Below are 111,260 nucleotides of genomic sequence, written 5' to 3'. Positions count from 1 at the left end.
CAGGTTATATTTTCCTGATTGTTTATGTTCAGTGCCATGTTTCTTACAGAAACCAGGATTTATACAAAGCAAAAACAGGCCTTTTCTCACTCCAGAAGGTGGTCTTATTCTTTTTGCCAGTGATTAGAAAGTCATGAACGTATTTAATCTGGCCAAGGGGATCAAAGGGAAGTAAGCTAAGGGCTCCAGGAAAGATTTTCTTAATAATACAGACTATCGGGAGGAAACACTATTATTCTTTACTGGGTGTTGTGGGTCTACATATGATGTTTGGTGCTGCTGCAGTTCTTTTGTAATCAGAAAGGGAAACATGGCTGATATCCTAAGAACAGCAAATTAGAAATCAAGTAGGTCTCTGCAGGCATCCTTGAGCTACTGAATTTACCAACCTGGGCCTTGATCTGTTTCTAGACTTCTTGTTTTGGAGAAAATAATACTTTGATTATTCAAGTTGCTTTTAGGTGGGTTTTCTATTTTTAATCAATCCCTTCTTATAGTTGCCTGTTTTATTGTTCCCAAGTGTTTGAGGAGCTTCCCCTGGGAAGATCATACATACTCCCCCCGGAAGGCCAGGCATGGTTTCATTACTTTGACTAGTAAAGCATGGGCAGCATGTTGCCAGGAAAAAGCTTCCAAAGCCAACATATGGTTCGTTATGCTTCCTTTCCTCGGCGGGCATCTATGAGCTGAGATGCCAGCCAGCCTGGTTCCTCAAATGACTGCAAGGACTGGGGCCCTCCCATCTCCAGTGGGCTTGTGGCATGGACAAGAAATAGATTTTATAATTTTAAACTGCTAACATTTGTTGTTGTTGTTGTTGTTATACAGACGAATCTAGACTATTTTGACCTATAGACATCCTAAAAACTGTGGTAACTAAAAACAGGGAAGTGGAGGCAAGAGCTTGAGATGCAGAACCTTGATTTATTGCCAGAGAGCTGGCTGGGGGCAGTGTATGCCAATGACTAAACAGTGGCTGTCAAGGGCAGACTACCAACTGCCCATGCCACACACTTCCTGGTTGGGGAGATGAGACTTGGAACAATAAGTAATTTAATCCAAATAATGCTGTGAAAATGTCCTCACTTCAATGCATTATTCAGAGTAAATTAATCACAACTTATTAAGTGTCTCTTTAGTATCTCTGACACCTCATCACTCAGCTTCATCAAACTTCTGCTGCGTTTTTTTTTTTTTTTTTTTTTTTTTTTTTGGCAATGACCTTGCTATGTATACCCTGAGCCATCCACTCCACAGACACCTACCTAGGGAGCCTTTGGAAATGGCTCAGTGATCAGGACAGGAGGAAGATGCTCAGGTAGCCATTCAAAGCACTTTGTATATAGTAACATACTTGGTCCTCACCTTACAAGACAGGCATTATCATTACCTGTCTTTTACAGGTGAGAAAATGGGCACAGAAAGATTAAGAGTCTTACCCCAAGTCATCAACTGAAATGTGGCGACACTTCATTAAGTGGGGAGCAAAGGGACTATTCTTGGAGTAGTTGTTGGTGCTGCAGTGGGGCCTGGTGGTTAAGAGCCTGGTTAATCTCCACCTAACTTAAATCCTAGATGTGTGTTATTTCACAATTTGCAAAACATGTCCACATACTGATCTCCTTGACCATGAGATGGTGTTGCTGATAGTTCTGTCCTAGTTGAAAAGAGTGAAGCACATCAATCCCATAGACACCCTAGTATTGAGCTAGACCCTGATAATCACCCCCTGAATGTCACTGTGACAGAGCCTCAGAGATTGTGGAATCTTGGGCTTGGGAAGAGCCATGCACAAATACAAAATGGATTTTTTTCTAGGAGTTTGTAGGAGTCTACTGGGTGTAAGTCCTGGGAAAGGCTAGCTGGAGAGTCACTTCAGGGCTCTGGAGGCACTCTGCTGACTGGAATGCACTCAGGGCACTGATAACTAAATGATAACTAAAAAGCCATTTGGACCAACTGTGATTTAAGAGAGTTGGGCTTTTTTTTTTTGAGACACAAAAGGAGTGTGTTGATATATGATATGAATAGAGAAGAAAGGGCAAGGGGCTTGGATCTAACACTGTCTCAGAAAAATTTTGGAAATATAGCTCATGAGAGATAATATTTGGGGAAAATGAAATAATCTACCATAACCGACCAGCTAGTTCTGTAGGCTGTAAATAAATAAATAAGTCTATACATACATATATATTCATCTATATAATATATTATTAGTACTGACTGCATATTGAACCCAGAGGTGCTCTGCCAGTGAGCTACATCTCCAGCCTTTTTTTTTTTCTTTTTACTTTTTTTGTTTTTAGTTGTTGATGGACCTTTATTTATATTTATTTGTATGCAGTGCTGAGAATTGAACCCCACACATGCTAGGCAAGCACTCTACCAGTGAGCCACAACCCCAGCCCATCTCTAGCTCTTTTTTATTTTTATTATTATTATTTTTTTGAGACAGTCTTCCTAAGTTGCTGAAGCTGGACTCAAACTTGTGATCCTCCTGCCATAGGCTCCCAATTCACTAGGATTACAGGTGTGCACCATCACCACCGCACCTGTCTAAACTGTATTTCAGGTCTGAGCATCTCTCATCATCACTACCATGGCCACTGCCAACATGTATTTAAGAGTCTCCTATCCTTCAGCCTCCTAGCTGTCTCTCTGCTTCTTTCTTGTTCTTGCCTGTATAAAGAAGAAATAAACTCTCCCTACATGCAACATCAACACAGGAAACTCCTGGTCACCACAATGTGTGGGTTTTGCTTTTCTCCACCAACAACCAATTCTCTATCTTTGGGGATTACAGGCATGCACCACAGGGCTTGGCTTGTTCTTGGGTATTAATTCAAACATCACCTTTTCCAATTTCCTGACTGCCCTGTCCCCTGTCCCACTGTTCCCCATCCATTCTCGGCCACCATCAATCCCAATAGCAGACTTAGTTGTACTCATCACCATTGGAAATTGTGTCATTTGATTGTTGGCTTATTTGTGGGTTTGATGCCAATCTGCCCTATTGGACTGAACGAGCCTGTTTACCGCATTCCTGGCTGTATCCAGCGCCTAGATCAGTTCCCAGTGTGTAGAGACTCCATAAGTTAAGACAGAAGTAATTTACATTTAATTTCCTTCAGTAATGTATTCCAAACAATTTATTTATATGTCCCAGTGGAAAAGCAAAAAAAAAAAAAGGAGAAAACATTAATTTTATTTATATTTAATTGAATATTGATGTGTTCTTTGGATGATGGCAACGAAATAGTGATATTTGAACATAATTTTGTGAGGTTAATCTACCCCTTGAAAAATCTGAAATTGCATATGGTTCAGAATAAATTAGTTTTACATAGAAAATTAAAAACTCAGGAGCCATTATTGATAGGTTCCTATTTTTAAATATTATGAAAATATAAAATTTAAATATTATGAAAATGCAAAATATAAGCTATAATGTTTCTATAGTAAAGAGCTTATAGTTGCAAGGATAGAGAATACAATGTTAAAAATCTAGCTAACTGTATTTTCTTCATAGATTTCTCTGAAAATCTTAATGGGAGCAAATGTTTATTTGGAGTATAGTAATATAGTAACCTGGGTATTAATTGCATTTACTTATTTGTATTGTTTCTGGATACAGTCCAACTTTTTAATATTTAAAGATTATTAATGGAGAGCCTTCATTTTTCAGCCCACGTTATGACTAAATTTGGTCACATTTGCTCATTGTATAAAGGACCCTTTCTGAGAAATAAATATTAATTCTGGCTGGTTTAGAAATAAGAACCCTTGGGGCACCTCTTCTTCTTTCCTTTTTTAGACACCTCTGTTCTAACAGCTCTAACACTTGGGTGGAAGTGTTTTTAAAGGAGCTTGTGAAGATTTGGAAAAGATTTTATTTTTAATATCCCAGATTGCATCCTCTGCATTTGGTTGGTTTTGTTACATGTGCTCCATCTGTCTTAGAGATACGGAAAACTCAGCAGGGGAAAAATGGAAAGGGCAAAATTGTTTCCCTAGTTTCATAAAATGTCTAAAAAATGACTTTGCATGTAAGATCTAGTGTATGCATTCCTTCACCTCTAATTTCCAAAACGCTACCCAGGAGCCTGTCAATCTGCCAGACCAGATAGATGTATTGTCCCCCACCTAACCCTTCCACTGCCCCTGCAAAGGTTCTGCTTTTCAAAGTAGGGAAAGGGGACATTGCTTAGTTACTGTCTGCTTAAAAAGTCTGCAGTAAAGAGCAGAAAGCCTTTTACATGCCTCTGTCCTAAAAGACTTCTGTAAGCCTTCTTATCAATTCAGGTGAATTTAATGAAACACACAAATAGGTTCTTTTATTATGAATTTCTTTAAAGGAGAATATAATCAACTTACTTGCTGACTACAGTTAGTCTGGGATTTCTGTTATCTTTTTTTTTTCCCAGTGTTTTAGACTAGGTAGTAGATGAAAAAATTTGAAAAAAGGGGAAAAAATACAATAACTTTTTTTTCCTTTCCCTATCGTCCCACTATATTCGACAGTGAAAGAAGTTGAAATCTTACTCCTCACTGGGCATTACATGTAATTTCAAGCTATTATGTTTTCTGCTTCAGCTACTAGATAATACTTAGTAAGTATTTTTGTTTTGTTTTGTTTTGTTTTCCAAAAATCAGTTGGTTATATTTGTAATTGGAGCACTTCATGAATTGGGTGTCTGAGAAAGCAAAGTGCTTTCTCCAGCCTATCATTGTTTAATGTTTATTTTTATATTTATTGAGTGTCTTGTAGCCTTAGAACATGATGAACTTCTAGAGACTAAAGATCTCTTATGATCTTCGTCCGACTACATAAAGTATTGTCTCAAAGGGGACTTTAGTCTGGAGATAGAAAGTAACACTTCTTTGATATGTATTTAATTGCAAGTGATTCTTTGAACAGAATCAAACCTTCAGAAAGTAAAACTTGGCTTCCAACTTTATCAACCTACTGAATTGAGATGATGCCAGGATCTTGATTTGTTAATTTTGGAAGGGTTGTTATTTTAAAATTATCAAAAATAAAGCATTTTCCATCAGAACTGGACTATTGGAGAAGGTAATATTCTTTTTTAAATCATATGGTGTTTAAAGCTAGCTTTACAGTTTGCAGATTTAAGTTGTTAAACCTGTGCATCAGTGCCTATCTCAAATACCGTCAAGTTTTCTCCTGTCTCATGACTTATCTTAATTCGGTCTCTTGCTATCAATGTCTCCTATCTTGTTACAAGAGCTCATCATCACCTAGAACTGCTTCACTGACCTCTGAAATGCTGAACTTTGAAATTCCACTCTGCCCTCAACTCCCTTCCCCTCTTTCTCTCTGCACTTCATCCTACAAATCTTCAATCTTTTCAAGGCATCTGACCTTCAACCTTCCCATGTCATAGCCCCTGGTGCTTTTGGCCTTAAGGACACTTTTAGGACAATCTTATCATTAGAAGCACACCCTTACCCCCCCCCCCCATGACTTGCTAAACCAACAGATCCTCAACCTTGGATCCATTGACCGTCCTGCTTTCCTTGGGGTTATGTTACTGGAGAAAATCACAGGATCCTATAGTCAGATGCTAATTCGAATTTTGAATTTCAAACTTCAACTGAACTTCAAGACCATCTGAAATTCTTTAAGTATTCTTAGTTGGTTCTCTGAACAATTTACCTGGTCTGAGACACATGGGACTATAAGTTACCAACACTAAGGATGAAGCTAATTATTTTATCGAAATGTTTTAAAAGTTCATCTTTTGTTGAGTATTACATGAGCCAAATTTTTCCCACTTGTGTGTTTCCTCCCTCTTACTTTCATTTTCTTTTGCACTCTGTCATGGTTTAGATATGGGGTGTTCCCCAAAAGCTCATGTGTTAGATAATGCAAGAATTTTCAGAGATAAAATGAGTTATGAGAGTCTTAACCAAATCAGTGGATTAATCCACTAATATGGATTAACTACCTGGTAACCTTAGGCAGGTAGAGTGTGGCTAGAGGAGATAGATTACTGTGGGCATGCCTTTAGGGTTTATATTCTGTCCTTGGTGAGCAGAACTCACTCCGTTCTTGCTGTGTCCTGAGCTGCTTTCCTCTGCCATTATGTTCTGCCTCACCTTGGGCTGAGATATGGAGTTGACCATTGAAGGACTGAGTCCTCTGAAACCAGGAGGGTCAAATAAACTTCTCCTCCTCTAAAATTGTTCTTACCAGGTCTTTTGACCACAGTGGCAAAAAAAATAAAAGCTGACTAAAATACAGTCTTCCAAATAGATTACTTCCTGTGAGGAGTATTAAAGAGTTCAAGATAATCACAGAAGGCATACTATGTGCCAAGCACTGTTTCAGGCATTAGCAACATAGCAGTGAGCAAAACAAACAGCTCTGTACTCACAGAGTCTATATTATTGGAAACAAGGCATGGAAAATAATAAAAATAGCAAATTGCACACAGTTGGCTCTCATATTCACAGGTTCCACATCCATGGATTCAACCAACCAAGGATTCTGGACTATGCAGTTCAACATATGATGATTGCATCTGTAATAGACATGTACAGACATTTTTCATGTCATCATCCCCTACACAATACAATACAACAACTCTTTATGTAGCATTTACATTGCAATGGTATTATGAGTAATCTAGAGATACTTCAAAGAACATGGGAGGATTTGTGTAGGCTCTATGCAAATACTATGCCATTTATATAAGGGACTTGAACATCTGCAGATTTTTATATTTGTATCCATAGGCGTTTCTGGAAACTATCCCCTGCAGATACTGAAGGACAACTGTACTATAATAGAAGGTGCAGAGTCTGGAGGGGAGGCAGAGGCTGTGGGGGCTGGCTGCTGTGAAGAAGGTTCTAGGGGCATGCATGAACCAGATTGCCTGGATTCTAATCCCTGCTTAAGTACCTTGCCTTCACTATATGTGAAATAAAGATTATCATAGCACCAACATCATAGGGTTTGTTTTGTGTTGATGTAACAAAATACCCGACACTGGGTCATTTATAAAGAGGTTTATTTTACTAATGAATCTAGTGGCTGGAAAGTCCAAAGAGCATAGTGCTGACATCTGATCAGGACACCTGGCTGTTTGACAACACGGTAGAGAAGTGGTATGGGAACTCAATGTGCAGAAGAGGCATCTGTATGAGTGAGGAGGCAGAACCCAGGCAGGGGCCAGGCTCACTCTTTTATTCAACCACTCTCTCAGGAAGGAATCTGTTTATAGAACTACATTAATTCATTCTGAGGATGGAGGTATCATGCCCCAATCACCTTCTACCAGGCCTCACTTCTAAAAGATTTAACATCTCTCAATATCATTGCATTGGGGACTAAATTTCTAGCACATGAACCTTGGGGACAATCTATATTCACACCATAGCAGGGGTGCTGTAAGGATTAAATGACTTAATACACACAAAGCATTTCCCCTGGCAGGCCCTATTGTAATTCTCAATTCCTTTATTTTATATAGTAGTTTTATCAGGCCCCCACATTCACAGCCCAGCACCAGAGGTGGAGGGAGATTCACCACCAAGGTGCAGCCCACCACTTGCCCAGCCCCTTCCAGGCCCTGAGAGAGCCCCTACCAGTGTGTTCACAGGGTGCTTTTGTCACCTTTAAAAAAGTGAGACCTTTTAATCACATTGGTTAAGATGCCATCTGTTTCCACCTGTTTCCTTGTGTTGGCTAATGCTGAGGGCATTTGGGAATCCAGCTAAGAGGAAGTTAAGTTGGGGAAACACTGAGTTTGGGTTTAGCAGGGAATGTTCGAGTTTTTTGTTCATCTCCCTTTCAGTTACTTCTTGTTATGCTGGTGTTGAAGCAGTTCCCAGGACTCCTACCACCCTCTGAGCCATAGGTGCAGGGTCAGACATCGGGATGCGACTGTGTCCTGTGGAGCCTGGCAGCAGAGGTGTGAGGGTAGAGGAGAAAGCAGGTCTCGAAACATGCGGAAACATTCTCAGACGTTTGAAAGAAGAGGAGGATGTGGTTCTCAGGCCACAGTCAAAGCAGAAGTCTCTCCCTCTTAGGAACAAACCAGATAATGCAGCATTGTCAACCATTATAAGTGCATTGTTCCCGGTGCTGAATGTCTGTGTAACTTCCAAATTCATAAGTTGAAATCCTGACCTCCATTGTGATGGAATTTGGGGGTGATTTGCCTTTGGGAGGTAATGAAGTTTAGAAAAGGTCATAAGGTGTCCCTTCTGCCTTACTAAAAAGAGTTCAGAGAGCTTGTGCCCCATGGCCTTCTTTCTCCCTCTCTCCTTCATAGGAAAAAAACAGCAAGAAGGCTGTACCTGATGCAAGCCAGGAAGACAGCCCTCACTAGAACCCTATCCTGAGCCTAGATCTTCTAGCTTCCAGAACTGTGAGAAATAAATATGTTGTTCAAACGACCAGTCCTGTGGTGTTTTGTTACAGCAGTTTCAGCTAAGATATGCATCATAAGCATTTTACTATTTTTTTGAAAATGAGAATCACATGAGATAGAATTGTCATGTCTGTGTGAGCCGAAACCTGTGTCATACTACAAGCACAAAGGTTTGCAAGGTTTGTGTTTGAAGCTGCAAGCTCAATGCCTCTCAGCCATCAATATTCAAAATAAACTTCAAGCAATCACATTAGAAGAAATACTGAATTAGCTTTCTTGTCTCTCATTAGAAAAATATTAACAAATTATTGTTATTAAGGAGTGATTAGATAGTCAAAGCTGCAGGAAAAACAAAATAATGTAGAAGCATGTCAATTTGTAAATATAAATCTTACATTATTTTCTGACTGTTATAAGGTTTGTGGTATTTGTCTGCGTATAAAAATATTATTGGTGTCTTCCCTTTCTAATTCTAAATAAATACTTTGTTCCTAATTTTGATTTGGTTAATTTTGTGTTCTTTTTCTTAAACAGGCCATCGTCCCAAACAGCATACATGTTATGACCCAAAGCGCTGACTCCCCTCTGTGTGGAGGAAACAAGAACAAGGCAGGATCCTCTGTGTTTCTTTTCTTCTCACTTAAGCTTGACTACATGTTCAAGTCCACCTAAAATCCCTTATCAAAGAGGAACAGGCATCTGGGTGTGGTGATGCACTCCTGTAATCCCAGCAGCTCTGGAGGCTGAGGTAGGAGGATCACAATTTCTTTTTTTTAATCTTTATTTTTAGTTGAGGTTGGACACAATACCTTTACTTTATTTATTTATTTTTATGTGGTGCTGAGGATTGAACCCAACACCTCGCATGTGTTAGATGAGTACTCAACCTGCTGAGCCACAACCCCAGAATCACCCCTGGCTCCACCTCCTCCAGGATTGCAATTTCAATGCCAGCCTCAGCAACTTAGTAAGGCCCTATCTTCAAAATAAAATAAGAAGAAGGGGGACTGGGATTGTGGCTCAGCGGTAGAGCACTCGCCTTGCATGTGTGTGGTCCTGGGTTCAATCCTTAGTACCACATAAAAATAAATAAATAAAAAATGAAGGTATTTTTTAAAAAATCATTAAAATAAAATAAAAAGGGCTGGGGATGTCGCTCACTTGTTAAGTGCCCCTGGGCTCAATCCCTGGTTCCCCCCAAAAAGAGGAATAGGTGGCCCTCCACTTGTGCCTTCGGGGTTCCTGCCCCCTTCCCACCCAACCAGCTCTCTCTAGGAAGACTCTTTCCACTGACCACAGGCCGGCTGTTGGATCAGAAGCATGACCAGTTCTCATTCTGTCCTCCTGGCTTACTGCCTACTTCATTTTAGAGGTTTCCTGATCTGCTTCCCACTCTCCCACCATTATATCTTTTTCAATTGTTTCTTATGCTGTACCCCTTTCTCTCCCCTACCCCCACCCCGTATGTGTCACCAGCCTGGTCTCAGGCTCCTGGGCTCAAGTGATCTTCTCAGCCTCTGGAGTAGCTGACACTACTGTACATGCCACCCTGTTCCGCCCATGATATATCTCAAAAGAGCAGCCCATACTCAAGGCCTGCACTTTCTCTCTTCCAGTTAACTCAATTCACTGGGATTTGTTTTCTGACAGCTTTGCGGGACTGTCCTCTAGAGTCATGCCTGCCGACTCTGGGGTCTGGTAGTCCTCATCTGATTTGGTTTTTCTAGTGCATCTGACAATGTTGACAAGACTGTCCCCTGGCTTCCACGATGCTACTTCTGCTCTCTCTCCTGCCTCCCCTCTGATGACTTAATAGCTGTCCTTTTGGCCACTAACTCTCCCTGGAGGTTTCCTTGGACAGGTGCCCATAGCTCTCTTCTTCACCCCACTTTGCATTGCTCTTCCTGGATATGCTTGTTTACTTTGTAACAAGTCCATGTCTCTGAAATGAGATTTCTCTGCTTGTGGTTGCTCCTCCTCCAGCTTGTGGCCACACTGACAGCATTCCGCTGGAGAGCTCCAAGTGCTTGTCCTGTGAGCTTCATACATGACATCTCCACAAATGAGCTCATCACCATCCTCTCCAAACTTCTGCTCCCTCTTTGTTCTCTATGGTGAAACCTGTTGCCATCAATCACTAGGTCATTAGCCAGCTGTTCTTGGAGTCTTCTAGTTTTCCTCCTTTTGACCCCTTACCCCTTATTTCCAATCAACAACAGGTGTAATTTATTTTACCTTAAGTCAAATGTTCTTAACCTTTTTTTGGGGGGGGGGGCGGTACCAGGGATTGAACTCAGGGGCACTCAACCACTGAGTCACATCTCCAGCCTTAGTTTGTATTTTATTTAGAGACAGGGTCTCACTGAGTTGCTAAGTGCCCCACCATTGCTGAGGCTGGCTTTGAACTCACAATCCTCCTGTCTCAGCCTCCCAAGCTGCTGGGGTTACAGGTGTGCACCACTGCATCTGGCTTTTTTTGTGTATGTATGTATGTACTATATATGCATTTATTTATGTGGTGCTGAGGATCGAACCCAGTGCCTTGCACATGCTAGGCAAGTGCTCTACCACCGAGCTACAACTCCAGTTTAATCCCTTTTTTAAAATCATTAAAACATTCAGCAGTCTGTGAAGAGTTTGTACTGCTTTTCAGAATAATGCTTCTTAATTCATAAAATAAAACAAAGGATTACAAAGGATGTCATTTTAAAAAATACAGTTTTCAAAATTATGTTGATACAGGTAGTAAGGTGCTAACAAAGAAGGAAACTGCTCAGATCGAGTGCCAGGTCTCATTGCCAGCATTTTAAAGTAGCAATGAACACAAATGATACTTGCAGACCATTGCAACAACTGAAATATGATATGAAAAATAACAGGAAAAGTCTGTGGTGTCTATTGATGGTAAAGTCATAGATATTGCTAACATTTATAGTTAAGAAAACTATTATAGTTTTCTTACATTAATAATGGAAGGAAATGATAAGCTTTAGTAGCAGGAAAGTGAAAACAGAGATAGAATATTTTTCCCATTCAAGTTTACAGACTTCCTGTGTCTATCCAGGTGAAGAACACCTGCTTTAAAATAACCTGACACTTGCCTCTTCTTTTCCATTCCACTGACCTAATTAAGGTCTTTATCTCCATGGGGAGTTCCCACAGGCACCTGAATTGAGTGCTCCCCTTTCTTCTAAACCTGCCCTTATTCCAGTGTTCCCAGTGTACCTGAGAAAAGCCACCCTCTGCACAGTCACCTACTCCAGATGCCAACCAACCATCAGGCCTCCCTCTCCACAGTCTGTCTATAATGATGGATCCAACCTGACACAACTGCAGCCATCTTGCCCACCAAGTGACCCTGGCACATATTACAAACCTTACAGGACGAAGACATTAAGGTAGCTGAGCATGCTGTGCTAGTCACTGATGTTCAGATGTTCTTAACTGATGTTGGACATGCTAATAGTTTTTAAGAAAACTCGTGTACATTCCAGTTGTCTGTGGCTCAGTTTTATGTAACTTAGCAACTTTTACAGACTCCTTCCTCCTGCTTTGGGGCACAAGGACCCTTCTGTCTCACTGCTGCCCAAGATACACTTTTGTCCCAAAGTCCCCAGTAAACTGCACTTTGTGCAATCTGGGCTCTGACTGCCACTTTTTTGGTGTCATGGCTCCTTATGCCTTTTGACGCCAGTTCTCATAACAGGGTCTGGATTTTTCTGAGAGTCACGGCTCCAGTTTCATCTCAGCTAAGCTCAGATCTGTCTTCCTTTTCACCCATCTTTGCAGCCTCCTTTCTTAATTCAATCGCTACAAAGGCTTCCTTACACTGTATAGCTCAGCCCCACAAATCGTTCCAAAGGCACACGTCCATCTTGCAGCCAGATATGATCAGATCACACTTTTGTTTTCAAACCTCTTACTGTTTTCAGGATAAAATTTAGACTCCTTAGCATGAAGAATCCTTTCTAACCAGCTCCTGCAACTCTGTGCTCCAGCCATCTATACTTCCTGAGTTACCCAAACTGCAGGATAATCCAGGGTTAGAAGCAAGGACTCTGGAGCCAGAGTACCTCCATTCAAATCCTGGCTCCCCCACCTGCTCACTATATGGCCTTGAAATCATCACTGAACCCTTGTGCCTCAGGGACCTCAGCTTCAAGAACGGGAGTCATAAAAGCACCTGCCCCATGGGGCCATGAGAATTAAGTGGCAGGCCATGTGTGAAATGTTCAGGGCAGAGCTGGGATGGGTAGAAATCCCACTGGCAGAGGGGCCTTGATATTGCTTCCTATTTCCCTTTGTGGGGAAGAGCCTTTTTCCTGTTCTCTGTTTGGCTAATGGGCCCTTTAAGATGCAGGCATCTAGTCCTCCCAAGAACCTCCTGTGACCTGGGCTGGGCTGGGCTGGGCTGACTGCCTTTTCTGGGCTCCATCACCCACCGCCTGCCAGATCATCTTCCCACAAGTTCATTGCTTACCTGTGTCTGGCACAAGCATGTGTGGTCCCTCCAGACAGGGACCGTGGCTCCCTCATTTTCTTTGTAATCCCAAAGCCGCCAGGAGCCAGGCACAAGGCACTTATTTGTCTTAATTCATTCAGGCTGATGTAACAAAATACATAAATGGGATGATTTACAAACAACAGAAATTTACTTCTCATAATCTTGGAGCCAGGAAAGTCCAAGATCAAGGTGAGTGTCAGGTGCGGGCTGGGTTTCTTACCGATGGTGCTGTCTCTTTGTGTCCTCACACGGAGGAGGGGACAACAAGCTCCCTCCAGCCTTTCTTTCCTACAAGGGCTCCTAGCCCTTTCACGAGGGACTCACTTTCTGGAAAGCCTTACCTCCTAACATCACCACCTGGGGGTTAGGATTTCAATGTAAAAATTGGGATGGGGACAGCACAAACACTATGTAGCTGAGGTTAAGTAAAAAGAGAGAACACAGATCAAAGGACAAAGTGTTAATAAAAATAAAGAGTAGCTGGGTGCTGCAGGCCTGTTATCCCAGCAGCTGGGGGGTGGGGGTGGGAGGCTGAGGAAGGAGCATTGCAAGTTCAAAGTCAGCCTTAGCAACTTAAGGAGGCCCTAAGCAACTTAGCATGACCTTGTCTCAAAAAAAAAAAAAAAAAAAAAAAAAAGGCTGGGGGACGTGACTCAGTCGTTAAGTGCCTCTCATTTCAATCTGTGGCACCAAAAATAAATTCATAAAATAAAGAGTAGCCAGTTCTCTTTCACTTGCCTGCCAATTGGCTTTTCAAGGTATTGTATGGACCTATCTTACTGTTTCTCTGAGTGGTCCTGTTTGTAGAGTCCTTTCCAGGATAATTCTTGAGTCTGGGGACACCATGGCCATTTCAAAGTCTTTTAGCCCTGGAAACTACAACATTTGGAAGAATAATTTAAATAAATTAAGAACAGAAGACAAAAAACCCACCTGCTATGTTGAGTCCTGTCTTGGGTGTGTCCAATATGGCTGTGGCTTTCACTGGTTAGGGCTGCCCTCTTTCCTTTCTTTTGCACATTATTAAAACATGTTCATTGGTTGAGAAAGGATTAAACAATATAAAAAGGTAGAAAAGAAAAAAACAAAACTGCCTCATTCCCTCAGTCCTACTCCCTACAGGTAATCTCCATTTCAGTGCAGATTTTATTTTATTTATTTACTTATTTATTTTTGTTGTACTGGAGATTGAACCCAGGGGCATTCCACCACTGGGCTACCATCCAGATCTTTTAATTCTTTATTCTGAGACAGGGTCTTGCTAACTTGCCCTGGCTGGCCTCAAACTTGAGATCCTTCTGACTCAGTCTCCCAAGTTGCTAGGAGTACAGGTGTGTGCCACTGTGCCTGGCTTCAGTGCAGATTTTAAAATATATATGAGGTGCTTTAAAGTCACACATTCAGGAAGGGCCCTGCTGTGCTTTAAAAAAAAATTGGAAATGTAAAATTTTGCCAAGACTTGTCTAGAGAGTCAAACTGGATGGAAATGTTACCATAAAAGAGTAATTTTTTTTCTTAAGTTGAAGAAAGAAATTTCCTAAAATAACATAGGAGGAAACTCTTTTTTTCAGAGAGGGCCTATGGTGTAGAGGTATGGCATTGGAGTGTGTCTCTGGGCTCTGAGCCTCCTTCCTGGTCATTCAATGGGCCAGTGCCCTGTAAAATGCCCACTTGATACCACAAAGCTACCAATCCTGCTGGCTCTGAATAGGTTTTCAATATCTGGATTGGAGGTCCTTGGTGGGCCTGGAGAGAGTGACCTGCTGCAGGGTGACCTGCTGCAGGGTGCAACAGTGCTTAGGAGTTGCCAGTTGCTAAGGAAGAACTCAGTCCCACACATCCTCCCTACCCCCTCTCTCTTCCTATTTGTCCAGGCAGACAAAGGCAAAGGGAAGCCCAGCACCTGTACCCTGGAGCATTGGAAAGCAGCAGCAACAGCTGTGTGAAAGGAAAGTCTGGAGCAGGAGGGCAGCTGGGGCTGAGCCTAAAAATGAAACCAAGTCTGACAACCTCACAAAGGCTCTCTTGTGGAGCAGGTGCAGCCAGCAGGGCTGTTTTGGGGCCACGTGGAGAGTGAACCTCCAACCTCCCAGCCTTCTTCCAGAGTGTCATTCCCCAGCAGCCCTCAGTAAACACTCCCTTCCATCCCTATCCCTCTGTCCCTGAATTGGCTTCTGCCTCATTTTGGGATCTAATGACTAATTGGCTGTGGTACCTTTGTTTATAAAACCTTTGCCAGCAGTGAAAGCAAAACCAGGGATGGGCCCATCTTTTTCTTCCAAGGTGGGGATCTGCAGTGTTAAGCCAGAAAAGCAGTTTTCAGATAGGCAGGGATGAAACGGATCCGTCTTTGGGGAGCAAGAGGGAGTGTCCCTGTGTTCCCCTATTTTATAAAAGAAGCCCTGGGAGACCGACTTGTCAAACAATCTTCTCAGCACCTATTAAGTGGATTCTCCACAAAAGCTGTCGTTGTTACCTACTGTGCTGCACAGGGCTTGCTTTCTGTGTCCCTGGGTTGGAATATCCTACTTCTGCTTCCTGAGCTTCAGGTTGGACTGCTCAGGAAGAAGTTTCTCAGCTTTATAAAGAACAAAATGCACAATGAATTAAAAAATAGTCAACAGAAAAAAAAATCAGTGAAATCTGGGAATTATGCAGAGCAGAAAACCATGCTAGAAGAGTGAAATCTTCTAATATTTAATTTTTAAAAATTTAAAATGTTACAAATGATTTTGAATAGCTAACCATCATTTCAATTTCTAGATACAAACTTTCTCGCTCAATGGAATCACTATTGTCTGCGTTCCTTACTGGCTCACTGCTGCCCCCAAGTGTCAGATCTGAAAAATTGCAGAATTCGTCCTTAATTTTATGCTTTGCAAATTAATTGTGCAAAGCTCCCCATCAGTCTATTAGCTCCCATGAAAATAACAGTATAGAATCAAAGCAGTGTTTTGGCTTGCTAGTGAAAGCAGGTAAATTTTCAGTAAGTCTTTCATTTTAGAAGACCTCATTCTATTGTGCCCAATTGATTGTGCCTTTGTTGAAAGGGTAAGTTTAACCCTTAGACATAGTGGTTATGATTATACTAGCAAAGTGAGTTCTACTAACGATACCCCATTCCTGACAAACTATATGCCTTACGTTTTTATTTTATAGCATTCAATTAAAATCTTATGTTTAGGGTGATTGAAAGTTTGAATAAAGGGTTTACAATGTAAAATAATTCTGATACATGACCTGAATACTCATCAAAGCACAACCTCCTTGTGTTCACCTGTAACTTTGGTGAGTGTACTAAACTTCAGTTTTGATGGAAAATAGATGTCTCTCTTAAACACCAAATCTTTCTATTTCTTAACCATCCATGAATTTCTGCGAGTTGCTTCTAGCTTCATAGAACTGGGGACCAAATAGAATATCAGTGTAATCTTCAGTGGCATATGGAAAATGCCTCTGTACTGAATGTATATCAAGGGGCCTGCTCCCTTATGCAGAAAGAATGCAGGAGTCTCCTCTTCAATGTTACCTGCATGGAAGAAATGGTTACCTGTTCTCAATACTCACTCCAGAATCTTCTACACTTGTTTGGCACATCCCATAGTCATCAGCTAAAGTCTGAGTGTTTCTCTATGGATCTTATTGGTCCTTGCTGTTTAGTTCAAAAATTGAACAATCAATAAAAAAAAAAAAAAAAAAAAAAAAAAAAAAAAGAAATCATTCTCAGAGCATCCAAAAAAAAAAAAAAAAAAAAAAAATTGCTCTCAGGGAGAGGGCTCAGGCTTCAACTCTTACCACAGCAATCAAAGTAAGTCTGGTCAAAGTCAGTGCCCACACAGGCTGTGAACTAGGTCAAAACCAACTTTATCACCCTGGAAGGTAAGGCAGGGATTATGGGACACACACTGAGTGTGAGTCAGTATTTCTGGGCTATTTAAATTGGCCTGACCAAAGTATTCTCTGAATTTCTAGTAATATTCCAGGTTAAGAGCAGCTATAGCCATTTATCCTTGGGAGATCATCTATCAATGTCTCTGCAAAGGCAGCTGAGAATTTTTACAGCAGGGGTTCAGGAATTTCTACATAGGAGGAGCTTAAGGGTAATTATCTGACCAGATGTCAGGGCTGAAGGGAGTATCTTGAGGTTACATTTGCATTAAGCCTATTATTTTCAGTGGTGTGTTTATTTGAGGTGATTCTGGGAGTGGTGGATGTTGATGAAACTGCCTATTGGAAAGAATTCACTTCGTCAGTCCTTCAACTTTTTTTTAAATACTTTTTTAGTTGTTGATAGACCTTTATTTTATTTATTTATATGTGATGCTGAGAATTGAACCCAGTGCCTCACACATGCTAAGCAAGTGGTCTACCATTGAGCTATAACCCCAGTTCAGTCCTTCAACTTTGTAAACAATAGGCATCTTCTAAGAATAGCAACCTGCTTGAAGAGCTTAATTAGTCTAGGTAGAAGTCTCATCAACAACACAGGGACCCTGTTGTTGAACAATTTTAGAAGTTACAGAGCAGGGGCCAGTGCCCCTACGTGTTCCAGTTTGGCTACTCAGGCTCGGAGGTCCATTTCTCTCTGCTCTCAGAAGCAGCAGTCCTGGAGCCTAAACCCATCTTTAGCCTTGTGCCTTCTTTCTTTGCTATGAACCTCTGCTGTGACCAGTCTCCCATCTATCCAGGACCATGCTGCTTATATTGCTGTGTGTCTGTGAGGAGGGAGGAAGGTCAGGACTCAGACAAACACTTGGAGCTACAGGATATAGTTTACCTGCTTAGATTGTTGATTAGTTGCCGGGTTTCTGTTCTCTCAACTAAAAGGCTCAGAGGTCACTCCAGGTAAACTGGACTGACTGGGCTGTGCAAAATAACCACACAAGAGACACAAATACCTTTTTCTTTGGGGTCGCTGTGACGGCTCCTCTGACCTTAAGGGTCTGCAGGAAGAGAGAGAGAGAGAGCACACACACCCTCTGACCCCTTTTATTGAGGAGAAGCTATTCAAGTGAGGCAAGGGGTCAGGTTTCAGGGGGCTGAGTCTATCTTCATGATGTCCACCGTCAGCAGGTTGACTGACACCTGGGTAGGCCACACCCAAGGGCACAGTAAGAGGAGGGGACACACACAAGGCACTTCCATGGAAGATTCTATCCTAAACAGGGCAAGGGGTTATATTATAAAGGAACAGGTGAGCGTAGCTTCACCCATGGGGCTGTAGCAAGACACATCCATGCACCCAGACACCGACCCTCGAACCTAAGAAGGGTGGGGAAAGCTCTGCTACATTTCTATGACTGAGCGCCTCAGTGCGCAGCTGGGGAGTGTGACTCCGTCCCGTGTGAGGTTGGTCTCCCACAATTAGTCTCAAAGGTTGTGGGACATGTACAGTTTTATTGAAAGAAATAGCATAGCCTAAAGTGAGGATTAGAATTAAATTCAGCTATGAGTAACTAAGAAATCAGAATAACAGCAGCTTAAAGAAAATGAACATCTCTCCCATCTTTTTCTCCTTCTCCTCCTTCTTAGCAGTTTTGTGAGGAAGTCAGGCCACTCTTTGAGTACAAGGACATGTCCTTGAATGGACCTGCCTACTTCTCTGACCTTGTCTCTTTTGTCTCTTTCTAAGGGTTCCAAAGCTTCGGTCACACCAAACTTCTTGCTGGGTCTTGGACACTTCATATTCATAATCCTTCTTATTCTCTCTGGCTCCTTCTCTACCCTCAAGTCTTGTCATTAAGACCTCAGTTACAACAGTATCTCTATTATCTGATTTAGCATTTTTAGCACCTGATTTAGTATTATTGGTTTGCGTAGGTTTTTTTTTTTTTTTTTTGGTCTACCTTCTCTAAAATGTCAGCATCACAAGAGCAGGGAAGTCTTGGTCAACTTTGAAACCCCAGGACTTAGAACAATATTTAGCATATACACTCAATCTATGTTTGTAAAATAATTGAAGAATGAAGAATGGTCTCCCTGACATCAGGGCTCATGTCTTATATTCCCTCTGTCCTCTCTAGTGCCTGGCATGATAAAAGATGCCCCCCGCCCTTGTTAAGTAGCACTGCATTGGAGAAGGAGCATCTGTCTCATCTTTAGGTGGGTAAAGGGCGGGGAAGGGAGAGATCCCTCATTTACACAGGGTGTGATGGCTGCACTGAACGTGGAACTTGGTTCTGGGTGGGTGGGAATGAGAACGGGTCAGTGAACCTCACAACCAGCCTCCACAGCACACCTTACAAATCATCTGTGAGGCCTGGGCTCTTCCTTGCTCTCTCATCTTGTAGTTCTGAATTCTACAGGATGGACAGAGAGACCCGTACAGAATGTATGTATGAGACAGGAACTTGTGGTACTGACTGGCTGCTGGATAAATTCAAGTTTTTCAATTCTGCATTCAGTTTACAAAATATTTACCCAGTGCCTGCTTTGTGCCAGACATCATGCTAGGTGCTGGGGATACACATGGACTAGATGTGTGAAATTTTGTTCCTAACTTAGTAAGTAATACAAAACACAAAAAAGGAATCCCGACTTATATAGGGCAAGACTATAGGATTGCATGTGATCCACTATAGCCCTTTTGCTTAAAACTTGTTTAACTAAACAGGGCACAGTAGTACAAGCCTACAATCCCAGAGACTATGGAGGCTGAGGTAGAAGGACTGAGTTCAAGGCCAGCCTTGGCAACTTAGTGAGACCCTGTCTTAAAATTAAAAAAATAAAAATAAAAAAGGAATGGGGACATAGCTTAGTGGTAAATCACCCCTGGCTTCAATCCCCAGCACCTTACCCCCTGCACATTGTTCAACCAGCCACCTCACAGTGCTATTCAACATTTCCTTCTGGATTAATGATCTGGTGTTTGCTAAATAATTTCTGATTGCTGGGTTGGGAGGACTCCGTGGAGAGTTCTTACCCTCTTTGACATTTAGCAGGTAGGAGAGAGAAGAGTGTCCTCCACCTCCACCCTACCCCCACACATTCCTTTGTCTCTCACAGTGTAAGGAAGGAAGGGAGTCTCCTGTGATATCAATTTTTAATTCCTTTTGGTAGGAGTGAAGCAGAAGAGAATAATTGCATGAACTCCCAGGTATGTTTTCATATTAGTGTTTATTGGTAATTAGACTTCCTTGCTGGTCTACAAGCCATATGTCGATGGTTGTCCTTTAAACGAAGGAATACCAATATACCTAGGAGCCTGACAAAGACAGTATCAAATATATTCATTAATAAATAATATGTAAGCTAATTTTTTTAACTTCAAAGAAGAGCTTTCAGATCTATGATCTCATTTCACATGACATATTATTATTTTAAACCTGCTCTCTGGGGGCAGGTGTTTCATGCAAGCAAGGCTAAGTGGGGTGAAGATCGAAGACCCGCCTCAGGCTACCTGACATCATGGCCCAGGCTGTCCACTGTGGAAGTCCCCCGGGGTCTCTCCCTGCTTGTTTAAAAACTAAAGGCAAAGATAAAAACATACATGAATTTCAAGCTGTGTTGGATGTACACTCAGGCATGAACAGGGGAACCAAGGGAGTGAGGCCCCTTTTGGAAATGTCTTTGGAGATTCTATAAACAATGGGGAATAGATGAATTCAAACTGATGTCAGGCATTCAGAAAGCTCAGAACTGGAATCCTTTAGTCTCCTGAGACTGAACAGCCAGTTCCTGTTTACTTCAACCCCAGCTGTGACTTTTTTCCTGTCTTTGCAATTTCTTCATGTGTGTGCTTTCATTTTCAGGAAGATATATTTTTTTTCAATCCTTACCTAATATTTTAGCTTTTCCTGTTTAACTCCCTCTGGGGTAAAAAGCCTCAGGTCATTATTTACTCTAAAGCTGGCCTGCAGACTACAGAAATGGCTTTACTTTGGATTTTTTAGACAAATAACACACACACACACACACACACATACACACACACACACAAATCCAAGTAGAAGTCAAGAAAAAAATAATTCTTGATGGTGCAACTTTCCCTATCTTCCTATTCATTCTGTCTTAAAATCAACTCCAAAGTTCCACCTCACAAAAATCCAGGCATGTGTCACCTTCCCTAGAGCCAATACTACAAAGATTGCTTCAGAATTTCCTACCTGGATATCTGTATATCCAGATGCCATATGACTGGACACCGTAGGTGGTGGTAAATTCTTCCTCCCTGATGATTCAGGAAGCAGAAACAATTAGTGCCTACCTAACCTGTGATGGAACTATTTTAATTCTGCTATTTTTTTTTTAATAGCTAGGTAGACTCTTTTTTTTTCCTAATTTTTTTTTTAGTTGTCGATGGACCTTTATTTTATTTATTTATATACAGTGCTGAAAATAAAACCCAGTGCCTCACACATGCTGGGCAAGTGCTAAAACCCCAGCCCCTCACTGAGCTACAACCCCAGCCCTGCTATTTTTGAGGGTAAGCTGAAGAACTAGTAACCCAGTTTACAATCACCTGTTGGGCCCCCCACCATTCTGTTATTGCCCTGCTCTTGGGGATGTTTTGTCAGCAGGTTACTTTCTTGCCAGGTTCTGATGCTCTTTGATGATCAGTCTCATCTTGCCTGCTCTGCTGAATGAGTGTAGCCCATGCTGAACCTTGCATATAGTGGGCACTCAGTAAGTACTGAATGAATGGGACTCATCTTTCATCAGTTGGTTTGAGTCTCAGTTTCCTTTGTAAATGATTGCTTGTATATCTTCCAATTTTGACATTCTGTAGGTCTCTTAGGAAAGCCATTTTGAATTATCTTCTATCTCTGAGGCTGTTTCTAAGCAACAGAATGGTACCTCTCTGGGATCCTTACCTGACCTCTTCAGCCTTTAGGTGTTTCCTGTTGAGCCTGTGGTAATATATATTATTTGTAACATGTTTATTTATTACCTAGTGATAACTCATAGGTTATTATGTAGCTTTTCACATCTGTAGGTCCTTTCTGTGCAACTAGAGTGTGAGATTCCAAAGTTAGATACTATGTATAAAGTGCTTGGTAAATATTTTTCAAAGAAATAGTACATCAAGATATAATAGCAATTCTATCTAGAGGAAATTCTGGATTTATAGGAAACAGAAGAATCAGGATGAATAGTAAGTTAATGGTTTAGGAAACTTGATGTGTGATGAAGTTATTCTTCAAGCTGGGGAATTCTGCAAGTGGAACAAGTTTGGAGGAGTGGAGAGAGAAAAAGAATTTAGAAAAATGTTTCATTCTAATATTCCCTGTTGGTGATTCCCAAAGAATACTAGGCAAGTGAAGATTTTGAGACTGAAGTCCTAGCCAAAGGAACATATTTTACTGTATTCATCCTACAACACCCCAAATGAATAAACATGGTTTTAGAAATCCTGGTATAAATAATGCAAGAAAAGAGGCAGGGCTAGAAAGAAACCCTGGAGAATAACTAGTGTGTGTGTGTGTGTGTGTGTGCGCGCGCGCGCACGTATATATGTGTGTGTGTGCGCACAGGCACACATGTGCATGTGCTGAGGATGGAGCCCAGGGCCTTGTGTATGCTAAGGACACACTGTGCCCCTGAGCTACACCACAGCCCCAGAATAACTAACTTCTAAGGAATAGCAGGAAAACCTTTGAAAAAGAGCAACTAGAAAGGTAAGAGGAGATGGTAACCCTGGGTTTTAATCCTGGCTCAGTCCTTCCACTGATATTAGAAAAACTGAGTCCCATCCATTACCATGGAATAGCAAGGGAAGCCATGGGCCATGCCTTGGAATGTGGAGGCTTCTTTGGAAGAAAGAGGACTTTTGAGCCCTTTCAGTATTAACTGAAAGAAACCCATGATCTCATCACTTGTTCTTCTCAAAGAAATCACTTTTTTTTTTTTTTTTGCTAAAAGGAAGCCATATTAACATTCTCAATTGTACACAAGAATAATCTAGCATTCTTTCTTAGAGTAAAATGGTCTTCGCATCATGTACAACCAGAAGAATGGGAAGTTATACTCCATATGTCAAAATGCATTATACTGTCATGTATAATTACTAAGAGCAAATAAAAAGTAAATTGATTTTTCATGTTGTACAAGAATAAAAAGTTATATGCAAAAAAAAAAGAGTAAACAGTCTTAATTTGGCCTGATATAGGCAAGGACAATAAAAAACTTAACACAGAAAAAGAAATGTTCCGAATGAGTCATTCTCTATCTTCTAGGACGATTCTTAAACTTATTTTAAATGTTTCTGTATAATCTCAACATCATCAGATCCTTTTTTTTTTCTTTTCCTATTTATGCATGGGAAGCTCAGAAAGGGTGAAAAGCAGAACAAGGGGAAAGGCCAGACAGTAGTTTACACGTTACACGGTGAGGCTGTATAATGGTGCAGCCATTTTGGAAAACATTTTAGCAACTCCTCAAAAATTTAACACAAAATTGCCCGTATGAACCAGAAATTTCACTACTAGTTATGTGTTCAAAAGAAATGAAAATATATGTCCATACAAAACCTGTACACTTACAGCAGCATTATAATAGGCAAAATGTAGAAACAACTCAAATGTTCATCAGCAGTTGAATGGGTAAGCCAATTGGCCATATTCATACAATGGAACATTATTCAGTCATGAAAGGACTGGAGTGTTATACATGGTTAAACCTTGAAAATATGCTAAGGGGAAAAAATCAGACAGGAAAACAACAAATTGTGTGATTCCATTTATACAGAACATCCAGAATAGGCAAATCCAGAGAGAGAGAAGGTAGATTAGTGGTTGCTCAGGGCAGACAAAAGGGAATCATGGTGAGTAACTGCTAATGGGCATGTGTTTTTTTTTTTTTTTTTTTTTTTGTGGTGATGAAAACGTTCTAAAATTAAATACAATGATGGATGCACAGCTCTGAATATAGTAAAACTACTGAGTTTTATACTCAAAAAAGGATAAATTTTTTGGTATGTGAATTGTGTCTCAGCAAAACTGAATTCAAAGGAAAAGAAAATGCAAGGGGGATAGATAGAAATTTTCTATTATTATTCTCCAAGTAACAGAAAATTAGCAATTTGTCAATTTTCTGGTTCTTCAGTCGAAATGCTTTGTCACCAGCTGTTTACCTCCACAGCTGTGTGGCAGCTGAGAGACCATCACTCTTATCCTCCATTTCTTTTATTACAGAATAATTTTAGGTGGCAAGATTAACCTATTTCCAATTGAGATTTCTTTTTCTACTAGTTCAAATAATAGCTAAACTCTTGATTTCTGATATATTGTACCAGTGACTTTGTTTAAACATTTACACAGTGTAGCATAGGATACGCTCATTTATGTGGTTTATCTGAGTATTTCTTTTCTTTCTTTCCTTTTTTTTTTTGTATCAGAGATTGAATTTATGGATGTTTTGGATGTTTAACCACTGAGCTACATTACCAATCCTTTTTATTATTATTATTTTTTATTTTGAGACAGGATCTCACTAAGTTGCTTAGGGCATAAGTTTTTGAGGCTGACTTTCAACTTGGGATCCTCTTGCCTCAGCCTCTCAAGTCACTGGGAATATAGGTGTATGCTACTGCACCTGGTTTATCTGTATGTTTCTTAGGTCACTTTTCTAAATGTCAATGGTAGAGTGTTCACCTAGCATGTGTGAGGACCTGGGTTTAATCCCTAGCATTTGACCTCCAGCATCACTAAAACAAGGTCATGTTTGTTGATATATAATTCATATTCAGCCATTTCACACTTGAAAAGTTTCCAGTTTCATGAATTTCAGTGAGCATTTATAGTCATGTAACCACTGCAGAGCCTAAGTCAGTTTCCATTACCCTAAAATGTTCTGGCATACTCTATTGTAGTTAACTCCCCTTTTCCATCTTCAATCCCTGATTGTATTTCCTCAGGGCATTTTTCTCCTGTTTGTTTTTTGACATTGTGCTACATCCCCGGTCCTTCTTTTTTATCATGAGACAGGCTCCCACCAAGTTGCTGAGAGTCTCCCTAAGTTGCTGAGGTTGGCCTTGAACTTGTGATCCTCTTGTCCCAGCTTTCCCAGCTTCCAGAGTGACTAGGATTACAGGCATGTGGAATCAAACCTAGTTCATGCTTCATTCTAAGGTTAGTCTCTACAGATGGGATCCTGGTGTGTATCCCTAGGGAATCCAATATGGTACCTGACATCTAAAAGACACTCTGTCTATAGGTGCTTAATAAATGAATGAACTTTTTTTTGTCTTAGATTCTGCCCAATCATATTGGAGACTGCTCTCTGATTTTCCCTTTCCACCCAAAGAAATTACCTATGGTGGGAAAGCCTCTTCCTGATCCTTAATTCTCATGATGTTATAAAAAATGGCAGAAAGTGATTTTTCAGCTTCCAAGATTTGGTTGATCATTTCAAGGTATCCCTAGAAATTGGGCATATGTTCACAACTTTGTGGCCTCAATTAGCAGGCAGGCTTCTATTCTCTCAACCTAAACAGATGGAAATAGAATCTGGGGCCATTCTGGCTGCTTTTCTCTTTTCCCTCTGCTAGCCATCTCTGGTCCCTTCATTTTCATAAGGCAAGAAAGGCCTAGAGTCTTATCCAGAGCTTCCCTGAACAAGTTCTGTGAGATTCCAGACCATCTTTAGAACCAACTCCTGGAGTGGAATCAGACATCTGCTTGAACCTTTCTCATCATGCAGGGAGTAGCCCTGTGAAAACTCACTTGCAGCTGCCTCATCAATCAGGCTGAGATTCCATTGGTCCTTCTTGATGGGTTCTTGTTGTGTCTTGATGAGAATCAGGAAACAAACATTCCGCGAAGTGTTGTAAGAGGCAGTGAACACAATCTCCTTCTGTCTGGCCAGTTCTATGAAATGGTCTAGTTCTCAAAAAGAACCCTTCTTGAAAATTGTGTCTTTTCCTCCACATTATTCAATGATCCCCTAGCAGATGGGTCCCTATGCACCCACCTTCTGGGGGCTAGCAGTCTCCTGCTCTGTCCTCTGCCCAAACAGAGCAGGCACCACAGAAAATCGCACTTCACCTCTGGTGATGCTGCACCAAGGATGCGTCTTCATCCAAGACAAAGCCTTGATGCTGGCTGGCATCAAATTGCATCTCTTTTCTTCCCTTTTATCTCCACACTTGTGCCCTGTGGCTTCCCTGGAGCAGTTCTGGAAGACTCATAATCCCTGCTCCTAGGAGAAAATTATGCAATGCAAATCTGTACCAGGTGCTAACCATTACAAGGTGTGAACAAAAATGGAGTTCTGTTTTATAATGCTAAATAAACAAAACAACCAAAAGATTTTGTCTTTGGATACCTGGAATAACTGTAGTTCATAACCCAATGGACAGATCAAACATTGCTCAACCAAAGGATGCCAAAGAAATTCTTGCTACAGTAATGATATGAAGATCTTTTAACTCTGTGCCTATTAAATGTTTGAGTTCTGCCATAATATTACTTCACGCAGGCCTCTTGCTCCTGCGTGCACACGGAGGTATAATGGGAATCAAATAAAAATGAAATGCTGCAAAGCTTCACTTAGGATACTTTTGTTTCTATTGAACATCTATCTGTGTATGGGGGAAGCAGGGAGCACGCTGTGCCAGGCAGAAGCCCACTCGCAGGCGGCCCCTGGCTCCTGCGGCGGGTCCAGCGCCTCCCGCAGCATCACGCTGCAGAGCACCCCTCGCCGCCGTCGGCCTGGCGCCTGGAAGAAGGGCAGGCGTGGGCGCCGCAGGGGTGGGGCGGACCTGAGCGGCGACTCTGGGTGGCAGTTCCCGCGTAGGTGGCTGTGGCGGTGGCGACAGTTCGGGACACGGCACAGCACGCGATGGACTCTCAGGACTGCGAGGCGGACGCGGCTCCTGGGCCCCCAGCCTGCGACTATGTGGCCACCTGGTGGAACATGGTCCTGCGGAACCTGAGGTGAGTACGCCCCGCCAGCGACACAGGAGCCCCTATGGCAGGACAGAGGTCGCGCAGGGCGAGCGTGCCGCCGGCCCTGACACAGAAGCCCTACCCTAGCCCCACTTCGCGGACTCCTGGCCAGCACTGTGGCACCAGGGGGCTTCAGTGGCTTTCAGAGTCCTGCAAGTTCCCAGGGCTCCTTGGCATGGTCTTATGCTCAGTCTTGACCCCCCTACCTGGGCCAGTGAATCTCACAGAATTGACCTCCAGAACTTAAAATTTTAACAGAGGAGGGGGTTTGAAGTTGAGATTTGAAATAGAAGTCGGGTTCCTATACCAAAATCTCTTTTATCTATTTTTTACTAATATACAAAATGGATTTTGATACTACTAACAGTAGTGGTAATAAGAATATAGTGTGTGCAATTATCTTTGCTGGTCTTCTTAGGTCAAGGAACTGTCAGTGTAGATAGAAAAAGGTCAGAAAGTTGCTGCCTGGCTCCCCAAATGTGAATGATCAGGTGTGCATTTTAAGAACACCTCCACAAATGCTAAAGCTATGTAGTACATTGAAATCACAAAGTGGTGTTGCCTGTGCCAAGTTCTCACATTGTTTAAATCTGGAAATGTCTGTGTATCAGAGGGATATACATATATATATATATATATATATATATATATATATATATATATATCTTCTTCCCATGGGTTGAATAATAATTTTCAATTACTGGAATTGATTAGCAACATACCACCAGTCTTGTTCTCATGGAAACCAGGTATTAGCTGGAGACCTGGACACAGAAGACTTGTATATTTCCTGTTGTTTTATTGATGTGGTAAGATATTGGCATTTTTGTTTATATTTCTTCTTTCTATTCATTTTTAACTTGTGTGGATGACAAAAAAAAAAAATCCCAGAATCGCATCCAGACACAGGAGACTTCACTTTGGAATGTGATGATGACCACTGGGGATCTTTTCTCTTCTCTTCCTTCCCTAGCTTAGTGCAGTTATCATAGAGTGGCTCTCTCTGATGAGGTATGCAGAACCCATACCAGGACACCTTTGGAATATTCTGTCTGTACTTTTCAAATTTCACAATCATAGGACTCTCTGCTTCCTGCCCCACCTTATTTGGTTATTCTAGGAAAGCTGGCATCGGCCACCTCTCCCTTTCCGTAGACTTAATGGCTGATTACTTAATGTCCATGCTAATAGAGCATTGATTAGGTAGAGATTCAAAGCTGCATTTTCATTCTCTTAGAGAACAACCTACTTTTGTTGATAATTGAGTAGGAGGTTGGGAGTTGGGAACCCCATGATTTATATTACTAATTAATAAAAAAATAACTCTCAAGAGATGATCTCTGAAAGGATAAAGTACCAGTGTTTTTTTTTTTAAATTGAAACAGATTATTGATCTAACATAAAACATGTTAAGGCTGAGGCATAGACCTGTTTCTGGCACCTGGAATCCTTTTAGTTTCAGCAAATGTTCATGGAGGATTTGCTGTGTGCTTGGCCCTGCTTATAGTGCTAGGTCTATTGTCACGTTTTCAGAGGCTTAAGGAGAACATTTAATCATATTATATTTTCGGTGGTAGTGTATTTATTTACTTTTCAAAAATTTCATCTGACATAATTGCTACTGAAGGTGGGTTGGTCCTTTACAGTAAGTCTCCATTGCAAATGATCTTTAAATTGGAAAAAATGGAAAACATTCCCAGGAAAGAAGATGGCATAGGTCAAAGGTTATTTTCTTCCTTATTTGCCTGTGTCACCCAAGTTGTCACATTTCTAGAGTGCTTAGTAATATGCAGATAAACTAGTCATTCTTCCCACAGGTTATCTACTATCTGAGATGCTCTTTCCTATATCATAGGTTCAAGGAACAAATGAGATATACAAATAATAATAATAATAATAATAATAATAATAATAATAATAATAATATCCTTGTTCTTTTAGAACTCTCAGTGATCTCTTTTCAATTGTAGTTCAAAATAAAGAATAAAAGAATGAAGTCCTCCCTTTCTCCCCCAAAACTCCAAAAATCATGGCTCATGAAAGAAATACACCTTTCAGCCTTCAAACTGTGGTTCAACAGATATTTATTGAACTTGGCTCTGTGCTACACAGGTGAGATGTAAAAGAAGCACACATATCACATGATTCATGCCTGGCACAGTGAGGGGAAGATGGGCTAATAATGAGAAAACTATCAGAGAACAAGGTAGAGTCAAACTGAGGCCCCATTATAATTAGTGGGAAGGATGGAAAGAAAGGGAAGGTCACTGTGGGAAGATCTGTCTTGGGAGACTTCCACCAAGAAGATACACTTGAGTGTGTGTGAAGGGGTAGGGGTGGAATTTGGTTTGGATGATGCATCTTGGTACTCAGTGATCCACACATGTTGGCTGCATGAGTCAGCAGGTAGGAAGGATGTACAAAGCATCTTCGTATTTGGAATAGTTGTTTGACCAAATGTGGTTGGATTTGGGCTCCCAAAAGCTGGTTTGCAGACACCTCTGAGTAGGAATGTTATCAGCTCAGATTCCACTAGGTTTCACCAGTAAGAATCATCCATTTAGGTGCCCTGCCTCTGTGGATGCTTCACGGTTATAGCCACCACTGATCAAAGGGCAAACAAAGAACACCAAGGCACCAAGCTTTTTTTTGATGTGGCTGGCTGGTAGCAGAGATTGAGCTGAAACTGCATCCTCTGCTCAAATAAGGTCTATTAGCCACTGGTGACTTTTGATCCCCCACTGATCTAGGGGAAGTCAAATTGACAACCCCCTACTTAAAAGAAGCGCCTTTGCATTATTGATGCTCTGAGGAATCTGGTCACTCTGTTCTTTTTCCGCAGTGCTTCTCAGAGATGTGCCTTGAGCTATTTGAGAGAAGGGTCGTGTATGAATTATTCCTTTAAAAAAGAAACACATTTCCCTCTACTGCTTCTGCTTCCCAAGCAGACCTTCAAAAGATAACTTAGTGGGAGACTACCCAGCCTACCTTCAAAAGATAACTTAGTGGGAGACTAACAGGCAGGGTAGCAGTGAGTGCAGGGAATCTGGCAAGAGCAGGCAGGAGGCAGCCCAAACTGGGAGCAGGCACAACTCTGCCAACCTGTGTTCCCTTGTGCCCATGTTGCCTTTATCTGTGGCTCAAAATGGTCTCCCTAGGTGTTGATTTCTTATCTCTAACATCAGAACAATGACCTCTTTTTCCTGCTGCCTTCAGGGGGGTTATTTTACAGTGTTGTGAAACAATCATCTTCATTTATTTCTTGCTGATTTTATGAGTAGGTAATTTCCCACGTGCAATGTATTTGAAGAGCCATCTACGATCCTTAGCCCATTTCTTTTCCACTCTTTCAGAACTACCGGGAATCTATCTTCTCCCTTCAGTACTTGAGGGAGAATTAGTATTTTAGCGGGTATTTCTTTGGTGACTTTGTCATCAGAGGGCTTCTGAGAACACAGAAACAGCAAGGAGGAAAGAAGGTGGGAGAAAGTAGGGACCCCAAGAAAGGGCAAGGGTGCAGACGTGGAGAAGGGGATCCTAAAATAAGAGTCTCTAAGAACAGAACTATGTCAGAGGCTGGCCTTGTTCCTGGGGTTCACTTTGCCTACATGAAGGGCAAGTTGAACTCAGCAGGAGAGTGACAGCTCACTGTAGTTATCATAGGGGTCAGGCAGACTTGGGGATGTGTGACTCATTCCTTGGCCTGCGAGGCTGGGAAGGACTTTTAGCTTTGTAGACTCCTCATTTGTGAAGCAGAGGTAACACTTATCTTCTAAACTGCCTCTTGGGTAGCAGAAAAATCAGGACAGTTGAACAGAGTGCTTTCTATCTTTCCAACCTTACAATATGACTACCTTGGGCAGTCTTAATGTTGGTAGACTACAATAGGAAAAGGATTTATTGAATAGACGATGTGGACAAAAACTGGAAGCAGATAATAATATTAACCTCCTGTGTCCCTCATCTGTCAAAAATGGAAGACCTCTTGACCTTCATGAGAGATGTGATTCAAGACAGAGGTGGAATTAGTGACCCCCATGGACAAGTCATCACATTGATGGTTTGTGTCATAGAGGACAGTAGAATGCGCAAGACCTCTTCTCACAGGTGCCTCTCCTCCAGGAATGTCACTCAGAAGTGGGGGTGTTCTCTCATTGGATTTTTTTTCCTCCTAAGACTCAGTCAGAAGAGAGAAGATCTAATAATGTCACTCACTGCTTTATATAGTAGGAGCAACAGCTAACCTGTGTAGTGCCGCGTTGTGATGTGATTTTGAACACACAAACTATTAAGCTGGCTGCATCTTGTTTACTAATGACTTTGGGGTCTAGTTTTGGCCTTCTATGGGGCAACACGGAGGACAAATCTGACCTTGGTGCCTTCGTCAGCTCTTGCCCTCCTTCCCTGTCATGCCCTGGCCTTTTCAGGGACTGGACAAGGCTCTGTCTTCTTCACTAGATTTCTCTTCAGGGCCCATCTTAGACAAGTATGTGTAGTTCTGTGAAGGATTTTGCTTAAACGCCGAGTTACCTGGAATGCCCAATGTTAGTCTCTAAAGTTTGATTTGAACTATGGGAGAAAAAAACAAACCAAGTCAAACTTGGACTGGCTTTGAAAACCTTGTGTGTTTCCCAATATCTTGCAGATCTCTTCCACACTCCTGTTCAACACTCAGAGGAAAAATTGCTGCTCTGTACAACAGCTTTACTAGTAAACCATTAAAAGAACACATTTTCCCTCCTCTGATGGACATGCTGATTTATTTTAATTTTTGTAAGTGTATACTTCCCATGAATTTTTCCCAAATAAAGAACTCACTGTCCTTAATGTTATAACATAATGAAAAAGACTTGTAAACTATAAATTTGTGGCTAGATTTAAACAGTCTGAAACCTATTTTCAGTATTGATTTTTGGAGGCTAGCATAAATCCTTTAAGCTGTTGGGAATAGGCAAAGTCACTTGTGTTGGGCCTTGTGACTGGGGTTTCAGTTCATGACCTCAGTCTTCAAATTAGCTGTTGACATGGATACCTAACTGCTCATGGAATTCTGTTTTCCTCTTTTTTTCTCTTATAAGAATCCCTTGGAGAAGTAGGAAAAAGGGGGAGGAAAGGAGAAGGAAGAGAGCAGATAGAGGAAGGGACTCCTGGGTGCTATTGGTCAGTGTAACAGTCCTAGCTCTTACTGACCAGCTCCCTAGTATACCTCAATCACTTCTGGCCTTAGGCTAATGATTAGGTTTTACTTCAGTGGCAGAATATTCATTGTTTCCTTCTGGGCCCTCTTACCTTATCAGAGGAATGGTTTCCTCTGCTGTTAGGTTGAGCCAAAGAGAAGGATTGAACAAACTCTCTTACTCTATTGTAGGCTACCATGCTGGTGCTATTATAAAATCTAGCTTTAGGTTTTATTTCTTTTTTATTTCTTCTGGCTAGCCCTAGTTGATAAAACTCTTTGCAAGTCATTTAGTGGCTTGCAACTTAGAAACCAGTTTGCCTACAAAGACTCATTCCTGTTTGTTTGCTTTTTTTGGGGTTGTCATTAAAAGACATGGAATTTGATTGATTCTGGTAGTCAATAATTTTTATTTTCCAGACAAAGCTCCATTTCTTGTGGATTTAAAGAAACCAGAGTCAAAGATTCCTCACACGGTGAACTTCTACATAAGGGTTGAACCCCGAGTGATGCTGGGAATCTGGTGAGTACATGGATTGGACACTGAGATGCTTGATGGACCAGGTTTTCCTGTTAGAAGGGCAAAGGGGAGCAATGCTGCCTTACCTGTCTGCGTGGGGGCTGGTACTCCTTGGGAATCGTTCCATAACACCTTCTCCTTACAGTGAAATCTGACCTGATTAATTCTGCTTCTCAGGAATTTTTGCTTCAGAGTGTGAGGTCAGATGTTGCTCTTGGCTTGTGGGCCGGGCACCTCTTCTTACTCCACACCACCCTTGTTATGTCTTCTGCTCCAGGCACATCAAGCAAGCCACAGTTCCCCAGGATATACTTTGTCCCAGCACGTAATTCTGCCTCATCTTCCGGCATGCCCTCCTTTTGCATAGCTAATTGTCTACTCATCTTTTTTGGGTTTTGCTTTAACTGACAATTTTAAGGAAAGTCTTTCCTTAGCCCCCATTTTAAGTATGTGCTTTGGTGGCTGCCTGTGCATGTCTTGTCCATGAAGACTTTTTTTTCTCATAATTAAATAAATGTTTGTGTGATTATTTGGTTAATGCCTGTTTTCCTTACAAGACCACAGCTTGCAGAGAAGACAGACTTTGGTGGTGGGCTCTGACCGATTAGCCTAATTCTGAGTACATGAAGGGCATGTAATAAATATTTGTCAGATGAAGCCAGGAACGTTCTGTTGCCTTTTTCTGTTATGCTAATCTCAGTCTTTTCTTGTTTGGTTCTACTACTTATTCTTGGCTGACAAATTTCCAGTGCTCTGTCTTACATTGCGTCTCCCTGAGTTTAAACCTCTGATCATAGAATGTTTGGGAATCAATATGGGTGCACATGGTTTCTTCCTAACCTGCAGGGAACAGCTCAGCTAACAGTGTTGGAATTTGGAAGTCTTTCTGTTGTTAGCTTTTCCCCCTCTGGCCCTCAGTTTGGTGAGGTGGTTGTCATCATTAGAACCAACTCACTCAGGCAGTGGTGCCTGTCCCTTAATAATCAAGAGAACGGAAGCTTTGTCATTTCTTGATCTGTTTTGCAAGTCCCCTGTGACATGTCATGTGACAGCATTTGCATTTTTAGGGTTCTTTCATTGGTTTAGCAAGATGGAGGAATAGGACCACACAGGTATTTATGATCACAGGGTCACATGATTTCATGGATAGAATAGCTTGGCTTCATGTTGAAGTTCTCTTTCCCACATAACTTGATTTTTCCTTTAAAATCTCTCTAACTTTTTTCTCTTCAGCCAAACCAATGGCAGATGGCAAGTATCTATTATCTTTTACTTGTCTCTATTTGTTTTTGGTTATTTCAATGGACTGCACCTAAGAACTGGAGTCTTGAAAGCTTAATGGGTACAAGACTCAGGAGAATTGAAACAGTAAATTGTTAAAAGTGTTGCCTTTGTTCATGGGCCAGTGGGTCAGGACAGTTAAGATTTTCATCATAAGATGTTTTGTGGTATTATATTTTAAATTTAATTGGAGCATATAGTACTCATGTAAAAATTTAAAAATATTCTAGAATAGAATATAAATATATGAATGTATAAATAATATAAATACATAAACACACACACACACACACACACACACACACACACAGGTGCCCCATAATGAAGGCCTCAGATTTTGGCAAGGATAGAGAATTCCTCCCTCTTACATGTTTTTGATAACCTCCTTCCTCTTCAGGCACACAGTCCCCAGCTGTCGGGGAGAAGACGCCAAGGGGAAGGACTGTTGCTGGTATGAAGCAGCCCTTCACGATGGGAACCCGATTATTGTTTATCTTCATGGCAGTGCGGAACATAGGTCAGTGCCTCTGCTTGCATTTTTTTTTTTAAAGGAGATTAAGAGCATCTCAGTGTTGCTGTGGGAGAGTGAAGCAGGATTCAGTTTTTAAACTGTGCTGGCATGTCTTCACACATTTTTTTATTCCTTTTTTGAAATCTAAGGGTGTTCTGGCAAAATACTTCTCTTTAGAAAATTGTTTTATGAGAATAATAATATGGATCCTTAACTGGGATGGAGAAAAGAATGATTCTTCCAAAATCTGGATGTTGATTTCAGAGAAGGCAGTGGTTCCTTTACTCCCTAAGAATATCCAAAATGATAGCTTGAACCTGTTGTCAGAATCAAAATGGAGTTCTTTTTGTCAAGTTTGAACCACAAAGTCAATAAATAAAGCTAGAAGGTTATGAAGATTTGCATGCATCTATGTCCCATAACCTGATAATAGGAATTATTCACAGGTCACTCTGCCAAAACCACAGCCTGGTATAAAGCCCACTTCAACCTTACAACAACCTTACACAGTTGCCCAGCAACTATCTGTTCAATCGCTGACTGGTGCTACCCTTGTTATTAATCCTTGTACCTGAGGCTTATCATTTCCAAATATCTTACGTAATCCTCCTGATTTTGCATTTAAGAACTTCCCCTTGCCTCATTCTTTTTGAATACATTCATAGTTTACTGTGGCATACATAGTTCCACGGCAGTGCTCTGCTATTCCTGGATATTCTCCAAATACTCTTTGGAGAATCTCTCTCTGATTGTTATTTAGGTTGACAAACCCATGGATGACTGGAAAGGGGTCAGGCACGCTTTCTGAGGGAAAGGAAGATCAATTTCCACATCAATGGACTTTTCAGAAAACTACAGTGGAGAGTCCTTTATTTAGCATCAACCCTGTTAATTAAAAGGATGACTCCTAGGAGAAATCATCTGGAATTCTGACCACAGGAATTGGGGGCCATCTGACTAATTCTAGTCTAGAATATTCATGCCTCACCTCACTCTCTAGTCCCTACCTTGCTTTGTAAGGAAGAACGTTTCCAGGAAGACTGGCTGTCCTTTGATGTACTGTCAGAGCTGTCCCTGGACCTGTCTCATTACCTTAGGTGATGGATATGAGCCATGACTGCACCTCTTTGGTCTGGGGAGGGGTGCTGAGGCTTGAAGCCCACCGGTCTCCATTCATCTCTGGAGGGAACTTCCAGCTAAGTGACAAGCCCTGGAATCTGCCTCTTGGCTAGCTTGCCTGTGTCTTTTTTCTCCCTTTTTTTTCTGTCAGGTGATGTCTTTTTTTCATGACTTGCCTTTCCTCAAGGGGCTTTCTTGATGTGTCCATTTCAGAATCACATTTGTTGAGGTTTCCTGCGGAATTCGGCAGTCTTCGACATCGTTCAGTGCAGCGTAAACTTGGGCAGGGTGCTGCAATGTGCTTATTTGAAGGATCACGGGGAACATACTTACTGTGTGTGCCTCTGTGTGAATCTGAAATTGTCCCCAGTTGTCCTAGAGTCATTGGTTCTGGGGTTGGCCACACCTGCCTCTTGGCTTCTGCCCAAGAGTCTCAGCTTGCTGTCAGAAAATGGTTTTAAAGAATCCTCTGTCTTTTGACTCATTTTTGTTAATGTGAGAATAATCAATATGGTCATTTTATGGAAGAAACATCTTTTGTCCTTGCAGGGCAGTGAGCCTCACTCCTTCACCTCATCTTGTGTTCAATGACACAGGGGATGGGATTACAGGCAAATTATAATTTAGTGCAACTTGACTCCATCATCCCTTGTTCTGAAAAGTCATTTTCTGGAACTTACTTCCCTTTAGCTTCTAAAAGTATTCCTAGAGATAAGTCTAGTTGCATAGAAATAAAAGGAGATGGATTATCAGTACTTCATCAGATGCTCACCTCAGAGAGACTTGGGCGCCCAACGCGTGTGTGGAGAAATGTCCAACAACAGGGCCATTGATCACTCTCCCTGAAACATCTAAGCTGGCTCTGCTACCAAGAAGCAGTTCTCTTGCTCCCAGTTGTTTATTTCTCTAATCTAAAAAAGAATGGCATGAAATGCCAACAGCATTTGAGTGATTTTTATTGAACTCATCATCGTAATTCATAATTCTTATTTTTTTTCCCTAACCCCTTCTACAGGGCCGCCCCTCACAGGCTTGAGCTGGTAAAGGTATGTCTGAAGAGGCCTCACAGAAGTTTGTTTGCTCCTTCCTTCCTTCCTTCCTTCCTTCCTTCCTTCCTTCCTTCCTTCCTTCCTTCCTTCCTTCCTTCCTTCCTTCCTTCCTTTATTTCTCCCTTTCTTGGTGGTGCTGGGGATTGAACCCAGGACCTTGCTCATCCTAGGCCAGAGCTCTACTACTAAGCTATATCCCCTTGTCCTGAAGAGGCCTCAAAACATCAGTCTGTAAATCCCCATTGATTCCCTTCTGGGCTACAGTCATAAGATCTCCTTAGGTCCTTAGCCTGGTTATCTCCTGAGAGGTCCCAGGGTGAGTTGTGATGTCTGGGACCTCATACACTTTCATGCACTCGTTCCCTTCATCTCAAAAAAAAAAAAAAAGATGGAAGACACTTAGATTTTTCTCCCTCCCCCACCACCCCCCGAAGGATAGGGGATAGATGTATTAAATGGGAAATTTCTTCTCCTTGTATAAGGATCTCTTAAGTGGTATAGAATAAAAATTCCGAATGTCTTCTTTTAAAAGTCCATGAAACCCTGGCTTTAGTCCTACATAAAGTTTTGCAGAGTAGCCTGGTGGCTGCACTGTGCTGTCCTCACTTCTCACTCCAGTTTGTTGGGACATTCCCTGCATTTCCAAGTGTGAGGAATATGGCTGGCTCTCCACTTAGCCATATCTGCCTCAGAACTGCTCCAGCGAGCTGCCTGTTGATCCTCTGCAGTTAGGTAATCTCTGTTGCAGGTGACTGGGCTGCTATTCCATTATTGACCCTGAGGCTTGGTCTTTCCTCCCACACACTGGCTTCCTCCCAGTTCTTTCCAGCCTATAAACTGGCCTATAATCTGTCCTGTGATCTAGGCCTATAATCCTGCCAGCCTCAGTATCTCTAGCACTTCTTCACCCGCCCTCCCTGTGCAGTCAGGAAACTCCACTCCTTTCCACACCTCCACCCATATCAGTGCATCTCACAGGTGACCCTTGCCAATGGGTTGTGCTGGGTGAGATTAACAACTGAGCACTGGAGAGTTTCAGTAATTTGTTCAGTCACCCAGTTTTCAGAGGCAGGAGGATATCTATTCATTTGTGGGTTTGCTTTCTATCCCACATTGGCCCTTTGCTATTCGTACTTAGGATATGGTGAAGCAGATGATGATCAGAATTTAGGGTTTTTTTTCCCTCCCACTCAGAGCTGAATTGCATGACCTCAGTGTTCCCAGAAAGAAGAGTTGTACATATGAAAAGAAGGCGGCTAGTCCCTGTCATGGTTAGGATTTCTGGGGAAGGCAGTGGCTGGTATGACTTTTCCTCTGGCACCTTTTGTGTACCAAGTGCTGCCTTCACCATTGCCGAATAGGACCAGGCTTCCAGAGCCTTCCTTTTTCTACTTTGGATAGGTGCTTTCTTTCAGAAAACAAATCTTTTTTTTTTTTTTTGTACCTGGGATTAAACTCAGGGACACGCAACCCCTGAGCCACATCCCCAGCCCTATTTTGTATTTTATTTGGAAGCAGGGTCTCACTGAGTTGCTTAGCACCTCACTTTTGCTGAGAATGGCTTTGAACTTGCGATTCTCCTGTCTTATCCTCCCAAGCTGCTAGGATTACAGGCATGTGCCACCTCTCCTGGAAGAAAGCAAGTCTTTATTAAATTCTTCCTTGCTTGCTTGCTTCCTTTCTTGATTCTGTTCCTTCAGTCACTTAGTGCAGCTATTCATTTATTTGTATTTCCCCATCTTTATTTCTCTTTTTATACAAAGAGGAAATATGACACTATGATTGTCTCTACCTACATATCTATATATAAGTTTATGTTGTGCTCTTTTTTTTTAAAGAGAGAGAGAGAGAGAGAGGAGAGAGAGAGAGAGAGAGAGAGAGAGAGAGAATTTTTAATATTTAGTTTTTAGTTATCGGCGGCGGACACAACATCTTTGTTGGTATGTGGTGCTGAGGATCGAACCCGGGTTGCACGCATGCCAGGCGAGCGTGGTACAGCTTGAGCCACATCCCCAGCCCCTGTTGTGCTCTTTTAATACTGTTTTGTAAATATCCTTCCATGCTTTTAGTTATCATAATTAACCAATTTAAAGCTTCCTATTTATTTACAAACTTTGTCTACTTAACTCCTCCATTACTGTTGGATTTTGTTTTTCTGAATTCATTTAAAATAGTATTACTACTGAAAACTTTAAGCATGTAGTTTTTTTTTAATTTCTTTTTTTTTTTTTTAATGGGACTGGGGATCAAATCCAAAGCTTTGCACACGTTATGCAGGCACTATATCCCCATCCCTTTTTCCTTCTTTTTTGGCATATTTTCCTAGAGATAAATTCTTAGGAGAAGGACTTGCTACTCTTGTTGTTCTTGAGTTGTATTGTCAAATGGTCCTTTAATACATGTGCCATAAGTTACACATGATTATTCCCATTTCTCTGAATGCTTAGCTGCCACGTGTGTTAGCTTTTCTTGAGAGAACGTAATTTGAATCGATATTTAAAAGTTCCATTTAATTTCTAATTATTAGTTCAACTTGTATTTAAAATGTCCTCAGTGAGGTTTAGCTGCTCACATCTGTGCTGAAGGAGGGGAAGCACAGTACTTGGACATAGGCAGAATCTTGGATCTGCCTCTGAAAACTGGGTGACAGAACAAATTACTGAAACTCTCCAGCGCTCAGTTTTTAAATTAATTAATTAATTAATTAATTTTTATGGTACTAGGGATTGAGCCCATTTAACCACTGAAACACATTCTCAGAGTTTTTCATTTTTTAATTTTGAGATGGTCTTGTCAAGTTGCCTAGGGACTTGCTAAGTTGCTGAGGCTGGCTTTGAACTTGTGATCTTCCCACCTCAGCCTCCTGAGCTGCTGGGATTACATGAATGTACCATCGTACCCAGCTCTCAGTTACTAAGAATCTGTAAAATGAGAATAATATCTAACTTACTGTCATGAGGGTTAAATAAAAACTGTCTGCACATTAATAATGCATTCTTTTTATGTCTCTTTGTCATTGTGTTTCACTTCATGCAAAATTATTTTTTTCACATTCTTTCCATCCTTACCTGTGAGGGGCTTGGTGGTGGTTGCATGTGTTCGCATGATCTCTAATTTTGATTGAATTTAATTCTTTAGCTGATCATATTTAATATAAATATCTTCTTAATGCTTGACTGCCTCTACTACAACTGTGTAGAGTCTTTGTTTCTCAAGGGAACTCTTTAAAAAGACAACATGCAATCCATGTAATTCTCCAATAATCCTAAAAGTAATGTTTTTTTACTTTTCAGAATAATGTTTTTACACTTAAAAGTTCAGTAACTTGGCCAAAGTCACTCAGCTGGTAGGTGTGACCTTGGCGGTTAGGTGTGACCCTGGCAGTCTGACCTTGCTCTGCGAGGTTGCTTTCCATCTTTCCCACTGAGTCTGAGTTCCTCAGGTTTGAAGACATACGCTAGATTTCAAAAGTACAAATTTCCCCCACCTATTAAACCATCACAACTAGGTTCATGGATCTATTAAGGAGCCTTTCCTGTTTACACCTTCAGTTTCAAGTGACGGCAGCTCTTTGTTACCCAGGTGCTGAGTGATGGTGGCTTTCATGTTCTATCTGTTGACTATAGAGGTATGTGTTAAGAACAGTGTTCAAAGATTTCCAAATAAGCAAGAGGCTTTTTTGATGATCGCTTGTTTTGGGGATGGTGATATTGTGCTTGCCTTTGCTTGCTGCCAGGGTTTGGGGACTCAACGGGAAAGCCCACGGAGGAGGGACTGACTGCGGATGCTATTTGTGTCTATGAGTGGACCAAGGCAAGATGTGGTGCCACTCCTGTGTGTCTCTGGGGCCACTCTCTGGGCACAGGGTGAGTGAGAGTTGAAGATGTGTCCTTTGGTGGGGACTTGGGGCTTTAGGGTCACATCAAAGGCAGCCAAGAGCAATGGAAGGGGCACTGAGCTCTAGGAGATAGGGACTCTTTTCTGGTTTCTCTTCTTCTCCAGAAATGGCTAGAGACCTTGCTATCTCAGTTTGCCTGTTTGTAAAACAAGGGAGGGTCCTGTCAGCTCCATGGATCTAGGACACTGAAGTTCATTCTGGACTTTCCTGGAGAGTTTTAAAGAAAAGGATTTTTAATTTAGGGCTTGTGGAAACTCTTGAAATCCTGTGCAAGTTTGTGTCAGAGAGCTCAGAGCTTCCATTAAATACTCATTCTGGATGTTTTGCATTTTGTGTTACTTAATTGACTATTAAGTCATTGCTTCACATATGTACTAATATGCATTGCTTTACAGAGTTGCAACAAATGCTGCAAAAGTGTTAGAAGAGAAAGGTAATGTAAAATGTTTCCATGGATTAATTTCTTGGCTTCAGGTGGGAAATAGAATCAAGAGACTGTTGTGTCCACTTTGAACACAGAGATGCCAATGGCATCCTTTTGTGGACAGTTCCTTGCAGGTAACAAACGTTCTTCTCTTTACTTAATATAAAATAATGGTTGCTCTGGGGGCTATGAAATTTAAAATTAATACCAAGGGAAGAATTAAAAATGCCTTAAGATGAATTTTCTTTGTGAAGTGATGTTAATTAAAATTTCAGGAGAGGAAAATAACATTATGAAAGGATAGTCAGGACTTGGTTTCTGCAGTCCTTCTTATATAATAGCTATGTCAATATTTCTTCAAGCAATTTATTTATTTATTTCATATCAGGGATTGAACCTAGAGTGCTTTACCACTGAGCCACATCTCCAGCCCTTTTTGTTTCTTATCTTGAGACAGAATCTTGCTAAGTTGATTAGGGCCTTGCTAAGTTGCTGAGGCTCGCCTCAAACTTGTGGCCTCAGCCTCCCAATTTGCTGGGATGATAGTCATGTACCACTGCACCTGGTCTCAAAGTGATTTGAGAATAGCTTGTATCAGAATCTATGGAGTGCGTTTGTGAAAAATGTAGGTTTCCTGGATCCTACGTGGTTTCACAAATTAGAATCTTTATGAATAGGGCCAAGTAATATTTTTTAAGATAAAAAATTGGAATTTGCTTCATATATAAAATATTGGATCAATGAAAATATTAATTACCCGAATGCTATCAAGTTTCAAAATTCCGAAACTCAATTATCTACTTTAAACCCTTTCTTTTGTTCTTTTTTCTTTTGCCTTGCTGGAGATTGAACCTAGGGCTTCATGCATTTTAGGCAAGCATGCTACCACTGAGCTACACCTCCAACCCCCTTTTCTTTATTTTCATATGTCTAGTTATTTTTTATTAAGTGCTAGTAATTTTTATGGATAATCATAGAGATGATTTAAGACTTGGGGTGATGTTGTCTTCTTCCAGAAATAATTTACTTTTCTTCTGAAAGGCAGTTGTGCTATGAACAGATTACTTGAATCCAATCAGAGATTGAGCTGATTCGAAGCTCTGCTTAAGCCTTTATGAAAGCTGGTTTATTTCTGGTCCATTATTATTCCTCTCCTAGTGTGTAGTTCTTTGAGGTGACAACCAAAAGCTTGAGAAATGTTCTTGGATCTTCCCCTTTGTCAGATCCTGAACTCTCATTTTCTCCTTTTGGTTGTGGAGAATACTAAAAGTACTGTTTAATTTCTAATTCTGTCAACTATCACCAGTGCTTTCAGCTGATTTGAGGGGAAAGGCAGCTCAAACTCTCTTGGCTTTTCTCAGTGGTATTTGCTCTGAAAATTCTCACTGATCAATAATCCTCATGTGCCTTCAAACATATAAATATGCACATACACATACTGTCTTCCCCATACATTTTCTAATTGTGCAGAGGGGGATATTGCCCAAAACAACCTAATCTGTCTCTGGCACATTTTAAACAATAGACTTCAGAATACTCTGTCTCCCTGTAGTGCTTTGCTTTCTTAAATTGTCCAAGCCCTGAAAAATCTTGTATTCTTAGAAGAAGGTAGTGGTTTTAACCATCATCTGCATAAAATCCTCAAGGGTGGAGGAGAAACTTTGTTAAAAATGAACAGTCTTGTTCCTTACTCCCAACACTGTGACTCTTGAGTGTGGTGTGGGGTCCAGAAAATTGCATTGTTAATAAGCCTTGCAAATGATTTTGAAGCAGGTAGTTCATGTACAAGACTGTGAGGATCCCTTATCTAGGGAAGGTGGTATTTGAATAGGGGAATTACTATTTTTTTCTTTTTTCTTTTACTATTTTCAAGGATGCCCGGTTGATGCCATTGTCTTGGAAGCTCCTTTTACCAACATGTGGGATGCAAGTATCAACTATCCCTTGTTAAAGGTAAGTCTCTGATCCATATTTCAAGTTATCAAAGCATAGACTATATCTACACATGTATGTTTATCAACTATCGTCCTTTTCTTAATTAGTTTTATAAGTCTCTAAGTCTAACCAGAGACAGTTTATTATTAGCCAGTTACTATTAAAGGAGACACCTGGTTTTTGTATTTGGTAGTTTATTTATTTTCTTCTAACAAATTGAGTGACTTAAGAGTGAAAGCCTTTTTGTCCTTTCATTAACTTTACTTGTTATCTTTTATAATTTTAATATAGACTTGCCTTTTATTATTTATTATTCATTTTTTAAATTGAAAATAAGCTTTCATGCATCATTTTTAGCCCTACAAATGTTGGCCATATAACTTTTATGATTTTATTTATATTGAGGTCAGTTTCTTCTATCCCTAGTTTCTTCAGTGTTTTTATCAGGAATCAGTGCCAAATTTAATTAAAGTCTTCTTTGTATCTACTGAGATGCCTAAGAGATTTTTGTCCTTAATTCTATTTTTGTGATAAATCAAATTTATTGATTTCCATATGTTAAACTATCCTTGCGTCTCTGGGATAAAACCAACTTTGTCATAATATAAAATATTCTTAATATGTTGTTAAATAATATTTGCAATTTTTATTATGAATTTTTGAATTGAAGTTTATCAGGGGTATTGGTCTATGGTTTTCTTTCCTTGATGTGTCCTTAGGTGGTTTTGGTATAAGTGTGATTCTGGCTTCATAGAGTGAATCTGGAAGTGTTCTATTCCTTTCAATTACAAGGAATAACCTGAGGAGCACTGACATTAAAGGTCCGCTAGAATTTAGCTGAGAATTAATCTGTTCCATGGATTTTGGGGATTGGCTTATTTCACTGAGCAAGATGTATTTCAACATTATCAGGATCCAGGAAAATAATCTGTTATTTCAGTCTTTTGAAATTTGTTGAAATGAGCATTATGTTATAACAGATAATCAATTTTTTATGTTCTATATGGTTAAATAGAATGTGTTCTGCTATTTTCTCTGCAGTGTTCTGTTTCTGTAACTTGGATTAGGATTCTTAATCATGCTATTCAGTTCTTTATCTTTACTAATTTTTTGGTATGCTGCTTTTTTTCAGTTACTCAGGGGAGTATTAAAGTACCTCCCAGTAGTATGTAGTTGTTTGTTTCTATAAGTTTTAGTTTAGGTGTTTTTATTTTTTTGAGATGAGACTATTAGGTGTGCCACCTAGTAATATAGTAATGTAGGTTTTATATTTTACAGGTAGGATAATCCTTTTTTCATTATAAAATTTCCCTTTTCTTTTGTGACTAATGGTGCTTCTTGACTTAAAGTCAGCATTATCCATTATTAGTATACCTTTGCTTTAATTGGTGTTTGCATAGTTTAGCTTTTTCTCTTCCTTGAATCTCAGCTTGAATGTCTATATTTCATGCATATCTTTATAATATTTGTTTTTAATGCATACCTCTTGTAAGCACCATAATAGTAGGGTTTTGATTTCTTTTTTAGGTATGATAGTTTTTGTCTACTAATTATAGTATTTAGTATATTTACATACAATAAACAAACCAAAAACCTTAACCCTCAAAAGACAACGCATGGAAAAATAACTACATTCAAAAAATGCTAAAAATGGGGGGGGAATGAATAAATATGTATATATGTCCGCAAACCAATCAGCACAGCAAGAAACACACACATACACATGCACACTTAAACCTTACCCAATCCAAACAAAACCAAACCAAAACAAAAAGATTCTTGGACTGGGGGGGGGGTCGAGATAGATAGATAGATAGATAGAGAGAGAGAGAGAGAGAGAGAGAGAGAGAGAGAGAGAGAGAGAGAGAGAGATTTAAATAAAGTACTGGAGCCATAGAGACTTCCCTAATTGTCACATACCTTGTAAGAGGAGGAAACCCCTTCTAACTCCAGATGGATTGGAGGTGAGCAGCCTTTGGAATGAAAAAGGGTGGCCAGATGTGAATGAGCTTGTAGTCAAGCTAGAAGTTGTTTTTAGTAGACAGTGTGGCAGGCCCAAAGTTTTGTAATAGCAGGTTTTACCATGCAGATGGTATCTTAAGAATATTTATCTGGTGGCATTACAGAAGAGAGGGGAAGTGAGGAAGGCAAATTAGGAGCCCCTTGCTGTGGTCTGGGCGGGTGGGGACAGTATGACCTCTGTGTCTTTAAGGGCATCCCAGGCTGAAAGGGAGTGAGGAACAATGGAGTAGATTGACTTGAGTTTGCTTTCTTCCTACACTTTTGGAATTTGAGATGAATTGCTGAAGGGCTTCTCTTACTGAATTTTCCTCCAAGGAGTTCTCATTCTAGGAGTCAGAAAATTGAAAGACAAAGAAAAGAGAAAATAAATGAAGAAAACTGGCCCTTAGCATGGAGGAAGAAAGAGCGGGGCTGTGCCAGGCTGTCCAGATCTTTCCTGAATGTGTGTCACTTGCTCAGAGACCAAGCAAAAGAGCAAGCCAGACAATCCTGTGAAACCAAGGAGGTTCTTGGAAGTAGCACTCAAGCCTGAGCCCCAGCTGTGAAGCAGAAATCTATATTTACTGGTGCTGGCCTCCCTATTCCTTATGAGGACACAGAATACTTTTTAAAATCAGAAAAAAAGTGAAAAAATAATTATATTTAAAAAGTTACTCTTCTCTATATTACCACAGTTCATAGCAGGAGACTCTTAAGAAGTGACTTTGTAGCCATGGGGCAGATTTCAATGATTTTTTTTTCCTTTTTTACAAACAATGAAGCTGTAGTTTGTCTTTATTCACCCTGGTTTACCTATTCTGTGCTCATTTTCTTCTCTTGGTGGTGTCCTGTTTACTATATTGCACCCCTACCCTCTGCTACACCTGGTCTTTCTTCTTTGCAAGTCTGTTTTAAGAAATGAAACCTGAAAATCAGTTACTCTAAGAGGAAAATTACAGATAGTATTCAAAATGTATACCAGGTATATTTGCATAATATTTCCATCTTTAACAAATATTTATTGAATGTGTACTATATACCAGAAATTATTCCAAGTTCTGGGGATCCCACAAGGAAAAAGAATTCCTGATTCCTCCTCCTATGAAAGTTTATATTCTTGCTGGAGAAACAGAGAAGACAAGTATACCACCAGAAAATACCAAATAATGAGAAGTGCTGTGAACCCAATACAATAATGTGATGGGGAGCAAATGGGTGGTGGAGGGCCAGAGTTATGGCTAGTTAGGAAAACCTCTCTGAAGAAATGTCCTCTGAGCTGATACTAGTCAGTTTTGCCATGGCATAATCCAGCGGTCTCTGACCAAGAAGTGTTAGAGCCGCTAAAGCTTTGGGGCTACCACATTTGGGACTACCACATTGTCTACTAAAAGAGAAAAATAAAGGTGAGGGCCTTGGGGTAGGATCAAGCTTGGCATGATCCTGAACAGGAGGCAGTAATCTCCCTGAAGGTGGGCAGTGAGGCCTTAATGACAAATGAGGTTGCAAACAGGCAGCCACCAACCAGGTGCTGCAGGGCCTCAAAGACCAAGGTGACACGTTTGATTCAACATGTGCCTTTGGAGGCTGCTAAGCAAAAGAAACATTGATATGATCTAATTTGCATGTTTAAGTGATCACTCTGGTGTCCCTGTAAGAAATGGTGAGGGTGGAAGCAGGGAACCATTTTGGACTGTTGGCAGAGTCCAAGCAAGAGAGAGAGGTGACTTGGGCTGGGTAATGGTGGGAATTGGATATGGTGTGGAAGCAGGTTCAAAGGTGTGAGGAAGCTGCTGGACTGCTCAGGGCTTCCATCCTTTACTCTTCACTTTCAACTGAAGTGGATGTTTGTAAGGCATATAAACTAATTTATGTGTTGACAATCAAAATAGTGGAAAAGATTTAGTTAGCTTTCTATTTATTGGACTTTGCCTTTAAAGAAGGAATACGGTATTTATAGAATAATATATTACCTTTGGAGCTCTGTGGTTATTGTTAAAACTTAAAATCTCTTTTAAAGAATTATAACATTATTTCAACAGTTTATAATGTTCAAATCCTCTCAAACCAATTATCTAGATATTGTATACTTTCACCAGAATTTTAAAATTTTTAAAATTTTTATTTTTATTTGTTCTAAGTAGTTATACATGAAAGTAGAATGCACTTTAACACATCATACATATATGGAGTATTATAATTTCTCATTCTGTAGAATCATACCAGTTGTGTACTCATATATGAACATAAGGTAATAATGTCTGATTCATTCTACCATTCTTTTTACCCCCATCTCCCCTCACCCTTCACTCCCCTCTGCCTAATTCAAAGTACCTCTATTCTTCCCAAGAACCAACCTCCACCCCCCATTGTGAATTAGAATCTACATATCAAGAGAAAACTTTCAGTCTTTGGTTTTGGGGGATTCACAGAATTTTTGACTGATCAGAATATTGTTCTCCATCTAAACTAGTTAATTATGTTAACTGATTATCTACAGTGGTAGAAATACATAAAACTTGTCTCTTTGTTCCTTTCTGTTCTTTTCCCCCAAATTTCCTACAAAACATGAATTACCTTTTAAAATCATAAGTTTTCTAAAAAAAGTTCATTATATTTAGAAAGTTGCTACTTTCTGTTAGTATGGCTTGTGGTGAGAAACTATAACAAATGGCACAGCTAGGTGGGACAATGATTAATGTTGCTTTTTTTTTTTTTAATAGATTTACCAGAAGCTGCCAGGATGTGTACAGGTGCTTATGGATGCCCTGAGAAAAGACAGGATAGTCTTCCCCAGTGATGAAAAGTAAGCTCTGATGAGAAGCTCCACTGTTGCTCCATCTGCAGGGTTCCAGGTTAACTTATATGTAACTTACGGTGATGACAGATCTAAATCCTGTCCTTATTTTCTTAGAATATTGCTCTAGCATTCTTAGATGGACACTAGGCTTTGGGCTAGAGTTTCTATGAATTTTTAATATTTGCTATTTCCCTCTTGTCTAATCCAATGTCTTCACCAGTACAGTTTTCCCTATGAACTCAGACTTGTATATTTAGGACCTATAAGACCTTTTAAAGGTTCTCTAGGGTCTAGTTTAACATTTCTTAAGGGGTCTCTGACTTCTAGGCCTCATTCCCCATGTAACCCAAATCCACTTGATATCCATCCTCCAAACCCAACAGCAGATCCAGTGAATTTATGAAATTTGAGAATACTTCTAATTGTGGTGGTCAATTTTGTTTGTATTTTAACACACCTAAGGTGCTCAGAGGTGGCGCAAAGTCACCATGGCAGGGGTGGATGGGTATCAGAATTTGGGAAGGACTGAGAAGCACTGTTTGAGAAAGTCACTCGAGTGGGCATCAAGGCACTGTTTGTGCCGTAGCCTTTTTGGATAACCAAATTAAGAGACTGACCAGGAAGCCAGTCAAAAGCTTGTCAACTGCATGTCCATCCTCTACTATTATGGGAAAGGTAAATTAATTGCCCCAAAGAGGTCTCTGGATCTGTGATAATTTTTATTATTTTCGGGTTTTGAGTTATTTTCTTTTATATTCTTTTAATTAAAATATTCAGATAATACAAAATAAGGTGGAATAAGGAAAAATACAAGGTCTTCTAACATTGTGCAAATTCAGCATCTCAGTGTATTTCTTCAGTATTTCCCAAAGTCAGATAGAAGTAAGTTAAATTAATGAAATATTCAAATTGTTTAAAAGGACATTTTCCTGGAAAAAAAGTTACCCTATGCAATTTTTTAATACATGAAGCTGTTATTCTTTGGAAGGAAGGAGATTTCTTGTAAATGAAGTTTTCGATGAACTTTATGTTTTGCTAAAACTTTACCTGAGAAAAGGAGAGATCTTCTTCTTCCTTGTATGTCTTCAAAAAACTATTTGAGTAGTGCCTAATATGTGCCAACCATTGCTCTAGATACTGGTGATCTTATAGCTCTTTAGGTTATTTGGGAAGAGACTGAATAATGATAGTTTATCCATTATCATCATGATTATTATTTTTATCATGAAATTAGTTCTTTTTATATGTGAGAAAGGAAAAAGGTATTAACTTTGAAAAAAAAAAAAAGAAAGAAAAGGAGAGATCTCAATGTACAGCTCCTGAACTGAATGCTTTTCTCCCACTTGTCTCAGTGTTAAATTCCTGTCTTCTCCCCTGCTCATCTTACATGGAGAGGATGACAGGACTGTACCTTTGGAGTGTGGAAAAAAGGTAAACGATAAGCTCAGAGCCCACTGAAACTCATATATGCATTTCTTTCTTTTTTTTTTTTTCAGCCAGCTGAACTTTGGTTAGTTTTAAGGAAGATCTCCAACAGTATAGGGGGTTCTGCACCCTTAAACAGCCATGATGCCTGGGGTTTCCACAACAGATTTCAGTGCCTTTGGCTACTTAGCTCAAAGGCATGTTTGTGGGTGGAGTTGGGCCCCTCATGTGGGGTCTGTGGTTCCTAAGTGGAGAGAAGATTCCAGGCTGTGTGGGAAGCTCCATGTTTGTGTTAGTCAGCTTTTTGTTGCTCTAATCAAAACATCTGAGAAGAACAATTTAGAGGAGGAAGAGTTTATTCTGGCTCACTGTTTTAGAGGTCTCAGTCCATGGTGAAACACTATAGTGAAAGGGCATGGTGGAGGGAAGCTCCTGGGCTCCTGGCAGCCAGGAAGGAGAGAGAAGGATCAAGGAGCCAGAGACTGGAGATCTAATCCCCTAGAGCATGCCTCCAGCGACTGCCTGCCTTTAGCCACAACCTACCCACCTACAGTCACCACCTAGGATGGTAGTGTTTTCAAATAATTAAATGGATTATTACAGTTCTCATAGTCTGATCATTTCTCCTCCAAATATTCCTACGGTCTAACGTAAGCTCTGGGTGGACATTTCATAGCCAAACCACAAAATGTTGCTTCTACTGTAGTGGCTCTAAAATTAGGGATGCAGTTTTTCCCTTTAAACTAACCTCTCCTGGAGTAGGTCCATAACTTACCCAGTTCCTCTGCAGTGAGGTACAGGCAGAGGAGGATGAGGTTTGATCAGTGTCCTGTATTGGCTGTGCAGCCTTCTTTTCCTTAGCTGTAGAGGCAGCTAGCTGGGGACATGGAGAGGCCTCATGTCTCTGAACCAATGAGATAAACTCCCCAAGTTGGTTGTTTCTGTATCTTTTTAGAAAAATCATATAGGGAGCCTATGGCTTTGAACTGTTGGCCTTTGAGTCCCTTTTTTTCTTTTTCTTTCAGCTCTATGAAATTGCACATGATGCCTACAGGCACAAAGAGAGGGTCAAGATGGTTATCTTTCCTCCTGGTTTCCATCACAATTTCCTTTATAAAAGTCCCATACTATTAAAAACCGTGAGGTAAGAACTGCTTTTTGAATACATCTATTTTCCTGTAAAAGCAATTAGGACTGCTCTGGCTTACCTGGATCTAAGGAAGGAAGGTGTGGGCTGATCTAGGTTCTTTTTCTGCAGAGATTTCCTGAGTGAGCAGTGGGCATGAGGTCATGCAAGCAGCAGCAATCTTCACTGAAGACTTGGTCCAAATACTACCTATAAGGTATATTTTCCTTATGCAACATTCTACTGGGATGCTTGAACGAGCTGAAACCACGGACACTTCCCCAAGACACGTGTCATCTAAACAAGGAGAATGTATGGGTGGCATGGAATGTTCTCATTTAGCTCATCATAGTCTACTTTGAAACATGCCGAAACCTCATCCCTGTGGAGAATCAGAATTTGGTAAAATTTGTATCTCATCTCAAAATGTATAGTCATCAGACTGGGGACATTTGCTATGGTGGGAACATCTGCACCTGCCCCCAAAATCATATGTCGAAGGTTATGATGTTGGGGAGGTGACTGGATCATGAGGGTTCAGTCATGAACAGGATTACTGTCCTTATGAAATAGGCCCAAAGAGCTCTGTACCTCTTCCACTGGGAGGACACAACAAGAAGACCACACCCATGAACAGAAAGTGGTCCCCACTAGACACTGAATCTGCTAGCCCCTTGATTTTGGACTTCTAATTGCCAGAACTATGAGAAATAAATTTCTATTGTTTATAAGTTATTCCGTTTATGACATTTGGTTACAGCAGCCTGAATAGACTAAGACATAGTCTTTGGTTTGGACTTAGCAGTATTAAATAAAGATGCTTCGGGCTGGGGCTGTAGCTCAGTTGTAGAGCACCTGCCTTGCATGTGTGAGGCACTGGGTTTGATCCTCAGTATCACATAAAAATAAACAAATGAAGATATTAAAAAAAAAACGGTGCTTCACTGTAGTTAAAGAATTTGTTTTTGTTTAATTCATTTAAATAGCAGTATCAAGTTCTAAGCACTTTTCCAACTTTCTGATTAGTTTTGGGTTAAGTCCTTGCAGGCTACCAATCTGCTATAAAGCAATAAGTTTTGGCACTCCTGGAGTCTTCAGAAATTGACACTTTATTTTCAGTCCTAAATACAACCATACATGTTCCCTTTCCATTCTCAGAGATACTTAACTATTAGCTAATAAATCAATGAATGCTGTGAAAATGTTCAAATTCAATAAGAAACTCTTTTTTTTTTTAGAGACATGTTATGATTCAATTTCCATTGGCTTTGTCCACTCCATTCCTAGATTCATTGGACAGGGAGATCTTTAGATCCGAAGGCTCCATGTTCCAGATGTCCCTGGCATATTCCTTAATTGTCCGGTCACTGGAGAATTTCCCAGAGGCAGCTATGTTTTTGAGTACCATCATGTTCCAGGCTTTCTGATTCTGTGAACAAAATATGCGGGTACAGCCTGAGTGCCAGCGAGCTTCATGACAAACATCAGACCAAGCATATTTCATGGAGAAAATGACAGGAGTAAACTAGAATGAATTACAAACACATTGTCTCCACAGTTGACAGATAGGTATGGAATGCACTTTTCTCATATTCAGAGTATACTTCTCTGAGAAACAAAAATATATTTTTCATTTTAAGAGAAACTATGGGTGTGAATTTTCTAGTTGGTAATTCTTCCTATACTTAAAATGCTTTGGCATGTAAGTTATATACATTTCCCATGCTCTATTTTGAAGGAGGACACCTCCGTTTAAACTATGGGGCAGGAAGAGACTAACATTCATTGTCTGCAAGATGCCATGTCAAGAGATTTAACATGTGTCTCACAAAGTATGAAAAATCTGTGCTCCAGAATGTCAGCTACAAAACAGTGAAAGACTCTGTTGACCCACTTAGCTTCTCTTGTTCTTTCCGAAGTATATGGCCTAGTAGGTTTACACTAAATTCCAAATACCCCATTGGGGTTCCAAAACAGGGTGAAACAAGACACCTTAATAAAAATATAATATCACAATTTTATGATTTTATGTAAAATAATATAAAATGATGTTTAACTTATAGTCTCATGATTTTCCAAAGAACTCTGAAAGTTAACTGAGAGCTACTCAAAGTTGTTAACCATGCATTATAAGCCTTTAAGAGCAAGACTAAAACTACCATCAAACCTGAAGTTACTGCAATTAGTTCAGACTTTTGAAACTTACTATGATAACAAAACTTCCACTGGGAGGACACAACAAGAAGACAACACCTTTCTTCCCTTTCTTCAGCTGCTTAAATGCATAGTGAACAGCTTTCCCAGCTAGGTAGGTCATGTTTACTAAGCCTCAAGAACATAATACTGTTAAGAGTAGAAAACTGCAATTTGCATTAATAAACAAGCAAGATGGAATCACATCCTGGGCTTCTAGATGGTCATCCTTTGGGACTGGGCCACACATTTACAGAGGAGATCCCCTGTGTAAAACTGACATTTACATTTGTCCCTGTCCTTGTTCATATTTTCCTTTCCTGCTCTGTTCTACTTACATTTCCCTTTATCTGTCTTTGAGTTCATGATGGCTGTATGTGGCTGCTGCCTCCAAAGCTCAAGAAACAGGTAGTGATGTAGCTTAGCTCTAGTGCGGTCTCACTTGTTCAAAGCTGTTACCAACTTCTCTGATCTATACACTGTTGGGGGATGGGTGTGACTCAAACCAGAAGATAGTGGCCAGAAAGCAGCACAGACCTTGAGTAATCCCATTTGAAAACCCCAATAGGATACCTATGATGAGTAGGAACTACCTGTCACCTGTCTTGGAAAAGGAATAGAAAACAAAGTTAGTGGTGCCATCCCAGGAGTCTTGGCACAGAGCTGCCTCTCCTGTATCCATTCCACTGGGAGGACCTGAAATTCTCCAAGTCTCTCTTATCAGACACGATCCACCTTGACACATCCTTGCAAAATACACCTAGAGGACTATTTGATAAAGGTGTACCACTTTGCATGTGAGCCTTATTCACGTGACTCTAGCTATTATTTTATTTTTCTGTATAATTTGAAAAAAAATCCAAACATAAAAACTCTCCTCCTTCTATATAGTTTTATTTTATTTCTGTAGCCCTACTCTAGTAGTTGAGGAGAGGTATTTACTTTGCAATTTTCAAAGAATAGGATGGGGGGGTCAGTTCTTATTCCAATAAACTAAGGCTCAACCTTAGAATCATCTTGGCAGGTTTTCCAAATACTAATGGTGGATACCACACACTGCTGGGTCAGAATCTCAGGTGAGGCAGCAGAGGACAGCAGTGTGTATGTGTGTGGGGGCATATCCATACTTTATAATAGCGGCCTTGGTGATTGTGATGTACACCCCTGGTGAAGAATTCTGCAGTGCAGGTTGCTTGAGGGAAGCTGGGCACAAATCTTCTTTCTTGTCTGTGCTATGCTCTCAGTGCCAAGCATGGTGCTTGTCATGAAGACCCCAAGTGTCTTTCTAAGGATTTATACCCTGAACTTCTAGAATGTGCCTGCTACCTGCTGCTATATGCTCAATAAATGTGATTTTTACTTGGGTATTAAAAAATTTTACAATTATTACTGAAATCTTGAATCCCAACCTCTGCCTAAACTTATGAAAAGTCAAGTTTTGATCTGAACAATCTGAATAGTTACCTCATTTCATTTTTCTCTTGTGGTGCTGGGGATCAAACCCAAGGCCTTCCTTATATATGTTAGGCATATACTCTACCACTGAGGCATACCCCAAACCCCACCTATTTGTGATTGATTAGGGGGGCCCTGATATTTAGATTTACTGAAACAAAAAGTTTAATCATACTAAACTGGGTTCTTTCACAAATCTCCACAAAATTTACTCACCATGTACAGCTGACTGACTTTTTCTTGACATTTGACATAGGCTTCATAGTCTGCAAAGACTTTAAATCTGTTTTTTTTTTCAGAGGGGGCGGGGTTAGAAGGAAAAAACAAAACAACAGAAGGATTCATTAACAGATGCAAGCTAAGATTCTACTTAAAATTCTCTTTTGCTTAATGTCAGGCGTGGCTGGTTTACCTGTTCATAAGAATGTTTGCCAGCCCTCAACATTTTTATGGTTCTTCCCACATTTAAATATATGAAAATATGTATGATATAGTCAGTGGAAGACGAAAAAGTATGCCAGGTTTGAGGGTCTTATTCTTAAATCTTAGTAGCACCATTGGTGAAGACTCTTCCCATCCTCCCACCCCCAAGCTTAGTTAGCTGATCAGATCATAGACCTAAGCTGATCTATACGAATGGGCTGTAGTTAAAGAAGTTCTCTTCCCATTTCACAGCCTAAATCGCACCATCTTCTTATAGGAACTCACCTGTCATGATAAAACAGCATATTGACGATATCTTTGAAGAGGTCGGGTTGCTTAGGAGAAAAGAACCCATTATCAATTTGATCGATGGCCAGCTGAAGCTCTGGAAGTGCCTCGTAGTATTCCTTTGCCTCGTATCTGTGGGGGAAGGATGGGTGGTGATGACAAAAAGACTGTTACTGTGTGCGGTTAACCACACAGTCGACACTGCAGTAGCTATAAAAATGCATTAAATGTGGCATATTTGAAATCCACCATTCTGATTAATGCATTCCAATAAAAGTTTTAATTAAAAATGCATTCAGATATACTAGTATTTACAGAAGTCATCATAGATTTCAACATGAGTACAAATAATTTCTTTTCTAGATTCTGAAGGTTTTTTCCCTTCTAAATTTGATTCAATCCTGTAACCAAAGACACTAAGAACAGTAGATACTGAAAACTCTAATCACACAGCAATAGTCTTATCTGCTAGAATGTGGCAAGGTTCATTTCAAAGCAGACTTTATGACTCTAAACAAGCCTTGTCTTACAGGAACCAGTTGCTCTTTGGATCCACCGATTCTTCAAATTTGTTGCTACTGAGTGAAATTTACTTCTAAGTCAGGAAATATATTCAATACCCTCCAAATTTTGTGACCCATAGAGCTCCTTTGGACATTGCTCTTCATTTCTTGCTTGAGCTCAGGTTGAAAAACACAGTTAGGTAGTAAGTGACAACAAATATTCCTGAGTACTTCTGTTTATTCCTATCCTCTACCATGTTTTGGTTCATCTCTTTGAGATCTTAGGGAAGTACTAGATAGTGATTTAAATTTTAGTTAAAAAATTACAACTAGATACGGTTAACCTTTGATTAATGTTAAAAATCACAATGCAACTTAAAACTACACTGAGATTCCATCTCACTCCAGTCTGGATGGCATTTACCAAGAATACTAGTAACAAGAGGTGAACAGAGATCCTACATTTTGGGGGCAAATTTTTACCACACACACATCAGATATAACAGTAGTCTCTATGGTATATAAATAACTCAAAAAACTTAACATAAAAAAAACCCCAATCCATAAATGGGCTAAAGAGCTGAAGAGACACTTCTCAGAAGAAGATATACAATCAATCAAGAAATATTTGAAAAGATGTTCAACATCTCTAGTAATTAGAGAAATGTAAATCAAAACTACTCTTAAGATTCCATCTCATGCCAGTCAGAATGGCAGCTTTCAAGAATACAAACAACAGTAAGTATTGGTGAGGATGTAGGGCACACTCATACCTTGCTGGTGGGACTGCAAATTGGTGCAACCAATCTGGAAAGCAGCATGGAGATTCCTTAGAAAACTTGGAATGGAACCACCATTTGACCCAGCTATCCCATTCCTTGGTTTTTACTCAAAGGACTTAAAATCAGCATACTACACTGATGCAGCCATGTCAATGTTTGTAGCAGCTTAATTCACAATAGCTAAGCTATGTAACCAACCTAGGTGTCCTTCAACAGATGAATGGATAAAGAAAACATGGTACATATACACAACAGAATATTACTCAGCCATGAAGATGAATGAAATGATGGCATTTGCAGGCAAATAGATGGAACTGGAGACTATCATGCTAAGCAAAACAAGCCAAATCCCTGAAACCAAAGGCCAATGTTCCCTCTGATATGAAGCTGCTGATTCACAATAGGCAGAGGAGGGAGGGGTGGGGGGCAGTGGAGGTTCACTGGATTAGACAAGGGGGAGCTAGAGGAACAGAGGGGGAATGGGAATGGGAAAGACAGTAGAATGAATCATACGACATAACTTTTCTATGTTTCTATGTGAATACACGACCAGTGTCACTCCACATCATCTACAACCACAAGAATGGGTGCATGTCAAAATACATTCTACTGTCATGTATAACTAAAAAGAAAAAAAAATTAAAAAGTTAAAAATCACAGATATAGAGAACCAAATAGCTCACTGAGGCTGCAATGGCTGGTAACAAACAGAGACTTCTTCACGTACCTGGGCCTAAGCTTCCTTTATTTTTATCTTCTGGATTTTAGACTGATCTGTGGCCCAGGAGGCTCTCCCGACTCCTCAGGGGAGATGTTCTGTTGCCTCAACACACGGGACCCCGCCTCAGTGGGCTATGTGTACAGGCAGGAAGCCCTCTGAGATCACACACCCTCCTGGGCATCACCTGCCCAACAAACAGGAGCTGCTCTCTCACCCTTTCTTGTCCAGAGCAGCCACATCATCTATCCTCATGCCGAAGATAAACAGGTTCTCTTCTCCGGCTTCCTCTGCCATTTCCACGTTGGCCCCATCCATAGTTCCAATGGTCAGGGCGCCATTCAGCATGAACTTCATGTTGCCTGTCCCCGAGGCTTCAGTGCCTGCAGTGGAGATCTGCTCTGACAGATCTGTGGCTGGAATGACTGTAAGGGAGACACAGTAGTATCAGTGATTCTCTCTCTAGATTTTGTAACTGAGTATTTATCTAGCTGTCCTGTTTTGATGATTAATATATGCTAAATAGGATAAGCATTCAGAGTGGGGTACAAGGACAGAGTTGCTCTTTCTCCTTGATGCAGGCAACCACATTTGTCTACTTTGTCCTTAGTTTTTTATTGCTGCATCATAATTATCCATAATAGTGGCATTCATTGTCACATATTCATACATGCACTTTGTCCATTTGTGATGTGTTATATAACTATGTGCTTATAATACTATTTCTTGGTTTATAAAGTTTGAAGAGTATCTATAGACTTTTTTTAATATTTATTTTTTAGTTTTAGGTGGACACAATATCTTTATGTTATTTTTATGGGGTGCTGAGAATCGAACCCAGTGCCTCACGCATGCTAGGCGAGCACGCTACCACTTGAGCCACATCCGCAGCCCAGTATCTATAGACTTTTGAGTTTTAAATGTTGACATTACATTTCTCTTGTCCTCTTTCTCCTTTCTAATATTTGTTCTAGTTTTATTTTTATTTCTTCTGCTTTATTAAATATATTGAAACCTCTCTTTCTTAGTCCATAAAATGCAGAGAGGTCTCTAGACTCCTCTTTTGCAAGCTCAGGTTGGATTGCTGATCTCTTTCTATTTCTCACCTCCCTCCTCCCCCTCTCACAGCAGAGAAATCAGCCACTTGCAACTGAGGTGTGCTTGTGGTTAGACACTAAGCCTCTGTTTCTCAGCCTTATATATACACAAATTAGAGCTGCCTGAATCCCCCATACCTCCCCTTACCACAAAGGTCAGGGCAATTCTCTGCTTTACTGTGAGATTATTTGTGGATTCAATTTATATTTATGTGCAAACCTAGGAACCTAGCTCTTTTCTCTTTAGGCACAGAGCCTTAAGCAATTATCTCAAGGTACCCCAAAACAAAACAAAAAGAAAGAGCTGCCTTTCTGTCTTTTTAATCTGGCAAGTAATACACAGCTGGCATTTGTGTGTGGTTGGTGCTTTGCCAGCAATGTAATGCAAATAAGCAAAGGTCCCAGAGGCAGAAAAAGGGACAGTGGCTTCCTGCCATCCTGTCCCCATGTGGGAACACTGTGTTTGATCTTACAGTGCCCATCTGAAGCACATCTGAACCTCGTGCTTTGGCAGCCTGATGTCTGCTCTCCTTGTTGTGACTTGAATACGTGACAGCCCTTCTTCCCAAGCAGTGGCCAGAGGAATATCTGAAAATTGGATAGTTTGTGTTCTCTTGCAAAACTGGGACTGGGAACTGATAAACTTTTCAAAACTCCATTTGTACAGCACCCTCTGTGCCATGGCAGTCTCCACCTACACCTAGCTCTCCCCAGCTGGAAGGAAAATTCATTTGCATATGTAATCCTGTGATACTGACCCTGGAGACATCAGACTTATTGTTACTTGGGTCACCTTAATAGCTCCTGCCTTATTTTTCCTATGAGTGACACCTTGTATCCTAAATTACTAGCTCCCTGAGAGGTCAGCTACCCCATTTCCGGCACTTGCAATCCCTCCAATTTGTCCCACCCCCATGGTTTGCAATGAAGGCAGTACCTTTTTCAGCAAGAGACACTCTATAGTTCTCCAAGAAGATGACTTTCAACTTGCTTCCAACCATGGGGTCATTGTTCACCACCTCGGCCACTGAAGTGATCAGCTTTATGATCATTTTGGCCATGTGATATCCTGGAGCAGCCTTAGGGAAGAATGGCAAAGGCATTGACAGGAGGCATAACTGGTGAAGTGGAGAAATGGCAAGAGATAAGAACCCTCAGGTCCCCAAGGAATGCAGTCAGCTTACTTTGCCACCAATTATAACTGTCCTTGGCACAAATAACTTCTTAGGGTCTTTTTTAATGCCTGAAAAAGATGGAGAAGGGAGTGGAATGGGAAGAGAGCTACTTGCAGAGGTGGTGGGAACTACCCCCAGACTGTTGCTTCCACCTCCATGGGATTCCTTGGTAGCTAAAGGGCAGACTCACGGTTGTACATGGTGATCACATGCAAGCAGTTCAAGAGCTGCCGCTTGTATTCATGAATCCTCTTCACCTGGACATCAAACATGGAGGATGGGTTGATCTTCACTTTGTACTCCTTCTCCAGGAACTGAGAGAACTTCAGCTTATTCTCCTGTTGAGACAGTGCATGGGGCAGAGCCCTTCTGACTTAGAAGGTTTGGGTGTCTATTTTTTAAACACTGCAGTGTACACCCTTGAAGGCAGCTCCAGGGCAGTGAGCCCACCTGGAACCTTACCTGCTTCACGTTGGCGATTTCCCGGAGGAAGACATCATCGCCCAGGAAACCATGTAGCTTCGTCAGCTGGCTCAAGTCTTTCACATAGTCTTCCCCAATTTTCTTTCAGTGTAAAGGAAGATGTGATTTTTATTCAGGGATGGTAATCAAGCCCAAATGAGCAGCTCTGTCAGTATGGGGTGAGGGCCTCTCTTATTGTAAGAGTATAGTTCCTGGACCACACAGTTCATAGAATGGTCTCACTCATTGAGAAGGCTAGAAATTCTCCATGGGAAGAACACTTTTTCTAGTATCTTATATTAGTCACAGTGCTATTGAAGTGTTAAAAATAGGAAATCTACTTAAAGGGGTGACCAAGAACCTAGGTTCTGCTAGTTATTTACATGCTCTTTGTTATTCTCTCTTACTAATACGGATACCATTTTCCATCTGTGTGTCAGGCTTTTAGTCATGATTAGCTACACAGTTGGCAGGGTGTGCTGCTGAAGCCAGCCCTGCTGCAGACTGCGTTTGTGAAGTTAAGTGCACGCATATGCCTCTCACTTTCCAGCCAGACCTCCTGTCAGCTCTTCCCATTACCTCTGCAATTAGGTCTGCCAGTCCTGGGTTGCAGAGTAAGAGCCAGCGCCTTGGAGTGATCCCATTGGTTTTATTCTGAAACTTGTCTGGTTCTAGATCACTGAAGTCCTTGAATCTGGAGATGGAAGAGACAGTTCACTGAGTTTGGCTGCAACAGCAGAGTCTTGCATGCTGCATAAAGCTCAGAATCATATTCAAGAATCTAAGTGTAGGCTTAGAAAGATTACATAAAGGTGAAGGGAGGGGCTAGCAGCAGTTATCGCTGTCATCCTAAATAGAAACTCATTTGCAATTCAAAACAATTACAAGAAAAGTTCCAAATCTAGTCACCTCCATCTGACTTCCTGGCATTGACATATATAACAGGATACTTTTTTGTTGTTTTTGTTTTTTGGCTCCTAAGTCTAGATTTAGGAAGAAGAGGAAGGCATTTTTTTTTTTTTACTTTTCATATTTTCCTCTTTAAAGAGAAGTGTTCTTTGAATAAAAGAAAGTACTCTTAAATATTTTAAGAGGGCCTTTCCTCATCTGGAAATACAATCTTGCATTTATTAGCATCATTCCATGAACGGTCCATATTAGACCTGCTGCCATGGCAACGGAGGCTCACACTTTTGTCTTCACGATGTCTGAGTGGATCTTAGCCACACCATTCACAGCATGGCAGCCCACAATGCAGAGATGGGCCATGTTGATCCTTTTGCCTCCTTCCTCTTCTATCAGGGACATCCTTCTCAGACGGTCCATATCTTTAGGAAACAAGGCCACGATTCTCTAGACAAAGGAAGAGAAAGACCATGCTGATCACTCAGGTGTAAGCAACAGTGGACTGTTACTGACTTCCCAAGCAAAATCTTTGATGCAGTGAATATAAAACTTCATTCCCACAGAGAGGAGCTGAGATAGCGCTAGGGAGGTGCCACCCTTCCCTCCATTCTAGCCCTTTCAAGATGTTTTAAACACAGCCCCACTCAGACTTGAGTACTTTTGATGTATTAATGATTGAAAGGTGTTTATACTTCAAGTTTGGGAAAGGGAAACATTGTAGCCACCCTTAACATCTTAAGACTCCATTCTGATAAGGGGTTAGAATCTCTGGAAATGACTTACATCCAAGTGCTTCTGATTTATCTCATAAATGATTTGCAAATGTCGAGGAAGCAACCTCTCTACCAGCTCCACTGGCCAGCGCTCCAGGGCTTCTGGGAGCACAGTGTGGTTGGTGTAGGCAAAGGTCTTCTGAGTGATCTCCCATGCCTGTGGGGAGGGAAGGGTCAGCTGCTTTGTCTGCTCTGCAGGGAGTACACCTACCTCTCAGGGCCAAGCCCTCCTCAGCTCCCTCCTGCCTGCAATAGGACAGCTCTGAGTGTGTGCTGTCAGACCCACATGATTCCACTAGGTTCCTGAATGGTCCAGATAATGGGTGCATGATTTTTTGGGAGGGGAAAAAATTTTATATAAAACTGTAATAGAACTGAATATAACCTTCTGATAAATCTTCACTACTGTTTTTTTTTTTTTGTCTTTTTAAATTAAATGCACAAAGGTTGAAGAGTAAAAACTACAGGAACACTTTCAGGAGACACCAAGTATGTTTAAAATGCGGACTTCCAAAGCTATGGGGATACTTTCAATTAGCTGTCTTCTGAGGTTAGAGAATTTAATTTCAAATCCTCTTAGATACAAATGTGCCAAACACAACATAATCCTTAATACAGCTACTTCTCTGCCTCCCACGAGGCATGGGTTGATTTTCTAGTCTTATTCTCAGGATGGGGTCAGGTTCGCATCAGGGCAAAATGTACTCTAACCATCAGAAGTTAGCAATAGGAACTTATTCTGAAAAACTGAAAAAAGAGCTTTTTTGGTAGTCCTTCAACCACAGATATTCTGGTTAATAAAGGGAGAAAAAAAGCCAAGCTATGCAGACCTTAGACCAGGGCAATTTTTCAATATCCACAAAAATCCTCATCAGCTCAGGAATGGCAAGTGCAGGGTGAGTGTCATTCAGTTGGATGGCCACCTGGGTGGGGAAAAGACATCAAGGTGAAGGTGGCTGAGGGCCCAGGGTCTGGCTGCCTTGTCCTCACACATCTGGGGAAAGCACTGAAACAAAATGCCCAACTCCTAGGAAACACCAGAAGCGTCTTATTCCCACCCAACTTTTTTAGCACTGAGAGAGAAGAGCAAATCTGCTGGAAATCCTGGTCCCTAGCTGACCCTGTTTGCACCCACATACTGAATACTTGCCTGATCTGGAAAGGCATCAAAAACAGTTCCTGCACTGTCAGTGGAGCCAAACTTGGAGGCTTTGAAGCGTCGGATGACATCTTGCAGGGTTGCCGCCACCACAAAATACTCCTGCTTCAGTCTTAGCTCCTTCCCTTCAAAAAACTTCAAGCCAGAGAGACTGAATGAAAGTGGTTCACATTGTAGGTTTGGCTAAAATGTGATCAGAGTCTCCCCCCCCCCAAGGGCATGTCAAGGTCAAACCCTCTGGACAGCTGGTTAAAGATGGCAGGTTGAGCATGTTAGCATTAGCCTTTGCTCTTCCCTGAAACTCAGCAAAGGAAATTAACAAAGGTATTCAGACAAAGGATAAAGAGCCTGTGAGAAACAACAGCAAAGATGTTTTAGAAGTTGAAAGACAGTTGAATGGTAATTGAGACAAAGACCCAAGACAGCCCAATTCTGACCTGGTAGTGGAAGAGTCATAAAACAACTCATTCGATACACCAGAGCCCTCCCCAAAGCCCAGGAATTGGCAGCATCAAGTGTCTTTGAAAGTAGGAGTGAAGTTGGGGGTAAAGGTTAGTTGAAAGTTTAAGGAACAGCTGGCCTCAGATCACATCTCCCATTCCTGCAGTTAAGCAACTTCCTTTCCCAGCTCAGGCAGAAGTTGTATTTGTAATCTCTGGAGGTGGTAAGACAGGGATCTCTGAACTGGGGCAACAGGTACCATTGAAGGCAGGGGTCTTAGCCATCTCATACTGACAATGTGGAAAGGGGGGTCAAGTTTATGTACTGAGTTCTGAGACTCTCAGCCTTCTCTCTACCAAACTTCAGAACACAGACAGCCAAGATATTAATTATTAATGTTAATTAATCTGATCAGAAATACATTGTACTGCTCAGCCAAAAGGAAAACTGGAAGGAAATTAAAAAAAATAAATAAACAAACATAAAACCCTGAGAGTGATTTGGTATCCAGGCAAGTTGTGAATGTGAGGGCCGAGTGAAGATGTATTCTGATATTCAAGATCTCAAAAAAATTGACTTCGTCCATGCCTTCCCCAGGAGGTGCTGGGAGCATATGAGTACCAATAAAACAACAACAACAAAACAAACAACAAACAAACAACAACAACAACAACAACAACAAGAAAGAGAAAGACAGGACATACAGGAAATAAAAACCTTAGATAACAGGTGATTACACAGTGCTCATAATGATAGAGAAGGATCCCAAGACAACAGTGGAATTGCAACCCAGGGAGCAGCCATCCTAGAGAGATCCAGAAGATATTGTTCAAAAGACTGGGTAGTGGAATACCTACCATGTTTGGATATATTGAAATTTAAAAAACTGGGGTGGGGTATACAGTGAATTAAAGAAAAGTACTTAGAAAACCAGGCAAGCAAACAAAGCAAAATTATTTACAACAACAACAACAACATCAAATGAAACCTTTAAAGGAAAGGCAATCATTATATGAGAACAGTTCTATGCACAGATAGCTGCTGGCTGCATTTACAGAGTTAGAATAGTGTGAACTCTAAGGAGTGCATGGAAATTATATGGACTTGTGTAGAGAGAACCAGGATGGGAACTATGTGTTTGTGTGGTGGAAGTGTGTATGTGAGAATGTGAGGTCTGTTCTCATCCTTCCAAGGAGGGAGTTGACAAACATTTATAAAAATGGGGGAAAAAAATCACGAAGTAGAAATAACTCTGTTCTTCAGAAATATGGAGGTAAGAACCTGAAAAAAATCAACTAAAAGCAAAGGGATATATTGCTTCTGGGGAGTGAGAAATGGGAGACTGTGTTTTTATAATAAGCTTCATAGAACGGTTCTCCTTAAACTATGTGTAACTTTGACAAAAATTAAAAGTCATTAAGAGAAATGGGAATTTACAGGTAGTAGAATTAGGATTTTTTTTACTTTATTCTTGGTATGTTTTTATGTCACTCACATTTATTTCTTTTCTAATGGTATATATCATAGTGAAAACTGTAATGAAATACAACATGACAATTTTTAAAAAATTTACATTAAGATGTATGAATGGTACTTTGAGAATGTGGGTAATCTGGTAATTCTTCATCTGAGCTCTGAAAGATGAGTAGGAATTTGTCAGATGAACACAGAGGGTCAGAGCATTCCCTGCAGGCAGAGGAAACCAGTGCATACCACCGAGGTGGAAAAGAAGAGAGCAAACAGCCCTGGACAGCTGAGCCTCACTGTCAGGAGTCACAGGACTGGCAGTCACCCCAGTGAAGAACTTGGGCTGCATACCTAAGACTCTAAACATCCCTTGTACCTGATCAGAAGCCTTTAAAGGACTTCAAGCTGGGGACAAATATCTCACTACTGGCAGAATGAGGATGGGCGCACTCACTCTGGAAGAGAGACTCAAGAATGGACTAGGGGTACTGCCAGGTTGAGGAGAGGGAATGAATTTGTTCTTGTGTTAAAGGTCAAAAATGATTTTATCAATTCATTCTGAAAAACAAAACAAAACACAATCCTGAGAGCTCCTTTTACCCATCAAGTCAACATTTTACCCATCAAGTCAACTTTTTACCACACATTAACTTAGTATATGTTGTCAATTACTGCAGATGACTATTTCCAGATGAAGCCAGGTTTGGTCCTTATTTGCAGAAGGAGGAGGGATTTTTTTTAAGAGAGAGAGAGAGAGAGAGAGAGAATTTTTTTAATATTTTATTTTTTAGTTATCAGCGGACACAGCATCTTTGTTTGTATGTGGTGCTGAGGATTGAACCCGGGCTGCACGCATGCCAGGTGAGCGCACCACCGCTTGAGCCACATCCCCAGCCCCAGGAGGAGAGATTTGAAGCCCTTTTTGGTTGCACAGTTTTGCAGGCCTGGGTTTGGGAGGTAGTATGGTCCTGTGCTTGGAAGCATTCTTAGTTTGTGAAACAGAGCAACCTTTTCTGTATTAGAGATTTACCTGAAATGTATTGAAATTGCAGCATTTTCCCCAAAGGAAAAATAACATACATGAGTAGGTTCCTGAGAACCACTCCAGCAAATCCATACAATCTTCCTCCCTTCTTAGAGACTGTGGTTTATCACCAGAAGCTATCCGGTCTAAGTAGGTTTTACATCTATGTCCCCAAGAACCCTGCTTGCTACCATGTATGCAAAGCAGAGTGCTAATTTGATTGCATCCAAGATTATGTTAAGAAAGAATTGTTATAGCTTCAAGAAAATGATTTTTCTTATCGAGAAATTCAAGTTACATATGTTTGAACCAACTAAGAATTTATAGCAGTCATCTGAGATCTAGTTCCACGTTTTTTTTTTAAACTAAGTTATTTTTAAAATAAAGTTGGAATAATCACTTGTAAGAAAAAGTTTAAAGACATGAGTAAGTGCCAAAAGAAGCACGTGTTTGTTCATGAGTCTGTTCCCAGGACCATGACCACACCAAGTTGGGGGAAAGAAGGTTAGGAAGAGCCTCGTCAATGAGGGAAGAGGCCAGGCAGGATATCTTCAGGATTTTTAACTTTGCAGATAAATTTTCTGTCTGGAAAGAGAGTAGTGCTTCACCAGTGAGTCACCATTTTTTTTTAATATTCAGGTTCTATTTTGAAATATGTCCACAAAACTCCTCAATTAGAGAAGGGGTCATTAATCAAGGACAAAATACGTATTCTGTTTTTATGAATTGTACGAATTTGTTTTCCTTACTTGTATAGGAGGGGAAAGTTAGGCATTTCAGGAAGAGACATGAAGCCTATTCTGTATGTAAAGAAAACCAACATTACATATGTATTTTATAGGGTTACTGAATAGGCTCTTTGGTTGCCACAGGATCACTCACATTATCATTGGGGTAGAGCACCCGGGAGATGTTCTCAGCCAAATTTCGGTCCAGCACAGCTTGAATGTAGTCTCCAACATTAACTGAGGGGAATGTCAGAAGAACAGTAAATAGACAAGCCAGCCTTGATCTCACTTAATGTCATGCCATGTGTGATTCCTTAGATGCCCCCAAATCCAAAAGGATCTCAGAAACCCTTCATTCTGGGCTTCACATGAGGTCTGAGGGCCAGACTGAAGGATTGCTTTAAAAACTTCCCTCCCTACTCTCTCCATAAAACTTTTGCTTAGTCACTGAAGACTTGAGATCAGAAACTCAAGCTCAATTTGGTTCTGACTAGCAACCAAAAAGATTAAACAGAAACCGTACTCACAGTCTCTGAGGTTGAAGTCATTTGGTGCTCGGGCAGACCAGAGGCGCATGGTGTTGACAGTGTTATTCATATACCCAGGCACAGGGGTGTCATAAGGCAGGGCCAGGACCACCTGGGGAAATGAATAGATGCAGCTGCTTATTGTTTCTCATATATGGGTTAACAATGGGCTGAGAGATTGCAATGGAATTCTATTCCTGGCCCTATATTAATTCAAACTGTGTAAGGTATAAACCAAGAAGAGGGTCCCAGGGCTGGATGGGGTAGTAGAGATCATATGATTCCTCCCCCAACTGGAACAACCAGGTGGATGGTTCTTTATAGCATTTCTGTGTTGATATTCCATGTGCCCTTGCCCAGATACATAAGTAGGAGAATGCTAACTGTGGTATTAGTATTAGAAAAGGCGTATCTTTCATATTCCTGATCAAGCTGCTGCTCAATAATAATAAACATGCAAGCAGAGTGTCAAAGATGAATCTGTACCTATCCAAAGGTAAACAATTAGGATAAGTTTTGTGCAGGTAACTCATTGACCCGATTGCAAACATGGTGAAAATCAGTGGAACAGGCATTTCATGAAACATTACATATGATATTTAAAATGCATTTTTAAAGTTACATATAGAAGAGTTATTTTAGTGGTTCCTACAGCAATCTGCCAAGTCAGGTGATAATTAGCTGAGTTGGGTCTAAGATGAGAGCTTTGGAAAAATCTCACTCAATCTTTGTGACAGTCATTGAAATAGAGTATAGGAAAATGAACCATTTTTCACAATGCATTTAAAATTTATGTGAGAAATGACTCATGTCATGATTCATGTCCAAACCCTGCCTTGTCAGAGTCAAGCTCTGGAAGGAGAATGACAGGATAATTGAATTGGAGAAGGCTAGACATCATTTGGTGCAACCCACTCATTTTGGACACAAGGAGACTAAAGCTGAGAGAGAAACTACTTACCCAAGGTCACAATCAGTGGCAGAGTTGAAACCTAAACACACACCTTTTTACTATTGCCTGTTGAATTATGAATGAATGAAGCATTATGGCTGGTATCAATCTGATATATTCAGTCATGCTTTCACGACCACTGTGGCTTCAAAATAATATATCACCCTTATTTAAATATCATCCATTTTAATATCTCAGAGGAGACCTTTATTTTTTTTAAACATAAAGCAAGTTGTGATCAATCAGGAAAAGTCATTCACATAGAGGGACTGAGTCTGGGTTCAGACAAGATTTGTATTTCTGACTCTTGAAGTACACCACTTGAATCTCCTTTCAGACAACTTCAGAGAGAATCTGCCCCCTAAGAGGTCACACTGAAGCTGTGCACTTTCTCCAGGAAGCTCCAGCATGGCTGAAGCACCAGAGTTGTGACTCTTCTAATGGACAGTTTTTGACTCCAGGCCTCATGGGCCCAGCCAGTTGCTCAGAGTGGCACTGCAGCCTGGAGCTCTCCTTGAGCATCCTGCTTCCTCCTGCTTCTCTTTCACAGCTTGCACCTTGGTCTGAAGACTTCCCATCTCATCCCGCTCTTTCCCACTTTACCCATCACAGGAATTCCTCCAATGTATCACTTGTACCTCTAATTCTCTCTGGTCTCCCAGAGGACTCAAACACACACAAGATCGAAATGAACAGCTCAGTTTCCTGGAAGCCACCCCATGCGTGCACAGAGTGTGTCTGGCCTCATACTCTCTGAACTCACTGGCTACCACCATGGGGCTGATCAGATGATGGCTGTCATCCACGAAGCCTTGCATGACCTAGCTCAGCTTCCTGGTTTAACCTTTGCTCCATAACCTTGCTTTTATGGGCACAGAAACACACTCTCTCATTGAATTGTGGGATAGCTTATGAAAATATCTGAAGGTGCTTTGTAAATACAAGTTGTCTCAGCAGTGGAACCGATAGTGTAAATAGAATGCTTCCATGATAGGTGTGAACCATACATTTTGATAAAAGCCACTGGTGAAGTTTTAGGCATCAAATTCCATAACACACTTGCTAGTTTCATATTAGATACATATGTGAAATCTTTAAGTGGATTAATTACTGACTTGTTTGCATCTCTCTTCACGATATATATAAAATATATATATATTCAATTGCAACTTAGATTTTGGCCTATTATTTAACTGAAATGAAAAAAAACAAAAACAAAATAGGACCTTACCTTCAAATAACAGTATTAGTTTATTATCTATACCATTATACTTTTTATTATAGCTCCTAATGTGTCATCTTACATGCTTAATAAATTCATATTCCGACAGGAAATATTTTTTTTAAATAAAGAGAGAGTGAGAGAGAGAGAGAGAGAGAGAGAGAGAGAGAGAGAGAGAGAGAGAGAGAGAATTTTTAACATTTATTTTCTAGTTCTCGGCGGACACAACATCTTTGTTGGTATGTGGTGCTGAGGATTGAACCCGGGCCGCACGCATGCCAGGCAAGCGCGCTACCGCTTGAGCCACATCCCCAGCCCGGAAATATTTTTTTTAAAAAAGGCTTATTTTTCTGAATTGTAAACATCTCTATAAGAATTAGTAAAATAAATCATAATTTTTTAAAAATAATCCATAAATCAACCAAATTTGGCATTACAATATTGATTTTGACTTCCAGTTTTCATATATAAGAGCACCATTTAGTTGGTCATTACCATTTTCTTTGAGTGTTTGAAGAATGGGGGTCAGTGGTTGATCTTTTCAGCCTGAGACTTTTTTTTTTTTTTTTTGTGATGCTGGGGATTGAACCCAGGCCTCGTGCATTCGAGGCAAGCACTCTACCAAATGAGCTATATCCCCAGCCCCTGAGACCATTTCTTATTAAACAAATATTTCAAGTGATGCTCCATTGATTAGGTGGGGCTGTCCAGTACTTAATAGGGGTTATATCAACAAGTATGAAGATGGCAAAGCACAAACCACCACTGGGGGTGCCATTGTTCAGTGATAGAGCAATAGTTGAATCTAGTGACAGAAAAAGTGCTTCCCCAACAAGTAAATGCACTTGAATTGATACTAGCATTACTTTTCTAGAAGTGATCTGTCACAGAATAACACAGTACACTCTGCATAGTTTGCATTGTTTTTCTGACTTTACAATGAATAAGAACTTTGATAATCTTTTGAATAAACCCTGAAGTGTTAAAATATTTATCTTGGAGAAATTGTAAGTAAATGTATATATGGCAGTGGGATGAGGAATGGCATTTAAATTTATTCCTCTTTGGCTTCAACAACTACTTCATATAAAACTGGAGCACTAAGCAGAATGGATATTACAGAACTGACTAATTTCTGATAAAGCTGATTGCAAAATGACTCTGCTAAATCAATTGACCTTGGAAAAGTTTCTTCTCTCTTGGTGTCACTTCCCTTGTCTCCAAAATGAATGGATAGCACTAAGAGAAATAACAGATTTATTTATAAAAATGCATTCTATCATTCAATACAAAACATACTCCTCTCAATTCACATGCATATGACAGTGGGTACTTCTTACCACTCTACCTTACACAAAATGTTCATAGCGAGGAGGCCAGAATACCTGAGTGTCAATCCACTTGGTCCCAGTTGGGGTGGTCTCTACTTTTCCATAGAAGTGTACAGGCAGCATGAATTCAGGGCGGGCCTTCTCCCAAGGGTTTCCATGCCTGAGCCAATCATCTGCCTCTTCTACCTGCAAAACAGACACTGCTTAGAATTTATTTTTCAAGAGATGTGGACCCAGTCCTTCGATTATTTCACAATAAAAATTTCTCCAGCTGAAAGGACTAAAGAATATTGTTTTGGGGAGATTTTGGATTTATCACTCTCAATTCATTTTTGTCTTATATCACAAAACAACAATACTTGCTAGTACTACCCTAAATGTTTCATATGTATTATTGCATTTAAACCTCACACAACCCAATAGGAGGAAACTATGGATCGTCCCCTTTAAAGGATGAGGAAACCTAATTGCTGGAGGTCACACAAAGACTAAATGGTAGAGCTAAGATTGACTTCAGATCTGTGTGCTCTAGAGCTTCTGTCTAAATATCTGTGGAGCCAATTGTCCAGTCTGAACTAAACAGAGAAGACCTCCAGGGATGTTTACCACTGGATATATGAACCTGATGGGTCCTGCAAGATTCTCAAGTTTAGAATATACAGAATCAGGAAATGATACTTAAAGAACAAAATGTTTTATTTTTAAAATGAAGTATTTTTAAAACAGAAACCATTATATTTCATAGAGTTTTTTTTACCTTAATCCTTATGTAATTTTTTTTAATGATACACGTTAAGGTTCTCTTTGAAAATGTTATATACTAAGAGGTAAAAATTTATTTTATTGACAATCACAACATTTCCCCAAGTATTTATGCTAATACATAACAAAATATTTCTTATAAAAAATTTAAACCATAGTTTTTATTTAGGGTATCCTGGATAGTGAACAAATTTTGGTTTGTAACAAACAAACATACCAAAGCAAGAACAATGATAACATCAAACGCGCGCACACACACACACACACACACATGCATTTGGAGGGATACAGTTTTAAGGTAAACTGTGTAAATGAAACTTCTGAAATAGTACAAATATATTAAAAAATGGAATTCTGTTCTGGCAAGAAAGAGGTAAACATTTCCCTTGCCAATAAGATCATGCTGATAGACAACAGATATGAGTGACAGGAGCCTGAGGTGAAGGGGAATAATTTTATAAATGGGTCCTCTGTGCTGATTCTGACATGCTTTTAAAAAAAACAAAAGGCGGCAATTTACCTGAAGCCCTGCCTGCCTAGCTTAAGTCAGTAGGATATGCTACATTCCTTAGCAAATAATCTGTTATCTGCAGGAGAAGTGCAGGTCTGAAATGATGATAAGAAGAACAGAAGTTACCCTTGAGTGGGGGACTACAGATCAGGTTCTAGAACTCAGGGAGATAAAGATACCCCCCCCCAACCATAAAATATATAAGAACAAGTTCATTTAGAACAAGTCATCATGGGTCAAAGTGACCTAGAACTGTCATGCACAGTGAGGTCTTGTAAGTCTGATATCATCTTGCTGTCAGTCAAAAATCTGGGTGGGACTCTCTGGAAACTTCTCTGGGACCCCCAATAAAACTGGAGGGCAGAAGGGCACATTGTACTTATCCTCTTTGACAGGACTCACCATCTCCCTTGAGAGTGTCCCCTTTTCCCTCTTCTATCTCTTCTAATAAGCTCATGCCTGCTTCTCTGAGTGACATGTCTAAAATCTTTTTGGCATGATTGCAAAGACCAATGAGAAAGAACTGCTCTGGCTGCCACAGCTCTGTGGCAGGCCCTTGCCCTATAACAATTCCAAATGTGGTCATCTTACCTATTTGATTCCTCACTGTCACCTCTTAGACCACTCATCTTTGTTTTAAAAGATATTACTTAGGAAATTATATTACAATGCTGGATACCCCATGATCCCTCCATGTGAAGCCTGACCAGTCACAGTGTAGAGAGAGAAATAAACATAGCTACTGTCTTTTGGGATATGAGGCAAAACATTAATGTCAAGAGCCAGGCAAGTAAATATACATTCACTTTTTTCAAATATAGCTCATGACTTTATATCAAGAAACGATGACACCCAGAAAGGGAACTCACAGACAACATCTTCAGGTAGGAGAGCTGGGAGTTTGAAACCTGCTGGACGCAGCTAAGGATAGAAGGGAAATAAAGCCTAGGGGAGGCTGGAGGTAGATTTGGACAAGCTGTCAAATCACATCTTGTTAGAATGCAGATTCTCAGCAGGTCTGAGAGGGGGTCTGAAATCCAATATTTTAACAAGCTCCTGATGCTGCTGGTCCCTAGTCTACCCAAAGAGCAGCCTGGAGAGCTACAAGGTGCTACAAAGCTAATAACTAATTCTGTGCTACAGAATCCCAAACTAAACTCCGTTATCCCAGTGCTAAAGAGAACAAACAAAAAAGTAAAATAAAATTTTAACAAAGTTTTCTAACTAATGGACTGGACAAGAAACTAATGTCCAGTCCATTAGTTAGAAACTCTCCAATAAGCAGATGACAATATCAACAAAGTAGCGAAACATCTTGGCTTGCAAAATCCTTTATGCTGCACTTGGGTAAGGGCAGGTTTGGGGTTATAAAATACTGGTCAGTGTGAACACTGCTTCCTGTCTCGGAATAGAAAGTAACCCATTTACCTCATTTCAGCACTCAGGGCTGCTGTGGAAAGCTCCTGAAGGGACTGTATGAGGCAGGAGGAAGATGAAACAGCAGGTTTTCCTCTGCCAAGTCCTGCGTGTGGGAGAACTGACACCATCTCTTCTGCTGAGAAAGGCAGCAGGATCACAGGCTGTGCAGAGGCTGGCTCTGCACGACCCCTGCTGGGCCCACTCCCCTGCAGCTCCTGTGAAGTCCCAGTTTTATTTGCTCTTTGAGGGAACACTTTTTTCCCCCTAATGCAGGGGTTGAATCCACTGGTGCTCTGCTGCTAAGCCACATCCCCAGCCCCTTTTATTTTTATTTTGAGACAGGGTCTTTCTTAGTTGTCCAAGAAAATAAAATAAAACTGCAGGGCAGAAGGGCATACTGTATTTATCCTCTTTGCCAGGACCCACCCTCTCCCTTAAGAAGAAAAGATGATGTGATCAGTGCACTATGAACACCTTTGTAGAAATAGCACAGTGAGACCCATTAATCTGTACAATTAGTAATGTGTTAATAATTGTAGTAAGAACTTGAACTTGTGATCCTCCTGCCTCAGTTTCCTGAGTCACTGGGATTACAGGTGTGTGCCATCACACCCAGCAAGGGCACACTGTTATGTGACCAAGGACTAGTCAGTTGATCAAGTCTTAATGTAAAAGTAAAGCCCCTAAACATTGGTTTACTTTTTCCCTCCCAGTTTATGGTTGGTTTTAATTTTTCGGAGCTAACAAGTTTGTAGGAAGCCCCATTTGCTTGCTGATCTTTATTCGTAGTCTCTTGATGATTTGGTGAAGGATTAGTGAGTAATAACCTCACTTTTACAAGGCTTGTTTTTAAGGTAGATTGAAAAACTGGTATTTTATAAGCACAAGTTCATCTCAGCAGAATGAGGAGAAAGACAAAACTGCTGCCTGTTCCCTCTACTAAATCCACAGAAGCCATGGGATGAGGATAAACCTTCACTTTACCTTGCTTTCTTCTAGTGGATTAACAAAGCCCTCTGTGAATTTAGATTTCCAGATAGCCAGTGATCCTGAATGGACAAGTACTGAGTCAAAATGGGGGTGAGGTGGGAGGAAAGTGTCATTCACAGCCAAGTGGGCTGATCTGTTCCCTTCAGGGGCTCTGCAGGGCTGACCCAAAGCAAATGTGCTCTCTGGAGTGGGAGAGCCATGCTGGGTGGAGGCAGCAGCTTGTTGTGGGTCTCCCTAGAGGAGTTACTCAGTAGAATCTGTATCCCAGCAAGCAGTGAAGCAGAGGTCAGCTCAGGGGGCTCTGTCTGTTACTGAATTTTAAGAAATGCTTTCCCTTTCAACTCTGTGATACAGAATACATGGAGAAATTGTGGACAAACCAGGAGAGTTAATAAACCTAGCATTGTAATAATATGTTGTGGTGGTATTCACTTAGCTAAGCTATGGAAGCATCCTATCAGCAGATGAATGGATGAAGAAAATGGGTTACATATTCACAGTGGAGTATTATTCAACCATAAACAAGAGTGGGATATTATTATTTGCAGGAAAGTGGATGGAACTGGAGATCATCATGTTAAGTGAAATAAGCCAGACACAGAAAGTCAAGGGTTGTATGTGTTCTCTCATATATGAAAACATAAAAGAAAAAGAAAAAGAAAGAGGAATTGCTAGGGATTGGGAAGGGGGTTGGAGGAAGGGGGAAAGACGAGACAGGAAAAGGTAGAAGAAGGAAAGATGGATGTGATCAGTGCACTATGAACACCTTTGTAGAAATAGCACAGTGAGACCCATTAATCTGTACAATCAGTATGTGTTAATAATTGTAGTAAGATATAGAAATAAGAATATTGAGAATGTTTCTGGGGAACTCCAAGAATTCCACAGTGATAACTGGAAGCTTGCTGGGTAATGTGAACCGTGTGTAACTGACTGGAACTGGCTTGGCGCGGGTTCTAAGAAGAGAGGCGTTCACAGACACTGTGACTCAACCCTGAGACACACGCAGTGAGCACCCTTCCACTGGGAACTGTGGTGTGACGCTAACTTTTATGTGAGGTTTTTGTAGTCACCTTCTCCCACTCCACCTCCCAGTGGCCAGTTATTTTTTACTGAAGACTATTTCTGGTAAGGTTCCAGTGATCCCCATTAGAATTCTTGGTAAAGTCCAGAATTTTATCAATGCAACTCTTTTCCTCAGGAGGGTTCACAATGAACAGTTTTGTTCCCCCAGCAAATCTTCTTTGAAGAGACTTAAAAATTAAAAATCTATCAACCTTCACAGACCTTCCAGCTCAGCCTACTGTGTATCTGCCACTGCAGGGTGCCTGCCAGTGGGTGTGACCATGCTCTTGAAGGGGCAGCAGCTTCCAGCTTCCCAAGCAGATTTTTTTTTTTGTTTTTAATGGAAATGTGTGTGTGTTAATGGAGTGATATATTTTATATCTTCACTTAAAATATTATGTACGCATCGAATTTCAAGTCAGAATTAAAGATATGGTGATGGCTAGTGAGGCTAGGTTTGGAATATTTGGATTAGCAAAAGCTATTTGGTCTCTCTCTCCACTTTCTCTAAGGATACTGGAAAATGCATTTCCTTGTTCTGTAGAAAAGGGGATGGTTTCCCAAAGTAAAGACAATTTAAAAGGAAGGATGATTAATAATGACAGATGTTTCATAAAATTTGGCAGGAAAATATACCTGAAGGAGGTGAGGGAGAATTTTGAAATCTATTTGCTGAGTAATGATGTGACATCATTCCACCACCTTTCCTATCTCCTGCCCCATAGCATCTTGGTTTTGCTGAGGCTAGCTTTGAACTCATGATTCCCTTGCCTCAGTCTCCCGAGCTGCTGGCATTTCAGGTGTATGCCACTATGCCCCGAAAGGGCTATATTAATATTTTGTGGAATACCACAATTTATTAAATCATCCTCCTTTTCTTAGACAGAATTAACATTTTATTGAGTGCTTGTTTGTGTGTCAGACATTCTATATATTTTTATACTAATTCTATGAAGTTGGTATCTCCATTTTGCAGATAAGAAAATTGAGGCTTAGAGAAGTTAGGTAACATAAAGGAGGCAGCATGATTTATAAAGGTAATGAGTCAGAATTAGGTCTCGAATTAGAAATTGGGGCCCAACCTTTTCTTCTATACCATGTTGGCTCCCAGATTTTAAGATTTTTTTAGGGGTGACTGAAGATATACAACCATGGTCCTTAGCAAAACTTGGAATTCTGTTTACAATATGTCTTTTAGAATATGTTCTAATTATTCTCCTTCTGAGTATTTTTTTAATTCTGTCTTCAGGCTGAATCTTTTAGTTCCTTTCTTCCTCAACCCAGAAAGTGTCCAGATACTAGGGAAGGGGACTGAGGACAGCGGTGACACTTCCTTTCTTCTGGCTTTTGTTAACTCCAGCCTTGGTCTCCCTATCCAATCCCTCAGCACTCTGCCATTGGACTCAGTCTTGCAAGTATGGAAGGATGCTCAGAGCTCAGTCCTTTTGGAAATCCAATCCAGACTTTTTTTTTGTCAATGGTGTGCAGGTATGAGATGAAGATAAGAAGAGAAAGTCAAAATCACATTTAGTATCAGGGAAAATTATCCACAGTAGATCTGATTGTAGATGCAAAGAGCTAACAAAGAGAAAAGAAACAAATACCTAAGAACCTGGTTTGGTTATACAGAAGTAAAACTAGAATCATCTGGATGGACTTGTGCACATTTATATGTAACATTATACAAACTAAATATGTGCTAGATTTATTTGATGCAACAGTTAATAAGGTTGTCTTATTTCATCTTATAAAAAAATCAAGACATTTAGCTTTTTATCTTATAAAAAAGGTGTGTTAAGGAGGGCAAACCTCTGAAGATAGACAATAATACTGAATGTGGACCAGGAAATCTGGGAATACATATGCATATTTTCCAGCTGATGATCTGGGGTAACTTCACTTCTTTAGAGACTAAGTTTTCTCTCCTACAAGATGGAAATATATTTCTTACCATCAAGGGTTACTGGGAGGCTGGGGATGTAGCTCAGTGGTAGAGCATTTGCCTAGCAAGCAGAAAGCCTTGAGTTCAATCCTCAGTACCATAAGCAAATAAACATGCAAAAACTAGAGGAGATTTGTATTCAAGCAAGCTGCAGAGTGGAATGTCAGAAGCTGTAGGTGGTCCACATTCAGGCAGTCAGTGATAAATATTTTCAGAACTCCCTTCTGAGAACCCACTCTCAATGTCAATGTAGCAAACACCAAGGCTCCAACCTGCCCTTAAGAATGACAAAAATAACTCCAATTTGAGGATCTGTCACTATGGGTAGGCATTCATTAAGTGATTCTTTCAGGTTATTTTTCTTAATCATCACAATAACTATGAGATGGATGAACTCTTATTATTCTCAATTTATAGATGATAATTGAGAATCAAAGAGGTTAAAGGCTGTGAGGGAGTCAGCGAGTATGAGCAGGCCCTGTGCTAGGTGCTGTGGATCTAATGGTGAGTGACACCCACAGCTCTCTACATTCAGGGAACTTATATATTAAAGGGGAAGAATGACTGTATTCACTGCTGTCATAAAAGCCAGAGAAATGAGTAAAGTTTTTGTTAAAGCCCACAAAGTATAAAATACCCAGAGCACAAGAAGTCATGAAGTACTTCAATAATAAAATTAAAAATAATGGTTCCCATACCTGCCACCCATCTCGGATCTTCTGGTTGAAGATTCCATATTCATATCGGATGCCATATCCATAGGCCGCAAGTCCCAAGGTTGCCAGGGAGTCCAAGAAGCAGGCTAAGTTAGAGAGTGGCACAAAGGACAGAGTAAGCTTAGTGTAAATTTCAAGGCTTTCTCCTCAAAACAGAGAGCCTCAGAACAGTTTTCTATGAGAAACCATTTTTATATTTTAAACCACAGAGACTGCTGTACAATGGGTATTGATTTTTTAAAATAACATTTTCTTCTAATTATAAAAATAACACCATAGAAAAGTTAGAAAATATAAAAATTTATATAAAGAGGAAAATAAATATCTCCTATTACCTTACCATGTAGAAATAACCACTGTTTATATGCTGGCATTTTGTTTAAGAACAGATAAGGAAGATACCTACTTGAGATATACAGATTATTGTTACCTACACTGTCCTTTCTAAGGGAAGCTGTTTCTATTGTCCCCTGCTTAAAAAGATAGCTCCAGGGGAGTATAACCTATACGTGACCCATGTCCTGACTACTAACTAGACCTTTGTGGAGGACTCTTTCTTACTGAATTTCACTGTTGTCTGGATACATATGACCATGTGCTCCAAGAAGTCTGGACTAGGAAATGAACCTTGATTAATTGGCCTAGTAATTTTATTTTCTTCATCAGTGACTGGCATTGGCTTGGGCGTACGTTGACACTCAATACACTGAGTGGTACTAACAAGGTGCAGGGAACTACTATGAAAGATTTTCCTTGCTGCCACCATCTTTTGCTTCATGGTGGGGGTTGGGTGGGGATTTAGAGGGTAGTGTAAAAGAACCACAGAGACCTAGAGTCCTGACATAATCATGATGTTAAATAAACCCTTCTTCAAATAGCTCAACCTCTGCAGTTCCTGTTCTGTGATAACACACGTCCCTGTTGGTTGGATAATTCTTTTTGCTAGGTTTTCTATTAACTAATGACACAGCATCTGGACCAGAATAGCCAATCATCAGGCAGAATAGGGATTTATCTTGTGGTTGGGTGCAAACTCAGGGGTTTCACTAATCAGATTGTCCCTCTCAGGAATTTGAACTGATGCAGAGAATGAGGAAACGTACAATAGGAATTAAAAACTGAAAAGAGTATTGAAAGCTGTAAAACAAACAGAAAGATGTAAATCAAACAGGTTCCTGGGTCAACTCTAAAACAGAGATCCATGAATGCCAATGACGGAGGCCTTCAAGTTATTTTAACATGTCCAGCCCCTGTGCCCAAGTGGCCTGGCTCTACTCCATTTCTGCTCTCTCTGGGTTGTGGCTATATGGCTTTTTCTGGGTCCTGACCAGTTCCTCCTTAGAGCCTGACCACAATGGGGTCCCAACCTTTCCAGTCAGGTAAGAGATGAGATCACCTAATGAGAATTACCCAGCCTCATTTGCTGCTTCACTCTTTGACCTTACCAGTCAGCTGAAAAAGTGAAGTCATTTAAGTTCTCATTGTTAAATGCACTTTCCATTGGCACTGCTGGTCTTCCTACAGCCCAGGAAGCCTAGTGATGCCCTTACAACTTTAGGTCACACCACACAAATATGTGAGTTGAGCTGCTGTGAACACAGCAGGGAAATAAAAGAGACAGTTTGGAAACACTTAAGTGCACAGGGAGGATCTGGTTAACTGTGGGGTTTTAAGCAACGCCTCACAGGTTTTGAGCAATGTCTGTTTTGTTCAACTTCCTTTCTCTGCTGCTTGTCTGGATTCAATTCAGCCACAGTGAAAACTCAAGAACAAAGTCATTTACGATAGAGCATACTTTGCCCTTCTAGGAAGCCTGTCTGCTGCTTTTAAGTGTGGTTGTGCATGGCATCTGAGGAAGTATCAATTGGCCAGACAAGATGATACATTCCCAGTGTCACTTACCAGCAAGCCTCCCAAGACCACCATTGCCAAGTCCAGCATCTTCTTCAATCTCTTCTAACTCCTCCATATCCAATCCAAGCTGACAATGAAAGGAAAATAATACCGGATGTGGATACAAATATAGGCCACTTGGGTCAGGTACCCAGGTGTATTTGTGTACTTGAACCAGTTTCATTTCCCTCACAGCTCATTCTGGCATCAGATGCCCACTGCAGACACTGGCAACTGCAAATGCCAATGGTACGATATGGTACAGCAACAACATGGAGAAGAACATGAACTCTAAATGACCGTCACAGACTCCGCTACTTCCTTACTGGTGACCCTGGGTAAGTTACTAAATCTTTTTATGCATTGTACTCTCTTATTTTAATAAGGTGGGTGATAAAAAAAATATGCCACATTTAGAATTGTTGAGAATTAAGATATTATGCAAAACATATTCCTGGACAGATATTCCTCAATAAATGTTAACTATTATTATCATTATATGCGTGTGTGTGTGTGTGTGTGTGTGTGTGTGTGTGTGTGTGGTAGGGTTAAAACCTCAGAAATAGTCCAGTACCAAGCTGACATTTGCTGGACTGTGGGAATTTGAACATAAGAAAAAGGTATAAGGTAAGACTTTTCAGTATGGACTGAAATTCATCTTCCCATGACCACAGCATATTTACTCAGTAGGGTCAAAAACTGTTAACCCAAATCAGTGAGTCACTGCAATGAGATGACTGGAGGCCTGACAGCCCTCAGGAAAGCCTCAGTCCCAGTCCAGGTGGATGGAGATAAAATCTTCTACTTCTACTGGAAGTCAAGCAGCTACTGGAAGTCAAGGAGAATCTGTGAACTTGGAATGAAGGTAACTGGTTGTCCATGGGCTTCCTGCCCTTAAGTGGGAGGGGTCACACAGGCAGAGTCTACTAGCACCACTGTGGGCTCCTGTCAGAGTTCTGCAGCCTTTAGGTCACTGTGGGTTGCCAATTTTACAATGAGGAAATTGATAGCCAGATAAGTTGCAAGACCCATTCTCTGCTGACTAGATGATAATCTAACCCAAACTTGGCTAAAGGATGGCCTGTTGTGAAATGAGAATGTTCTTTTCTGAATGTCATTCAATCACGAAATTGGATATTTTTTAAGATGGAAAACTAATTTACTTATTGAGAATACAGGCCTGAGATGTAACTCTGCTTGAAGACAATGCTCCAGTTTTCATGATCTCTACTCTTATATCACAAAGAGCTTTCTCATGTAAAACTTGACCATTATATCTTGTAAGAGTTAAGCATGATTTTGCTTCATTTCATTATTTTGAATTTACTCCCTAGTAACCAGAGCCTACTGGGATCTTTGTGCAATCCAACTGTAAGTGCTAGCACTCAGGATTTTAAAATTCTAAAAATAAAAGTAGGATCTAAACCTTGAGCAAGAAGCTGAGGAGCACTTCATTTCACTTGGTTTTATTTTTTTATTTTTTGGTACCAGAGATTGAACCCAGGGGTGCTTAATCAATGAGTTACATCCTCAGCCTTTTAAAATTTTATTTAGAGACATGGTCTCCCTGAGTTGCTAAGGGCCTTGCTGAGTTCCTGAGGTTGGCTTTGAATTTGTGATCCTCCTGTCTCAGCCCCCCAAGCCACTGGAATTATAGACATGTGCCACGGTGCCTGGCCCCAACTGTCAAATTGTGATCAGTTCTTAAAAAGTGGACACAAGATCAAAGTAAAACTTGCCGTTCACACAGCAGAGACTTTCGAAGGCTTGTTCAGATGCTAATTTCTAAAATGCAATTTTTTGTTTTAAGCAAAGCTATATTATTTTCAGTTAATATTAGGGGAAGTAAGGAAAAGGGAAGTGGAGGAGAATTGCAATGGTTCCTTCACAGGAAATGCTCTAAACCCACACAAAGCCCTCAGTGATAAACAGCTGGTTGCATAGTGTGACAATCCCACCTCAAGGGAAAGGAAGAGTTCAAACAGTCTCTCATTTAGAGTTGACTTTGTGAATATAAATTCTTCATTTCTACCACATTGAAAAGGTCAACAACTCTGTTTTTGGTTGAAGCCTGAGGCTCAGGAAACAAACAGTTAAATATATTCATAAAAACAAATTAGTACATTGGGGCTAAGACCTCAGACTTTTCCTTTAGGGAGGAAATACATTTTACATTATCATTAAGCAACAGTAAGACAAAAGGATTTTAAAACTTATCATTTTCTAAATTGCCTTTATACACGGATAACTGTCAAACTATGATCAGTTCTTAAAAGCGGACTCAAGACCAAAGTAAAACTTGCAGTTCACATAGCAGAGACTTTCAAAGGCTTGTTCAGATGCTAATTTCTAAAATGTAATTTTTGGAGGAATGCCGTCAAAGACTGATTGCAAAAAAAAAGTTCTCATGCATCATAACTAGTTCGCTAACTTCTTTTTCTGGTCCTTTCTTTTATGACAGAGATCACCAGTAATGTCTGTTTCTAATAGTTTGTAATGACCATCCCCATATCAGTGTAGCACATTGATAGTATATGTGCCATGTTTTGAGAGTTCTTTAAGTGAACTTGAAATTTAAAGGGAGAGGATGAGAGAAATGAGATGGGAACAAAGTACCTGGTAAATGGCCTCATCACAGGCATTTTGCAGGCCAAGGTTGATCATGGTGTTCTGTAATGTCCGGCCCATGTAAAATTCCAGGGAGAGGTAATACACTCTCTAAAATAAAGAAAGGAAAGGTCATGTTTCCACTACTGAGCCAACCATCCAAACACAAGGTCATATGTTAGGTCACCAAGAAGAAACAAAAGAGGAGGTAGGTCTACTTTAACACAGCTGCAACACATATGTATGATCAGATGCCTAAGATTATTCCTGACATTGGTTTGGGAAAACCATTTATACCATTTTAGCAAAGTGTTCAGTATTTTTTTATCCTCAGGGAGTGGGGAAAAAGCAAGCTCATTCATCCAACGACTTGGATTTAATATTTTGTGTTTTCCCCCCTCCTGTTCAATAATCTTACAAATAAAGCACACTTTAGACAAAGAGAAGTTAGACTTCCCCAACTCAGCATTCCCTTTGAAAGTGAGGGTCAGGTGGACTAGCTATGACCAACCATCTAAAGTCATGCAAGACATACAAGGACCAACTCCATAGACTCTATGGCTAGAAAATATTTCTTTCTGGTTATTGCAAGAAATTTTACAATTTTAGAATTAAAACTGCTCTTGAAAGTCTACGAACTGGGAATAGTTCCTTCTGAATAAAAACACCTAACTTTTATTAGATTTGTTCTTGATATAGGGAATTTCTCTATTGACTTAGAAGCTGTTTGCTTTTGACATGGTAAAAGCCTGGTAAATAATATCAGAGTCAAAAGTGAGAGGTACAAAGTTCAGATATGCCTAAAGCCTTTCACATACAAACATAGTTTACTAATTAGGAAAAGGAAAAAAAAAAAGAATCCACGAGTAATTTCATTATCTATTTTTACAATATCTTATTCTACTCTCCATTATCAGTTATGTTCTTCTCCATCAAGTATAAAACAACAAAAACCTGTGAATGCACCAATATAAAGTCACCTCAAATTTTAGGTGTTCCCTCATTTCTATAAGAACTAAAAAAGAAAAGTGTTTGGTCAACCGGAAAATATATAAAATTATTAATAGAGTCCAGGATTATAAATATGTTACATAACAATAAAGGACACACATATGGATAAAATATTATTTGAAAATATCAATTTAGAAGTTTCACTCTTTCATTTTGTGAAACAACTGAATTTTGTCTTCACATGGGTAGTAAGCATCTCTGCCTTAGTGAGGCCTCTAACACTTGGTCCTCATTTTTTATCCAGGTTGTTTGAATGTCTCTCATGCTGTTATTAAGACCTCACCAGCCTGTCAGACGCCTTCATGGGAGTGGGAAAAGGCACCGTTCCTGGGCAGACTGAGGCCAAACAGGGGCAGGGCCCATTCAGACCTCTGGCTGGTGTTCTTACACACAATGCTACAGCTGTTACAGGAAACTGTATCTCAAGCCACAATGCTCACTTGTAGAATATTAGCACAGACTTTTTTCATTCTTCCGTATGTATTTTCATTATCTCTATAACATAACCACAATATTTTGCCATTCTGTTTAAAGTTATCTATAAAAAGCTTATTAATAAATATAGTATATATGTAATGAAATTGTGAGGTCATCACCCCAGGAATAATGGCTACATTTATATTAAATGTCTTTGCCTTCCTTTTTAAATGATTCCAGGTTAGCATGGACTGAAGATATATTAAAATATATAAAATATTAAGAATATTCTAAGATATTTCTAGGTCTTCCTTAAAAAAAAGAGGTTGTTTAAACACAGTAAATGAGAGTCTCTTCTTACATGGGAGATATTATAAGGATAGAAATTTTAGATAATTTCCTAATTCTCAAAAATAGTTTTTCTGAACCCCCTCTGAACCTCACCTAATATTTGAGGGGAAAAATACACACACATATATTATATGTATTTTTTATATTATTTTATATATATATGACCTTGAAAAATAGATCTCTGTCATCATCAGTTTTTAACATTCTGAGTTTGAAAAAAGAGATTTAGGTATGTTTACAAAGCATTTGGAAGTGTAGGAAGGACTTTGAAAAAGAACTATTATTGCCTAATAGCAAAATATTTGAGCATTTCCAAGATACTTTATAAAATATTTTATGTATAGTACACAAAAAATGAACATTTTCAAAAGGCTTGCAAAGATAAAGAAGACTTAACAATAACTAGAGTTTAGAAGTATTTATATATATATATTTATTTATAATACATTTTTAATATTTATTTTTTTGTTTTTTTAGATGGATACAATATCTTTATTTATTTTTATGTGGCACTGAGGATCGAACCCAGTGCCTCGTGCATGCCAGGCCAGCGCGCTACCACTTGAGCCACATCCCCAGCCCTGTATTTTTATATTTTATTCCCAGAATTAATCAGAGGAACTGGTACTTCTGGGAAGACATGTGGAACAGGTGGTAACAAAACTGAGACTTGAAGGAAAGGCAAGAATGAAACATAGACATGGTGGGAAGGGCTTCCAAGTAAAGGGCATAGAGTGAGCAGAGGCCCAGAAGTGGAGTTTGGTAGAACATTAAGGTAGGCACTGGGGGGTAACACAAGATGAGCTGGGAGAAACAAATTCACCCAGATGGAGAAAGGGTTTTAAAAACTTAAGGACTGTGGCTGGCTATGGGAGCCCATGATAACTGAGCAGAGGGCAAGATGTGTTACTTTAGGAACTTAGCAGAAGTACAAGACATGGAGTAGGTGGGACTGCAAATTCAAATGCCTGCAGAAACCAGACAGAGAAAATAAATGAGGGTCACATAAAATGATGTGGGATACTAGGCAATGAACTGGTGTGTGCAAGAGTTCTGGCCCAAGGCACTGAATTTAAACTGGTGAAGGCATCTTGTTGGCCAAACAAAATACATCTACTAGCCATAGCCAGCCCCATGCTGCCAGCTGTAGCACTTCTGAGAATCAAGGTCACCACTTAGAGACCCACTGCAACAGAGCTGTAGCCAGGACCTCAACTAGCCAGCAAGTGAGAATGGAAGAGAGTGGGTAAGAGAGCAATTTCCAGGGAATCTTCAGATGTCAACAGATTTTGGTAGCCCATTGAATGGTAAATACCGGAGGAAGTCAAAGGTAAAGCTAAATTTTGAGTCTCGGTTACTGTCAAGATGAAAATGCCATTAAAACTAGAAACACAGAGGATAGGGCAGGATTAGGAGGAATATGATTTGAGTTTTTAACATGTTGATTTTGAGAGAGAGGAGGAGATTTAGGAAATGTAGGAAGGAGTTTGAAAAGGAACTTAGAGATCCAGGTTTATGATTCATCAGCACAGATACTAAAGAGCAAGGGAGATGGGAAAGAAGCTTGGACACATACTGGCTCTACATTGTACAAGGGCTGGAACCATCTGTTTAGTTAAACAAGACTGTCATGGGCACTTTGTTAACACTTGTGGCATGAATCATGTTCACTGTTGTACCCTCAGTGGATCAGAATACCTGCCTTATACTTTCACTCAGTAGGAAAGGAGAGCCCACACAATGAACTCACCAAAGAACCAGGAAAACCTATAAAATACCAGATAAGCCACTGGAGGGGAAATATGCAGGGCTTTACAGGAGGAAAAAAAAAAAAGCTCATTATGCCACTCTTCAGCTTAAAAATTTTAACAATCATTTTAATGCAAGGGACAGTATGGTATACGTAGTAACATCCCTTTTGTGTAAATAGAAAAGAGAGTAAATAAATGTATACACAAAATGTTTTCTAAGGATACATTTAGATTTATAAGAACACATGTTAGCATTTTGATATATTTGGGTGGTTGGCCAGGCATCTGGGGTGAGCAGTGGCTGTCTGAAAGTGTTGTTACAGTTGTAACTTCTTACTATAGAATCAATCTCTCTCTCTCTCTCTCTCTCTCTCTCTCTCTCTCTCTCTCTCTCTCTCTTTCTCTCTCTTAAACATTCTATTGTTTGGGGGCACTGGGATTATGGATCATTTTTTCTTCATGCTTTTTACATATTAAAGATCCTAATAAATATTTACATATTTTTCTCATTGTCTCCAGGATGTATCCCAATCTTTCACCATTTCCCATTTACTCTAACCAGCTTTTCCAGTTTCATCTTCCAAGATGAACTCAAACACACCCTCCTTACAGCTGTCAGCGGCTGTCTCTCACTCTTACTCTGCACATAGTATCTCTCCCTCTCTCTACCCTGTCCTCCCTGCACCCTCAATTCTTCCCACCCATCTCTTGTCCCCTTCCCAGATTCTCAGGAAGAGGGAGTGGGCTCAAAGCATCCTAAGGGACTCTCCATTCCAGACTCCACGAAATTGATGACCTAAACCCCTGAAGAGCTTTCTTGCAGCTCTAGAGGTAGGTCTCCAGCGGGTAGCACATATTTCTCTTGGAGGAAATCCAGGAGCTTCACGCCCTACTCATCAGAACTGGGGCAGGACCCCTACCCTTCCCTCTGCACCACACTTACGTATTCTTTTGGAGAAACCTGGAACTTAAAACTATTTGAAGGAACCCTAAACACTAAGCTCTGCCAAGGCAGGGCTTTTGTCTGTTTTATTCAGGGCTGAAAGTCAAGGGCATAAATTGTTCTTGGCAGCCCTGACAAGAGGCGCCGGTTACCTCTTAATTCAAATGCTTGCTGTAGATGCTCCAAAAAAGTTTGTGAACAAGAGATTGCTAGGCTTTTGCTTATCCTGCGGTCCCCGGGTCGGACAGTGTAGGGGTTCCCGTGGGGCGCTGGGGGGCAGCGCCGCAGAGACGCGATTGGGGTGCCGGTGGGGTGGTGGTATACGTTTCCTGGTCTGTCCACCCACAGCTCAGACACGTCTTCCCCGGACTCTGGGGCAAGGGCCAGGCGCGCAAGGAAAACACTCTGGGGGTCACGCTGGGGGTATCCCTTTCGACTGGCTGCAGATCCCACCCCGCTCCTGGGCCCGGGGGCGGGGAGTAGGCTAGGAGACCCCCTGCCAGCCCGCCCTCCCTACCTTGGGGCACTTCTCATAGTAGTACTGCTGCGTGCGGATCCAGCGCCCCACCAAGTGGTCGCGCACTGTGTGAGCCAGCGCGAAGAAGTAGTCGCGAGGGGTGGCCACATTGCGGTCCTTGACGAGCGTGAAGTGCAGGTGTCGGTTGAAGCCCTTCTTGAGCTCGGCCACGTTCTCCACGCCCACGATGCCGCGGATGCTGATCTGCCGCCTCTTCTCCTGGTCTGTCAGGGGCTTCGCCATGGCTGCGGGCGGCGGCGGCGCAAGAGCTGGACCTGAGGCCCCAGGCAGCTGGCGGCGGGACAGGGGCGGGGCCGCCGCGCTGGCCTCTGCTTTTGAGGAGCAGGAAAGTTTGGGGTCCGCCCCTCGGCGCGGCACCGCCCTCCGCGCTCCCCCATGGTTGAGGCTCCAGTCCACCGCTAGGCGCCGGGCGCTGCCCAAGAGGAACCGCGGGGGGAGGGGGGGGCGTGGGCCGGGGACCCGGCCGAGGCTCTGGGCTGTTTACAGGGACCGTGTGCAGGTCACGTAGCGCTCGGAGGCTTCCTTCCGGATCTGCCAAACTTGGGAAAGCAGGGTTTGTTCTGGCTCCCTGCTGCAGGTCCCAGCGCCTCCAGGACGTGGTTGGTGAGGAAACACCTTGTTGGCAAACTGTCGTTGACTGATCCATGTTTGCGGTGCGATTATTATCATCTCCCACCTGGGATCTTGCTATAACTTCAGGTGGTCCCACCTCCCTTCCCATTCCTTCGCGTCGCTTCACGGTGGATCGTCAGCGTGCCCCAGTTATTCTTAGTTTCTGGTCTCCTAGAACCAGTCTTGACCTGCCCCTAGCACTTTACCACATTCTGTAGAGATGGGTCAGTAAGAATCCGTGAATCCAGGAGTCTATGCTTCAGATTAGATTGTGTGCCAGTGATTTACATTATGTTTGAACTGAAGGAGGGGGCAAAGAGAAAAGAGGAGGGAATGTGTGTGGAAGATGAATGATCGCTCATTGGGCCAGTTGCCTTAGTCACATAAAACAAACTGGTCTGTGGCAATCTACAGGGCAGGCTGATCTTTGCTCTGTTCACCTTCAGCTCCAGTGGTATTTGTGGTGTGTGTGTGTGTGTGTGTGTGTGTGTGTGTGTTTACACCTTGGCAAAGGTAAACAAAACACATGGAATTTTAGGAGGTCAGAGGGTTTTTAGCCAAAATTGATTATTTTGAACTAATGCGAACTCACCATAAAAATCTAAGTTTAAATCCCATAGGTGTGGCCTTATTTCCAGACTCCTGGTCCTCCTTACTTCTGGGGCTTAGACTTTAGCCCTTGGGGCAGAACTAAGGCTGAGGTGGGCTTTATGCAATACCTACCCTATTGACAACCAGCAGGGGAAAGTTGGTAGGAGAATTGAGGATGAGATGTGGATTTGGATGAGTCCTGAATTAAGAGAATGGAGTGAAGCCCTGTGAGGGGAGCCTGAAGGAGAAAGAAATTCTTTTGTTGCAAGTTTTTTTTTTTTTTAAATCAGCTTTGAATACCCATGGAATAGTCACAGCATTATGCCAGTTTTGGGTCATTCACATATTAGTGTGATATACTTCAGTCAGGTCTAATAGCTGGATGGAAAATAAGGTAAAAGGCTAAGTGTCAGTAGATATTACTCACATGGAGGTCTCTAAGCAGCAGAAGGCAAAATAAAGTCTGAGCACTTGGATGGGGAGGGAGGAAGTAGAATACAAAAGAAGAGAGGGAAGACACCAAAGCAAACTTATTGTTTCTTAGTTTTGCTTAAGCCTATTTCAAGTAGGTACATCCTAGTCTCCTATGTACTTAGATGTAGTGAATTCTTGTTGGAGGTCCAGGTTAATGATGAACTAATGCACATACTATTTTTTTTGATTCCGCATCCAGCCAGTGAGCCCACTCTCCTGAATTGAACATCTCTCTGTGGGAAAAAAATTGTCAAATGTTCTAACCATCAAATAGAAGTTCAAACTGTAGAATGTGGGGAGGGAAACTGGGGTATAATCCTGTGTTAAAGGGGATATAAAAGCACCAGATGACTTGGGGTACTAGTAGACTCAGTCTTCCAGACACTAAATCAACTGCCTAACAGTTATTCCCTTCTCATTTCCTTTAGGTTTTCTGAAAAGTCTTTGGTATTAGCATTTGTTAATCTGCATTTTAAACAGAAAGTAGACTCTTCTTCTTTTTTTATTCTAGGTTTTAGTATCGAACTAGAATTCAATAAATTGTATTCTAATTATTATGAGTGATACTTTTCCAATTTTTGTTCCAATATGAGTCTTATTTTTCAAATTTTCAGTTAAAATGAACTTGTTTCTAGAAAAATCATATAGATTGGGTGGTACATGACTGGGGCAAAAAAAAAATGGTACATCTATAATTGAAGTTTGAGAAACCAGAAGATTGATGGTCACTGAGGTCCCTTCAAAGTCCAACATCTGATCCTTCTATTCTAGTACAGAAACCTGAGGCCTCAAGAAGTTAAGTTACTTGAACAATAAGATCAATATCTTTAAAAACCTCTCCTTTAAACTGGGTGCTGGGGAACATGCCTATAATCCCAATGAATCAGTAGGCTGAGGCAGGAGGATTGCAAGTCTGATGCTAGCCTTGACAACTTAACCAGACACTGTCTAAAAAAAAAAAAGAAAGAAAGAAAGAAAAAAAGAAAAAGGGGATGTAACTCAGTGGTAGGAACAGCCCTGGGTTAAATGCCAGGTACCAAACCAAACACCAAAACCTCTCCTTTAGCCTCTTCCCTGACTGAAACACTAAAAACTATGGGTGCCTGAAAAACCATCAGATTTAAGTGGTTCACATGTTTACACCAGCCTCGTTAACAATGACATGTATTATTCCTGTTTCTTCTCTACTGCTTCCTTGTGGCTTCTGTAATGAAACAGCATTTGTGAATAGCTGAACAAACTGTCCAAACCTCACAGGACAAGCATAAGCTCCCCACTGTCAGAAAAGAACCAAGGTAAAATGTGTTAATTTGCGTCCTTACAGAAGCAGATGCTAAATAGGGTTTCAATGTGAAAAGGTTTTATTAGGGCAAATGTTTGTGGGAAAGACATGAGGAGGGAGCCAATTTAGACCAGGAGAGCAGCAGACCATGATGCAAGCTAATGCAGAGGGAAGAAGAGAAGGAGGGAAAGGGAGCGGGTCATATCCCAGGCTGCCCTGTAGTCCTGGAGGATCCAGCAAGGTCACTGGGTTGTTCTGAAGCCAAAGCCAGCAGTGGGAGGAGTCCCTGGTTCTTTGCTTGTCATTGGTGGAGTGTCCCCAGGGAGACTTGACCTCTGTGCAAACACAGCAAGGCTATCTACAGCCCTGGGTCAGTTATACTCACTACCGTTGTGTGTGTCTGTGAGACCCATTTGGTGGTTATAGCAAAAAGATACTATCATCCACTGTCTCAAAGCAGAGCTTATTGTGCTGATACATCATTTCCAAATTCACCAGGGCTGTAACTAGCATTTTCCAAAGGGTTCTGGTTAGACTTTTATATACATTACCTCATTTAGTCCTCTTACCAGCTCTGTGAAGCAAGATCTATTTTTCTTTCCATTTCACAGATGAAGAAACAGGCTTAGAAGTTATGTAGCTTGCTCAGGATCTTCACAAGTGAGTGGTAGAAATGTTTTTCACATCCTTAAACATTGATTTCACTCCCCTGAAACAGGATTTGGGATCTGTTATGTAAACCCAAATTCAGACTGCATCTTAGCTAACCAATTTATCTATTCATTTGGTTGTTTTGTTTTTGTTTTTGTTTTTGTTTTTGGTACTGGGGATTTAACCCCGTACCATTTGCCACTGAGCTACATCCCAGGCCTTTTTAATGTTTTTATTTTGAGACAGGGTCTCACTGTGTTGCTTAGAGCCTTGTTGAGTTGCTGAGGCTAGCCTTGAACTTGTGATACTCCTGCCTTAGCCTCCTGAGCTGCTAGGATTACAGGTGTGCATCACTGAATGCAGCTTCACTTGGATTTTTTAAAATTTTTTTTATTTGTTTCACTTAGTTACACATGATAGTACAATGATCTTGACATATCATACATTTGAATCAGATGGGATTCACTTGGATTTTTGTGTGTGCTATTTGTTGACCTTTTGGTCTACTTTTTTTGGGATTGAACCTAGGGGCACTTAATCACTGAATCACATCCCCAGCCCCACCTTTTTTTTTTTTTTTTACTTTAGTTAGAGATGGGGGGGGGCATCTCACTGAGTTGCTTAGGGCCTTGCTAAGTTGCTGAGGCTAGCTTTAAACTTGCAATCCTCCTGTCTTAGACCCCAGACCCACTGGGATTACCAGTGTGCACCACTGTGCCTGACTTGGTCTACTTTTAATCAGTCCTGGGTCCAAGGAAATGCCAGATGCCCAAAGTGGCCCCACATACAGATCATTTACATCCTGGAGAGGGGGAAGTGTAAAAGATGGGCTGAGCATTATGCCCAAGGAGTAGAGGTAAGTACATTTTGTTCAGGTATTTTTAATGTATGAATCTGTCAACCAAGGTCACTATCCAGGCTCTGCTGTTTTGAATATTTAGAAAGATGACTGAGAGGCTGGATTGATTACGCTACGGAACATCCCACCACCTGCAGACAATGTGGCTAACCAAATTGCCATCTCTGTAATTGGCTGTGACTTCGATCATTCTCTTGCTACTTGAGTGTAGTTGGCTTGTCTTGAAGAAGTGGATGCTCCTGGCACGTTTGTTTCCTGTCATACTTGATTTGTTCATTAGTACAGTAGTTTGGCTGGTTAAGAGTGGTCTAGTGGGAATTCCTGAAAAGCTGGAAAGTTTTACAACCCACTTTTTTTCCCCCTGTCTCTCGAATCATGGACAGTCTCAATATGCCTATTGTGGAAGATGCTGACACCAGAGAATCAGGGCTTCAATTTCAACTTCTGCAAAGTAAGAGTAATGCTCCTTGTCCTTGTCACTCTGCAAGATGGCTTAGCTTAGAAAAACCATGAGTAGAGACATGAGGGGAAAGGCTAAAGGCATTATGGAAATGTAAACTTCTGGGAGAGGATTACATTTTGAAGTAATTAATTTTTGATTTTCTCCCAATATTTTACTTTTCCCCGAAGTGCTTATGAGCTCTGAAGAAAGACATGAACCTTCCTGGTTTGAAACTGTGCGTTAACATGCAGAAGTCAAGAATGAGGGGCGAGGGTCTGAGGAGAGTGAGGTGGTGGTGAGAAGATGACATAGGGGTATGGGGAGAAGAGAATAGAGCACCTTTCAGAGTGAGGAGCCTGAGACTTGCTTTCCTGAGGAGGCAGCAGAGATCACAGGTAGCCTGGGTATCTCAGAGAAGCAAGGGACCTTAGCTCCATTTCCTAGGAAAATCTAGGGCAGGTAGTAGGACCCCAGGGAGAAAGTGTCTTCTTGGAGACTCTCAGCAATCTGGATTTAGGCATGTTTACAAGGACTCCCTATCTCCAGGGAGACTCAGGGCAGCCACTGGTTGAAGGCTGATTCAGAGAATACCCAAGTGGTCAGAAAGAAAGTCTGGAGGCATCTCATCCCCTATCCCAGCCACTTGACACTAGGGCACCCTTGCTTGGGGGACCTGAGTTGAGTGGACTGATTTGAGATCAAAGTTTTCCCCTTCTTGGAGGACTCAGAATAATATAAAAGTTATAAACTGTGTGCCTTGCACAACAGGGTTTGTCTACTGCATGCATTTACTTCACCCTCTGGTATTACTATTCCTGCAACAAGACTCACATTTCAGAAAAGGCTTTCAACCGTGTATGGGAAAGAATGAGGAGATTAACTCTGGGAAAGTTTTGCAAACCGACATGAGCAAATCCTGACCGAGGAAAGGAAGTGAAAAATGTGCTAAGCACAGGGTTTCAGCAGACATGCTCAAGGGATGGCCCCCTGTCACCTTGACCCAGGGCCGCTGTGAAGTAAACTCCTGTCCGTGTATTGACCTGCCCTTTGCACGCAATCGATTAATTGCCGGAATTAGCCATACAAAACAAGCAGTATTCGTTTTCAGAATTTTGATCCAGGTAGGGGGCAAAACCTAAAGAATCAAAACCCCAGCTTCTCAAATGCCAAATACTTTAACTTAATCAGAACTGTTTAATTATCTGCCTTTAAAGCTCTAACTAGTAAGATGCTTAGATACAGATGGGTTACATTTATTAGCTTTAAACCTCCAGAAATCCAAAGAGAGAATGGCTTTCTCTCAATTAATATTTTCAAGCTGGGCATCTGGGTGTTATATTAAAAGCTAATGTCGTACACAGACTCAGGACTCTTTTTTTGTTTTCATTTCTTGTTGTCTTAGATGGATTGTAATTTGTTAAGCAAAGTGTGTATAGCCCAATTTTCAAATTCAACATGTCAACTTTTTGATTTATTTATGACAATATTTGTTCAGCACCTACTATGTGTGTACAGCATTGTGCTGGCCATTTGGAATATATTAGTAAATCAGATTGACTATATAGAAACCAGAGATGTTGTCACTCCAGGGCTCCATTTTCTGTGAACTGTCTTTCTTGTTTTCTTACCCTTTCTGCCTTATACTTAAATATAAGTCCATATGTTTATTTTGGGAATTGTCACTTTGCAACCTGACCTAGGTTTTATAGTTGTACTATAGGACTCCACTATGGTCATATCCTGGGTAAGAAAATGATCTGGAAGCATTTGTCAATTTGGAACATCAACAAAGCAATCACTGAAGGAACAGCAATCATTAGATACACAAGGCTCTGTGTTTGAAAGATGTTTGGTCTCTGCCTTCCCCAAAACATTAAAATTAGTTCAAGGTACCACATTCACAAGAAAATACAAAGTAGACCATCGGACTATCATAAGGAAAAAACAAGTGTCCCAGACCTGAAGTGCTATCTAAGGTCACAGGAAACCAAATAAAAATAACTGTTTCTCTATGGAAATCGTTAGTAAAAGGCAAAAGATTTATAGGATCTGAAGAGAAAGCAGAGTATTTTTTCTCTTCTTGGAAGTTCCATTTTATTACACCACTCTCTTGAATTAGAATATCTTCGTCATTTAATCATAATACATTTTAAGATGAAGATCTGGAATTGCACACTACTCCATTTCATGAGATATTTTTGATGAATGGTGTATGAACTGCAGAGACAGGCTGGCACCAGCAGGTGGAGGAATTCGCTGTTGGGACACATTTCAGGGAAGCAAGTGGTTGCGGATGTGACTGTAATTTTAATCATGCTTTAGTTCTCTCTTTGTTACAGATATTCATGCACCAAAACCCTTTGAAAGAATGACCCATAATATGAAGAAGATAAATGAAAATTGTTTTCTTATCATTTTATCCAGAGTATAAGGTAGATGGCACTTTATCTCTCCCAAAATCTTAGATATAAATATATTGAAGTTTAAAGAAATCATTTATTTTGATAGAGAACACTGGATAAAATTTAAAAATGGAAAAACGCATGGGATTTTAATATTTTTATGCTAGATTTAGAAAATATTCAATGTTTGATATATGAGTGGCATGGGCCTGCCAGTCAACCATTTCAATTTACAGGATTAGAATAACTACAGGGGTCTCTGCTGGGGTCTAGCACAGGGCTTCAAGCCTGTCTGGGCACATCTGTGAACTCATGAGACAGGTCTGAGTGAAGTCAGCGTGCTCCAGGGAGATGGAGTCATCTGGTAAAGATGTTTGGTCGTGCCCATTGCTGGAATACAGATACACATGGGCAGTTTAGCCATCTGTGTATGGCTCTCAAGGGATGAGAAGCTTCCTAGGTGAGAACTCAACCTAAAGGCAGATAGAGTTGGTGCTTAGCTTTACTGGGAAACAAATTTGTTGTCAGAGGGTATCCCTGAGTCTGGTGATGACATTATGGCAGTTTCTTGACTTTGATCCTTGGTCCAGCTATCTGGAAGTAAGTACACCACAGGGGTATGTAGGGCTGTCAGTACCCTGAATCTTCTAAGTTTTATATAAAATACTCAGATCCCAGAAACACTGTAGTGCTGTCCAACAGGAAGAGGTGAGTCATTCATTGTCTTCTATCCTCTTCTGCATAGCTTGGAGGAGGACCTGGGTGAACCCTGGTGCCTTGGAAGAGGATGTGCCTGCAGAGTGTGAACACATGGGGACACCTTCTGGACACTCCCAGAAGTGCAGAACATGGGATACCGGGCACAGAGGTTTTGGTAAGGCAAGTGCAAGCAAGAACGAGTGAGTGACGTTCATGTTGGATTTTAATGGAATGTCCTCTGATTCAGACTCAAGAGGACTGGAGAAATATGCATGATACATATAGATCATATATGATATGTCATATATATATTATACATTATATATGTAGCCATCCATGTTCTTAGAGATATTTACTAGTTGAACTTAAATAAATAGTGCTTCTTAGGATGTATAAGCTCTCTGTAAACCTCTTTTTCTAAGGGGTGGTAAATTTTTAATAGGAGTAAAACATCTACAGACAGGTATATAAAAAGTTTGTAGTACAAATGAATGACTCATGTAAACCCCACCTACTCTGAACTGTAGAATGTTTTGAGAATCTCAGAAGCTCCTCCTGTGCCCCCACTTCTAGTCATTCTTTCTTCTATGGGTAATTGGCACCCTGATTCCCAATGCTTCAAATTATTTTGCCTGTTTTAATCTTTGTATAAATGGAATCATACAGCACACCTCTATTCGTCTGACTTCATTTACTCAGTATTTTGTTTGAAGTTTCTTTTATCTTCCTGACAGACATGGTTTCATTGTGGTCTTGTAGTCTGTTATATGAATGTAGCACCATTTTATGTATCCATTTTACTGCTGATGAACATTTGATTTGTATCCAGTTTTTGCTTTTTATGAGCAAAATGGCCATAGCCACTTTTGCACATTTTTTTTTCTTCACACATTCTCTTGTTTCTGTTGGGAATATGATTACTAGATCTGATATATGTTTAATGAGATCTTTTTTTTTTCCTTTCTTATGTGGAGAATGTAGTTTGGTGCTGTGGTTGGGATCTCTTTTGCATATGTCCCCCAGAGGCTCATGTGCTGGGAGTGTTCCCCAGAATGGCACTGTTGAGGTGGTGGAGACTTTAATAGATGGGGCCTAGCTGAAGGTGGTTATTATCACTGGGGACACTGCCCTCAGAAGGGATTACTGTAGTTTTCTCAGGAGTTGTTATAAAAAGAGCAAGCCTGGCCCCTGAATCCCTCCTGTCCTCTGTCCTGCCATGTGATTGGCCCCTCTCTTCTGGCACATGCTCTTACTTAAGAAGGCCCTCTCCAGAGTCTGGACCAACGAGACTGTCCAATCTTAGATTTTCAGCCCCTAAGACTGAGCTAAATACACCCCTATCTATCTATCTATTTATTTATTTTTAATGGTGCTACTGATAATTGAATCCAGGGCCTCGTGCATGCTAGCCAAGTGAGCTTCCACTGAGCTACTTCCTCAGCCTTTTTTTATTTTTTATTTTGACCAGGGTCTTGCTGAGTTGCTGAGACTGGCCTTAAACTTGTGATATTACTGCCTCAACTTTCCAAGTAACTGGGATTACAAGTATGCACCACTGTACCCAGCAAACCTTTGAAAAAATATCTAGCTTCAAGTATTTTGTTATAGCAAGGAAAAATAACTAAGACATTTGGGTACAGATGTACAGTTCTTTTGAAGGTATTACAACAATGAAGAAAGTACATTTGACAAGGAGGCTAGAATAAATGTAGGCATTATTTAGAGAATCTGGGTACTTATAATTTTGGTATTTATCAATGTTAAATCTTATTAGTTATCATAAGTCAGAATAAGTGGTAGTAATATAAACTACTGCATTGCTTGCTCCAAATTAAAAAAAAAAAAGTTGTAGGGTACTCTTTCATTGCCACCAAAAACATTTTTAGGATATCTCAAATTAATTTTTAATATTAGCTCCAGGAAGATATGCTTAGGAAAGTAATTTTTAATTAAAAGATGATTTTTGTCTATTTGTGCAGATGGTTAAAAGTTGATTACAGCACTCACTATTTACAACACTTACCACTGAACACTGGAAAAGATCAGGGTGTTACGGAATTTTTAGTAATAAGTTAACAAATCTGTTTGGAGCATTGACTGTTGTGTTTCATAAGTTTAAACTATGAAGAGTAAGTGGAAGGGAATGGTGTTGAGATTAAGGCCCAAGAGACAAATTCTTTGTGATGTGACTTCACCTGGAATGTCTGTGACTTAAAGTGTTCCTGGAGTGAAAGTTACCCAGTGGGTCTCACCCTGCAGAGTTGGCATCTGATCTATAGAAACATTGCTTAGAAAATTTGTTGGAAACAAACTTTTTTACTGTTTTCTAAATATGAAATAGCTTGTGTTTATTCTAGAAAATTGGAAAGCATAGAAAAATATAAAGAATAAAAATCATATGGAATAGCATTATCCTTTATTAATATTTTAGAGTTATTTTCTTTCAACTTTTAATTACCCATTTTAAAAAGAGATCATTTATTTAACACATGTACTTTTAAGAACTTCTTATATGCTGATGACAAAACTGAATAGAACCAGGAATCCTGCAGTCCCTTACAGGATCTCCAAGACTTGAGTTTACACAATGGAATCCAGAACAACTCCAAGGGGAGTGCTTGGGAGAGAGATGTCTGAATGACTGTGCAGAGCTAGTATCAAAGCCCTGAGACAGTTGTCCTTAGAAGACCTACTTGCAAGTTTGGCTCATGGCCAGCACCTGGGAAGTTGGATTTCAGTAGTGTCTTCACTACTGGTTTACTGTGCCTAGATTGCACATTTTTTTTTTTTTTTTGGTACTAGGGATTGAATTCAGAGGCACTCAACCACTGAGCCACATCCCCAGCCCCCTTTTTTTTTTTTTGTATTTTTTTAGAGACAGAGTCTCACTGAGTTGCTTAGTGCCTCTTTGTTGCTGAGGCTGGCTTTGAACTCTCCATCCTCCTGCCTTAACCTCCCAAGCCGCTGGGATTACAGGCCAGCATCACAGTGCCCTGCTGCACAACTGTTTTTTAAAATATGTGTTTTAGTTGTTGATGGACCTTTTTTTAAAAAATTTATTTACATATGGTACTGAGAATCAAACCCAGTACCTCACACATGCTAGGCGAGCACTCTGCCACTGAGCCACAACCCCACCCCCAAACTATGTTTTATGCTGAGCTCCCATTTTCCTTCTGGGAATCTGGAATTATAGAATGTGCAAGGCAGAGGGTTCCAGTACAACTAGCCCCCGGTAAAAATCTTAGGAATGAAACCTAGTGAACTTCCCAAGTAGACAAGGAATGAATGTTGCCACGTCATTGCTGGAGGAATGAAGTATGTTCTCTAGAGAGAAATCTAGAAGCTTGTGCCTGGTTCCCTCCAGGTTTTTCCCCCTGTGACATTTTTCTTTGCTGATTTTGTTTTGTATCCTTTTATTGTAATAAACTGTAACTGTGAATATAACTATTTCAGAGTCCTGTAATTCCTTCTAGAAAAATCACTGAAGATGAGGGTGATTCTGGGTGTCCTGACACCATGACCCACTGAGAAATTAAGTTACCAGATGAATCACTGTCTTTGCTTTCACAGTGGCCATGAGGATAAAGCTGGGAATATGACTCTTTGAGTGGGTCTACTCAAATGTGAGGCTCTGAGACCAGAGGCTTGGTCAGGAGAAAAAGGTAAATTATAGCCACCAGAGAATCGGGGACACTACCTGAAGAATGACTGTCTACCTGTTCAGTCCATATCCTCCTCTGCCTGAAACATCCTATTGCCACCAAGAGATGGAAAAACATTCCTAGTACCAATCTAGTTCAATATCCCCTAAACACAGAGCCAGACATTTGAGGAAAGCTAATAGCATGACAGGAGTGTATTTTTTGGACAGAACTGACCCACAAAGGGGGGGTGGAAAGAGTCAATACAAGAAATAAAATAAAATTTAAATATAGGTATAAGTATGTAATGAAGTTGCAAGATTTTTATTTACATAGTCAGTTCTCCTTCCTGAGAACACTGTGTGTTAGAAGAAATATTAATGAACTGTGTTGCTTAAGTGCTGGCTTCTTCCCCATCAGTCTTGCCCATTTGGTTTACTCTCCTAACCTCAAGTCACTCAGTCTCCATCATACAGACACTTCTTACTTAAGGCTGACACTGATCTATATAAATTAAGGAAGCTTCTTTAAAGGCTTGGCAGGTCATGGAAGAGAAATGTCTCACAGAATAGGAAATATTTTAAAACTCGATAACAGACATCGCTTTGTCCAAAGACCACTAGACAAAAGCTGTCAGAGAGTATTCCTTAATGGCTATCTTTCCTTAGGTTTTATTCTGCTTCCAAGTTCCTGGATTCTACCCTGTTGGATTAGAGTGGCTTTTTCCATCTCCTCTTCCCTCGAGGCTCCAAACTAATCAGGAGGTAAAAGTCCTTTAAAATAAAAACAAACAACCCCCATGCCCAATTCCATCTGCACAAAGATGAAACACATTACTGTACAGAATAATTTAGCTTCACAGTCTCTCTATTACCCTTCTGGAACTGGGCTGGGTTTTCCTTTTGCATAATCAGGGGGTTCCATTAAAGCATTTTAACGAAAAAGGAGGGAAAAGAAGAAAAAATTAGTTTTCTCTGAGAGCAGTTTTCTAGTGTCCTTCATGTAGGAATGGCTGGAGTTCTAGAAATTATCTTTCTAGCCATTTTGCTCCTTGCTCCCTCTCTTTCAGTCTGAAAAAGGTGATTCTTTGTCCTTAAGGATCTGAGCGAAATATCCTGAGCATGGCTGACCTCTGAAGCTCTTTGCATCTCAGCCCTCCTAGGCCAGCATCACCCTTCAGCACAACATACCTGCTGTCTCCTGCTATGTCCTTACTGCAAGGGACTGAGGGATCATCCTGAATGAATGCAAAAGGAGGAGGTGGGTGTCACCAGTCCTCCCTGGGCTATGTATGGATTATGTTGCACATAGCTGCCTAATGAGGGGATAAGTCTGGCATTGGGAACCTCCCCCGTCGCACCCCCACAGGGATTGACCACCTGCTGCTGCAGGTGAACTTCCCTTTCAAGCTCTGCCAGAGATCCCACAGAGCACCAGAGATGGGTGTGACCTGCCAAGATGTCAATCAACCTGCTGACTAAAAGACACCAGGAAGCAAGACTCTGCCCTTGAAACCCTATCCCTGCCTTTGATGTTTCCTGATATAATAAAGCAAGCTGGAGGGCTCCATTTTGCCAGAGTATAGAAGCTCTATTTATCTGATCAGCTTGCCTGTCTTCCCCTCGCTTTTGAAACTACTTTCTGTGGTTTTTTTTCATTGTTCTATTTTTTTTTTTTTTTTTAGCTTTTACTTCTCAGCCAGCCTATTCCACTGAGGGGAACCCCATTTCCAGAGTCTGGGCAGGACGTGGGTGAAAGGTGGGCACCCTCTCGGCCATGGCAGAGACTCTCACATGGCTGCCTGGGTGCCATTTTGTGCATTTCTGAGCTGGCTGCTGAAACTGGGATGACATGAGCTTCCTTCTGTCTCCTTCCCAGGTGGCTCTTCTGTCCCAGAGGGTGGAGCCTGTTTATTTCAACAAGTTCTCTTCATGTCTTGACCACAATTGAGTTTCACCGTCCAGCCTCCTGAATGTCAAATTTTTTAGACACTGTCCAATGGTTAAAAGTTTCGGTAGTGTTAGAAATTCGGTCAGAGCATTTTAGGAAGTTTGAACAGGATTTCTTAAGATGAAGTTGTAAGAAATCATATTGGAGATTATTACCCTGATTAGCAATAACCTGGACATTGAAGAGTGGGATGTTTGATTAATGGGGGAAATGAAAATGAGATGGAGCTAAGTGTGGCTTCAGAGTCATGGAGTAAATTGCAGCTGTTGGAAGCTTTCAGATATGGATTCTGTATTCCTGGTGGGAAGTGGTCGGCACAGAAAGGAAAAAGAGAGGGTGCCAATGTTAGAGTCTGTAAACAAGTCAGGATGGCGCCTGGCATTTTGCCAGAGGGAGTGGTGTGTGAAGTAACGCCAGCGAGCCATTAAGTGTGGAGATTCCTTATTGGTTAACTGCTGTATCTAGTTTATGTTAATTAAGATAAGCTGTGTGGAATGTATATATACCGCTCCTGTCCTACAATAAACGGCTCCCACTCCTGCTGTATCAATGTACATAAGTTGCTCATCACCCCCCGGGATATTTTGCTGCAGCTGGACTGCGGCATGCCAAGGAGACACCTTGCTTGTTTTGGGATTGCCCAAGGCTGCCCTTGTTCTCCATCATCCAGATCATTAGGTAGAAATAAAACCCTAGAGAGGAGAGCTTCCTTACAGTGTCTCTGTGATCCTCCATAGGGCCAACGCTAGCTTGCAAGGAGACTGGGTCTCTATCAGAATTTCTCCAGATTCTGGATGGAGATCATTTAAATCTATTTTAATGGGCACATGGGAAGAGGGGCTACTTCCTTCTACTCTAGACCACTGTGTGATCCCTGTTGCTAATGTTTCCTTCATGTTATACCTGCTACCTCTATGAGTAGATTGAGCCTACAGGGCTTGGTCCATGCCTAGATTATAGATATGTGCATGGATAGTTGTAGCTGGTTTGTTCATATGTCCACGGAACAGCTTATAGGCACCAGGAGTGCATGTAACAATATTGAAGAAGACTTGGTCTCTGCTATATTCACATAAAGCACTGTTAAAACTTAAAACTTCTTTAAATCTATTTTTGAGGATTCATAAAACGCACAGAATTTTAAAATTGGGAGTTTTTATTTGTTATTCCAAATCCCAAGTGCAATAGCTTTTCAGAGAGTAAAAGAGTTGTGTGGCTTACTGAGATCATGCATGGATTAGCATTTCTCTGCTATTTGGAAAGTAGAAAAGAATGCTTAAGAGTGAAGGACTCCAGAACTGACAAATGGAGGTTCAAATCCCAGCTCTGTCATTTACCCACTTTATGAACTTGGGCAAATATATTTCCTTCATTTAAAAATGGAATATAACAATGCCAACCTCAATCTTGCTGCAGTCTGGTTGGGCCAAATAACCCGGGGGCAAGTGACAAGGAACTTGTGAAGGTTGACACACAAGTGGGAGCCGCTTTATTGTAGGACAGCAAGGGTATATATACATAACTGAATTCACAGTTTGTTTCAATTAACATCTAGATACATCAATAAGTCATCAAGGAATCCTCATCATCTTAATTACACACAGCTTAACTCAATCAACATAAACTAGATACAGCAGTCAGTCATTAAGGAATCTCCATTATCTTTATGGCTCGATGGTGTTACTTCACAAACCATTCCCTCTGGCAAAGTGCCAGGTGCCATCTTGACTTGTTTACGGACCCTAACACAACCTCATGATGGTGTTGCATAGATTAAATGAATTAATAAATATGAAGCACTTAAAATAGTGCCTGGCATACTATGAGCCCTAAGTTAATGGTAGCAATTATTATTACCTGACCTAGGAAGCATTGGTAAGAATGAGAATCAAGGAATATAGGTCTTTTAGAGTTTTAAAAGCCAAAACCCTTTGGAAACCATTTATTTCCATCTACATCCTCACTGCAAACACAATGGCAATGTACATTTAGTCAATACTGTCCATTCTCCAATGCAAAGATAAACAAGGGCTTAACCAAGCAGAATCCCAGTGAGGTACTGGATTAGATGGTTAACATATTTTCTAACATAATCCTCACAAACATCGTATGGTGTAGGTATTGTTATCTCCAATTTAGTTTTAGAAACTAATGCTGGGAAGGTTAATTAACTTATTTAAGCTCATATCTTCTAAGTGATTGACTTGGACCAGGAACTAGGTTTTTGTAACCCCGGAGTCTATGTTGACACCGATTTTCAGATCAGTAATACTCAAGAATAAAATTTATTTTGTTTTGTTTTTTGTTTTACCAGTTGTGTGGTATTTATGCCATGAGAAAATATTCCCAGCTCAGAGTCAAGTAGTTTAGAGGCTGCGATATCTTGTATTTATTGCTTGGAAAAGATGTATCCAGTAAGTTGGCTGCGGCCCCAGTTTCTGCTGAGTTGTGGAAGTGCCGTTTTTGAGCTAGATCATTCCTGAGCATTTGGCATTCGGAGACATAAAGTCAATACAGAAGAGAATTTTTCTTCTCACTGTTTATTCTCTGCTGAGATTGTAAATGATTCTTTGCTTTCTCTTATTTCTAAAACACTTTATTTTGAGAAAAAAAAAAAGAAAAAGAAATGAGAACATATCCCAGAAATCAAAGACACAGATTTAAGCAGCATTCATTCATTCAAATTCTACAAAGATGTAACCTGTCTTTTCTTTATATAAGACCCACCGTGGGCTTCCTGCTACACTTGGGATTAATCCAAATTCTTCACCATGGTGTGAGGAAACATTGCCCGTGTTGCTGCCCAGCATCGACCCTCTTCTGGAACAGCACTCAAGACTGGATCAGTGGCTGAGATTCAGAAGTTCTGATGTGCTCTCTTTTCTCCTCCCCCAGCCGAGAGGTAGACACCGGACCCAGGCAAAATCAGTCACGTTCTTCTGACATTAAATCTTGAGCAAAGAGACCGAAAGATGAGAAAGAGCAGGAGCTTTGTGCTCCTTTGGGAGCTCCGATAAGACCAGAGGTCCTTCAGTCTCTGCTTCTACCATCCCCAGAGCTGTCCTGGGAGAGCTGCTTCCTTTCTTTTCTTTTCTTTTTCTTTCTTTCTCTTTTTTTATTAGTTGCTCAAGACAATACAATGATCTTGACATATCGTACATTTGATTCGAATAGGGTATGAATTCTCATTTTTCCACGTGTACACACTGCAGGATCACATTGGTTATACAGCCATGTGTATGCATACAGCAATCCTAGTGTCAGTTGTGGCAGGGAGAGGGAAGGCAGCAGAATAGAGCTGCTTCCTTTCTGAGCCACCCCTCACCTCCTCAAACCTCTCCCCTGTGTCTTTAGGTCGCCCTACACTGGTCTGCCTGGCCTGCGGAGCCCCTCAGTCCCGCCCACGCCCTTTAACCTCACCTGGCACCGCCTTCCCTGTCACTTCTGGTCAGCCTCCCGGACTCTTCTGTAGCTCCAGGGACTTCCAGAGCTTCTTCCATCCTCAAGGGCTCTAACCACGCCCCACCCCTTTCCCCTTCTGCTCCAGTATCACTTCCTCAGAAAGGCAATTGCTGGTCACTCCATAACTTTTTGCCTCATTAGCTTGTTTGATTTGCATGTAGTATTTATTACTATTTAAAATTTGTTTTAATTTTAATTTATCTCCATCTTTGTTCAGCCATTTGCCATTTGCACTGTATTTTATTGGAATATCAGCTCTAAAAAGATAGAAACTTCATCTATTTTATTTACTGCCATCTCCAGTAGTTATAACAGCATTTAGTACCTAGTACATGGTTATAAAACATTTATTGACTGTCTTGTATGTAGTACACACTGTGTGCAAAAATAAGAAAGAAAGAAACAACAATAAAAACACACACACAAACAAACAAACAAACAAAAACAAAAACAACAAACAAAAAAACCCTTCATATAACCTAGTGATTAAAGCATGGGCCCTAGAGTTAGACTATTTGGATTCAAATCCTGGCTTTTATATTTGCCTGCTGTGTGACCTTAGGCAAGATACTTAACCTCTTCGTGCTTCAGATAATAATAATAAAATTCAGCTAATAATAATAAAAATATGGAGGCTGGGTATGTGTCTCAGTGGTTGTGCACTAGCCCAGTATGTGTGAGGCCCTGGGTTCAATCACCAGCAATGCCAAAGGGGTGGGAGGGGTGGGGTTGGGGGTACAGAAAGCCTAAGTAAGATGATTCAGTAAAGCCCTTAGTACATTGCCTGGAAAACAGAAATCAATATGTGTCAACTTGTTAGGGTATTCCTAAATTGTAAGAGGATTTTGTTAGAGATTGTAAGATTCACTACTGACTTAATATTAGCTTTTCTTGTTTTTTTTTTTTTTTGAAAACCAAAATCAAGTACAATATGAAATGTATGAAACTTTAAGAATCCTAACTAAGAGCTTGGATGTATCCCCCCACCCCCCAAAAAATATGAAGTACATTTTTCTTTAGGCTAACAAACATGTCAGGGGTCTGAAATGTCCATTGAGTGTGGCCTCTGGCAGTTATATGTAATGACATAATGTGCATGTCCAGTGCACATGATCAGAACAAATAGTGCTTCTATAATGCTGCTCAATAAAGTATCCTGTTGGATTTTTTGTGTATTTCTCTTCCTTTTGGCTATTTTGTTTGTATTATTGCTGTTAATGGAACTATAAAAAACTGGAAGTAATGCGCTTTTCTAGAAAGTAGCTGGAAGCTTTTGACAGATTTGGACATCTGAATGATAGTCTTCGGAAAATCAGTTGGTGTCAACAAATTTTTCTGGATTTGAAAAATTTGTGATCTGTTCTCAACATGGTGGCAATTTTTACTGCCTTCAATTATATTTTTCAGTGTATGTTTATTCTTACATATATGATACCTTTTCTATTCTGCATTTTAATAGAATCTTAAAAAGACCTTTTACATGATAATTTTGAGGTGAATTTAAGTTTACCAGCTATCAATGCAAATGACTCAACAGAAGTGAAAGACTGATGAAATGGTACCCCCATTTTATTATTTTTGCAAATATATAGGCAATAACAACTGTTTCTAAGTGTATGCACCACTCATTCCTTATATCTGGGCTTTCAACCCCAGATGCACTTTAGAATTACCTAGGGAACTTACAAAAATGCGGATTCTCGGCTGCATCCCAGACCAATTAAACTATTGGTCTGCATCAGTATTTTTCCTTTTCCTTTTCTCTCTCTCTCTCTCTTTCTGTCTCTTTTGGTATTGGGAATTGAACCAGGGTGCTCAAACACTGAGCCACATTCCCATCCATTTTTGTATTTTATTCAGAGATAGGGTCTCACTGAGTTGTTTAGGGTCTTGCTAAATTTCTGAGGCTGGCTTTGAATTTGCCATCCTTCTGCCTCAGCCTCTGGAGCAGCTGGGATTACAGGCGTGTGCCACCATGCCCTGCTACATCAGTAATTTTCAAGTCCCCTAGTATGCTGCAGAAATTGAGAACTACCATGTTACCAGTGCCTGGAGAGTTCCTTCTGACGTATGTTGTAAGATGTGTATTGCTTGGAGAAAAGTTAAATGTGAAAAAAAAAGATTAAAATAAATAAGAAGTTGTTATTACTCTAGTCCCAGAGGAATTCAGACCATGAAAAATGTCATATTGAGTTAGACAAGTTTTGTGGAAGAACTGATGTTCCTTAATTGTTCTCCTTTATAAAAGTGTTTTTGAGAGTTTATTCTAGGAAAGTGCCCCAGGAATTATTTCATTCCTTTAGTTACTATCAGAGACCTAAAGACTTCCAAATTGGGGAAGAAAAAGAAAATTAAAAAGCTTGGGGTGAAATGCACAGGGATATGCTCCTTATTGAGTGCACTCCTATATCCTGTACCTTGTGTTCCCTGTGGTCCCTGTGGGCCCCTGATTTGGCATCTCAATTCCTCCTGAACTGGCTCTCATTTTCATTCATACAATCCATTAGGACTCTTCCTTTTTCCCATCCCAAGACATGGAAAGCAGATGCTTGAGTTCAGGGAGGGGTGTCCCCTCAGCTGGGTGATGGACAGCTCATTTCCCTGCAGTGAATGTGTTACAAGTGGAAACTACGTGGGGTTTCAATTTGTGGTCAGAGTTGAAATCTAGAAGATGTGGAATTTGATTGTGGCATGGAGTTTCAGTTGGACCTCAGGAGTGTTTCAGACTGGTTTCTTTCTGATGAAGACATTTGTGGTCTTTCTGCTGTTATATCAGGTGCATAGCTATAACCTAGTTAAAGTGTATATTCTGCAAAGCCCACCATTTCTGCCAAAATGCTAACAATGAAACCAACCTCTTGAGAAGTTGCAATTAACTTTCAACTACTCTTCATTTTAACCCTGCCTAACAAGTAAAGCTGGAGATTTATTTCACATATGACAGCCCTGCTGCCCACCAGGCAATTGTGAAGATGTATTGAGATCAATATGAAGATCAGCATTGCAGTAGGAACAATCAGGGTCCTCATTTGCTGCAGACGACTTGCTCATTATGAAATCATTAGCTACTAGGTTGAAAACAGTCTAGAAACAGAAAGGAAAATAATTCATATTTAATGCCTTTGTCTTTCCTTTGAAGGAGTCTGTTAAATAGTGGCATAATGATGAATCAATAAATTCAATAAATCATCAGTTCCAGAAATGGGTTTAGACTGCCTGAAGATGGGTACAGTTAATTAAAAAGAAAACAGATGACTATACTATATGGAGAGGAGTAGAGAGATTGGAGAGGAGTTTGAGAAAATTGAGGAGACTATTGCATAAAGTATTTCACAGTGACTCAGCCTACTTGAGAAAGATCAGATAAATATTTGCACTCTCTTGTCGTTATTAAAGTTTTAAATATTTTATGTTTGATACTGTAGTGTCACCCCCTTCCTCCACAGAAAAGTCTTAACGGGGCTTCTCCCGAAATCTTCACCATGGCTGATTTTGGGATTGTCAACAAAAGAGTCTCTGCAAAAGAGTTCAATGTAGATAAACTTCCTATTTTCGTGTTGTCCCGTTTTACTTGGCCACTGGCCAGGAAGAAATCAGCACTCTAGGTGCTGAACACCCCCTGACTAGTTTTTCACAAACTTGTAACCAGTATAGTAGTTTGTAGAAATGTGCCAACAAGGCCTCTGGCCTTGAGCTGGGCTTCACAGGTAGACAGAGATGTCTACCTTCCTAAGAGAAGAGAAGATACCAATTGGGCTCCATGGTAACAGCTGGCAGGGGGAGTAAAGAAAGGGGGAGAAGAAGCTCTCCCCCTCTCAGGTGTTGTCCTTGAAGGTTTAACTTGCCCAAAATAGTGAAAGAAAAGCTGCTTTATTGTAAATTTCTGCAGACTGTGAACTTCTGAGCCGCTCCCCTTACATGCTGGGTATTGATTACAGCAGAAACTGTGCCCTCTGAACCTGGCTGTAGCCAAATAAAACTATTTCCTGCTATCTTCAGTGCCTTGCCTCGTCTGACCCTACAAAAATACCTTAATATCTGGAATATGATATGGTTAGAAACATAGTTTTGTTTCACAGTTAACCATTTTTTGGATAATATTTTCATCATTTTGAAATAATTTTCTGTCAGGTACAGCTGTGCACTGGAGCTAAGCACCCCCCACCCCCACCCCCAGGCCTTGAGTAATGAGGGTATTGAACTGGCATCACATGCTCTGTGAAGCAAGTGGGCCTTACCTTCGTTCGGCAAGGAAGTGCCTCTGTTCTAGGTTTGGGCATCACTCAATGGGACTGGGCTACCCCCTGTTTCTTGTAATACTACCCTCTGCCTTATTTGGGTGGAATATTCTATCTAATTCTTTTCCCTAATAAATAGAGAGGTTTTAGGTGCACTCTTTCTCTTGCTCTTTGCTGTCCAGTGTGGAGCTGACCCTTAGGGTCACAGAGCAGTCCCACCCTCAAAACTCATGTTTGTGTATTGTGTGGCTTCTTTGCTGTTTTCTTAGATTGTTGTTGCAGCCAGCTCCTTTGAACCCAGCTCATTTCGTCAGCCCTGCCAGCTGGTGGAAATTTTCATTTCCTCCTTTGTGATTCTCAGTAAGCTTGAAAATCTTAATTTTTTTTTTGTTTTAATATAATGTCTTGGGTTAAGACACTGACATCATTTACTGATAGGATTAGATTGGGGAAAAGAGAAAGCTGTTGGAATTGTTCCAAAATGCTGACTTAAGGAACTGTGTGGACAAAAGCATCATGTACCAAGATAGGAAAAATTGGAAAAGGAACATATTTTCAAATATATAACATCGAATATCTTAATTTTTGAGTTATCCTGCAGTTTATCTTAGTATTACTATATCATTTCAATTACTGTTGTTTTGAAATTGTTCTCATGTGTCATACAGGTCAAGTTACTACTTTTTTTTCAGACTTTCCTTGCCTACATTTCCATTAATTTTTGCAAAATAATTTTATCAATTTGATATTCTTTGGAATACCCAATTCCAAAGAAAGACATGGTCACCCAAGAATATGATAGGAGGAATCAGTAAATGAAATTGAGTTGGGCTCTTGGTAATCATTTACAGATCACACATAGATTAGTAATACCTAATACTTCATAGAACTTGTTATGTGCCAGGTACTGTTTTGAGTCTTTCATATTATATCACTTCATTCAATTCTTTAGAAGTATGGAAATTATGGATGTGTTTTCATTACTTGCTGCAGGTCACAAAGCTGGCACACCCTTAACTAGACAGTCACTGTTGGATGCTGTGCTCTATCACTGTACTTCACTACCCTTAGAGTTGTTCAAGTGTGCAGAGTGTAAAAATCTAGTGCCATCCTGCTCTGTCCAACCCTGGATCTGAATCATTCCTTTGTCCAGTGTATCCACACTGTATATGCTACTTCCATATCAGTTACTTAGTAGCCATTCTGGTTATCAGCCCACTGTCTTGAGGTATTGCAGTTCTTGTATGGAAATAACCTTTTTTTAAAACAATAGCCCCAAAGTGCAGGAGTAATGATACTGGAGATTTAAATATACTAAAGAGAAGCCATAATGTGCTTTACCCTCTGAAAAAGTGAAAATTCTGCAATTAATAAGGAAAAAAAATCTGATGCAGAGGTTTGCCAAGATCTACATACAGAAAGAACAAGTCTTCAATCCATGACATTGTGAAGGAGAAATCTGTGCTAGTTTTTCTGCTGCTCTTTAAACTGCAAAATCTATGACTATGCCAGGTGCAGTAGCACACGCTTGTAACCCTGGCTGCTTGGGAGGCTGAAGCAGGAAGGTCTTGAGTTCAAAGCAAGCCTCAGCAAAAACAAGATGCTAAGCAACTCAATGAGACCCTGTCTCTAAATAAAATACAAAATAGGGCAGGGGATGTGGCTCAGTGGCTGAGTGTCCCTGAGTTCAATCCCTGGTATTCCCCACCATCACCACCACCACCAAAAAAAAAAAAAAAAAAAAATCTATGACTATAATGCACGCTAAGTTCTTAGTTAAGATAGAAAAGGAATTAAATTATGGGGTTTGGTATTATCTGTGGTTTCAGGCATACACTGGGGGCCTTGAAATGTGTCATTGGCTACATATAAATACATATTGAATACATTGTTCTTATGAGAGAGTTTCAGGCAGGATTGAGAGACATTAGTTTATAACTTATGTCTTCATGACTCTTTCTCTTACCAAATTGGTTTCTTTAGCTTTAGGGTTTTCTTTCTCATACAAATTTAAAACCATAGCAATATATTAAAAGATATTAATTTGTGAGTTGTTAACAATTAGTTAAAATATACCATTTTCCATGCATCTTCAGGAAATTATAATCTACTATCTTCATCAGTTATTAGAGAATTTTTTTAAAAAAAGATATTAGGTAAAAAAGGCAATAAAACTGTTTTAGTCAGTTTTGTGTTACTGTGATCAAAAGACCTGATGAGAACACCTTAGAGGAGGAAAAGTTTATTTTGGCTCACGGTTTTAGAGGTTCAGTCTATGGTGGGCAACTCCATTGCGCTGGGCTGAAGGTGAATCAGAACATCATGGTGGAAGGACATGTCAGGGTAAAGCAGCTCAGGACATGGCAACCATGAAGCAGAGAGAGTTCCACTTACCAGGGACAAAATATAAACCCCATATGCACACCCTCAGTGACCTTTTTCCTCCAGCCACACCCTGCCAGCAACCATTTATCACCTGGTTAATCCATTCAAGTGGATTAACCCACCAATTAGGTTATAGCTCTCACAATCTAATCATTTCACCTTTGACCATTCTTGTATTATCTTATACATGAACTTATGGGGGACACATCAAACCCAAATCATAAGTAAACACTAACCAAACTATTAGCTCTTAAATTTCATGGAACGTGTTTATTTTTACTTGCTGGGAGTAAGAAAAAGATATGAGCGAGTTTTATGACTACTAAGGATGTGTAAGACCTATTTACCTTGTTTTCTTAATATGGCCAATTCCTATTCTCTCCACTACTGTGGTGTTTAAAGGAAAGGAACAGATTAAATATCCTTTTAAGAAGGCTGAAAACTAAATGTGGAGGTAATCTACACTAGATAGGAATAGGAAGTAAATGAGAGCATTTCTGGGGTTTAGTGGATTTGTAACCCCTGAATCGTGCAAGAGTTTAAGCCCCAAAGTCTTATGTTCATGGTATTAGGAGGGTGGAAATTTAATTTGACTGTGGTGTTTGGAGTTGGGGCCTTTGGGAAGTGATTAGGTTAGATCTATTGGGGTGGAACCTCCATGTTGAATCCTGGTGACTTTATAAGGAGAGGGAAAGAGACCACATAGACACAGAGATATGCATGCACTCCTGCCATGATGTGATGTAGCCGTGGGGTGCCCTCCCCCAAATCTGCATCATGCTCTTTGGACTTCCTGCCTCTAGAACAGTGAGATAAATAAACTCTTCTCTCAATAAAGTAGTCTGCCTCAGTATTTCATTATAGCAATGAAAAACTGACTAATAACCTAAGGGAATAGAGGAAGGGGAAAGGAAGGATAAGGTTGGGAGGTCAGGTCTAGGTCTAGGTCCTTGATACCTTTTCTCTGTTTTGGTTT

The 111,260-nt window shown here is 40.5% G+C and overlaps 2 protein-coding genes across 5 annotated transcripts; one reads left to right on the top strand and one right to left on the bottom strand.

The window, feature by feature from the left end:
* The first annotated feature begins 26,342 nt into the window (after positions 1–26,342).
* On the top strand, positions 26,343–50,786 carry Abhd12b (abhydrolase domain containing 12B). Of its 4 annotated transcripts, XM_078050139.1 has the most exons (14): positions 26,347–26,777; positions 31,435–31,562; positions 32,386–32,488; positions 33,719–33,736; positions 34,164–34,283; positions 36,412–36,442; positions 40,028–40,073; positions 40,182–40,311; positions 40,739–40,776; positions 42,641–42,720; positions 47,424–47,506; positions 48,853–48,931; positions 49,951–50,069; positions 50,184–50,786. In XM_078050139.1, the coding sequence occupies exons 1-14, from the start codon at positions 26,683–26,685 to the stop codon at positions 50,209–50,211; spliced, it is 1,098 nt and encodes a 365-aa protein (XP_077906265.1). In that variant the 5' UTR covers positions 26,347–26,682; the 3' UTR covers positions 50,212–50,786. The 4 variants fall into 4 exon arrangements, with proteins under 4 accessions (XP_077906266.1, XP_077906265.1, XP_077906267.1 ...); XM_078050140.1 differs by lacking the exon at positions 48,853–48,931 and having other exon boundaries at positions 26,343–26,777; XM_005322863.5 differs by lacking the exon at positions 33,719–33,736 and having other exon boundaries at positions 26,351–26,777.
* Positions 50,787–50,996: 210 nt separating this feature from the next.
* Pygl (glycogen phosphorylase L) lies at positions 50,997–86,902 on the bottom strand. Its single transcript, XM_005322860.5, has 20 exons — positions 86,573–86,902; positions 81,592–81,693; positions 78,985–79,063; positions 77,065–77,168; positions 69,732–69,863; positions 66,173–66,284; positions 65,800–65,882; positions 61,977–62,120; positions 61,657–61,749; positions 60,837–60,983; positions 60,337–60,500; positions 59,727–59,841; positions 59,148–59,249; positions 58,876–59,023; positions 58,695–58,753; positions 58,448–58,589; positions 56,631–56,838; positions 54,408–54,542; positions 53,916–53,982; positions 50,997–51,480 (listed from the first exon to the last, which is right to left on the bottom strand). Exons 1-20 carry the CDS (start codon positions 86,813–86,815, stop codon positions 51,304–51,306), a joined length of 2,556 nt encoding a protein of 851 aa, XP_005322917.1. The 5' UTR covers positions 86,816–86,902; the 3' UTR covers positions 50,997–51,303.
* Positions 86,903–111,260: the final 24,358 nt, after the last annotated feature.

Source organism: Ictidomys tridecemlineatus, chromosome 5, assembly GCF_052094955.1.
Source record: "Ictidomys tridecemlineatus isolate mIctTri1 chromosome 5, mIctTri1.hap1, whole genome shotgun sequence".
NCBI lineage: Eukaryota > Metazoa > Chordata > Mammalia > Rodentia > Sciuridae > Ictidomys > Ictidomys tridecemlineatus.
The sequence above is the reverse complement of the archived record's forward strand: the minus strand, read 5'-3'. Positions and strand labels throughout refer to the sequence as shown.

Coding starts and splice junctions, on each gene's coding strand:
- Abhd12b (XM_078050139.1), top strand. CDS start 26,683: ATGGACTCTCAGGACTGCGAGGCGGACGCGGCTCCTGGGCCCCCAGCC. Junction 34,284..36,411: donor CATGGCAGTGCGGAACATAG/GTCAGTGCCTCT, acceptor CCCCTTCTACAG/GGCCGCCCCTCACAGGCTTG. Junction 50,070..50,183: donor ATACTATTAAAAACCGTGAG/GTAAGAACTGCT, acceptor CTTTTTCTGCAG/AGATTTCCTGAGTGAGCAGT.
- Pygl (XM_005322860.5), bottom strand. CDS start 86,815: ATGGCGAAGCCCCTGACAGACCAGGAGAAGAGGCGGCAGATCAGCATC. Junction 58,754..58,875: donor TGTGATCACCATGTACAACC/GTGAGTCTGCCC, acceptor CATCTTTTTCAG/GCATTAAAAAAGACCCTAAG. Junction 58,590..58,694: donor CAGTTATAATTGGTGGCAAA/GTAAGCTGACTG, acceptor TTCTTCCCTAAG/GCTGCTCCAGGATATCACAT.